General features: G+C 40.7%; 2 protein-coding genes and 1 long non-coding RNA gene across 4 annotated transcripts; 2 read left to right on the top strand and 1 right to left on the bottom strand.

The window, feature by feature from the left end:
• The first annotated feature begins 17,134 nt into the window (after window positions 1-17,134).
• Window positions 17,135-34,543, top strand: LOC119827021 (zinc finger protein OZF-like). 2 transcript variants are annotated; one of them, XM_038348466.1, is made up of 5 exons: window positions 17,143-17,241; window positions 24,237-24,310; window positions 31,814-31,940; window positions 32,142-32,202; window positions 32,677-34,543. In XM_038348466.1, exons 3-5 carry the CDS (start codon window positions 31,907-31,909, stop codon window positions 34,265-34,267), a joined length of 1,686 nt encoding a protein of 561 aa, XP_038204394.1. In that variant the 5' UTR covers window positions 17,143-17,241; window positions 24,237-24,310; window positions 31,814-31,906; the 3' UTR covers window positions 34,268-34,543. The 2 variants fall into 2 exon arrangements, with proteins under 2 accessions (XP_038204387.1, XP_038204394.1); XM_038348459.1 differs by lacking the exon at window positions 24,237-24,310 and having other exon boundaries at window positions 17,135-17,241.
• LOC119827033 lies at window positions 30,741-79,587 on the bottom strand. The gene is made up of 3 exons (XR_005287559.1): window positions 79,479-79,587; window positions 31,977-32,022; window positions 30,741-30,785 (listed from the first exon to the last, which is right to left on the bottom strand). It is a non-coding gene; the product is annotated as an uncharacterized LOC119827033 (long non-coding RNA).
• A 129-nt stretch (window positions 79,588-79,716) lies between these two features.
• Window positions 79,717-108,388, top strand: LOC119827014 (zinc finger protein 431-like). Its single transcript, XM_038348447.1, has 4 exons — window positions 79,717-79,833; window positions 102,799-102,925; window positions 103,132-103,192; window positions 103,718-108,388. Exons 1-4 carry the CDS (start codon window positions 79,831-79,833, stop codon window positions 105,564-105,566), a joined length of 2,040 nt encoding a protein of 679 aa, XP_038204375.1. The 5' UTR covers window positions 79,717-79,830; the 3' UTR covers window positions 105,567-108,388.
• Window positions 108,389-120,373: the final 11,985 nt, after the last annotated feature.

The raw sequence follows: 120,373 nt of genomic DNA, 5'->3' as shown, positions 1-120,373 counted from the left end.
TACCTTGCCCCCAGGCAGTCAAATGAAGGAGGGGACCTCCCACCGGCCTGGGTGCACTCAATTCCAGGTCCCCAGAGCCCAAACAGGCTGAGCTGTGGGATTTTGTGGCCCCAAAGACGGGAGGATGAGGCAGGGGGAGGGGGGGAGGATTCTGGGTGCAAGCTGGGAAGGGACAGGAAGAGAGAGGCAGTATCCGGGGAGAATAACCCCTACACGAAGAGCAGGAAGTGTGCTGGTGGCAGGGGGAGTTGTGGAGTGTAGGTGGTCCCTCCCCGGGCAGCTGCAGCGGTTCGGGCACTCACTCCTCACTCACCCCAAAGAATGATGGATCCTCTGGCAGACTGTCAGGTCCCCTTGCAGGCCAAGCAGCTCTCAGACAAAGGCCTACCTTGCCCCAGGCAGTCAAATGAAGGAGGGGACCTCCCACCGGCCTGGGTGCACTCAATTCCAGGTCCCCAGAGCCCAAACAGGCTGAGCTGTGGGATTTTGTGGCCCCAAAGACGGGAGGATGAGGCAGGGGGAGGGGGGGAGGATTCTGGGTGCAAGCTGGGAAGGGACAGGGAGAGAGAGGCGGTATCCGGGGAGAATAACCCCTGCAGGAAGAGCAGGAAGTGTGCTGGTGGCAGGGGGAGTTGTGGAGAGTCGGTGGTCCCTCTCCGGGCAGCTGCCGCAGTTCGGACACTCACTCCTCACTCACCCCAAAGAATGATGGATCCTCCTGCAGACTGTCAGGTCCCCTTGCAGGCCAAGCAGCTCTCAGACAAAAGCCTACCTTGCCCCAGGCAGTCAAATGAAGGAGGGGACCTCCCACCGGCCTGGGTGCACTCAATTCCAGGTCCCCAGAGCCCAAACAGGCTGAGCTGTGGGATTTTGTGGCCCCAAAGACGGGAGGATGAGGCAGGGGGAGGGGGGGAGGATTCTGGGTGCAAGCTGGGAAGGGACAGGGAGAGAGAGGCGGTATCCAGGGAGAATAACCCCTGCAGGAAGAGCAGGAAGTGTGCTGGTGGCAGGGGGAGTTGTGGAGAGTCGGTGGTCCCTCTCCGGGCAGCTGCCGCATTCGGGCACTCACTCCTCACTCACCCCAAAGCATCAATAAATCTCTTAAAGAAAGCCAAGAAAACCAAGGGGAAAAAACAATCAAATGGGTGACACAAACAGTTCAAACAGTTTAGACTTGAAAATTGAAATAATAACAACTGAAATAATAATAACTGAAAACAATAACAAAAACATAAACCAAGGGAATTCTGAAAATGGAAAATTGGGGTAAATGAACAAGAACTACAGATGCAACCACAACCAACAGACTATATGAGATGGAAGAGAAAATCTCAGGAGTAGAAAATATGATGGAGAAAATAGTTTCATCAGTTAAGTAAAGTAAAGAAAATGTTAAAGCCAACAAATTCTTAATACAAAACATCCATAAAATCTGGGACATCATAAAAAGACCAAACCTAAAAGTAATAGGGATAGCAGAAGGAGAACTCCAATTCAAAGGCACAGAAAATTTATTCAACAAAATCATAGAAGAAAACTTTCCCAACCTAAATAAGAATATGCCTGTGAAGATATAAGAAGCTTACAGAGCACCAAATAGACTGGACCACAATAATAATCACCAAGTAGTAAACAAAACACTAAATATAAAGAATAAAGAGAGAATATTAAGACTAGCCAATTAAAAATGCCAAGTAAGATATAAAGACAGACCAATCAAAATTAAACCCAACTTCTCAATGGAAACTCTGAAAGCCAGAAGGTCCTGGATGCATGTGCTGTAGACACTAAGAGACCACAGATGCAAGCCCAGACTACTATACCTAGCAAAGCTTTCAATCACCATAAGCATAGAAAACAAGATATTGCATGGCAAAACCAGATTTAAACAATACCTATCCATAAATCCAGCCTCAGAGAAAGTACTACAAGGAAAACTCCAACCCAAGGAAGCTAGTTGCACCTACTAACATACATGCAACATATAACCTCACACCTCACAAAGCAAAACACAAAGAAAGGAAACACACAAACACCACCACCAAAAAAAATAACAGGAATAAACAATCACTAATCATCAATATGTGGGCTTTTTTGTTGTTTTGGTTTTGGTTTTTTGAGACAGGGTTTCACTACAGCTCTAGCTCTTGTAGACCAGGATGGCCTTGAACTCACAGAGATCACCTGCTTCTGCCTTCTGAGTGCTGGGATTAAAGGTGTGCACCACCACTACTTGGCTAATCAATATGTCTTAATATCAGTGTATTCAATTTACCTATAAAAAGACACAGATTAACAGTATGGATATGAAATGAGGATCCATCCTTCTACTGCATACAAGAAACATACCTCAACTACAAAGACAGACATTACCTCAGAGTAAAGTGGTTGGTAAAACATTTTCCAAGAAACAAACAGGTGTAGCTATCCTAATATCTAACAAAATAGAACTTCAAACTAAAATCAATCAAAAGAGATGGAGAAGGACACTTTATACTCATCAAAGGAAAAATCCATCAAGATGAAGTCTCAATTGTGAACATCTTTGCCCCAAATACAAGAATACCTTCATTTGTAAAAGAAACCTTACTAAAGCTTAAATTACACATCAAATCCCACACACTAATAGTGGGAGACTTAACATCCCACTCTCACCAATGGACAAGTCTGACAGACAGAAACTTAACAGAGAAATTAGAGAACTAACAGATGTCATGACTCAAATGAACTTAACAGACATCTACAGAATATTTCACCAAAACACACAAAAAATACTTTCTTCTTAGAACCTAATAGAACCTTTTCTAAAACTGACCACATACTTGGAAACATCAACAGATACAAATAATTGGAATAATTCCCTATATCTTACCTAATCAACACATCTTAGTTAGAATTTAACAACAATTGCAGTAAGCCCATAAACTCATGGAAATTGATCAGTGCTCAACTGAGTCACCCCTGGGTCAAGGAAGAAATAAAGAAAAAAAATTAAAGCCTTCCTAGAATTCAACAAAAGTGAATGCACAACATACCCAAACCTATGGTACACTATGAAAACAGTGCTAAAAGGAACGTTTATAGCACTAAGTGCCTACATAAAGGAAACAGAGATATCTCACATTAGCAACTTAACAACACACCTGAAAGGTCTAGGACAAAAAGAAGCAGACTCACCCAGGAGAAGTTGATAGGAAATAATCAAATTGAGGGCTGAGATCAATAAAAAGAAACAAAGAAATTAATGAAACAAAGAGTTGTTTCTTTGAGAAAATCAAGAAGAGAGAAAAACCATTATCCAAACTCACCAAAAGACACAGAATATCCAAACTCAAAAAATCAGAAATGAAATGGGGGACATAATGATAAATACTGATGATATATAAGGAATCATTAGGTCATACGTCAAAAACTTGTACTCCACAAAATTGGAAAATCTAAAAGAAATGGGAAATTTTCTGAATAGATACCACATACCAAAACTAAGTCTAGACCAGATAAACAATTTAAATAGGCCTATAACCCCTAAGGAAATAGATGCAGTCCACCACAAAAGTCTCCCAACAAAAAAGTTCAGGGCCAGATGGCTTCCATGCAGAATTCTACAAGAACTTCGAAGAAGAGCTAACACCTATAACTCCTCAAATTGTTCCATACAATAGAAACAGAAAGAATATTGCCAGACTCTTATGAGGCTACAGTTACCCTGATACCCAAATCACACAAAAATACACCTAAGAAAGAAAATTACTGACCAATCTTCCTCATGAACATTGATGCAAAAATACTCAACAAAATACTGTCAAACCAAATCTAAGAAAGAACACATCAAAAAAATCATCCAAATGAAAAAATAGTGGGTTTTTTTTTTTTTTGGTTTTTCGAGACAGAGTTTCTCTGTGGCTTTTTGGAACCTGTCCTGGAACTAGCTCTTGTAGACCAGGCTGGCCTCGAACTCACAGAGATCCATCTGCCTCTGCCTCCCGAGTGCTGGGATTAAAGGCGTGCGCCACCACCGCCCGGCTGAAAAAATAGTTTTTAAATAAATTTTAAAAAATAGTTTTTTAAAATGAATTAAAAATAGTTTTTTAAAATAAATTTTAAAAATTTCAGTGAACAAAATCTTTTACCATGGTCATGTTGGCTTCTCAGAGATGCAGGGATACTTCAACTTACAAAAACTTGCCTATGTAATCCTCCATGTGAACAAACTGAAGCAAAAAATACCCTATATGATCATCTCACTAGATGCTGAAAAAGCCTTTGACAAAATCCAACACCCCTTTCAGTAAAGGTCTTGGAGAGGTCTATGACACAAGAAACATATCTAAATGTAATAAAAGAAATATACAGCAAGCCAGCAGCCAACATCAAATTAAATGGTACTCGAAGTTCTATCTGTAGCAAAAAGACAGTAAAAGGAAATTAAGGGGATACAAATTGGTTTTTTTTGTTTGTTTTTTTGAGACAGTGTTTCCCTGTAGTTTCTAGAGCCTGTCCTGGAACTAGCTCTTGTAGACCAGGCTGGCCTTGAACTCAGAGATCCGCCTGCCTCTACCTCCCGAGTGCTGGGATTAAAGGTGTGCACCACCACTGCCCGGCAAGGGGATACAAATTGGAAAGGAGAAAGTCTTTTGTTATTTTCAGATAATATGATAGCATACATAAGTGACCCTAAAAATTCTACCAGGTAATTCCTACAACTGATGAACACCTTCAGTAATGTGGCAGGATCAATTCAAAAAAATCAGTAGCCCTCCTATATACAAATTACAAAAGGGCTGAGAAAGAAATCAGAGAAATATCGCCCTTTATAATAGCCACAAATAACATGAAGTATCTTGGGGGTAACTCTAACCAAACAAGTGAAAGACCTGTATGAAAAGAACTTTTAAGTCTTTGAAGATAGAAATTGAAGAAGATATCAGAAAATGAAAAGATCTCCCATGCTCTTGGACAGGTAGGACCAACATACTAAAAATGGCAATCTTATCAAAAGGAATCTAAAGATTCAATGCAATCTCCATTAAAATCCCAATACAATTCTTCACAGACCTTGAAAGAACAATACGCAACTTTGTATGGAAAAACAAGTAACCCAGGATAGCTACAACAATCCTGTACAAGAAAGGAACCTGTGAAAGCATCACTATCCCTGACTTCAAGCTGTACTTTAGAGCTATAGTAATGAAAACAGCTTAGTATTGGCATAAAAACAAACAAGTGTGCCAATGGATTCAAATTGAAGACCATGGTATTAATCCACATACCCATGAACACCAGATTTTTGACAAAAATATTAGTTAAAAGTGTATAATGGAAAAAAGAAAACATCTTCGACAAATTGTGCTGGAATAACTGGATGTCAAAATATAGAAGAATGCAAATAGATCCAAATCTATCCTATGCACAAAACTCAAGTCCAAATGGATTAAGGACTTTAACATAAATTCATCCACACTGATCCTCTTAGAAGAAAAAGTGGGCAGTAGCCTTGAATGCATGGGCACAAGAGACCACTTCCTTAATACAACCCCAGTAACACAGATATTGAGAATAACAACTAATAAATCAGACCTCCTGAAACTGAGACACTACTGTAAAGCAAAGGGCACAGTCAGAAAGACAAAACAACAATCTGCTGAATGAGAAAAGATCTTCAATAACCTCACATTGGACAGAGGACTGATTTCCAAAATATATAAAGTACTCAAGAAACTAGATATCAAAATACCAAATAATTCAATCAAAATGGGGTACAAATCTCAACAGAGAATTTTCAGCATAAAAATTGCAAATGGCTGAAAGACACTTCAGGAACTGCCCAACACACTTAGCCATCAGGGAAATGCAAATCAAAATGACTCTTGAGATATCATTTTACAACAGTCAGAATTGCTAAGGTCAAAAACACCGAAGATACCTTATGCTGGAGGGGATGCAGAATATCAGGGGAACACTCTTGCATTGTTGATGTAATGGCCAGAACCTGGAAACAATGTAGGTGCCCCTTGACTGAAGAATGGATAAAGAAAATGTTATACATCTACACAGTGGAGCACTATTCATAGGTCAAAACAAAACAAAACAATGACATCTTTAATTTTTCATGCAAATGAATAGCACTAGAAAAAAACATCCTGAGTGAGGTAACCCAGACCCAGAAAGACAAACATGGTATGTACTCATTTACAAGAGGTTATTAGACATAAAACAAAGGATAAACAGTGTATATTCCATGACCCCAGAGAAGTTTGGTAACAAGAAAAAAACTAAGACATGCATGGATCTCCTTAGGAAGATGAATTAGAGAAGAGCTCCTGAGAAAATTGGGAGTATGCAGGGGTGGGGTGGGGTTAAAGGAAAGACAAAAGGGGAGCAGGAGGGGGAAAAGAGAGGGAGGAGGAGAACATGAGGGAACTGGCTGGTTGAGATGGGGGAAGGACAGAGAGGGAGAGCAAAGAAAGAGATGTCTTGATTGAGGGAGCTAGCACGAAACCTGGCGCTAAGTAAATTCTCAGGAACCCACAAGGATAACTCCAGCTAAGACCCTAAACAATAGTGGACATGGTGCCCGAACTGGCCTTCCCCTCTAATAAGATTGCTCCTACCTTAATTGTCATCGTAGAACCTTCATCCAGCCACTGATGGAAGCAGTGCAGAGATCACAGTTGAGCATTGGGCTGAGCTTCCGGATACCAGTCCAAGAGAGGGAGGAGCAATACTATCAGCAAAGAGGTCATGACCATAATGGAGATACCCACAGAAACAGTTGACCTGAGCTAGTGAGAGTTCACTGACTCTGGACTGATAGCAGGGAAATATGTATAGGACCAAACTAGGCTATCTGAATAAGGGTGACAGTTGGGTAGCTTGGGAATCTATTGGGCCACAGGCAGTGAGACCAGAATTTATCCCTAGCTTGAACTGGAATTTTGAAGCCCATTCATTTTGGAGGGATCCTTTGTTAAGCCTATTAGAGGGGGAAGGCCTTGGTCCTGCCTCAAAGTGATGTCAGACTTTGTTGACTCCCCTTACCCTCCCTTATCTTCTCTGAGGATATGAATGAGGGTCTGGTGCCCAACGTGGTCTACTAACTCCATGTAAAACCTAAGAGGGTTTAAAAAGAAATTCTAGAACAAAAAAAAAAAAAAACCCGCAAAGTTTAACACAGCTTTTTGCTGTTTTCTGGTGGCATGGGCAGAGAGAATTTCCTGACTCAGCAGCTGTACAAAAAAAAAGTCACAGGGTTTTAAAACACAGCTTCCTGGGCTGTGCAACCAGTACAAATGGCATCTAAGCATTTCAATGACATTAGTGGGCCCCAGGTGTTTCTGTGCCCACTAGGGTTGGGAAGAAAGTATCTGATACCATGCCTGTGACTCAGTGCTCCCTGCCTGGGCAGGTAGCAGGATCAGGTTTACTAGGCGTGCACAAGCAGGAGAGCATGGTGAATTTTGCCACCATACAGAGAGATGTTTCCAGGCTATGCAGTGCTCTGCCTGGCAGATTTATCTAAAACTCTGATAAAAAGAGTTTATGTGCTGCACGCTCATTCTCAGAGTTAAAGTGCTGAGTGTGGCTCCTACCTGGCAGCCCCAGAGCTAGCAGAAATGGTACATCCACCATTTTGAAATTGGAGAGAGGTGGAGCCAACATCCAGATCAGCTGCAACCAAACTGCTCAGCATTTTAAAAGCTCTTCTGGACAGATTCACAATAGGACAGATTCAGACATAAAAGACCCCTAAATGGGTCACAATGTTGAATAAATGTATGTAGGCTTGAAAGAAAGAGTATAGACAGTCATAAAATATAAAGTTAATGCTTTAAAAAAAGGGTACAGTCTTTAAAGAGACAGAGTACAAATAGTCATAGATTAAAAAATAAAGAAAAATAATCCATGTAAAAATGAAAAATTCACAGAGAGTCTGGACTATGTATTTTATTGTGTTTTCTTTGAATTTTTTGACTGTAAAGGAGCTAAGTACAGAGGCACATCTCATTGTGTGGGCTACTAAGATAAACCAGGATATATATTATAAAGGTATCTTGACTTCAGAATTTGGGTTTAAGGATATTATGCTTTGGAAAAGAGGTTCTTCTTTTGTTTTCACAGAAGATGAGACCCTGTGGATTGCTTCTAGACCAATATGGTTTCATGGACCCCACCCTCCTGAAAGGTTGCTGTGAACACCCTCAAAAATTACTTTGCTCAACTGCTAACTGAGAGTAGCCTAGCAGGATTCACCGTGAAAGACCTGATTAACAGCACCCCCATACAGCATGAAGCAGTTTGGAGAGAAATAACTGTGCCCATATTCCCAAATATTGTTTATAAATGTTCTTTAACATTTAAAGGGGGATATGATATAGATATGAATAATTTGCATTGCTATGGATTTTGCTTTATTGATATAAATTTAAGGTCAATCTTGTTTATGTATATTTCTGCTCTTGATTAATGTATTGTGATTGTGTAGCTCATTTAAAAATATAATATATAATTAGGAAATATAGATTGTTAATGGATAATCATCTATAATAGTCAAGCTTATAGTCATGTTAGTTAGATTTTCTAGATATATAGAGATATATTTCAGTTAGATGGGCATTCTTCATATGCAGAATATGGCATTTAAAATGTTTTAATAACTTAGGACTTTTCATGACAATGAGACATGTCTGTTCCTGGCAGCACCAATCTACTTCAAGAGGAAGATGGGCATCGAAGAGACTCCTTATGGAGTTCGTTAGCCATTTGGGCAAGAAACTGCTCTTGCCTGGACTGTTGCATAAACTGATATGAAGAACCCGAAGAGAGAGGACTGCTGAACTTGCCTAAAGGTGAGATGATTCTTTGGGGTTCCTGTTTCATGAAAGAGTCTGCGAGACATTCTGCAGGACACAGAAAAAAGTGACTGAAATGTCTTTAAAATTTCCTGCTTTATGAAAATGTCTGCTGGATACTATGGGCCTGTAGGCTGAAGATGGATGCCCCAATGGTACAAAAGAACTTTGGGTGACTGTCCAGGCAGTGAAATGTCTCTGTCATTTCTAGAGTTTTGGAAGTTGCTTACAATATGCTTCCTGTTTACTTAGGTAATATTATATTCTTCTGGAGTCTTTGATGGAGTTTAAGACTGGTTAATTATAGTTATAGTTTTCATTTGTTATGATAAAAGATAAAATAGATATAAATATTGTAACTGCAATTTTTGCTTGATAACTGTTTTGTTATATGTAATTTTACTATGTTAAAGTGAAAGCCTTTCTTTTTTGTTTAAACAGAAAAAGAGGAAATGGTGTAGGAAGTCCTTTTGTATTTATATTGCTTTCATTGGTTGAATAAAGAAACTACCTTGGCCTTTTGATAGGGCAGACTTAGATAGGCAGAGTAAACAGAACAGAATGCTGGGAAGAAGGGAAGTGTGGCAGATGCCATGATTCTCCTGCCCAAGATGGACTCTAGTTAGACTCATGCCAGTAAGCCACAGTCAAGTGGTGATACACATTAATGGAAATGGGTTAAATCAAGATGTGAGAGTTAGCCAATAAGAGGCTAGATATAATGGGCCAGGCAGTGTTTAAATGAATCAGTTTTACGTGATTATTTCAGCTATTAAGCTAGCCAGGCAGGATGAAAAGCAGACCATCTCTCTTTTCAACAATTGGCGTGGGACCCAGCCTGCTTCTCCCCTCTACATATGTTAAAATGAAAGTTTTTCTTTTTTGTTTAAACAGAAAAAGGGGAAATGATGTAGGAGGTTCTTCTGTCTATGTGTTGCTTTCATTGGTTGAATAAAGAAACTGCCTTGGTCTTTTGATAGGGTAGAACTTAGGTGGGCGGAGTAGACAGAACATGAAAGACTCTAAATGCATTTGTAAGCCCCCTCAACCCTAAGACATTTTTCTAAAACCTTACACTCACTCTCTCTTGGAAACGGACAGTTGCCCTCACACACACATGCAGGACTGGTCATCCTCCTGTGTCCTTGTGAATAATCTTCAAACATAACTCCATTCTGGGAATTGAGGCAAATATAACCCACAGATGTTGACTCAGTTCCTGATGTATTGATTTAGTCACTAGAACAAGGTCAGGAAGACCACAGAGATGATCCCTTATCTCACCCGATCACGCAGCTATTCTCCTGCCCTGGAATAGACCAATCACTGCTAGTAACCCTTTGAATAAGCCAATCCAATAAGTTGGAAAACAACCTTCAGGTTCCCCCCCCCCTTGTATCTGTGTCTTTTGCTTTAAAAGATGGACTGTAACAGCTATTGGAGGTCCTTCATATCCCGAACCTGAAGGGCCCTGTCATGACAGAATAAAAATCCTCTTGCTTTTGCATCAATTGTGCCTGTGTGAGTGGTGTCTGGAGAGACTCCTCCCTGGTGTTTGGACTTCTAGTCCAACAAACAGAATTCTGGGAAGAAGGGCAGTATGGCAGATGCCATGATTCTCCTGCCTGAGATGGATGCTGGTTAGACTCATGCTGGTAAGCCACAGTCAAGTGGTGATACACATTAATGGAAATGGGTTAAATCAAGATGTGAGAGTTAGCCAATAAGGGGCTAGAGATAATGGGCTAGGCAGTTATTTAATTAATACAATTTCTGTGTGGTTATTTCGGGGGTTAAGCTAGACAGGTGGGATGGAACAAAGGGCCCTGCACTCCCTACAACAAGGGTCGCCAAGAATTAACCATATCTCAGAGAAACAGGAAATGTTTTGGACTTTCTAAATTATGTAACCATGTGGGGACCTATAAATATAAAACAAAATCATCTGCTTTAGAAACGTATGCTCTTAAAAAATAGATATTGGCAGAGTGATTGAATTACTGCCAACCTTGCCATTTAAAGAAGCAATGTAAATGGCCCTCACAAAAAATGAATGCTCAGAATCAGTGGCCTTATGACTTATACCTTAAATGCAAGAAAGGAAAAGAATGTGCTAAGGAACATAAAACTGAAAATGATAATGGGGGCCATGCATTGCCTAGTAATACCACCAATACTATAACAATACCAAACAAGGACTGGGAAATAGATTAATGGGCTCCCATGTCTTGGTTAGGGTATCTACTGCTATGAATAGACACCATGACCATGGAAATGCTCATAAAGGAACACATTTAAATGGTGCTGGCTTGCAGTTTCAGAGGTTCAGTCCATTATCACTCATAGCAGGGAACACACTGGCATGCAGACAGACATGGTGCTGGCTACATTGTGATCCCAAGGCAACAGGAAGTAAACTGAGACACTGGGCATGAGTTGAGCATATATGGGACCTCAAATCTCTCTTCCACAGTGACATATGTCCTCCAACAAAGCCACCCCCCTAATAACATCTCCCTATGTGATTATCGGGGCAATTACATTCAAACAACCACATTCCACTCCTTGGTCCCCATGAGCCTGTAACAACATAATGTAAAAAATGCATTTAGTCCAACTTCAAAAGTCCCCGTAGTCTATCAGAATCTCAACAATGTTATAAAGTCCAAGGTTTAAAGTCTCTTCTGAGAGTCATACAATCTCTTAATTATAATCCCCTACAAAATCAAAAAGCAGGCCACCTGCTTCCAACATATAGGGGCACAGGATATACACCACCAGGTATCAACAACTTCAACAAGGCACATGGAGAATAGCTCACCCCTGTCTCAACTGCACAATATTGGCCAAAATTTTAACCCTTGCCCAGCCTTCTGTGGTGGTTCCAGTCCATCATGCCAGCAATTTGGAGGTAGAAGCAGAACACTAAAATTTAAAACAGTTTGGTCTTGGGAGGTCTTGTCAGACAGTCCTAACCTGATTGTACTGTTTTTGCCTGCCCAGATATGAACCTGTGCCAATCATTTACTCAGACCAGAATAGTGATTTACATAGTGTAGGCCCATATTTCGGTATGGCACAAGAGCCTTAGGCCCAGTCTGAGGTGGTCATGTAGCTTTGCAGACAAGCTGTCTCAGCCTAACAATAGCCAGGACGTGCTGTTCCTTCCACTTTTGTTATTAATGTAGATTGCCTGAGGAGAGGTGTTGGCTGAAGCTGATCAGGATGTTTAGTGCTCCTTCCTTTTGTAATTTGGAGGATGTCTTATAGAGATGCTAATTCAGGCCTATGTGAGAACTAGCATACTCGCAAACAGGTAGATGCAAACGTGACAAAAAGCCTTTCACCTGGTTACCTAGGAGATAACCTAATGTGTTCCCCCCCTCAATTTATGTGATGATATATAAACTGTTTGGAGAATAAGTGGGGAGATCTTGCCCTTCAAGGATTGAAAAGGTCCTCATTTTCAAGGGTGGCGATTTCCCCCTTAACTCAATAACCCGAACCAACAGATGCAATTAGCAAGAGGTTATTTTATTAATTTCACAGGCGTCTGTGGGTGAATCAGCAGGTCTCGCCAACTGATCACACCAATCCAACTCTTTATTCAGCATTTATAGGTTTACAGGTTACCTGGGGGGGGTCTTAGTAACAGTAATTCTATTGGTAGGGGCTTGGGTCATCTTGGGGACAGTCCCATTTGTCTGTTCCCAGGTATTTTTTTTTTGTAAGGTATACTCCATCAATTTGACAGCAGTGATAAGTAAGCCTGGGAGCTTAGTCCGGTCAGCTAATCTTTTGACCAGATGTAACCCATAAAATACCCTGCTGTGGCGCCAGTTGTCCATAACGGAGACAGTGTCTGACCCAAAGGTCACCTATCTCTGTCTCCTAAAGGTTAGCTCAGTTCACGTCTGTCATTTATCGGGACTGGCCAGGACACCATTCTCAATTTATAGGGGGGAGTCTTGTAAATGAAACAGCCAGTCGTAAAATAATCTAAGCTTCGCAAACGTCTGAGAAAACAGCTCCCTGTGAGTGAATGATCCTTGATCTGCTGGAAAAGCTGCTGATGGTCTGTTCTCATTCTCCCAGATTTGCAACTATATATATATATATTCCTCATTTTTGGAATCTATATTTATTTATTTCTTGGACTCTTCAGGATGACCATGTAAGTTATGTCCGATTATTCCTCACGACTCTGTTCCAGTCTACTTAGGGAAAATAGTTATCTATGTTGGAGCCCACATGGGCTTCGACAACATAGATCCCCTGTGATAGGTAAAGAAACTTAATATGAAACCAGTTGTGACTTAAAGGCCATTGACATATACTGACTCCCAGTAGCCTGTAGGTGAGATAATAATAGGATAATGGCTTGAGCTATTAATAGCTACCTTTGCTCCTGTAAAAGGGAAGCTATGGAAAATGTTGAATTGGTCTTTTTATTGCTGTATAGCAGGAAGTAGAACAGTGTTCCTGCCCAGCTGTGGAGTCCATGGGTGGTTGCAATACTCACCTTTCTGATATCTGCTTAAAATCCCCATTTTAACCCCCTTCCACACAACATGCTGTTTTTCATCTAAGGCTGCCTTCCTTCTGAAAGCTGTAAGAATAAATTCATTTAATCTAAATTGGAATACAGTCTAAGTCTTTGGTCTTTCCCTCTGAAATAGAACACCAAAAGATTCTATGATCAAAACTAACAGAAATTAGAGTTCCCAAAGTGGAGGTGTTCCAGGTGAGAGGCTAGGTTGAGAAGATAAAGATAGACGATTGGAATTAGTAGGTCTTGTTTAAGCTGTTGGTTCATGCTTAACAGAGCACAGTGCAGTAGTTCCCAACCATCTAGGGCTGCAGACTGAGACTATGACAAAAAAATGAAACAATTGGATCATGACACAAAAATACTTATTAGTGTGGCTCATTTTTTACTAGTAAGGCAGAATTGAGAGAAAAATCTGTAGACTCATATGTCAAGTGGGCAGTAAAATATGTATAATTTAGTCACCAGAATATTAAGAGCCTCTATGGTAAATGTGGAGTGATTAAGCAGAAATACTGTAGTGGCATTTCATTTGTATTTTAATAAATAAAGCTTGCCTGAAGATCAGGTCTCTGTCTCTGAGTTTTTATTAATAGTGCTTCAAAATACTTTGATCCTGTAGGGTTTAGTTGACTAAAATTCTGTATTTACATTGATGGGCCTTTTCTACAGAATAATTGTTTAAGAGATTGCAGATTTTTTTGTAACATGAATAATAAAAGCCTAGAGAAAGAAATTGGGGTTCAATTCGAAAACCAGAAAAGTAAAGCAGCCAAGCCACTAGAGAAGTCTTACTTCTACCAAGGCTGAGTGACTGCAAACTAAACAGACAGCCTCTCTCTCTCCTCATTTTATATTCCCTCTGGTGCTGGGATTAAGCGCATATGGCTCCCTAGTGTTGGGATTAAAGGTGTAGGCCATTACCACCTGGATCTGTTTCTGCATTGATTTTGTGTAGTCCAGGGTGGTCTTGAACTCACAGAGATCCTTCTGACTCCATCTCCCAGATCATGGGATTAAAGGTGTGCCACCATTGCTTGACCTCTAGTGGCTTTAGCTTTGCCTCTGGTCTTCAGGCAGGATTTATTTATCATATACAAATAATATACCACTACGATTTCTGGTGCATGCTTTTAATCAAACCTTCTTTTTGCAAAAATGAAAATCATAGCATGTTTTCACAGCTGGTCTGATGCATGGCTGACTGAACCTGGCAGTTTTTTTTTCTGTCATTTCTCAGTTTCATAGCAAATCTGACTGGTGCCTGAGAAACTACTCATCCGCTCCCATGAAGGTGGTCAGAGTTGCTCGGATGGTCCGAGCAAAGGTTCTAAGTACCACAGTTCTTCTCTTTCTCTCTGGGATTTTTGGGAGCTTATCTCTTCACTCTGCAGGCTATCATAGTGCTACAAAGGGCTTGGGGGCAGGGTTGGCTTGCCAGTCCAGACACGTGCTCTGACAGTGTTCTGAAGGAGTTCTATTTTGGTCAATTGTTTAAGTACCATATAGCTAGCTTGTTTTTTTTTTTTTTTTTTTTTTTTTTTTTTTTTTTTTTTGGAGTTTTTAGTTTTGGTGGTTTTATTTTTCTGTTTTCAGTTTTCTTGTCACAAATCCTAAATTTGAGCCTTTTAGACGTGTGTGGACACACATGCCACAGCATATGCGTGAAGGTCAGAGGACAAGTTGGGTTGATCTCAGGCCCTCAGACTTGATTGTAAGAGCCCGTGCTCACTGAGCCAACTAGAGCCAACTAGCTGGTTCCTGCCACAGTACTCCCTTCTAGCTCACCTGTTTCAGTATATTGGTTGTAGCTACTCTGTTTTTATTCTGGGGGTAGAGAATCCTGTGTACTCACTGTAGAGCTCTCCTGTGCTCGGCAAGCACCTGTCCACTGAGGTTCAAACAAAATGTTATTTTGAGGCTGGGTCTGGTTATGTTGCCCATGTTTTTTTGTCAACTAAGTCTTAAACTTGTGATGCTCCTACCTCAACTTTCCATGTTGTGGGGTTCCAGGACTGCACCACCGCTCCCAGCTCTAAATTCATGTGGGAAATTAGCAATTTGAATCTGTCTTCTTTTAAAAGTAGCTTAAGGAAGAATCAATTACGGTTTTTAAAATTAACTTTTGGTGTCATTAATGTTTTCTTATTTCCTATTATGTCAATTTCATCCCCAGTCTCGGCTAGCTCTTTCTAAGCCTTTCTTTCCATGCATTGATCCCTTTGTTTCCGTTTTCATATGTGTTTTTACTTAGGTTTGAGTTGGGCGTTTTGGGAGCCAGGCCAATCTAAGGCTTTCTCAGATGCCCTGATGGAAGCTCCAAGGGAACCCTAGTTCTCTGTGTTTGTCCAAGCGCTGACTTGACAAGGTCTGGCCCAGTGCTTGAGTCAGTATCTTGAAGGAGACAAAGGAAGCAGGCTCTTTGGCCTAAGAGGCTGTTGTTATGTGTCATTCCTCCTGTGAGCTCTGTCTGAGGTGCCCTGTGTTCCTCTAACAATATGTCTTAATTAGCTTTCTGCTGACAGCCCTATTCTGCCCCTACAAGTGGTGTATCAAATGTGTGCTTCTTAATAAACTTTCTTAGCATGAGCCATCAGCTTATGCACGACTGACTGACACCTCCCTGGCACCTTCTCTTCAGTACCCCAAACCCTTAGTGTTTTGTGTCATAGACTGAGCTGGTTTAAACTTTTGATGTCCTGTCTCCACGTACCCAGTGCTGGCATGATACACCATTGCCACCACAGACAGACACCTGGGAGTGTCTTTGCATAACAACGAGTAGCTGAGAGAAGCAGGAGCAATTCCGTGAGCCTTATTGAAATTGCTGATGGGTGGTGAATTTTAAGCAGGAGGTTTAAATTTGACCCGGATGGGCTGGGCATCATTTCAGCAGTCAGACAGGGGGACCACTTCAGTATTGGTGAAGTAATGAGCTGCGTATGCTAGATTCTGTGAATGGGAGAAAAAAAGAAAGAAAAAGGGACAAGACTGGTCCCACATTTAGCCGCCAGAATGAAAACAAAACAAAAAACAAAAGCAAAACTAAAACAGAAAAGGACCCGACTGCTCCTAGGTCTGGTAGAGGAGAAAGTTTGTTTTTGATAATGAGAAGATGTAGGGAGAGGCAGGGACATCTGGGAGAGGCCAGAGTGGACATGAGCCTGAACCACATGGGAGGAGGAGGATGGGGATGGGGGAGAGACAGACCAAGGGCCAGGAAGGTAAAGGGTAGATGAAAAACAAAAACAAACCGGGTTATCAGATTGGGTAGATTATATAGGGTAGAGCCGCTCATCTACTGGATCGGAGATCTTCGGGGCGGGGGGCAGCGCATGACAGTCATACCCTGTAACCAAGTAAGAACTGAAGGAGGCAAGGAGAACATGGCACCCAGTGTCTGCTTTTATACTTTAAACATACACTTTAGCCTTTTACCCGAGGTTTGAGTCCTAACACTCTGTGCCCAGGAGGAGAAAGAAGTGACTACTGAGTACAGGAATAGTTCAGGGCAGACTTTGCAGTTCAGGCCCAAGTTCTGCAGCAACGCCAGTCTCGGCAGGTTTGTGACAATTCTGTGCCTGGGGTGGCAGCCAGGGCTGGGAACCACTGTGCAGAGTCCCTTCACAACACTCTGTAAGGGAGTTGCTCCTGTCACTCAGATCACATTAGCCAATCAGGACTTCTAAGAGGACTGCCAGTCAGAATAGGGGAGGGCATTTCCGGTCCACATCCTGGCGGCTCTGCGGCTCTGGACTCCGGGACTCTTGTGTTCTTTGTGCCGTGCTGTGACCCGCTGTCGGGAGCTGTGGGGAGAGCGGGGCGAACTCGGAATCCGCCATGGTGAGCGAGGGCCGCCGTCCCCAAGCGGGGTGGAGTCGCGGGAGCCGATGTGGGGTCCTCCCGGGGCTGTGGGAACCGGCGGCCGGATTCTGCGCCCCTCAGGTCCGTGAGGTCCCTGCAACAAATAACTTCCATCTGCGGGATGCGGCTACGGCTGCATCTAACACGATGGGGTACTGTGCTTGCCTAGTTCCTTATTGTGACGGTTCCATACAGCGTGCGCGTCTGCGCCACTTTTCATCATCGCCTGGAAAGGCAGATGATTTGCTAAGTGACAGAGCTACTTTCTCTAGCGTCTTCTAGAAGTTCTGCACTTGGCACTGAACACTGAGGTGTAGGATCCGACTGCAATTAATTCTGTGCAGGGTGTAACGTCTGTGCCATTAACACATCTGCATGGAGATGCCAGGGTGGACCAGTCACGTGTGTCAGTAAGGCCAGACTTACTGGGTTTCTTGGCTTCATGTGTTTAAATCGACTCTGTTTTAATTGTTATTTTGTTAACAAATTTTCTCTTACGTTTCGTTGAGCTGTTTATTCTTTCCCAGACAGTACAATCTTTATTGCAGTTGCACGGGAAGTTTTAAAGTCGGATAGTGTTACTGTCTGCTATTTACTCTGTCTTGTGTTGACCAGTGTTTCATTCATGATGACTTTTGCCATCATTTTTTTTCTGTTGTTGATAGGAAGATTGTTAGACTTTTGTTAGACTTTATTGGAGTGTTGCTGAATCTATAGCTCAGATTCTGTGCTGAAATAATACTTAGGCTTCCTGTCTACAATCATGGAATTTCTCTCTGTTCAAGTTTCTTGATTTCTTTAGTTACATAAGTATAGTTTTGTCTACAGATATTTGTCACATTTCTCTGCATTTCTGACTTGTTTATCTATGATGACCTATAAGAGATGTGAGAGTATGTGTTTTTAATTTTCTATATTATTTTTATTTCATGTGTATGAGTGATTGTTTGCATATGTGTATGTTTACCACGTGTGTGTTTGGTGCCCACAGAAGAGAGAAGGAGGCAGCAGATCCCCCGCAACAGCATCTGGGGATGATTGTGTGCACCATGTTAGTGTTGGGAACAAAACCAGGACTTCTACAAGAGCAACAAGTGGTGGTACCTGCTGAGAGCCATCACTCCAGTTGTAAACTTGACAGATTTTCAAAACTTTGTGTGTGCATGTGCACAAGTATATGATGAAAAGCCAGTGTCAAGAGAGTTGAGGTTTGCTTGAAAATCTGTGTTTGGGGTTTGGGAGATGACTCAGTAGGTATGCTGGTTAGATTTGGTCAGCTTGCCACAAGCCAGAGTCAGACTGGCCTGTAGGCAAACCTATAGGGTATTTTCTTGATTAATGATTGATATAATAGGGCACTGTGGTTGGTGCCACCCTGGGCAGGTGATCCTGAGTTGTATAAGGAGGCAAAACTCCATGTATATGGAGGCCATGATAGCAGGGGGCAGTAAGCAGCATTCTCCAGGTTGACAGCACGTGTGGAGTGTATAAGCCTGTGGTCTATATGAGTTAGTACATCTCTCCTGGACAGATCCTCTCTTTATTCTGTCGAGCTGGAGACTTGTAATTACTGAAGATATTTTTCTCAATCTTTCCGTGTGTGGCATGATTTCTCACTGTGATGGCACATTATTTCCAGAACAGCTGCACCTTCAAGCTTTCAGAACAGTATTTTAAGACAAAGTTTGTTATGTTGACTTTCTCTGCCTTGATCCCAGGGTTGAGGCCCATAGGGCATTGACCCTGCTGTCTTCCCGACTCAGCCTCCTTAATTCTTGATTAAAGGTTTGTAGCATCACATACTTCTAAAACTACCCACTGGAGTCACAGAGTGGGCTGTCCACTGCAGTAATAGGAAAGGTATTTGTGTGGAACACAGCTTCTCCATTGAGACTGGAATAGAAAGAATGGTTTATTGTATACACTGCAGGGGAAACTAGGCTAGGCTATAGCTAGATTAGGGGTTGTTTAGTTCTTTGACCTGTAGGTGCTTCTGTTTTAAAACAGGACTGATTGGGCAGAGTGAGCACCTTTCTGTCTATTTTGCCAGTTCACATTAATTCATAGCATGTGCATGAAGGAAAACCAAATCTGTGGGTGCACAATTTGGGGAGGTTACCTTGAGCCACTGATATTTCCGATTGGGCAACTCTCTCATATTGGTATGTACAGACCTGGTTGTCTCAGTTTAGTCAGGTGAGAGGATTGAGACATTGACCATTTGGCTTTGGCTTGTGTGTTGGCATACAGTACTCAGCAGCTAACATTTTACACAGGACAGGGTCACACAGTCTCTTAAGATCGTGGGCATATGAGTTCTGTGCAGGATGATGAGTATAGATCTGTTTGCATTCTTCTTCATGCAGACATCCAGTTTGACCAGCACCGTTTGTTGAAGATGCTGTCTGTTTTCCAGTGTGTATTTCTGGCTTCTTTATAAAACCAGATATCCATAGGAGTGTGAATTCATGTCTGGCTCCCCAATTTTATTCCATTGACTGAGGTGTCTGTTTTTGTGCCGATACCATGTGGTTTCTATTGCCGTACATCTGTAGCACACATGCAGTCTGGAACTGGGAGACCTTCAGCAATTGTTTTATTCTTCAGAATTGTTTTAGCTATCCTTGGTTTTCTATTTTTCCATTTGAAGTTGGGAGTTTTCCTTTCAAGGTTGTAAAGAACTGTATTGGGCTTTTGATTGGGATTGCATTGAATCTGTAGGTTGCTTTTGGTAGGATTGCCAGTTTTACTATGTTAATCCTACTGATTCATGAATGTTGGAGATCTTTCTATCTTTTCATATCTTCTTCAGTTTCTTTCTTCAGAGACTTGAAGTTTTTTATTATAGAAGTCTTCTACTTGCTTGGAGTTACTGTGAGATATTTCATATAATTTGAGGCTATTTTGAAAAGCATTGTTTCTGTGCTTTCTTTCTCAGTCCCCTTTCTATTTGTTTATAGGAGAGTTACTGATTTTGCAAGTTAGTTGTGTATCTAAACTACTTTGTTTAGAGTGGTTTTCAGCCATAGGCATTCTGGGGAATTTCTAGGATCTCTTATATATCCTATCACATCATCTGCAAATAAAAATACTTCAACTTCTTCCTCTTCAATTTTATCCTTTTGATCTCCTTCAGTTGTTTTATTGCTCTAGCTAAGACTTCCAGTTCTATATTGAGTAGACATGGTGAGAGTAGACAACCTTGTTTTCTTCCTGATTTTAAGCAAATAACGTTGGGTTTTTCTCCATTTAATTTGATATTGGCTACAGGCTTGTTGGAAATTGCTTTATTCTGATTAGGTATGTTCCTTGTATCCCTTATCTCTGCAGAACTTTTGTCATGAAGGGGTGTTGGAGTTTGTCAAAGGGCTTTTCTCCATCTAATGCGATAATGTAGTTTTTTTCTTTCTGATTGTTTATATGGTAGATTACATTTCCTGAATTTTGTATCTTCACCCATCCCTGAATGTCTTGAACAAAGACTACTTGATCATGGGTAGATGATCTTTTTGACGTTCTTGGATTTGGTTGTTGAGTGCTTTATTGACAACTTTTGTATTTATGTTCATAAGGTGAAAAGGTCTTTGATTCTCTTTGTTGTGCCTTTATGTGGTATGGGTTTCAGGGTAACTGTTGCATGGAAGCTAGGGTGCTGGGGGTGTTGGTAGGTCAGGGGTAGAGCACTTTTAGTATCTACGATGATGTAAACAAATCATTATACATACAACTAGACTGTGCTTTTTCATAGCAGTGGTCAACCCCATACTACCACTGCTATAGCTACTCCTTAGTGATGAACTGGATTTTGGTGGGCTTGTGTCCTTATTACAGGAGCTGAGTGACTTGAATGAGACAGATTGTCAACAAGCTAAGCTGTAAGGTAGGGGTGGGTGGCATGTGGCATGTATCTCTTTCATCACAGCACTGGGGATGGGAAGTGAAGCTGAACCCTTGCCAAGTTTGAGGTTTTGAATGACTTTGTTTATGAAACTGTAGATATCTTTTAATTTTTAAAATGATAATTATGTGTTTACTAGTTTGTATGGTATGGGGATCCCAGATAACAGCTTACATGAGTTGGTTCTTTCTTTCCAGTATGTGGGTCCTCGGGATCAAAAAAGTCAGAATTCCCAGCCATCAGGAAGCTGGGTAGGAAGATCAAATCTGAGGCCATATAATCCTTTAACCACCTTTTCACACATTTTAAGTTCCTGACTGTACTCAGCCCTCACACCACCTTAATTCATCTAGTCAGTCACCACTGCAGTTCCAGGCCAAGTTCAGTCCCAATGGAGACTTTTTTCTCACATCTATAGTACGCTAAGATTTGTCTTACCCAGAGGTTGCCTTTACTTTGACGCTCTCCAACTCCTAATCTATTCTATACCATCATAACTTTACAAACACAAACCTTATCCTGTCATCTTCCTGATTCTGACCTTGAAATAGCTTCTCATGACACTAAAATAACAAGGTAGTGGGCACCAGCATCTTGACACTACCGTCTTGATTTAGGTTTTACTTTTGGCCACTTTTGGTTAAGGATACCAAAGTGTCAAGTTCATCTTGTAAATTCTTTTCTTTATAGCCAATGATGTTAACAGCATCCTTTTAATCCCAGTGTTCTGGAGGCAGAGTTAGACAGATTCCTCTGAGTTCTGGCCATGGTCTAATGGTGAGTCTCATTCGAGCAAGAATACACAGTGTAATACTGTCTCAACAACATAACCAAAGCATGAAGAATCAAGGCTGCTTATAATTTGATAGCTTGGGCCTAGGAAATGAGTGAGCAAAAGCATTTGTGGGCATATGGAGCACATGATAACCTGAACTCAGTCTCCAAAGCCCATGGAAAAGCTGTAAGGAGAGACTCCATAAAGCTGTCTTTTGAGCCCTACAAGCACCGTGCTGTGCAATGCCCCCTCCCTCACAGAAACACAGGAACAATGTATTTTTAAAGTGGGACAGGCTGGCCTTGTGATGAGTTTTATGTGTGTTCCTGCACCATGGATCCAGAAGATTCTGTGTTTCTGTTCTTAAGATATTACATTTTATTTATGTGTGTGGGTATTATTCTTACATTGTATGTGTGTGCACCACATGCATTCAGTGCCCTGAAGAATCTAAAAGAGGGTGTCAGGACCTCTGGGACTACAAATTCAAGTCATTTTAAGCGGGCATGTAGATACAATGAATTGAAATTTGGTCCTCTGCAAGAACAGACAATGATCTTAACATGATGAACCATCTCTCCAGCTCTTTATTCAGATATGCAGTACTGTATTTATGTATGTATTTAGATGAGTAACTTAGGACTCAAAATTAGGTAAAAACCATTCATTACAGGTTGTTTTGAAAGCTAAGTTCTACCTGGCTGTTCTTCCAGAGCATTTGAGTTCAATTCCCAGCACCCACATGGCAAACATCAACTACCTGCAATTCCAGTTTCAGGGGATCCACCAAACCTCTTCTGATCTCTGAGGGCACTTCACAGATGTGAAGGATAAACATAAATGTAGGCAAAGTGCCCATACATGTTGAACAAAGTTTACTGGTGTGGGAGAATTGTCTGTAATCTGTCAATCATGTTTTAAATAAAATGCTGATTGGCCAGGCAGAAAATATAGGTGGGAAAACCAGACAGGAAGTAGAAATGATGTAATGAGAACAGGAGAATTCTGGGAAGGAGGAAGTTGATTCCTCCCACTCCTGCCCAGACCACCGAAGCAGCAGGATGTGATCTGCACCACTGAAAAAAGGTACTGAGCCACATGGCTAACATAGATCAGAAAAATGGGTTAATCAAGATGTGAGAGTTAGCCAGTGAGAAGCTAGAGCTAATGGGCCAATCAGCTTTATAACTTATAGAGATCTTTGTGTGATTTTCTTTGGGGCTAAACAGTTGTGGGGTACTGGGTGGGACAGAAACCCAAACAAGCAGTTCTGGCCCCCTCATGTTACAGTTTACAAAAACACTTCTGTCTACCACTCACTGCTTTCTGTTCCCAGATGCCAAAGAAGCAGGTCTAGGAGCACAGCAGGGCTGGGGAAAGGAGCAAGGTATCCCTTCCCCTGCCAGTCAAGAGATGGCCTGGAGTGGCATACCTGCATAGCCCTCCGCAGTACAGGATGTGGCACTGTTAGACAGCGCAGCATGCTGCTGCTGCTCGGCAGTGACTCTCAGGACTGCAGAGTGAGGTCTGTCAGACGGAAGGCAGGCAGTCAAGCCCTATTACACCTCTCCCACGTCTATACAGCATGGCAGTAGGAGGTCAGCATGTGTGGTTGTCACCTCTCTGCATCTGTGTGGAGATCCCAGTGATATCTGTAAGTGTCAGAGGCACCAGACAGCTGTTAGGATGACTCATACATGATCCAGCACTTTAGCCCCAGGGGGAGTCACTGCAGATGTGTGTTGAATGGCCGACTCTTAAGATTACATATTCTCAGAGGCAGGAAGTGTCCACAATAAATTGTTCCCAACTGAAAGAAGCACTATAATGAGCTGATAACCACACAGCAAACTCAGTCTTCAATCTGGACACTGTAAGCACCGCCTGAGCAGGCCTGACGCAAAGTCCACACCACAGAGACAGACCTCCGTCATCCTGCTAAGGGACTGATTTAACAGACCCTGGATTCGTCATTCTTGTTATGAATTTCTTTGCTTTCCGTCTTTCTTTATTTTTCTTTCCTTTCTAATTTGGAGTAGATTTGTTAGTTGTTTAATCCAAAGGAAAGTGCGTCAGAGGTAAGTCTTGCTGTGAGAAACTCTTGTTCCCCTTTCACCCCAGGGGAGCTCTGCAGTGCTAACTTGATGACTTGGTAGGAGGTGCGATGTGAATGCTTTGCTTCCATTGGCCCTCCTGGCCGTGTTCTGAGTTCTGTTTTGGTCAATGGTTGAGCTACATCAGAGCTAGCTATTTTGCGGATGTTTTAGTTTTGATGCTTTTTTTTGTCTATCTTGTTTTCAGTTTTCTTCTAAAAAATCGTGAATTTGGGCCATTGAGACACGTGTGAGCACACATGCCACAGCACTTGTGTGAAGGTGAGGGGACAAGTTGGAGATGTGGGTTTTCTCTTGGGTGTTGGTCTCAGGCCTCAGACTTGGACAAGTGTCTTTGCTCACTGAGTTACCTAGCTGGTTCCTGCTGCAATCTTCCATTCTAGCCCGCCTATTTCAGTATATTGGTTGTCGTTGCTCTGTTTTCATTTTTGGGGTAGAGAATCCTGTGTACTCATTCTAGAACTCTCCTATGCTTGGCAAGCATCTGCCCACTGAGATTTAAACAAAAATTTTGAGGCTGGGTCTGGTTATGTTGTCCACTTTTTTTTTGTCAACTCAGTCTGTAGCCATACCAGACCTTAAACTTGTGATGCTCCTGCCTCAACCTTCCATGCTGTGGGATTCCAGGACTGCACCACCACTCCCAGCTCTAAATTCATGTGGGAAATTAGCAATTTGAATCTGTCTTCTTATAAAAGTATTATAGCTAAATGTATATCAATTACAGTTTTTAAAATCACCTTTTGGTATCATGGTATTTTTTTTATTCCCTATTATGTGGATTCCACCTCCAATCTCTACTGGTCTTCTTTCCTAAACCCTGTTTTTCCATGCATTAGTCCCTATGTTTCTGCTGACTTCCTCTTTTTCTACCTGCAAACAGTGTATCAGTGATGTGGGAGAGTCTTCTGTTTGTGTTGATTTCATTGGTTAATAAAGAAACTGTGTTGGCCCATTTGATAGGCCAGCCCTTAGGTGGGTGGAGTAGACAGAACAGAATGCTGGGAAGAAGGGAAGTGAGGCAAATGCCTCAGGCAATCGCCCTGCCTCTCCTCTCTGGGACAGTCGCCATGGAACCAGCCACCAGGTCAGACATGCTGAATCTTTCCTGGTAAGACACCACCTCGTGGTGCTACACACATCACTAAATATGGGTTAAAGCAAGATGTGAGAAACTAATGGGCCAGGCAGTGTTTAAAAGAATACAGTTTCCATGTAATTATTTTGGGTAAAGCTAGCCGGGTGGCGGGACGCAGCCCCACCGCTCCTTCTACATATCAGAACTGTCCATCTTAAGGATATTAAACAGGAGCCATCACCATATGCAAGACATGTCGATCCTAAACTTTCTATGCTTTACATCTCCTCTCACCTCCTTACCCTGGTCACCTTCTCTTTGGTGACCCTAATTGTTGGGCTTTGGTGTCTTGACCTCCCAAACGCTGACATCCAGTGTCACTACAGAAGACTGGGAAGGTGTTAATGTTTTGATTAACAGTGTGCAGCTGAGAGAGGTGTGAGAAAATATAGATGGGGCCTTTTAAAAATTGCTAATTCCTGGTGAATATCAATTAGGTATTTTAAATTTAACCTGGATTCATTGGGTTCCTTTTTAGCTCTGAGGTAGGGGGATTACTTCGCTGCATATTGAGTAATTGGTTTGTATATGTTAGAGACCCTGTGCCGAGGAAGAGTGAGGTGAGATGCCTATTGACTGAAGGAAGGTTTTTAGGGCCAAGATTTTGATGCCAGGCACAAGTTTTATTGCAATGTAAATCTTTGCAAATCCAGGACAGTTTTTTCCTGGAGTAGAAGCCAGGGCTTTGTTCCTTTAGGCTGTATCTCTTCACATTACTCCATCCCTAAGAGAGGTGGTCCTGTCACTCATAGCTTTTTAGATAATCAGCCTTCAGACAGAAGTACTAAGCTAATCCACCTACAGAGTAGGGGGGACACTTCCGGTCTACCATGCTTCAGGCTAAGAGGTCCAAGGTCTGTGGTGGCAGGGTGCTGGTGTTCCTGTGTGTTTACATGTGATCTGCTGCCGAGAACTGTGAGGAGAGCAGGGAGAACTCTGAATTCACACCAAAGTCTTCACAAGGGGAGGAGGTACGGGAGCCCTTCTAGTGTTTTTCCAGGGTAGAGGGGGCTGATGGGAAGCCATGGCCAGACTTCCTGTCTGATGCCATACTGTTTGGTTCCCTGAGGTCTTCAACCCTTACCTTTCAGTAACTTAGTTGCAGTTGTTGGTGTTTACAGAGCATGGGGGACAAGAACTCCTGTGTAGAAACATCCTTGTTGCTGACATAACCATGCGATGAGCCTCAGCTGCCTGCCAACCCCTTGTTTCTCTAGTAACTTCGTGAAGTTCTACACTTGGAATTGAGCGTTCAGGTGTAGTGTCCATCTGCTAATTCCGTTCATTGCGTGGTCTGTGTTATTAATATACTGGCACGTCGATGCTGTGGTGATACTGTCTGCCTGTCTTAGTAAGGCCAAGCTTACTGGGTTTCCTGGCCACATTTGTTAAGAATTGGCTCTATTTTAATTGAAGTTTTTTCCCATTTCTGATGATCTCTGCTTTTTCTCAGCTAGGGCAGTCTTCATTGCAGTTGTATGCTGAGTTTTGAAGTCAGTTAGTCTCGCTGTCACGGTGTGCACCATTTATTCAATCTTACATCGTTCATTTTGTCTTTCATGATGACCTTTTGTCATCAGTTTTCTGGTTTTGGTAGAATAAATTGTTAGGCATAGTTACTAATAGTTTAAATTGTTAAATGAAATGATAGTTTAAATTCTGTATTGTCGTAATATACTGTTGACGTAATAGCCAAGATGGCAGCAAACCACAAGATTGTTTTTCACTCAGAGTTAGCCCAGCTCACTGCTGAGGCATTCTCACCCTCCATCTTGTGCATGTCCAAGTGAGATCTACACTTCTTCTCCAAGACTAAATGTGCACTGTCACACCCTTTTCTTTAAAAAGATACTTTTGTGAGGTAAGCATGGATATAGGAGGAGATGTTACCTATGACCATGGCTGGTGGGCCCTACATGACTAAGGAATAGAGGACAGAAATCCGTGGCCTCAGGTAGAGAAAGTAGAGTCCATCCACGTGTCCTACCATACAGACTGTACTGCGGAAGCCCGAGTGTTGTCATCCAGGTCTTTCCCATTCTTCCCAGTACCCAAACACAAGTTGCTGCTTGGCCCCATTTTATCCCAGTTGATTATGGTCTCCTGCTGTGATCACACAGGTTTCTGACTTTCCATGTTGGCTGTAATTGAAGACTTTCAGATTTTATCTTATTCAAATAATTAGTCAAATTTAAATCTATAGTGTGCTTCTAACCAGTTAGAATGCAGCTCCAGGATGGCATCATCTGCAGCAGTCACACTTAACCTCACCAAGAGACAGGCGGACTTCATTGCCTCTACTAGACCTGATCAAGGTTCCCCAGGTTCTCTGAGGGAACTGGGTAGGGAAGGAAACAGGAAACAAGGGATAATGTCATGCACTCAGAGAAAAGATAAAGATGTAAACTTGATTTTGGAGGCTTTGCATTGTTTAATCTCTTCTTAGATGGGGTAGGGAATATTTTAGTAAGGAATCCTTTAACCAGCCAGAGAAGTTGGCTCTCTCACCCATTTGGAAGAAATACCCCTCTGTCTCTGTCTCTGTCTCTGTCTCTGTCTCTGTCTCTCTCCTTTCCACCCTCCCACCCTCCCTCTCTCCCTCCCTCCCTCCCTCCTTCCCTCTCTCCCTCCCTCCCTCCCTCCATCAGTGGACTCTAATTCTTTTCCTTTAGAGATCTTTCTTCTTAGCTTGTGTTCCTGTCAAGTTTTATATTTGCTCAACACCCTTAGGCTCCTGTCACCAAATTCTTGGTCCCCAGTGAGTGAAACTAATGGTGTAAAATTAGGAGGGATGCCCTTGTGAAAGTAGTTATGTATTGTTTGTATAGCTCTGTCACTGTAGTTGGGCTTGAGATTTCACAATACAAGTGGAAGGCAAGGGTTTTCGTTCTGCCTGCCTGCACATCAGGATGTAGCGCTCAGCCCCGTGCATGCCCACTGAGGTCCATCCCAAAATTTAATGCCTTCCATTATAAGAATTGCTTGGTCATAGTGCTTCTTCACAGCAATATAACAGTCACTAAGACAGGTTTGTGTAATATTTTGGTGCATTATTTTGCTGTATTCTGCCCATTTCCTAAGACTCAATGAAAGAATCATGGACTGATTTCTTGACCAAACATTCTATCTGCAATATGGTTATTTCTAGAAAGTCTTTAATTTCTTACTTTATTTCTATCTTGTTCCCTTATTTATTTTGTAGGGAGGTGTTGAGGTTCCACGAGTTTATAAGCATTTTAATGTTTCTGCTGTTGTTGATATCCAGCTTTAATCTGTGATAGTCTGATAGGATGCAACAGTTATTTCAGTTTTCTTATATTTGTTGAGACTTGCTTTGTATCCACATTTGTAGTCAATCTTGGAGAAAGTTCCATGAGGTGCTGAGAAAGTCTATTCTTTTGTGTTGTGTGAAATGTTCTGTAAATATTCGTTAAGTCCCTCTGTTAGCTCCATAATGTCTGTTAGCTCCATTTGGTTTATAATGTCTGTTAGCTCTGTTTAGTTTTTGTCTAGGTTACCTTTCTATGGGGGAGACTGGAGTATCAATATTTCCCACTATCAGTTTGTGAGCTGTAGTAGTGTTTTTTTTCATTTTTTTATTTTGTTTATTTTTAACTAATGAAGGTACCCCTTTGTTTGGGGAGTACATGTTTAAGAATTGTAACATCTGCTTGGTAGATTTTTTCCATTGCTGAATATATAGTTTCCTTCCCTGTAAGCTGAGGCTGCTCATTCATTTCTCAGCTTCCCAGACCTGAAATAATCACATAGAAACTGTATTATTATAACCCTGCTTGGCCTATTAGCGCATGCTTCTTATTGGCTAGCTGTTATGTCTTAAATTAACCCATTTCTATTAATCTGTATATTGGGGTATGGTTGAGGCCTACTGGTAAGTTCAGCGTCTGTCTCTTGCAGCAGCTACATGGCTTCTCTCTGTCTCCGGCTATCCTTTCCTCTTCTGTCTGCTTGGAACTCCTGCCTTGCCCTATTCTGCGCTGCAGTAAGCCCAAAGCAACTTCTATATTAACCAGTCATATTCACAGCATACAGAGGGGAATCCCACATCACCTCTCCTTTTCTGTCTAAATAAAAAGGAAGGTTTTAACTTTAAGATAGTAAAATTACATATAACAAAACAGGTATCAAGCAAGAATCACAGTCACAATATTTATATATACTTTATCTTTCATCACAACTAAAGAAAACTATAATTATAATCATCTATTCTTCAACTCTATCAAAGACTCCAGAGCATATAATATAACCTAAGTAAACAGGAAGCATTGTAAGCAACTTCCAAAACTCTAGAATTGACAGGGACATCTCATTGTGTGGATAGTCACCCCAAGTTTTTCTGCAACATTGGGGCATCCATCTTCAGCTTACAGGTCCATAATATCTGGCAGAATTTTTCATGAAGCAGGAAATTTCAAAAAACAGTTCCACCTACATTGGCAGTTTGTCAGTCACTTTCTTTTGTGTCCTTCAGAATGTCTGTCAGACTCTTTCATGAAAAGGAATTTTGAAGAACTGTCTCACCTTTAGACAACTTCAGCAGTCATTTTTCTGTGGATCCTGTATGTCCAGTTCATACAGCATAACATCAAGCAGTCCAGGCAAGAACAGTTTCTTGCCCAAATGGCCAACCAACTCCATAAAGATCTTATTCGATGCCTATCATCCTCTTGAAGTAACTTGGTGCTGCAAGGAGCAGATGTGTATCACTGTCATGAAAAGTCCAAAGTTTTTTTAAAAAAATTTTAAATACCATATTTTATAAGTCTTTGAAAGGTTTGAAGTATAACTATCCATCTGAAATATATCTCTGTATATCTTGAAAACCCAACATGACTACAAATGACTATTATAGATGATTATCTATTAACCTGTATTTCTTAGTTATACATTACCTTTTTAAATGAGCTGCACAAACACAATATCTTAATTAAGAGCAGAAATATATACATAACAAAGCTGACATTAAATTTGTATCAGTAAACCAAGATCCATACTAATGCAAAGTATTTATATCATATCCCCCTTTAAATGTAAATAAACATTTATAAACAATATTTGGGAACTTGGGCGCAGTTCCCTCCAAACTGCTTCCTGCTTTTTGTTGGGTGAAGTAATTTTTAGGGTTCATGCAAAGAAATTCTTTATTAAGCAAGGCAAAGAGACAGGTAGCTGAATCTGAATTGGACAGAAACAGTAGCAGGCAGCCTGGGAAAAGAGGTATGTATTAGAATGAGCTGGAATATGTTGATAAGTTCTATCTGGGTATTTTGATTAGGTTAGACAAAATAATGAATTTCAGTCACTGGAGCTTGACGTTTTAATAGTTGGACCTTAGTGATCTATTGTTGAAGGAGGCTGTTAATTCATTCCTGGCCATTCAGGCCCGAAATAATCACACAGAAACTATATTATTTAAATCACTGCTTGGCTAATGACTTAAGCATATTGCTAGCTAGCTCTTATATTTTTGGTTAATGCATTTTTATTATTTTATATTTTACCATGTGGCTCGTGGCCTACCAGCAAGGTTCCAGCTGGTGGCTCATATTTTTCTCCTCTGGTGGCTCCATGGCAACTCTGCTGGGTGGGACAGAAAACCTCAGTCAAAGAATGGTACCCAACGTGTGGACAAATGCATCCATATAAAGCCTGAGAGAGCTTGGGAAGTTATTCTAGATAGAAAAGAATAGAGTTAAACATGACTTCTTGATAGCAGCACTTTCTCAGGTGGGCCATACTTGCTAGAGGCAAGAACTCTCATTTAAGATAGGCTTCCTGACTCAGCATTAGGTGCAAAACCTTGCAGCTCTTTTAAGAGGTCTTGCCATGAAATGGTGTTGATGAGAAGCTGACCGCATGCTTTTTGGTAGTGGCAGGGACCTTGAAATGCCATAGAGTTGTGGCAATAAACATGGTGATCTTATGTGTTGACACATCTTTATATACTCCATCATTTTATTAATCTTTTTGGGATAAGTGTTTACTAATGTTTCTGAGAACTCTTTGATCTGTCAGTCAGAACTAAACATGCATTCCTCCCTAGGAATTATTAGCCATACAATTTATAAGGGATCACTTCAGATTATGACTGAGAAGTACAGAGCTGGATTGACTATTTCAACTCTTTAAGTGCTATTTGTTTGTTTGATTGAGACAGTCTCAGTATGTAACTTTGACTGTCCTGGAAATCTCTACACAGACGAGGCTATCTTGGAAATCATTAAGTATCACCTGCCTTTACCTCCTGAGATTTGGGATTAAAGGTGGGCCCCAACATACCCATATTGTCTATCCTTTTTAAAGTTGATAATTAAAAAAATTTCTGATGTATACCAAATAGTATTATTCTGTTTACATGTCTCTCTGTGTTTATTATTAGGCATTTCTTCTGCAATGACAGATTCTGTTTTATGGCCACAGATATGGAAGACATGATTCTCCTTTTGTGTTTCCTTTTAAAATGTGTTGGTGACTGCCTTTGTTATGACCAATGTGACATAATGTAATAGCACAATGAATTATGTAAATATATTCTCAATGAAATTTACATTTACAATGAAGCCAGACTCAACACTTTTATTATGTACATATGTGGGATACTTTAGGATACAGTGACCTATGAGGATGTGCATGTGAATTTCACTCATGAAGAGTGGGCTTTGCTGGATCCTTCCCAGAAGAGTCTCTACAAAGATGTCATGGTGGAAACCTACTGGAACCTCATTTCTATAGGTAGGAATATGAGCTTTCTATTACTTTTCAACTTACGGGACAATCCTCTCTTGATGATTATTGCTCTTCTGTGATTTTGAACCTGAAAGAGAAAGAATCTAGTGAATAAATCATTGTTCAATGATTCATGAAGGATAGAATATTTGACTGTGCCTAATTTCCAGTAATATTTCATATACGTTTTCTGGTACTGTATTTTAGGTTACAAATGGGACGACCACAATATTGAAGAAGATTATCAAAGTTCTAGAAGACATGGAAGGTAATTTTCATGTGCAAGCTGGTACATATATACCGTGGAAGAAGTGTTACAACACCATGTATTCCAGTGTCAGGGACCTGATTTGAAAACCATTCCTTTAAGGATAAGATAAGGAAACAATGCTATAGCTCATGTCACAGTTTTAATCATAGCCATATGAAAAGCATTTTGTAGAATTGTCCATCCAATTATTATCATGCCGTTCAATCATCATATAAGGTATAGATGTTGGTAACACAATCACACTATGTCCAAGATCTTTTATAAGCAAAACTTCCATATTAAACCTAGTGTTCCTCATATACTTGTAGTGAGTGACTTACCATAATTCAGTGAGAAGAGCACCTTATGAGAGACAAGGAATGTATTGTGGTGTAGAAACCTGAATCCATAAAGCACATCTCTGAGGCACAAAGTGTTAGACTATGTGAATGTAATGTGAAAACCTTTTGTTTGCTATTGTTCCTTTAATAGGAATATCATCTGTCACTCTGGACACAAGCCATATGAGCATCAAGGACATGGAAAGAAGCAATATACCTCTTTTCCTCCTGGCACAGTTAGAAGACATCTTGTAGTCCCCACTGCGAGAAGACATTATGGCTGTGATACAAGTTTACACTCTCACATTGGAGAAAACCCTTATGAGAACAAGGAATATGGAAATCTGTCTGTCTGTCCTGGTTCACTTTGCTCATGCAGTGTGACTCACAGTGTATGTTATACATGCAATCAGTGTTGTAAAACTCTGAGTTCTTCCAGTTTTTTTCAAAGATATGAAAGAGCTCATTTTGGAAAAGGAAGTGAAAAATGTGAGCTTCGTACTAAGGACTTTAGTCATCACAGGTATCTTCAAATACACAAAACAACCAATAATGAAGAGAATCTCAATGAATGTGATCAACATGATAAACCCGTTCAATATGATTCTACTTTAAAAGTACACCAAAGAACTCATTTGGAAGAAAAACCCTACGAATATAATCAAAGTGATAATGTCTCAGCATGTCATAGTTTTCATCAAGTACATAGAACTCATTCTATAGAAAAAAGGTATGAATATGAGCAATGCAGTAAAGCCTTTGCAAGTCCTAGTTATCTTCAAATATATAAAACTATTTATGCTGGAGAGAAACCCTATGAATGTAATCAATGTGGTAAAACCTTTGTACAGAAGAGTAATCTTCACAGGCATGAAAAAAGTCACACTGGAGAGAAACGCTATGAATGTAATCAGTGTGGTAAAGCCTTTGCACACAAGTATAAACTTCTCATTCATGAAAGAATTCATACTGGAGAGAAACCCTATGAATGTAATCAATGTGGTAAAGCCTTTGTAGAGAAGTGTAATCTTCGTAGTCATGTAAGAAGTCACACTGGAGAGAAACCCTTTGAATGTAGTCAATGTCACAAAGCCTTTGCACAGAAGAGTTCTCTTCGCAGTCACGAAAGAGTTCATTCTGGAGAGAAACCCTATGAATGTAATCAATGTAGTAAAGCCTTTGCACAGAAGAGTAATCTTCTCATTCATGAAAGAATTCATACTGGAGAGAAACCCTATGAATGTAATCAATGTGGTAAAGCCTTTGCTCAGAAGAGTAATCTTCTCAGTCATGAAAAAAGTCATACTGTAGAGAAACCCTATGAATATAATCAAAATGCTAACTCCTTTACACAGAAGAAGAATCTTCTCATTCATGAAAGAAGTCATACAGGAGAGAAACCCTATGAATGTAATCTATGTGGTAAAGTCTTTGCAAGGAAGAGTCATCTTCTTAGTCATGAAAGAACTCATACTGGGGAAAAACCCTATGTATGTAATCAATGTGGTAAAGCCTTTGGACATAATAGTCATCTTCACAGTCATGAAAGAATTCATACTGGAGAGAAACCCTATGAATGTAACCAGTGTGATAAAGCATTTGCACGTAAAAGTCATCTTCATAGGCATGAAAGATGTCATACTAGAGAGAAATCCTATGGATATAATCAATGTGGTAGAGACTTTGCACTTAATAGTCATCTTCAAATAGAAGAAAACTCATACTGGAGGCAAATTCTATGAATGTAATCAATATGGTAAAGTCTTTGCATGTTGCAGTATTCTTCAAAAATCTTAAAAATATTCACACTGGTGAAAATCTCTATCCGTCTAATAAATGAGGTCAAGCCTTGCTGTCCACAATAAAAAAGCCTACATTTTTATCTCAGTGGTGCTTCATTAAGATTAGTAGAGCCACTCCATAGTTAAAATATTGTCTCATTTTCAAGTTGTAAACATTGTATTCCAAGAATATAGAAACATGATAATTTGAATAATAAAATGTGTTTCCAATTGAAAGTGATATTTATACTGTCATCCCATTATTTCTGGGTCATGGTACTTCTTGGTTCTGAGGTTAAATACTTCTTATCATATTTTCAGAAACACAAATGAATGGCAGAGAATTTTATCAGTAAGGAAATGTGATTGCTGCTAAGCCTGATGACCTAATACTGAGTTCCATGATGGTACTAGTTTATCGAGAGATCATTTCTCAAAATATCCAAAAAAAGGGATCTGGAAAGATGGTTGCATTTCCTCAGGACCTGGGTTCAAACCCAAGCACCAACATAGAAGCTCAAAACTCTGGAAGTGTAGTTCCAGGGAGATCCAACACACTCATGCAGGTGTACATGCAGGCAAAACACCTTTTCATGTAAAAGAAAAATAATCATTTTTAAATGTATGCATCACATTGTGGAACTTTCCATTGCATAATATGGGCTCATTTCTAATCATCTAAATCATTTGTTGGGATCATTCACATCAAGAGAATTAATGTTAACAACTAAAATAAGCGATGTGCAGAGTCTATTTACAAAGGGATTCAATTCATCCAATTCATCACTGATCAAGTAGCATGGACTTTCATCACCTCCAAACGATGGAGGATGGAATAAAGGAGAATCTTCATTTTCTGTATTATAATGATATCTTTGGGAGCTGCAGAAAATTGATTCAGTAGCATTGCATCTGTAGGGCATTGTAAGCAACTTTTCAAAACTTTAGAATTGACAGAGACATCTCACTACCTGGACAGTCACCCACAGTTTTTCTGTAACATTGGGACATCTATCTTTAGCCTACAGGCCCATAGTGTCCAGCAGACTTTTCCATGAAGCAGGAATTTCAAAGGCATTTCTGCCCTTATCAGCAATTTATCAGTCACTTTCTTCTGCATCCTGCAGAATGTCTGGCAGACTCTTTCATGAAGCAGAGACCTGAAGGACCATCTTACCTATAGGCAAGTTTTGTTATATGTAATTTTACTACATTAAAGTTAAAAGGAATGTTTTAACTTCAGTCCTCCTTTTACATTTACAGATCATGATTCCATTTTTAACATAAATGTTCTGCAGTGAATAATCACCAGCCTTTTTTATAAAGAAAATCAATTAGAATTAACATGATGAAATCAACAGCATTATTTATAGTTTCCCTTAAAACTCAATAGTTTTAAGATGAATAAGGAATTCACTGACAAATTCCTTTTTCTATATAATTATAGTCTCTTGTTTGTCCCTTAATCCTTCAGAAAACGTGCAAATCTTTATCAGTGTCTTCTGTTCTGATTTCTTTGAGCGGTTCAGAACATTGCATAGATATATTGCAAACAAAAGCATATGTGTGTGTATCAATCACAATAAAATAAATTTCCATAACGTAAAAAAACCGTACCAATGTGACACTTTCAAAATTAGCAGCACTTTTCTTTATCTTAATAATTTGTACCCAATTTCCATAAAAGGTGATTATTTGTAACCCAGCAGATTTAAATGATTAAAACCCATATATTTTTCTTTTCCTGTGGAAACAAGAGCATAACTTTCCCCAAACAATGCATCTTTAACTTTTAAAAATCAATGCTTCTCCCTTCCCTCATCTGCCTCAGCTTCTCTAGCCAGCCAGCAGGAGAGGTTCCTGTAGGTAGGCTGCTCCAAAACCCCAAAGACACAGACAGTGACAGTACAGATCAGATCACTGCAAGGATTGGACCAAGATGCAAAGACCCTGCTGGCATCAATTGAAGGAAGAGATGAGTAGGCACCAATGCAAGATTTCACCCAACAACCTAAAAAGCAACATGGTAACATCAGAATTCAGTGGTCATACAACAGGAAGACTTGATCATCCTAACCCAGAAGAAACAGAAGAAAATGATTATAACATAACTTTATAAAAGTGATGGTGACCTTTAAAGAGAAAATGAAAAACTCCCTTAAAGAAATGGAGGAAAATACAAACAAAAAATTGGAAGAAATTAATAAATCTCCAATGAAACTCAAGAAAAAATATCAAATAGGTAAAGCAAACTATTCAAGACTTGAATTCTGAAATAGAAGCAATAAAGAAAACACAAACCGAGGGAGTTCTGGATATGGAAAACCTGGGTAAACTACATGTGAACTACAGAGGCAAGCATAACCAACAGAATACCAGAGATGGAAAACAAAATCTCAGGGACTGAAGATATTATAGAGGAAATAGACTCATTGGTCAAAGATAATATTAAATCCAAAAAATTCTTAACACAAAACATCCAGGAAATCTGGAATACCATGAAAAGGCCAAACCTAAGTATAATAGGGGTAGAAGAAGGAGAAGAACTCCACTTTAAAGGCACAGAAAATATATTCAACAAAATCATAGAAAAAAACTTTCCCAACCTAAAGAAGGATATCCCTATAAAGGTACAAGAAGCTTTCAGAACACCAAATAGACTGGATAAAAAAAGGTCCCCTTTCCATATAATCAAAAGATAAAACATAACAGAATAAAGAAGGAGTATTAAGAGCTGCAAGGGAAAAAGATCAAGTAACATATAAAGGTCGACCTATCAGAATTACACCCAACTTCTCAATGGAAACCATGAAAGCCAGAAGACCTGGGCACACCAGAAGGTCTGTATGTGCTGCAGATACTAAGAGAACACAGATGCAAGCCCAGACTACTATGCCCAGCAAAGCTTTCAATCACTATTGATGGAGAAAAAAAGATATTCCGTGACAAAACCAGATTTAAACAATAGCTATGCACAAATCCAGCCATACAGAAATTACTACAAGGAAAATACCAACCCACAAAAACACAGAAAACAGATAACCTCACCCCCCCCCAAAAAAAAACAAGGGGAACACATGCAGTACCACCAAAAATAACAGGAATTAACAATCATTGGTCATTAACATATTTTAATATCAATAGACTCAATTCCACCTATAAAAAGACACAGACTAAGGGAATGGATATGAAAGCAGGATCCAGCTTTCTGCGATGTATACAAGAAACACACCTCAACCTCAAAAACAGACATTACCTCAGAGTTAAGGGTTGAGAAAAGATTTTCAAATCAAATGGACCTAAGAAACAAGTTGTTGGAGGGAGGGCCTGCTTTTTGTCCCAGCCGCCCAGCTAGCTTACAGCCAAAATAATCACATAGAAACTGTATTTATTTAAACACTGCCTGGCCCCTTATCTCTAGCCTCTTATTGGCTAATTCTCACATCTTGATTTAACCCATTTCTAATAGTCTGTGTTTACCACGCAGTCATGGCTTACTGGGAAAGATTCTAACCAGCGTCAATCTTAGGCAGGAGCTTCATGGCATCTGCCACACTGCCCTTGTTCCCAGCATTTAGTTTGGTCTACTCCACCTATCTAAGTTCTGCCCTATCAAAAGGCCAAGGTAGTTTCTTTATTAAACCAATGAAAGCAACACAGACAGAAGGACCTCCTACACCATCGATGGAGAAAAAAAGATATTCCATGACAAAACCAGATTTAAACAATACCTATGCACAAATCAAGCCCTACAGAAATTACTACAAGGAAATTACCAACCCAAGGAAGTTAACTACCCACAAAAACACAGAAAACAGATAACCTCCCCCCCCCCCAGAAAAAAAACCAAGGGGAACACATGCCATACCACTAAAAAATAACAGGAATTAGCAATCATTGGTCATTAATATCTTTTAACATCAATGGACTCAATTAACCTATAAAAAGACACAGGCTCAGGGAATGGATATGAAAGCAGGATCCAGTTGTCTGCTAAGTATACATGAAACACATCTCAACCTCAAAAACAGACATTACCTCAGAGTTAAGGGTTGAGAAAAGATTTTCGAACTAAATGGACCTAAGAAACAAGTAGGTGTAGCTATCTTAATATCTAACAAAGTACACTTCAAACTAAAATCAATCAAAACAGATGGAGAAGGACACTTTACACACATAATAGGAACAGTCCGTCAAGATGAAGTCTCAATCCTGAACATCTATTCCCCAAATGCAAGAGTACCCACATATGTAAAAGAAACATTACATAAATCACACATACTAATAGTAGGTGACTTCAACACCTCACCCTTCTCAATGGATGGGTCAACTAGATGGAAACCTAACAGAAATGAGAGGACTAACAGATATCATGACTCAAATAGAATTGACAGACATCTCTACAGAAGATTCCACCCAAACACAAGAGAATAAACCTCAGCACCTCATAGAACCTTCTCTAAAATTGATCACATACTGGGTAACAAAGCAAACCTCCATAGATATAAAAAATTGGAATAACCCCTTTATCTGATCAGATCACAATGGTTTAAAATGAGAATTCAACTGCAACACTAATTTCAGAAAGTCCACAAACACATGGAAATTAAACAGTGCTCTATTGAACCACCACTGAGTCAAAGAAGTAAAAAAAGAAATTAAATATTCCTAGAATTCAATGAAAATGAAGGCACAATGTACCCAAACCTATGGGAGATTATGAAAGCAGTGCTAAGTGGAAAGTTAATAGCACTTAGTGCCTACATAAAGAAAGCAGAGAAAGCTCACACTCGTGACTTAATAGCACACCTGAAAGCTCTATAACCAAACAAAGCAGACTCACCCAGGAGGAGTAGAAAACAGGAAATAATCAAATTGAGGGCTGAAATCAATAAAATAGAAACAAAGAAAACAATACAATGAATGAAGCAAAGAGCTAGTTCTTTGAGAAAATCAACAAGATAGACAAACCCTTATCCAAACTAATCAAAAGGCAAAGAGAAATCCAAATTAACAAAATCAGAAATGAAAAGAGGGGCATAACAACAGACACTGAGGAAATCTAGAGAATTATTAGGTCATGCTACAAAAACTTGCAGTCAATAAAATTGGAACATGTAAAAGAAATAAACGGTTTTCTTGGTAGGTATCACATACCAAAATTAAATCAAGACCAAATGAACAATTTAAATAGACCTGTAACCTTCAAGGAAATAGAAGTGGTCATCAAAAGCCTCCCAACTAAAAAGCCCAGGACCGGATGATTTCACTGCAGAATTCTACTAGAACTTCAGAGAAGAGCTATTACCTGTATTCCTCAAGGTGAACCACATAATAGAAACAGAAGGAACATTGCCAAACTCTGTTTATGAGGCTATAGTTACTCTGATACCAAAACACACAAAGACTCAACCAAGTAAGAGTATTACTGACCAGTCTTACTCTTGAACATATATGCAAAAATACTCAATAAAATACTGGCAAGCCAAATCCAGGAACACAGCAAAAAAAAAAAAAAAAATCATCCACCATGATCAAGTCACCTTCATCCTAGAGATACAGAGATAGATCAACATATGAAAATCTATTAATATAATCTACCATATAAATGTGATGGAGGACTCCCATTGGTTAATAAAGAAGCTGCCTTGGCTTTTTGATAGGGCAGGATTTAGGTGGGTGGAGTAGACAGAACAGGATGCTGGGAGTGAGGCAGATGCCTCGGGCAATCGCCATGCCTCTCCTCTCTGGGTCAGATGTGATGAAATTCCGGCCCAAGATGGATGTACGCTAGAATCTTCCTGGTAAGCCACCACCTCGTGGTGCTACATAGATTATTAGATATGGGTTAAAGCAAAATATGTGAGAGTTAGCTAATAAGAGGCTGAAACTAATGGGCCACGCAGTGTTTAAATGAATACAGTTTGTCTATTGTTATTTCCAGGGCTAAGCTAGCTCTGCGGGAGCTGGGCGGGATGAAAAGCACGCCTGCCCGCAGCTTCATACTACAAAACTGAAAGAAAAAACCATATGATCATCTCATTACATGCTGAAAAAGCATTTGACAAAATCCAACACCCTTTCTTGATAAACGTCTTGGAGAGATCAGGGACACAAGGAACATATCTAAACATAATAAAAGCAATATACAGAAAGCCAACAGCCAACATCAAATTAAGTGGAGAGAAACTCAAAGCAATCCCACTACAATCAGGAACAAGGCAAGGCTGTCTACTCTCTCCATATCTATTCAACATAGTTCTGTAAGTTCTGGTTATAGCAATAGGACAAGAAAAGGTGATTAAGGGGATTCAAATTGGAAATGAAGGAGTCAAACTTTTGTTATTTGCAGGTAATATTTTAGTATAAATAAGTGGTCCCAAAAACTCTACTAAGGAACTCCTACAGCCGATGAATATCTTCAGTAATGTGGCAGGATACAATATCAACTAAAAAAATCAGTAGCCCTTCTATATCAAAATGATTAAAAAAAGCTGAGAAAGAAATCAGAGGAACATCACCATGCACAATAGCCACAAATAACATAAAATATCATGGGGTACTAACCAAAGAAGTGAAAGACCTGTTTGACAAAAAAATTTAAGTTTGAAGAAAGAAACAAAGAGATATCAGAAAATGGAAAGATCTCCCATGCTTTTGGATAGGTAGCATCATCATAATAAAAATAGCAATCCTACCACAAGCAATATATAGATTTAATGCAATCCCCATCAAAATAACAACACAATTCTTCACAGACCTTGAAAGAACAACACTCAACTTCATTTGAAGAAAGAAAAACCAGGATAGTCAAAACAATCCTGTCCGATAGGGGAACTTCCAGAAGCATCACCATCCCTGACATCAAGCTTTGTTATAGAGCTATAGTATGCAAACAACCCAGTATTGGCATAAAAACAGAGAGGTTAACCAACAAATCAAATTGAAGACCCGGATATTAGTTCACACACCTATAAATACTTGATTTTTGACAAAGAAGCCAAAAATATACAATTGAAAAAAAGAAAGCATCTTCAATAAATGGTGCTGGCATAACTGAATGTCAACATGTAGAAGAATGAAAACGGATCCATATCTATTGCTATGCACGAAGCTCAAGTCCAGATGGATTAAAGACCTCAGTATAAATCTGACCACACTGAATATGATAGAAGAGAAAGTGGGAAGTAGCTTTCAATGCATGGGCACAGGAGACCACTTCCTAAATATAACCCCAGTAGCAAAGACAATAAGAGCAACAATAAATATGTGGAACCTCCTGAAACTGAGAAGCTTCTGTAAAGCAAAGGACACAGTCAATTAGACAAAAGGCAGCTATTTAATGAGAAAAAAAATCTCCACCGACCCCACATCAGACATAAGATTGATCTCCAAAAGATATATAGAACTTTAGAAATTAGACATCAAAATTCCAAATAACCCAATTAAAAATGGGGTACAGAACTAAACAGAGAATTCTCAACAGAATCTCAAATGGCCAAAAGACACTTAAGGAAATGTTCAACATCTTTAGCAATCAAGGAAATGCAAATGAAAACAACTTTGAGATACCATTTTACAACAGTCAAAATGTCTGAAATTAAAAACACCAATGATAGCTTATGCTGAAGAGGATGTGGATAAGGGGAACATTCCTCCATTGCTAGTGGGAATGCAAACTTGTACATCCACTTTGGAAATCAGTATGGTGGTTTCTCAGAAAATTGGGAATCAACTTACCTCAGGACCTAGCAATATCACTCTGGGGCATATGACCAATAGATGCTGAATACCACAAGGACATTTGTTCAACTATGTTCGTAAAAGCATTATTTGTATTAGCCAGAATGTGGAAACAATCTAGATGCCCCTCAAGTGAAGATTGGATAAAGGAAATGTGGCACATTTACACATTAGAGTACTACTCAGTGGTAAAAACAATGACATCTTGAAATTTGCATGTAAATGGATGGAACAAGGAAAAAAAATTCTGAGTGAGGTTACCCAGACCCAGAAAGATGAATATTGTATATACTCCTTCATAAATGGATACTTGCAAAGGATATTGAGTCCATAGTTCATGAACCTAGAGAAGCTAAGTAACAAGGTGAACCCTAAGAAAACATATATAGATCCACCTGGAAAGGGGAAATATACAAAACTGCTTGACAAAATTGGGAGCAGGGTGGGGGGGGAGAAAGAAGGACAGAAGGGGAAGAGGAGGGGAGAAAGGGAAGTGGAAGAACTCAAGGAAACAGGATAGGTAAGATGGAAGAAAGATATGAGAGCAAGGAAAGAGATATTTTGATTGAGAGAGCCATTATGGGGCTCTCAAGAAACCTGGCACTAGAGAATTTCCCAAGAAACCTAAAAATGACCCCAGCTAAGATCCTAAGCAAGAGGAGAGAATGCCCGAGTTGACCTTGCCTTGTAATCAGACTGATAAATATCTTAAATATCACCATAGATCCTTCATCCAGCAACTGATGGATGAAGCAAAGAGATAGAGACCTGCTTTGGAACACTGGACTCCCAAAGTCCAGTTGGCTGGACTTTGACTGGGTGGGAGGAGTGAGAATATGAGCAAAGAGGTCAAGACCATGATGGGTACACTCACTGAAACAGTTTACCTAAGCTAGTGGGAGCTCCCATTGGACAGGAAAGGAAACAGCGTAGGTCCAATGATGGAGGAGGGTCATCTGTCTATGTGTTACTTTTATTGGTTAATAAAGAAGCTGCCTTGACCCTTTGATAGGACAGAAAATTAGGTAGATGGAGTAGACAGAACAGAATGCTGGGAAGAAGGGAAGTGAGGCAGTCACCATGATTCTTTGACCCGAGATGGATGTAGGCTAAGATCCTTCCTGGTAAGCCACCACCTCGTGGTGCTACACACATTAATAGAAGTGGGTTCAAGATGTGAGAGTTAGCGAGTAAGAGGCTAGAGATAATGGGCCAAGCAGTGTTTAAATGAATACAGTTTCCATGTAATTATTTCGGGTAAAGCTAGCCGGGTGGCGGGAAGCAGCCCGCCACCTCATCACTACAGTCCAAAGTAGTCCCTCTGAATGTGGATGACAGTTGTTTGACTGGGGCAGACTGTGGTGCCACTGGCATTGGGACCAGGATTTATTCCTATTGCTTGTACTGGCTTTTTTGGAACATATTCTCTTTGGATGAATACCTTGTTCAGCCTAGATATAGTAGGGAGGGCCTTGGACCTTACCCTCTCTGAGGAATGGATGGCGGTTAGGGTGGAAGAGTAGGTGGATGGAATGGACAGAGGAGAGGGAGAAGGAACTGGGATTGGTATGTAAAATGAAAAAGATAATTAAAGAAGATAAAAAAATCAATGCTTCTCAAAGTATATAGGTTGATATAATTCAACATTTTTTCAAGCAGTATCAGGACAGAGAAGGGTTAAGAGGAGAAACTGCCGGCCAGCAGAAGAGACCTTGAGTGTCAGCACAGTGAAGAAGAGCTTGTCTTCGGAAAAAAAGAGAGGGAGCAGCTCTGGTGGCACAGAGTGTATCCTTGGCTGCCAGTATTCCTGCAAAGAAAATTGTAAATTTCTCCAGCCACAGTCTCAGATTCTTTGTTTCACATCTGTGCAGTTTTTCAATTGCAAGCAATCAATTCTCTGCATCCCCATTCACATAAGCATGTTTCCCTGTAGTACCCTCTCTGCCCACCTGAGCATGTGCACCCCCTGCTCTCCACAGGAACTGTTGGCTGGCTGTGAACCAGAGAACAATGGAGGGAGGTGGCCCTTACCATGCCTCTCCTTTGAGAAGTTTTTCTTTTGGCACTCAAAGTCCTGGAACTGATCCAATAAAAATGCACAGGAGGATAGAGGGAGAAACTGCCTGCCTCATCTCCAGGATAACAAAGAAGGTCTTTAGACAAAAACAGACAATAATGACAGACAAATAGGTACTGGTACCACTTAAGCTTTCTAAAGACATGAGCACAAAACAGAACAGCAATATAGTAACAGTCAAAATAAAGACCATGACAAAGAGTGCTCATCCACTCACACATTTTTTTTTTTAAATCTCTAGACTCATATTCCCTTCTGCAGGAAACCAGGGACACATATCCTTTACACATTTCAAAAATTAAAGCAATTGCTGTTGTCCTTCCTTAGTACCCCTAACCTTTAAAACGTCTACAAGTAAATGTACAAACTAAAAATTTACACAGTTGCTAATGTTCTATGTAAGTGCCTCTGGCTTTTAAATTATCTCTTAAGTATGTACAAACAGCTGTTTGCTGTTTCCTTGGCCCATAGTTACTTTTTACACTTATATTCAAGTTACTTCTAACTTATTTTACATCTATACTCGAGTTACTTCTTACTTGTTTTCTCATACTGCACAACCAACCTCTTTTTTTGTTCTCTATGTATACCCTTGTGTTTACTTATCTTTATATTTACACTGTAGGACTCCTGGTAAACTCACCACAGATCTCCCTTTTATTGAGTGTACTCTTTCATCTTGCAGTGACCATCACGTTTATCCCCCTTGCCCAGCCCCTTGCTTGGTGCCACTCTGTCAAGCCCATTCCAACAGGAATCAGCTGGGAGTACCTGGAAGGGGACAAAAGGTTATAGGAAATGGTAGATTAAGAGAAATGGAGACAGAAAACGTAGGACAGACTGGAAGAACTGAAGGTGAATACCAGACAGCCCCAAGTTTATTTCTCAGCCAGCTTATATACTAATTATGGGCAAAAGGCAGAACAAAGAGCAGTACAGTCAGCTTACCACCTCCCTGCACTGTCCTTGGGAGGAAGCTCAAGCAGATGCATTATCTCATTCAGTTAAGTAACTTCTAATATCTAATGAAGAGTGCCTCTGGCTGGCATACACCAGCCCAAATCTTAATAAATAATGTGTTCTTTCATCTGGACAAAAATTCTCTTTCTTATGGGCTTAATCGGAATTTTCTCGCAACCCTCAAGGATGCAGGCAGAACAGGAAACTTGAACTCAAATGTTTTAAGTCAGTAATGACTCCAGATGGAAACCAAGTAACATGTGGGCTACCACACCTATTGTTACATTTAAAAAGAGATCCTTAGGTTCTTGGACCAAGAATTTGCAACCATCTGCAGACATGTATTCTCCCTTTTAGAGAAAGCTTTTGAGATACTTTTGGGCCTCAGTGGAAACCGAACATTAGACAATGAGCCACTAAGTTACATGCGACCTGACCTGCATTCCCATCATGACCTGGGTGCTATCTGATCAGTCAATCATGTCATATATTAGGATATTCACAGCAGTAATCTAGCATCAAATGGAAGCGATGTATTTGCCAGTTAATGTCCTGTAGACATATGTAAGTCACAGTAAGGTTTCCACTCAGAATTGCCTTGCAGCCAGGTATTTAACTGTAGACTCACAAAAGTGGGTTGGTCCCAGGAGGCTTGATGCTGAAGGGGGAAAGAATGTTGGACTGTTGCTGTCATCAAAGAAACAGAAGCAGAGCAGGGTTGGGTGAGAAGTTGTGGGTGGGAATAGAGGCTAGGTATTGTTGAAAACATGGGTGGGTGTTCAAGTTTGGGGAAAGCTGGGAAAGCATGTGGACAGGGTTGATTGTTCATAGTGAATGGAGCCAATGGTAGCAGTGGGAATTTGGGTACAGTCACATGCAAGGTGGTTCCAGCAGTGGGCAGGGCAGAGGCTTGGTCAGGGAAAGGAATGGGAATTACAAGTGCAGGGGTGAGTAGAACCAAGAGAGTTGGGCTGGTGTTGACAAGCTTGCCATGTCTGTCAGTGCCAGGTCAACCATGACATACCAGAGTTTCACACAGGCAACCTTTTGCATTCACAACACTTCTGCCACACACAACTTCTATAAACCCAAACACTCATGCAGACTTCTCCAAACACACATGTAAATATGGCACCTATGCTCTCTCACTCACATACACATACCACAATCTTCAACACATGTATATGCCAGTAATAGATGCTTTCCACAAACATATACTCCCATATTTCTCAAAATGTATAATCAGAGCCAGCAAGATGGAGCAGTCAATAAAGTGGCTTTCTGCCAGCCCTATTTACCTAAATTTGCTCCCCACATGACTGATTCAATTCTCAAGTTGTCCTCTATATCCCACATATGCAAAGTGGTATCTGTGTACCCACCTGCAGATAGACATAAAAGAAATAAAATGTGCTAAAATATCTTTACAAGTACATAACTACACAAACATGCTCAAAGATGCTCATCTATTTGGGAGGTGGTGGGTGCCTTAATCATATCTTGCTCCACCTGGAATGCAGCCAGTAAGGGCAGGAGCATATGGTATGCACATCCTTCTGGATCACATAACCCAACCACAAAGGCAGTTGGTGGACTTGGGATCCAGGTATGAGAGGACAAGAAAGAGTTCTTCCATGTGAATGGCTACTAGGCTTGCCTTAAGGTACATTTCCCCATGACCCTTGGTATCTGTCTACATGTTTGTTCACACACAAGGGCACTGCCTATTGAGCAAGAAGAGGTAGTTGGATTCCATGAAACTTTGAAGTTCCAGATGTGAGCTGCCATCTGGGGCTAGAAATCGAACTGTTTTCTACAAAAGGTACTTGCCAGAGTCCAGCTGCAGTGGAATCCTCATCCCAAAGAGGAGGTGTAGAGTCATTAAAGGAAGGAAACTGACAATATCTGAGAGTGAATTAGTATAGTGGCTGGTTTATTTAAACACTACACCTTTGTACTCTATAATTGTGCAATAGTTTAGCCATAAGCAAGAATAAGTGCAGCCTAATGATTCTGGGATGAACCAGGCCATCAACCTTATAACAGCATTATTACTGAGGCAAAAAGCAGTATGTTCAGCAAATACCTAAATGCCTATCTGGATGTGAACCTGTTGTTTCTCTACATAATGTGCTTCCATCCTTGAGACCAGGAGATGGGCACAATACAGATTCTTTTGTGGGAGTAGGCAGTTTTATAGTTCCATGAGGTGGTGGACTTTTTCCAAAGAATTATTTTGTTCAAAGAAACTGCCACTTTATACATCCTTATTCTCCACTGAAGCCCACACAAAATTTCCCAAAGGAAAAGGCATAAGGAAACTCCCACAACACATCCTGAGAATTACTAAAAATGAAAGTAGAAAGATGTTGGAGAATTGTGATCAGCAATGTTACAACACTGAAACTTTGAGAAGCAGCATTGGTTGTTGTGTGCTCCATGCCAGGTGCTAAACTGTGAAACTATCTCAAAATTCTTATTTCTTTTAAAATTTGATGATTATTCTTTGTGCATGCAAATGCAAAGTGTAATTTGAAATCAGATGACAGCCTGTGTGATGCAGTCCTTTCCTACCATCTGGGTCCCTAGGGACCAAAGCACTTCCATCAGTTTTGCTGGCAAGCCTTGATCTTTTTTGTTAATCGTTGCTTTTGAAGTTTTGTTTTTATTTTATTTTATTTTTTTTTTCATGGTTTATTTTTTTTATATTTAAAAATTTCCATCTCCTCCCCTCCTCCTCCCCCTTCCCTCCCCTCCTCCTCCCCCTTCCCTCCCCTCCTTCTCCCCCTTCCCTCCCCTCCCCTCCACCCATACCTCCCCTCCCTCCCTCTCCAGGCCAAGGAGCCATCAGGGTTCCCCACTCTATGCTAAGACCAAGGTCCTCCCAACTCCCCCCAGGTCCAGGAAGGTGATCGGCCAAGCTGAGAAGGCTCCCACAGAGCCCGTCCATGCAGAAGAATCAGAGCCCAGAGCCATTGTCCTTTGCTTCTCAGTCAGCCCCCGCTGTTGGCCACAATCAGAGAGACGGGTTTGGTCGCATGATCCATCAGTCCCATTCCAACTGGAGTTGGTGATCTCCCATTAGTTCTGTCCCACCGTCTCCATGAGTGAACGCACCCCTCACGGTCCTGACTTTCTTTCTCATGTTCTCTCTCCTTCTGCTCCTCATCAGGACCTTGGGAGCTCAGTTCAGTGCTCCAATGTGGGGCTCTGTCATTTTCTTCATCTATCGTCAGGTGGAGGTTCTTCAAATACGTGGCACAATCAGTAGGAACTCTGTCAACAAATGATGCTGATGCTGAGATTCACCAATAGCCTGGTGCCTTCACAATGAACACGACTGGGGTGAACCTGACAATTCCAGTAGTTAAGACACTGGCAACTTGGTCGTGTGCACAGACTCCTGGGAACTTCAGCAACATTCTCAACCTTCCAATAGCCAAGTGAAATCTCGTTGGCTTCATTGGTTCTTCTTCTTTCCCCTCTCGTTCCTGACTTTCTCCCTCATGTTCTCGCTCCTTCTGCTCCTCATCAGGACCTTGGGAGCTCAGTCCAGTGCGCCAATGTGGGGCTCAGTCACCTTCCCCATCTGTCGCCAGATGGAGGTTCCCTCACGGTCCTGACTTTCTTTCTCATGTTCTCTCTCCTTCTGCTCCTCATCCGGACCTTGGGGGCTCAGTCCGGTGCTCCAATGTGGGGCTCTGTCATTTTCTTCATCTATCGTCAGATGGAGGTTCTATGGTGATATGCAAGAAATTCATCAGTATGGCTATAGGAACTGGCCTTTTCAGGCTCCCTCTCCTCAGCTGCCCAAGGCACTAACTGGGGGCGTCTCCCTGGAAACCTGGGAACCCCTCTAGGGTCAAGTCTCTTGACAACCCTCAGGTAGCTCCTTAAATTAAGATATATGCTTCCCTGCTCCCATATCCACCCTTCCTATATCCCAAGCACCCCATTCCTCCGAGCTCCCCCCGTTCTCCCCTTCACACTTTTCTCTCCCCATCTTCCCTTGGCCCAGTCTTGCCCAACCCTCAAGTTCCCAATTATGCCGGGCGATCGTGTCTACCTCCAATATCCAGGAGGATTACTATATCTTTTTTTGGGAGTTCACCTTCTTATTATCTTCTCAAGGATCCCAAATTTATAGGCTCAATGTCCTTTAATTATGGCTAGAAACCGACTATGAGTGAGTACATCCCATGTTCATCTTTATGGGTCTGGGTTACCTCACTCAGAATAGTGTTTTCTATTTCCATCCATTTGCCTGCAAAATTCAAGATGTCATTGTTTTTTACCGCTGAGTAGTATTCTAGCATGTATATATTCCACAGTTTCTTCATCCATTCTTCCACTGAAGGGCATCTAGGTTGTTTCCAGGATCTGGCTATTACAAATAATGCTGCTATGAAGATAGATGAGCATATGCTTTTGTTGTATGATTGGGCATCTCTTGGGTAGATTCCCAATAGTGGAATTGCTGGGTCCTGGGGTAGGTTGATCCCGAATTTCCTGAGAAACCGCCACACTGCTTTCCAAAGTGGTTGCACAAGTGTGCATTCCCACCAGCAATGGATGAGTGTACCCCTTACCCCACAACCTCTCCAGCAAAGGTTATTATTGGTGTTTTGGATTTTAGCCAATCTGACAGGTGTAAGATGATATCTCAAAGTTGTTTTGATTTGCATTTCCCTGATAGCTAGGGAGGTTGAGCATGACCTTAAGTGTCTTTTGGCCATTCGAACTTCTTCTGTTGAGAATTCTCTGTTCAATTCAGCACCCCATTTTTTAATTGGGTTAATTGGCATTTTGCCGTCTAGTCTCTTGAGTTCCTTATATATTTTAGAGATCAGACCTTTGTCAGTTGCAGGGTTGGTGAAGATCTTTTCCCAGTCAGTAGGCTGCCTTTGTGTCTTAGTGACAATGTCTTTTGCTTTACAGAAGCTGCTCAACTTCAGGAGGTCCCATTTATTCAATGTTGCCCTTAAAGTCTGTGCAGCTGGGGTTATGCGTAGGAAACGGTTCCCTGTGCCCATTTGTTGTAGAGTACTTCCCACTTTCTCCTCTATCAAGCTCAATGTGTTCAAATTAATATTGAGGTCTTTAATCCATTTGGACTTGAGTTTTGTGCATGGTGATAGATATGGATCTACTTTCATTCTTCTACAGGTTGACATCCAGTTATGCCAGCACCATTTGTTGAAGATGCCCTCTTTCTTCCATTGTGTACTTTTGGCTCCTTTATCAAAAATCAGGTGTTCATAGGTTTGTGGTTTAAGATCCGGGTCTTCTATACGATTCCATTGGTCAACTTCTCTGTTTTTATGCCAATACCAAGCTGTTTTCAATACTGTAGCTTTGTAATAGAGTTTGAAGTCAGGGATGGTAATGCCTCCAGAAGAACCTTTATTGTATAAGATTTTTTTGGCTATCCTGGGTTTCTTGTTTTTCCATATAAAGTTGATTATTGTCCTCTCAATCTCTGTGAAGAATTTTAATGGGACCTTGATTGGGATTGCATTGAATCTATAGATTGCTTTTGGAAGAATTGCCATTTTTACTATGTTGATCCTCCCAATCCACGAGCAGGGGAGATCCTTCCATTTCAGGCTCATGAAGTTCAGGCTGAGGTTGAAATCATGACCTTACTGCTTCCACTTACAGTTACTAGAATGAGAGGTTTCAACATCATGCCCTCTTTATGTGGACACAGTGAATGCTTGCTTCTTGCTCTACTGAATGAGACCCATCTGAGCTGAAAACATTCAGCATACAAAAACTTAATTCCTAGTTACCTGATAGAAACTAAAATCTGAAATCATGTACAGGAGGCTAAATGAAGCCTTTTTCTACAATTAGTACTCTATATGGCCATTAATATCATGACAGAAAGTTAAAATATATACACATATAATTTTAAAATTTTGAGATAATGTTTATACCTTATTAAAAGTTTAAAAGAGTCAAAATAAAACCAAACAATTATGAGATTAATGGCAATAAAACAGTTCCTTAACTTTGGTTTTTCTTCTGTCCCATATTAGGTGGCTCTTCTGACATAAGATTTTAGATTTTCCTTTAAGAAGCATGCTTGGTTTTAGAGAAGGAGAGAGCCACACTCCAACTCTAAAGCCAGCTTTAATTTTTAATTGGACTAGGACTACTAAAAGACCATTTGCCTTATATGTTTTGAGAGAACAGCATAAATAAACATTTGGGGATATTTATGAAATTTTATCCTGTTGGAAACGTGATATATTATTAGGCCAATGTACTCTTTTTATTGGGCCATTCCACTGGATTATTCATTCTTTTTCTTCAGATGTCTTTTTTTCCCAGTTGTCTTCAGGTTCCTTAGCTGTATGCCTTCATTCTCCACAAAAGACAACAAGAAAATCCTGCTCCGACCCTAACATTCGAGAGTTTCTTTTTTTGGCAAGTTACTGTTGATCAAATGAAAGTCATTTGTTAGTCTTATATGTTAGTTTATATTGAGTGGTCATGCTGTGTGAACTATTACCTCATTGAATGAAGAGGTCTCCCCTGTTCAAATCTAATCTTTATCAATTTTGAGGGTATCCATAGCTTTTCTTCTCCTGTGGAAACAAAAGCAAACTCTCTTTCCCAATGTAACACATATCCTGGTTTCCATTCTGAGATCAATACATCTTTAAAGTATACAGGCTGATTTAATTCAGCAAATGTTTTCTATTATTTAATGTCTCTCTGTAGCTGTCATTCTTTTCTCATTAGCATTTAAAAATTAAGTTAATAAAGCATTGTGAAATCTATCTCTTTGGGTCTTTATTACCCCTTTCTGCTTATTAAGCCTATTTTTTAGAGTGTGATTCAATCTTCCTATAACTGCCTGTTCTGTGGGATTGTGCGGTATACCTTCAATATATTTTATGTTGTGATGTGCAAAAGTATGCTTCATTTTACTAGAGATATATTTTGGAGCATTATCAGTCTTAATTTGTACAGATAGCCCCATGATGTCTATTTGCCATTAATAAATATGTCATTACAGAATCAGTCTTTTTATAACTGAAAACAGATGCCCATTGAAACCTGAATATGTATCTATGGTACAGTGTACATATTTTAATTTTCTAAACTCTGCAAAAACAAAACATATCTATTTGTGAAACTTTATTTGAGTACCATTTGAGTTTCTTCGTGCAGGTAGTAGAGTGTGATTATACAAAGAACAAGTAGTACAGTTCTTTATAATTCCCTTGGTTTGTTACCAAGTGATAGAAAACTCTTTTTATAACCCCTTGCTATTAACATGGTGCTTCTTACGAAATTCTGAGGTTTCTAACACATCTCCTACAAATAACTGATAATTTTCATCATTACCTTTTGCTAGAGGGCCTGGTAGAACCATACGGGATCTGATATGTGTTTTGTACAAGTGACGATTTCTATTTTTGATAGCTTCTTTCAATTGAATAAATAACACAGTTAATTCTGAATCACCTGGAATAAGTTCAACAGTTTTAATATGTAAAACAATCTTTTTGCATATTGAGAGTCAGTAACTATATTAAGAGTTTCTGGAAAATCTAATAATACCATTAGAATAGCATATAATTCTGACCTTTGAACAAAATCATAAGGGCTTTGAGCCACTTTACTTATGATTTTGTACCAACTATTCTAATGCCTGTAATTTTTCTGATGTCAAAGGTCATTGTTCCACCCAGATAGGTTTGTCAGTTAACCATGTTAATGGTAGGACTGTTGGTATCTTTGAAAGATCAGTGATAGTTATATTCGGTATATGTACATTCTGAATGGTTATTGACTGTTCTTTTTAATTCCTTTTGTATTTTTCCTAGAAACATACATTAGGTTATGATTTGTTTTTTAAATTGGAGGAATGTTTATCTGAATATTTCATTGTTGTAACAAATCACATCCCCATAAATTTACTGTTATGTTAACCACGTATGGCTTTAATTTTCTTTACTGTCCTTCCAGTCCTATACATTTGAACATCTCATGTTTTATTTTACCTGAGGTAAATTCCAATTCCTATGAGATTCACATTTACCTTCTTAAGGGGCCAATTTGGATGCCAAGGTTTTGGTGCAATTATTGTTACATCTGCCTCTGTATCTGTCAAACCCTCAATTACAATGCCATTTATTTATATTTTTAACTTTGGTCTTTGATCATCCATAGAACTTTGCCAAAGTAATTGCTTTATGCTTAATAAAGCTGCCCTATCATTCAGAGCAGTATGAATTTGCATAACAAGCATTAAGTCTATTAAGTCTAAGGATTTTGCCCAATGCTGACAGGGAATGATTGAATAAAATTTGATATGAGGGTCTGTGAAAGGCCTACCTTGACTGATACATACTGATCTGCATTTATTAGTCCGGTGTTGGGCTTTGTCACACGTTCTGCATTTTCCAGAATTTCAGGGATTTATGTTTGGAATCTCTCTAGAAAACACTTTTTTTTCCTAAAAATATCTTGCCTGCAATCCCTTTTCATATGATCTGGTTTTCCACAATTAAAACATCTAAACTTTTAAATTTTTCTTAAAATTTTAGAAGTCACTTACTATCCAAGTATTATCATAAGAATGAGATCCAATTTCAGGTATATTTTTAATCCATTCATCTGTGGGTATAGATCTCATCTTTACCCTGATCACCCTTTTACATTCTGAATTAGCATTTTCAAAAGCCAAAGATTCAATTAATATTCATCTAACTTCTGGATCAGTTACCATTCTATTTATGGCTAAAGTCTTCTTTGTAAAAAAAAGAGTCAGGAAAATTTGTTTTGGGGCCTCGTATAATTTTACTAAATTGATCAGTCCTCTTTCCTAATTCTTCAGTCTTGCCCCAAGCATTCAAAGCTGCTGTATTACTTAGGACCAAGATGTGACCATCAAATGTAATCTGTCTTTTCACATCAGTATAATGGCCCTCATGAGGGATTTGATCTTGGGTAATCTTATAACATCTAACCCTACTTTGTTGTTCAAAGGCCCTAGCTTTGTCTCTCCACCAGGTTCTCCACTGTAACTGAGGACTAACTTTAAATACTGCCATAACAAAATCTTTTCAGTCTTGTGGAATAATTATTTTTGAAGTGACCCATTAATTTAACATCTGCTTCACAAAAGATGAATGCATACTACATGAAGCTATTGCTTCCTTAAATCTCTTAAAATCTAACATTTCTATAGAATCTGATTTTACTTCTGAATAGCCTTCAGGATGCCTGTCATCTGGTGGCTGTTCTTGAATAGTAACTGGATAAATTAAGGTTGGTTTTTAAATAACATTGGGCTGCTCCTCTTCCGTATCATAATGCAATATTGTGGTAACTTCTGCTGTAAATTCCTCTGTCTATGCCTGAGTATTTTTCTTAGTTCCATTAGTCTGTCTTTGTTACATGAGGGCCTGCTTGTTGGGGTTTCTGTCCTGCCCAGTTCCCACAGCTGTTAAGATTCCAAAGAAAATCACACAGAGGTCTAAATAAGTTATAAACTGATTGGCCCATTAGCTCAGGCTTCTAGTAGCTCTTATAACATATATTATCCTATTATTCTTATATATGTTAGCCACATGGCTCAGTACCTTTTTCAGCAGGGCAGGTCACATCCTGCTTCTTTGGTGTCTGGACAGGACTGGGGAAAGAGTGTCCTTCTTCCCAGAATACTCCTGTTCTCATCGTCCTGCCTCTACTTCCTGTCTGGTTGTCCCGCCTATACGTCCTGCCTGGCTACTAGCCAGTCAACATTTATTTAAAACATGATTGACAGAAAACAGACAATTCTCCTGCACCATGTCTTTCTAAGGATTTTATCTTATCAGTCATTTTTTTTTCATATTTGGCACTGATATCAACCTGTAGTGGGAAGCGGCGGGCTGCGTTCCCGCAGCCCAGTTCCCAGCAACCGGCTAGCTTTACCCAAAATAATTACACGGAAACTGTATTCTTTTAAAACACTGCCTGGCCCATAGTTTCAGCCTCTTATTGATTAATTCTCACATCTTCCTTTAACCCATATTTATTAATCTGGGTAGCACCACGAGGTGTGGCTTACCAGGAGAGATCTTAACCTGCGTCCATCTCGGAGAGGAGCAGCATGGAGACTCACCACGCGACTGCCTGAAGCGTCTCCCCAACTCTACTTCCTTGTTCCCACAATTCTGTTCTGTCTACTCCACCTACCTAATTTTCTCTTAAAGGGCCAAGGCAGTTTTCTTTATTAATAATGAAAGTAACACATAAACACTCCTCCATCATTTCCCCTTTTTCTGTTTAAACAAAAAAGAAAGGCTTTAACTTTAACATAGTAAAATTACATGTAACAAAACAGTTATCAAGCAAGTATTACAGTTACAATATTTAAATCTATTTTATCTTTTATCATAACTAAGGAAAGCTATAACTATCTATTTATTCTTCAACTCCATCAAAGACTCCAGAAGGATATAATGCTACCTAAGTAAACAAGAAATAAGTAACTTATAAAACTCTAGAAATGACAGAGACAACTCGCTGCCTGGACAGTCACCCAAAGTTCCTCTGTACCGTTGAGGCATCCATCTTCAGCCTTCAGGCCCATAGTGTCCAGCAGACTTTTTCATGAAGCAGGAAATTCCAAAGACAGTTCAGTCACTTTCTGCTGTGTCCTGCAGAACGTCTCGCAGACTCTTTCATGAATCAGGAACCCCGAAAGACCATCTCACCTTTAGGCAAGTTCAGCAGTCCTCTCTCTGCGGGTTCTTTGTGTCCAGTTTATGGAACAGTCCAGCCAAGAGCAGTTTCTTGCCCAAATGGCTAACAAACTCCATAAGTAGCCTCTTCGATGCCCATCTTCCTCTCGAAGTAGATTGGTGCTGCCAGGAGCAGACGTGTCTCATTGTCATGAAAAACCCTAAGTTATTAAAACATTAAATGCCATATTCTGCAGTCTTTGAAAGATATGAAGAATGTCTATCTAACTGAAATATATCTCTACATATCTAGAAAATCTAATAACATGACTACAAGCTTAACTATTATCAATGATTATCCATTAACAACCTATATTTCCTAATTATACATTACAGTTTTTAAAATGAACTACAATCACAATAGCTTAATCAAGATCAGAAATACATATACATATAACAAAATTGACCTTAAAATCTATACCAATGCAAATTCATATCTATATCATCTCCCCCTTTAAATGTAAAAGAACAATTATAAGCAATATTTGGGAAAATGGGCGCAGTTTTTTCTCTCCAAACTGCTTCCTGCTGAATGGGGGCGCTGTTATTTAGGTCTTTCATGGTGTAACCTGTGTGCTAGGTTCCTCTCAGTTGGCAGTTGAGTGAAGTAATTTTTTGAAGATGTTCATAGCAACCTTTCAGGAGGGCGTGGTCTATCATACCATATTGGGATAGAAGCAATCCACAGAGTCTCGTCCTCTGTGAAAACAAAAGAAGAAACTCTTTTCCAAAGCATCATGTTCTTAGATCCAAATCCTGAAGTCATACCATTAAGATGTCCATTTTGGTCTAGACTGGCAGCCCATATAATGAAATGTCTCTCTGTATTTAGCTCCTTTACAGTCAAAAAAATCAAAGAAAACACAACAAAATACATAATCCAGACTCTCTGTGAATTTTCCATTTTTACGTGGCTTATTTTTACTCTATCACTTTACTTCTTTTAATCTATAACTATCTGTACTCTGTCTCTTTAAAGACTTTAACCTTTTTTTTTAAGGCATTAACTTTATTCTCTATATTTTCTTTTTCTCTCTTTTAAGCCTACGTGAGCCATTTAAAGGCCTTCTATGTCTGAATCTTTTCTATTGTGAATCTGTAATTTTTTACTATCCAGGAGCACTTCTTAAAAGGTTAACCACTTCTTAAAAACTTAAGTTGCGCCAGGTAGGGGTAATACGGTACTGCCTGTTTACAGCCAAGTCTAAACCTTAACTGCGCAGTTATTGTGGTAATTACGATAGATCCTGCCTGAGATCAGCACAGTTCAGCATGGCGGAGCAGAGCCAAAGCCGCTCCTGTCTCAGTCATTTGGTGCCCCTGAGCCGCACACAGTTCCAGGCACACAACAGTCGACATTGGAGCCGCACTCAGCAGTTTAATTTTGATACTGAGCGTGCAGCACAGAAACTCTTTTAATCCAAGTTACAGCCAAATCAGATGCGCAGAGCACTGCGCAGACTGGAAACATCTCTAAGGCGGCAGGAATCCGCCATGCTCTCCCGCTCGCCTAAGCCTGATTCCGCCATCTGCCCAGGTGCAGGAAGGGAGCAGTGAGCCATTGGCATGGTCTCAGAGTACTTTCTTTCCGATCCCAAGCGGGCAAGGTTTTTAAGTGGATTTAGCCACCACGTTGGAGCGCCAATCTGTAGTGGGAAGCGGCGGGCTGCGTTCCCGCAGCCCAGTTCCCAGCAACCGGCTAGCTTTACCCAAAATAATTACACGGAAACTGTATTCTTTTAAAACACTGCCTGGCCCATAGTTTCAGCCTCTTATTGATTAATTCTCACATCTTCCTTTAACCCATATTTATTAATCTGGGTAGCACCACGAGGTGTGGCTTACCAGGAGAGATCTTAACCTGCGTCCATCTCGGAGAGGAGCAGCATGGAGACTCACCACGCGACTGCCTGAAGCGTCTCCCCAACTCTACTTCCTTGTTCCCACAATTCTGTTCTGTCTACTCCACCTACCTAATTTTCTCTTAAAGGGCCAAGGCAGTTTTCTTTATTAATAATGAAAGTAACACATAAACACTCCTCCATCATCAACCAACATTTTTAGGGATAAAACAAGAATTACCAAACTAGTAATGATTATAATTGACATTATTTAAACCCCAGATAGGTTAATTATCTTTTCATTTCGTTGTTTCATCTTCAAACCAGCCATTTGATCATGTAGAATCATACAGAGACCTAACTACCTTTATTATAATATTGTTTCCCATTTTAACATAGTAAAAAATCCTTAAAAAAACCCTCACTCCTCCCCTATAGTATTCACAGTTGTCTCACCAAATATTCTGACAATGACAGTGAAACATGAGGATGGCTGTCACTGCACAGCATAGTTGGGCAGAGAACACAGACACTGCACAGTCTGTCTGAGGGCAGCTTCAGCTGCTGGCATGTATATGAGAGCTGAGAGTGGTTTTGAAAACAATAGAAGATCAATAAGGTGTGGAGGTGTCTGATCTAGTGTGACAGAAGATCCAAGGAAAGTCTGCAACCCATGGGGAGTAGCCAAGGATTCAGTCATCTGAAAAGAAGACATGGGTGGCCGACTTCCCATGATGGCAGAGCTGGCTATTTAAATCTGGTGCTTGGAGCCCAGGCACTTTTAGAGTTTGGGGCTTATGGATTTTGGGTTGCAGATGAGGGTTGTTTTTAGAGGCTGCAACAGGAAAATCTTATACATGCTCAGAAGGCTTGGGTGAAGGGAGGAAAAAAAACATCATATTCACCAGAAGAGCCAATGGTGGCTGCACTTGTTGCTGCTGACTCTGCTGGCTGCAAAGCCAGGGGCACGTGGCTATTTCATGATTTCATGCCAGATGAAGTGTTTAACAATTCTTTTTTGTCTACACTGATATTTTGTGTTTTAACAAAGTTTGCCTGAAGATCAGAGTGCAGAGCTAAGCCTCTAGAGGCCAGGCAGTGGTGGAACATGCTTTTTTATCCCAGGACTTTGGAGACAGAGGCAGACATATCTCTGTTAGTTCAAGGACACCCTGGGCTACATGAAATTGATCCAGTCTAAAAGAGAAAGAGAGTTCACACAAAGGTGATCCTAGCACTTGAGATCACATGCCTTTAACCCCAGCACTATGGAGGTGGAGCCAGCAATTATATGACTGGGTGGAAAGAGAAATATAAGGCAGATGGAGACAAGAGCTTATTGCAGTCTGAAGATGCAGTCTGAGGAGGCAGTACAAGAACAGGATTGCCCTTTTGGTCTGAGCATTGGTAGAGCTAAGAATTCTAGTGGTTGACCTGATCCTTCAGCTTTCACCTCTATATCTGACTCTGTATTTTTGTTATTAAGACCAATTAGAATTCATGATATATTGATCATTACTTTTTAAATTCTACATACCATTTTTGTCTTTCTGGGTCCTGGTTACCTCAGGGACACTTGCTCAACTATGTTAATAGTAGCATTATTTGTAGCAGCTAGAACCTGGGAACAACCTAGATACCCTTCAACCAAAAAAAAAGATAAAGAAAATGTGGTACATCTACACAATATAGTATTGCTCAGTTGTAAAACCAACAATATGATGAGAAATTTTCAGGCAAATCGAACTAGAAAAAAAATCATCCTTAGTGAAGTAGCCTAGATCTAATTTCTAATTTTTCTTTATCAATAAAAAGTTGGGAGTCAGATATCAGGGTAAGAACCTGAATGATGAGAGAAGTGATGGAGAAAATACCAATGAATTCTTTTGTCTTCCGTTCTTTAATCAAAAAGGCTGAGACCTTCTTAGTCCTGACTTACCACTTCCTATCTCCTATCTGTACTCAGTCCTTTAGAACCTCCATGGTTAATTTTGGTCAGTAATGGCTAGCTCTACCTTCTGGCTCAAAGAAAACTTTATTGTCAGAATGTGATCTAAATTTCACACAACAACAGGAGAAGAATTTGAGTGTGCAGCACAACTTCTCATTTGAGACCACAATAGAAGAAATAGTTTATTATGTACACTGCAGGAGGAAACCATCTAGGCAATAGCTAGTTTAGAGGTTGTTTCAGATTCAGTTAGTGAGCTGTACCAGTCTCTATTTCAAAGGCAGTTCTGTTGGGCACAGTGAATGCCTTTCTGTTTCTTTCCCCAGCACCCACTAGTTCATACCAAATTAATGAAGAAAAACCAAATTGATGGGTGTACATTTTGAGAAGTTAGCTTGAGTCAATGATATTTCTGATTGGGTAACTCTTTCATGTTGGTAAATGCAAATATGATTGGCTAATGTCAGACTTGTGAGAGGACACAAGATATTTGGCTGTGGCTTGTGTGTCTGCATACTGAACTCACCAGCTAACATTTTACACATCGTGGGGTCATACAATCTTTATTAATGGTATTCTTTCTACCAGGAAAGATCCTATTCTCTTTTAAAAATCAATATTGCTCGGGAGTGGGGGGAGGGGAGAAAAGGGAGGCAGGGAGGAGGCAGAAATTTTTAATAAAATAAATCAATATTGCTAAGTATAACAAATCTTTCTCTGTTCTACCAGCCAGCTCCCAAATAATGTCACAGAGACTTCTTGTTAATTATGACTGTTCAGTCTTAGGTTAGGCTTGTCCCTTATTAGTTCTCACAATTTAAATTAACCCATATCTTTTAATCCACATTCTACCATGAGACTCTTTTACCTTTCCTTCATTCTGTACCTTCAACTCCCTCAGAGTCTAGCTGGTGACCCCTGGTGACTCTGTCTTCTTCCCAGAGTCATCTCCTTGCCCAAAAGTACTACCCATACCTCCTGCCTAGCTATTGGCCATGTAACTCTTTATTAAACCAATAACAGCAATATATCGTCACATAGCATACAAATGTCCCACAACAGTTAAGTGTTCTTCAGTTATTTTTTATCTCATTTTATTTTTTTTATCTTTAAAATATTGTGCATATTTTCTTTTTCTTTTTTTTTTCCTCATGGTTTATTTTTTTATATTTAAAAATTTCCATCTCCTTCCCTCCTCCTCCCCCCTTCCTCCCCTCCTTCCTTCCCCTCCTTCTCCCCCTTCCCTCCCCTCCCCTCCACCCATACCTCCCCTCCCTCCCTCTCAAGGCCAAGGAGCCATCAGGGTTCCCCACTCTATGCTAAGACAAGGGTCCTCCCAACTCCCCCCTGGTCCAGGAAGGTGATCGACCAAGCTGAGAAGGCTCCCACAGAGCCCGTCCATGCAGAAGAATCAGAGCCCAGAGCCATTGTCCTTTGCTTCTCAGTCAGCCCCCGCTGTTGGCCACATTCAGAGAGACGGGTTTGGTCGCATGATCCATCAGTCCCATTCCAACTGGAGTTGGTGATCTCCCATTAGTTCTGTCCCACCGTTTCCATGAGTGAACGCACCCCTCTCGTTCCTGACTTTCTCCCTCATGTTCTCGCTCCTTCTGCTCCTCATCAGGACCTTGGGAGCTCAGTCCAGTGCTCCAATGTGGGGCTCAGTCACCTTCCCCATCTGTCGCCAGCTGGAGGTTCCCTCACGGTCCTGACTTTCTTTCTCATGTTCTCTCTCCTTCTGCTCCTCATCAGGACCTTGGGAGCTCAGTCCGGTGCTCCAATGTGGGGCTCTGTCATTTTCTTCATCTATTGTCAGGTGGAGGTTCTATGGTGATATGCAAGAAATTCATCAGTATGGCTATAGGAACTGGCCTTTTCAGGCTCCCTCTCCTCAGCTGCCCAAGGAACTAACTGGGGGGCGTCTCCCTGGAAACCTGGGAACCCCTCTAGGGTCAAGTCTCTTGACAACCCTCAGGTAGCTCTTTAAATTAAGATATATGCTTCCCTGCTCCCATATCCACCCTTCCTATATCCCAAGCACCCCATTCCTCCGAGCTCCCCCCGTTCTCCCCCTTCACACTTTTCTCTCCCCATCTTCCCTTGGCCCAGTCTTGCCCAACCCTCAAGTTCCCAATTTTGCCTGGCGATCGTGTCTACTTCCAATATCCAGGAGGATTACTATATCTTTTTTTGGGAGTTCACCTTCTTATTATCTTCTCAAGGATCCCAAATTTATAGGCTCGATGTTCTTTAATTATGGCTAGAAACCGATTATGAGTGAGTACATCCCATGTTCATCTTTTTGGGTCTGGGTTACCTCACTCAGAATAGTGTTTTCTATTTCCATCCATTTGCCTGCAAAATTCAAGATGTCATTGTTTTTTACCGCTGAGTAGTATTCTAGCATGTATATATTCCACAGTTTCTTCATCCATTCTTCCACTGAAGGGCATCTAGGTTGTTTCCAGGATCTGGCTATTACAAATAATGCTGCTATGAAGATAGATGAGCATATGCTTTTGTTGTATGATTGGGCATCTCTTGGGTAGATTCCCAATAGTGGAATTGCTGGGTCCTGGGGTAGGTTGATCCCGAATTTCCTGAGAAACCGCCACACTGCTTTCCAAAGTGGTTGCACAAGTGTGCATTCCCACCAGCAATGGATGAGTGTACCCCTTACCCCACAACCTCTCCAGCAAAGGTTATTATTGGTGTTTTGGATTTTAGCCAATCTGACAGGTGTAAGATGATATCTCAAAGTTGTTTTGATTTGCATTTCCCTGATAGCTAGGGAGGTTGAGCATGACCTTAAGTGTCTTTTGGCCATTCGAACTTCTTCTGTTGAGAATTCTCTGTTCAGTTCAGCGCCCCATTTTTTAATTGGGTTAATTGGCATTTTACCGTCTAGTCTCTTGAGTTCCTTATATATTTTAGAGATCAGACCTTTGTCAGTTGCAGGGTTGGTGAAGATCTTTTCCCAGTCAGTAGGCTGCCTTTGTGTCTTAGTGACAATGTCCTTTGCTTTACAGAAGCTGCTCAACTTCAGGAGGTCCCATTTATTCAATGTTGCCCTTAAAGTCTGTGCAGCTGGGGTTATGCGTAGGAAACGGTTCCCTGTGCCCATTTGTTGTAGAGTACTTCCCACTTTCTCCTCTATCAAGCTCAATGTGTTCAGATTAATATTGAGGTCTTTAATCCATTTGGACTTGAGTTTTGTGCATGGTGATAGATATGGATCTACTTTCATTCTTCTACAGGTTGACATCCAGTTATGCCAGCACCATTTGTTGAAGATGCCCTCTTTCTTCCATTGTGTACTTTTGGCTCCTTTATCAAAAATCAGGTGTTCATAGGTTTGTGGTTTAAGATCCGGGTCTTCTATACGATTCCATTGGTCAGCTTCTCTGTTTTTATGCCAATACCAAGCTGTTTTCAATACTGTAGCTTTGTAATAGAGTTTGAAGTCAGGGATGGTAATGCCTCCAGAAGAACCTCATTTTAAAGCTAAGTGTTGGCATCTGTCTGTCTGTGTTCTATTGCTGTGAAGAGTCACCAAGACCATGGGATCTCTTATAATGGAAAATATTTAACTATAGCTTGCTTACAATTTAAGAATATTAGTCTATCTTTATCATCACCTGGAGCATGGTAGCACATAAGCAGGCATGTTTTCTAAGAATTCTACATCCTTTTCTCCAGGCAGCACGAAGAGAGAAGGGCTTGGGGCCTAGCTTGGGACATTTAATCCTGGAAGCCCACACAGGGTGGCAGACTTCCTCTATAGACTACATCTATGCCTATCAGGTCCAGCCTCCTAATCCCTCCAAAGCATTCCATGATGACTAAACATTCAAGCATGTTGATCTACAGTGACCACACTGCAACAGATCACCTACTTCCAACATGCAGTTTCACAGCATTACCATTAAAAAGGTGGAATGGAAGCACAGTAAGGAACTACTAGAACAAAGCATAACCAAAGAGAAACTCGGCATACTGATAATTCTGTATCTCTATGTCTGATGTCAAAGCACTCTTCAAATCTCCAATTCATTTCAGTTTTGTTGACTGCAACACTCTTCTTTGTCATGGGTTGGTTCAACACGCTGTTAGCAGATTTACTTGGTGGGTATCTCATGGCTCTGGCTTCTCCAACTTCTTGCAGTATCCAAGACAATCCAAGCTTCACCTTCACAGCTTTAATGGTTTCTCTGGGCTTCCACAGAGAGACACCCCTGACACATGCCTGACCTCAGTGTCTGTCCTTAGTCTTAGAGGGAGATTCCTCAACACCTTTTTAGTGTCCTTGAGTTTAAAGTCAGAACCAAGGCCAATTCTGCCAAGTTCTGCTGCTTGCTGGGGCTGAACTTGGAAACCTCCTTCAATTACACTTGCACCAACTTTCCATTGCTGATACTTGCCTTCACTACTTAAGATTTTCTTTAATTCCTTTTTGCAGTTTGTGAGGTTAGCTAATCTTGTTGTGAGGTCATTGTACTTTTCTTTAAAATTGTTATCACTTTGTTCACCAGACTTAGCTCCTTCATACTTTCTACTCCATTTCTACTCCAATTCTTTTCCTAACTCAAATTGCTGCCTTTTGTTATAACTCTGCACAAGAGTAATCACTAAAAATGTGGGACAGAATCAATATTAGGCTGTCTTAACATCTCTTCAGATAATGTAATTAACCTAAACCTCATTAAATCTAGCCTTCTTCAGAAAACAGGGCAGAAAGCAGCCACATTTCTTTGCCAAAATATCACATGTTAGTCTTTATCCCACTTACTAATACTTCCCTCTAAAGCCTCTTGAACAGGAACATCATAATCTGCATTTCTCTCATCACCACCGTCTTTCAAACTCCTTCTAAATGTCCCATTTAGGTCCACTCTCCTAATCCAAATCAACCACTCTTCTAATCCAAAACCCCGAAGACCACATCCCGCCAACAAGGAGCATGTATCTTATATTACATCACAGCAGTGCCTTAGCCAGTGCTCTATTACTGTGAAGAGATAACATGACTACAGCAAACATTTTTATATTTTCAGATATTTATTCTATCATTGTGAGCAGCACAGCAGCACACAGGGAGATATAATGGCTCACAGTTCTACATTCAGATCTTCAGGCAGTAGGAGCAGAGCAAGGCACTGTACCTGGCTTGGGCCCTTGAAACCTCAAAACCTACCCCCAGTGACACACGTGCTCCAATAAGGCCACGACTAGTCCAACAATAATACACCTCCTAATCACTCCTAGCAGCACTCCTGGATGACTAAATATTAAAATATATGGATATGAGGGCCATTCTCATTCAAATACCATAGTATCACATTTTTTAATTGAATGTTTTACATAGATCACTACTCTAATCTGTAATACCTTCTATTCCCCAACGACTCCTAGTCATTAAGAATTTCATTTGAGAGACACTACCTGCACCTATTGAAGGAAGAGGTCAGTGATTGGCCTCCCAGCTGGACAGCCTAGTCTCTAGGCACTAGGCCCTGGGATACATCCCATGTACCTCCTCAACCCATCACAGCCCCCACTAGCTGGTCAGCAGGTAAGACTCCTGCAGATATGCCGATCCACCACTCCTGCCTACCACTGAACCCTGTAATCTACAAGCCCCACTTCACCCCATAAACTCAACTATCTCCCATGGCATCAACAGCTCCCAGATACATAGACACTGCTTGCACTGACTGAGGGAAGAATGACTCCCTGAGACACAGGTATGGCCTGCATTAATTGGAGATAGAGATGGGTAGACAGTAGTTCAAGAATACATTCAACAAAATAAAAATTAATATGACATCACCAGAAACTAGTGGCTCTATAGCAGCAAGACCTGAGCATCCTGATGGAATTCTGGAAATGGAAAATCTGGGTAAATGAATAGGAACTACAGATGTATCATTACCAATACAATGCAAGAGATGGAAGAGAGAATCTCAGGCATTGGGGATACAATAGAAGAAACTGATTCATCAGTCAAAGAAAATGTTAAAGCCAACAAAGTCATAACACAAAAGGTCCAGGAAATCTGGGACAGAATAAAAAGACCAATATGAATAGAAGAAAGAGAATACCAGCTCAAAGGTATAGAAAATATATTCAACAAAACCATATAAGAAAACTTTCCCAACCTAAAGAAGAACATGACTATGAAGATACAATAAGCTTATAAAATGTCACATAGACTGGATAAAAATAAAGTTCTCTTACCAAATAAAAATAAAAAACACTAAGCATACAGAATAAAGAAAGAATATTAAGCTCTAAAAATTAAAAAGGTCAAGTAACATATAAATGCAGACCTTTAAGAATAACACCTGACTTCTCAATGGATATTCTGAAAACCAAAAGGTTCTAGACAGATGTTATCTAGACACTAAGAGACCATGGCTGCCATCCTAGATGACTATGCCAAGAAAAACTTTCAACCACCATAGACAGAACAAACACGATATTCCATGACGAAACCAGATTTAAACAATACCTATCCACAAATCCCTACAGGGGGTACTAGAAAAACAACTGCAGTCCAAGGAAGTTAGCACACCCACAAAAGCACAATTAATAAATTATCTCACACCAGCAAATCCCAAAGGAGGGACACACACACAATGACACCACTACCACCAAAACCAAAAATAATAGGAATTAATAATAACTGATAATATTCCTTAATATCAATGGACTCAATTGTTCATAAAAAGACACAGGTTACAGAATGGATAAAAAACAGGAGCCATCTTGCTGTATACAAGAAACAGAACTAAACTTCAAAGAAACAGCTCAGACTAAAGGGTTGGGAAGCAACTTTCCAATCAAATGGACCTAGGAAGCAAGCTGGTATAGCTATCACAATACCTAAGAAAATAGATTTCAAACTAAAATTAGTTAAAGGAAATGGAGAAGGACATTTCATATTCACCACAGGAAAAATTCATCAAGATAAAGTCTTAATGCTGAACATTTATGCCCTAAATTCAAGGGCACACACATTTGTAAATGAAATGTTGCTAAAGCCTAAATTGCACATCAATCCCTACACACTAATAGTGGAGACTTCAACACCCCACTCTCACCAAAGGATAAGACTACCACACAGAAAATTAACAGAGATGTCATGACTCAAATGTGCTAAACTGACATCTATAGAACATTTTACCCCCAAACAAAATAATATACCTTCTTCTCAACACAGTATGAAACCTTCTCCAAAACTGTCCACATACTCCATCAAAAAGCAAATCTTAATAGATACAAAAAATGGAATTACCCTGTTATTATTGGACAAATAAATAAAGAAAAATAAATAAATAAATAAATAAATAAATAAAGCTTAAAGTTAGAATACAACAACACAAATTACAAAAAGTCTAAAAACTCATGGAAACTGAACGATGCACAACTGAATGGTCACTGGGACAAGGAAGAAATATAGAAATTAAAGACGTCCTAGAATTCAATGAAAATGAATACAAAACATATCCAAACTTATGGGACACTATGAAAGCAGTGCTAAGTGGAAAGTTCATAGCACTAAGTGCCTACATAAAGAATTTGGAGAAACCTCACACTAGTGACTTAACAGCACACCTAAAAACTCTAGAACATAAAGAAGCAAACTGACCCAGGAGGAGTAGAAGCCAGGAAATAAATTGATGGCTGAAATCAATAAAATAGAAATGAAGAGAGCAATACAAAGAATCAATAAAACTAAGGTTTGGTTCTTCAAGAATATCAACAAGCTAGACAAACCTTTGTCTAAACTAAGCAAAAGGCAGAGAGAGAATATCCAAATTAACAAAATCATAAATGAAAGTGGGGACATAACAGACACTGAAGAAATCCAGAAAATCATTGGATCATAATTCAAAAACCCGTACTCCACAAAATTGGGATTTTTTTTTAAAATGAACAATTTCATGGAAGCAATTTTGAAGGTGGAAGCAGAACACCAAAATTTAAACCAGTTTGGCCTTGTGAAGCCATGTCAGCCAGCCCTAACCTGATGACACTGTTTTTGTCTGCCCAGAAAGGAACTGACCTAAGCCAGTCATTTACTCAGACCAGACTAATGATTTACACAGGTCCCCTGGGATAGGTAAAGAAAATTCGGAGCCAGGCATGACTTAAGGGCCATTGACATTTTGCTCTGGTTCCTGGTGGCCTGTAGGTGAGATAATCATAGGATAATGGCTGTGAGGTATTAGCAGATACCTATGCTTCTGTAAAAACTTCCTTATTGCTATGGGAAATGATTGATTGGTCTTTTATTGCAGTGTAGCAGGAAAGTAAGAAACAACTGAGGGAATTAAAACAATTTTCCTGCCCAACTGTGGAGTCCATGGATGGTTGTAATAATCACCTTTGTGATATCTGCTTTAAAAGCCACCTTAACCCCCCTTAGACCCAGCATATTGTCTTGCCTCTAAGGCTATCTTCCTTCTGTTAGTAATAAGAATGAATTCATTTAATCTAAATTGAATAGGGTCTAAGTCTTTGGTTTTTGCCTGTGGATTAGAACATCAAAACATTCTATGATCATCATCATCATCATCAACAACAACAACAACAACAACAACAACAACAACAACAACAACAACAGAAATCCAGTTTCCAAAAGTGGAAAGTGTCCAGGATGAGGACCTGGGTTTGAGAAATAAGAAGATCCAACTGTGATCCAGTGAGATGGCTCAGGGGACAAAGGCACTTGCTGGCAAGCCTGGCTCTACCTGAATTTGAACTCAGGGACCCATATGGTTGCAGGAGAAAAAGATTCAGGCAAGTTGTCCACTGACCTCCATACATGCCTGTTCCTGTCCCCATTAGTAAATACATGTAATTTAAAGATATTCAAGAAGATAGATGGGGAATGAGTTCAAATTCTGGCTAATGATCCATTTTGTGACTGTGTGACTTGAGTGAGTGGCTTAGTAACTCTGTACCTATTACTTCAAGTAGGGATAGTTACGGAGAGCAGTAAAAGCTAAACTCTGTTATCATGGTTACAATCACCAACTGGACCATCCACATCCAGAGTGGCTCCATCTATGTATCTCTTTGTTCTCTGTGCTCCAGATTCTCAAATTAGAAATGACCTGATATTTACAACTCTCACTGGATTTAACAGTGTGGATTCTTGTAGAAACTTCCAGAAAAAGGCAGGTGGCTTTTTCCCCCCAACACACACTACCTTTTTTGGGGGGCAAATATATACCATTTTGTACATCAGCCACGGGGTGGCCAGAGGAGGGTAAGGGGAGGGTATCAAGAGGTGTCCCATCAACAAATTTGTAACTTTTGTTTTATTGTGTTTTTTTGTTTTTTTTAAATTAAGACTCAGTGTTGTGGTTTTTTTGTTGTTGTTTTTTTAAAAAAGTTTTTAAAGTTTTTTTTATTGTTATTTTTACTTCATACTTCCTGTGTATATGTAGGGAATTTATATTAGATATACGTACTTTATGGAATAAATTTAAGAACTAAATATATTTTATTTTAAATAAAGCAACGAACCTTTAATCTTTGACAGCTAAACCACTGATTATATATTTGCTGAACTGATTTAAGGGTTTAAAAATTGTATCAAGAGTTTTATTTTTGGACTTGACAGCCTTCTTAATAAAGTTGTTTTCCTATAAAAAAAAGAAATGACCTGATTTCATAGGGCCTTGCCAGCTGGGAGAATCCTCACTTCTGTGTAACCTCAGCTTCATGGGCCATGATAGGGGCAACGAGGGAATCTGTCTTATTGTCCTTATCCTTGACCTTGTGCATCCTGTAAATGGTTCTAGGGTTGGAATGCCCTCTTGGACTCTGTACAATACCCACACTGCTGCAATTGGGCTGTAGCCAGCTGTGCTTGGGCCACATGCCTCTGCTTCATCTTAAACAATGGTTCATGCTGCATCTATGGTCCTAGATCACCCATGATTCTCTAGACATTTAGAATTCAAAGAGGCTTGGATCCTGTTGCTCTTCCTACCCTTCAATGCAGAAAAGTTGATTTATCTATCTCAGCAAAGGTTCCGGATTATCACTTGACCTGAGGAATATTCTAGTTCTTTTCAGGCACCTTTCACTCACTTTCAGCTGAGTGTCCTGTGACAGGTTGTTAAGTCTCTTTGTACCCTAGCTTCAACACTTGGTGGTGCAGGCTTTTGATCTAGAAACATCGGAGGGTGATGCAGGAGGGTCAGAAGCTCAAGGTCTACAGTGTGAGTTCAAAGGCAGCCCAGGCAACTGAGAAAGACCTTGTCTCAAAATGCGCGCGCATTTTGAACTTGTCATCCCAGGTATTGGTAGGTGGAAGCAGGTGGGTGATGAGCTCAAAGTCAGCTGTACATAACTCTAGTACATGTCTGGAGGTGAGAGTAGAGTGTTCAGGTGTTGATACCTTTTTCGTTTATAAGATATGAACTCTAGTCATTCGGTTATGCTGCAAGCACCTTTCAGCAATTTGGTTTCACATAAATTGGAGTTTTAAATGTCTCCTTTTCTTGGCATTCATAACCAAGTGTTTCATTGAAATAGAGTAATAAAGTTAGAGTTCATTATAGTGTTTTTACCTAATTAAGTATTTGATTTACTGATGACACGACATTTTATAGCCATCACTGTTCCAATTTAAAGACACTGGAGTATGGGAGTCCCCTATCTTTAAAAAAACAAAAGCTTGCAGGTTGTGATGGCACACCCTTGTCTCTCCTCTATAGGTAGTGGGAACTAGGAGAATGGCTCCTGAAAATGAGGAGAATGTAATCTCATTCAACAGCCAAAGTTATTTAAAGTCCCAGACAACTTATACTCTGTGCATTTAAAAAAGGTCAAATGGGTAAAGTTCTTCTGAGTTTAAGCTGTTTACAAGACATGTTGGACTTGGAAATCATGATTTTCCATAGAAACGTATAAAGGATAGTTTAAACATTTCATTGAATAACAACAATAAACAATAATGAGAGATCTGAAGTAAACTCATTTCTGTTTACTACACCTGAGAGTAGCACAAACACACATCTAAAACAATGCCATGTTTTGAAGTAACTGAGGCCACAAGAATCCTGTCTTGTTTTCTTGAAGTGTTTCTATATGCACTCAGAATTCTCCTTACATGACTCCAGTCCTGGACCATGTTCCCACTATTTGCCCCCTTTTCAAATATTCTTTTTAATGCAGGATATCCCAAGTGGTTTTGATTTCAGATGTAGATAAACTTTATTGTCATTTGATGTATGAGTATGCTATAAGCAAGCAAATTTTAACTTGTGCAACCAAGAACAAGAATCAAAACTATGAACAGTATTATTTGCTACATTATCATTAGGGTCAGGAAAACTTAGGGAATAGATTGAAGAGGCCCAAAATATTGCTCAGTGTCTAATTTTTGAGCAGCACACATCTTCACAGCTGAGCCATCTCTCCAGGCACTGCAGGTTTCTGAAACTGATGAGTTAGTACCCCTGGAAGATGGTGGTTAATTGGTTAATGAATAAAGCTGCTTTAAGCCAATGGCTTAATAGAATATACTAAGGCTGGAAGATATATATATATATATATATATATATATATATGCAAGCATACAGAGTACAGAGTCAGGGAGAGGTCATGTAGCTGCCTGCAGGAGACAGACACATCAGAATCTTGCCAGTAAGTCACAACCACGTGGCAATACACAGATTAATAGAAATGGGTTAATTTAAGATATGAGTTAGCCAAAAATATGCTTAAGCTATTGTCCAAACAGTATTACAATTAATATAGTTTTCTGAGTGATTATTTTGAGTCAGCATTGCTGGAAAACAAACTAGCACCTTCGTCAATAGAATGGCATGACAACATGGTCTAAAAACTTTGGGGTTGATGCCCATCACCCACTTTGGTTCCAGATGCTTGTGTGTGCCCACTTGGGGTCATGAGGAAAGTAGCTGAGACCATGTCATGACTCAGCGGCCCCATCTAGGCAAGCAGTGGGATTGGGTCTTCTAGGAGTGCATGGCAGATTCCTGCTGCCATGCACAGAGAAATTTCCAGGTTGCACAGTGCACTGCATGGCAGATTTAGCTTTTACTCAGATAAAAAGAGTTTATATGCGGTCCACTGCTACCGAGAGTTGAGGTGGTGAGGATGGCTCCTACCTGGCAATCCCAGAACCAGCAATGAACTACCTCCACCATATTAAAAGCCTGAGAGAGGTGAAGCCAGCACCCAGGGCCCCTGTGACCAAGCTGCTTACCATTTTAAAAGCTCTCCAAAACAAAAAAAGGATAACAGATACATGATAGTACAGATTCAGATATAAAAGACCTCTCAGTGAGACATAGTGTGTTAAAAACTGTATGTAGGCTTGGGAGAGAGAAAAGAAGGATATAGACAATTATAAAAAGAAATGGCTTTTTAAAGAATAAAACAAAGTCTTTAAAGAGACAGACAGTCATAGATTAAAGGAATAAAGAAAAACAAGTCATGTAAAGATGGACTATACACAGATAGTCTGGATTATGTATACTATTGTGTTTTCTTTGAATTTCTTGACTGAGAATGAGCTAAGTACAAAGAGACATTTCATTGTATGGGTTGCTAAGCTAAACTAATGTATTCCATTTTAAAGGTATCTTGACTTCAAATTTTGGGTCTAAGGATTTTTTGTTTTGGAAAGAGGTTCTGCTTTTGTTTCTACAGAGGGTGGGAACCTGTGGATTCCTTACAGATTAATGTGGTTTGGTGGACCAAAACCCCCTAGAAGGTCACAGTGAATACCCCCCAAAATTACTTTGCTCAACAAAGAGCAAAATGCCAGTTTGGAGAGAACTATACCCAAATTCTCAATCATTGTTTATAAATGTTTGTTAATGTTTAAAGGGAGATATGTTATAGAGATGGCTAGCTTGCATTGGTATGGATCTTGAGTTATTGATACAAATTTAAGGTCCATTTGTTATATGTGTATTTCTGCTCTCCAATAAGGTATTGTGTTTATGTTTAAAATGCAATGTATAATTAAGAAATATAGGTTAGTAGATAATTATAATTAGTCAAGCTTCTAGTCATGTTAGTTAGGCTTTCTAGATATATAGAGATATATTTCAGTTAGATAGTTATTCACATCTTTCAGAGACCTACAGAATCAAGCTATTTAAATGTTTTAAGAACTTAGGACTTTTCATGACAATGAGACACATCTGCTCCTGGCTGCACCAATTACTTCAAGAGGAAGGTGGGCATTGAAGAGGGCTTCCTTATGGATGTTGTTAGCCATTTGGGCAAAAAATTGCACTTGCCTGGACTGCTGATGTTAGGTTGTATTACGTTGGGACATGTAGGACCCACAGAGAAATGACTGCTGAAGCTTGCCTAAGAAAGGTGATGAGACAATCCTTCAGGGTTTCTGCTTCATGAAAGAGTTTGCCAGACATGTGCAGGACACAGAAGAAGCAACTGATGGGCTTTGCCAGTACAAGGCAGAACCACCTCTTTGGATTTCCTGCTTCATGGAAAAGTCTGCTGGATACTATAGGCCTATAGGCTTGAAGATGGATGCTCCAGTGTACAAAGAACTTTGGGTGACAGTCAGTGAAATGTCTCTGTCAATTCTAGAGTTTGGAAGTTGCTTACACTGCACTTCCTGTAATTTAGGTTAATATTGTAAAACTCCTCTTTAATGGAGTTGAAGAATAGATAGTTATAATTATAGTTTTCCTCGGTTATAATAAAAGATAAAGTAGATATAAATATTTTAATGTAATTCTTGCTTGATACCTGTTTTGTTATATGTAATTTTACTATGTTTAAAGTTAAAACCTTTCTTTTTATTTAAACAGAAGAGGGAATAGTGTGGGAAGTCCTTCTGTATATGTGATGCTTTATTGGTTAATGAATAAAGCTGATTTTGGTCAATGACTTAACATAATATAGCCAGGCTGATATATATATATATATATATATATATTATATATATATATATATATCAAGAGAGTAGGCTGACTCAGGGAGAAGCCATGTATATTAACTTTTCTTTTCTTTTCTCTTTCTTTTCCTTTTTCTTTTCTTCTTTCTTTCTTTCTTTCTTTCTTTCTTTCTTTCTTTCTTCCTTCCTTCTTTCTTTTCTTTTCTTTTTTGTATTTTTGAGAAAGGGTTTCTCAGCTATGGAGCCTGTCCTGGAACTAGCTCTTGTAGACCAGGCTAACCTCTAACTCACAGAGATCCGCCTGTCTCTGCCTCCCAAGTGCTGGATTAAAGGCATGCGCCACCACAGTACTGCTTAACTTTACTTTTCTTTTTTTCTATATTTATTTATTTATTTTGTATGCATTACAATATTCTGCCTGTGTGCATACCTGCAGGCCAGAAGAGGGCACCAGACCCTCATTACAGATGGTTGTGAGCCACCATGTGGTTGCTGGGAATTGAACTCAGGACCTTTGGAAGAGCAGGCAATGCTCTTAACCTCTGAGCCATCTCTCTTTACTTTACTCTTCTAACAAATAAAATCATTGCAGCCAAGGCATACCCACTCAATGCACTTACAAAAAAGAGCAAGTCACCATAAAATTATTGGTCATGGTCATTATGGCTGTCTTCATGCTCACAAGTAAGATGGTATAAATATCCATAAGCTTATTCTTTGAAATTTCTGATGTTTGGTGTGCCTGGAATTTAAAGATATTTGACCCCAGTCATGTCATCTTGGAAGGGAAAGTCATCTTTAGGCCTCCACTCACCTCTTTTCCAGTCTTTGTAGCAACTGTTTATAAATTATGACAATAGTAACACATGCACCTTGGGCCTATCCAGGGGCTATCAATGACTGTCCAAAACCTTCAGTAATCACCATCAGTAAGGGATTCTACCTGCTAGTTTCCACGTTCAGGCATCAATGAGTAGCCCTAGGTAACTAGATTACCTTAGCCAGAAATAATAGTATACCAGACTGAAACCTGTCATCCAATGTTAGCGTGACTTGCAACAATCATCGATGGAAGGCCTGCAAGGAGGACACAGGACAAAACTCTCCAGAAAGCAGTGGAGAATAGCGGTTTAAAGCAGCTGGAGAAGGATTTTTCACACCATTGCCACTGGCTTCTGGTTGTTGCTTCAGCACTATCACAGATTCAAGGCAGGGATGTCAAAAAGTGGACTATGGACTTGGGGAGCAAAAGCCAGCAGTCATAGTCCCATGAGTCCAGAACAAAGACTGATGTTAATGATTGCCAAACTGGGGTGAAAGACCCTGCACCTGCTTTGCCATTTGCTCTTTTGAGATAGGATTTTGCATAAAACCCAGGATTGCCTGATCTCCCTGCCACAGTATGTTCAGTATAGAGTCCAATTGCATGTCGCACCAACATTCTGTTTATTTAGAGAGTAAATGTGCAGGCATAGTGGTGTAGGCCTTTAATTTAGCACTCTGCAGCAGATGAAAAGTAACCTGTATGACTTTTAGGCTACCTAGGTCTGCAAAATGAGTTCCCAAACAAGCTAGAGATAGTGAGACCCTTATAAAGAAAATGTTACAAGATTATCATAATGTAAAATATTTATTTTTAATGTGTATTACTTTAAATTCTACTAATGAGGAAAATAAAATTTTAGACTCATATATCAAGTGACAGTACATATATATATATATATATATAATTTAGTCATCAAAATATTAAGAGGCTCTATAGTAAATAGGTAGTGATTAAATTAAAAATACTTTGATTCTGTAGAGTTTAATTGACTAAGATCCTGTATTTTACATTGATGGGGCCTTTTATACAGAACAATTTGTTTACGAGATTGCAGATTTTTGGTGTATATTTTTAATCAAACTTTCTTTTGACAAAAATGAAAATCATAGCATATTTTTCCACAGCTGGTCTGATGTATGGGCATCTGTGAAACTGGCAGGTTTTTTTGTTTTTTGTCAGTTTCATAGCAAAACTCAACTAGTACCCCAGAAATGAGTCCTCAACTCCCATGAAAGTGGTCAGAGTTTGAATTCTGACCCAGCAGGTGGATGGTCCCAGAAAAGGTTCTAAGTATCACACTTCTCTTTCTTTAAGGGATGGTGACAGCCCCCTCACTTCCACTCTGCAGGCTGCCATAGTGTTACCAAGGGCTTGGGGGGGCAGGGTTGGCTTTCCAGTCTAGACATTTACTCTGACAGTGTTTCTGAAGGAGTTCTATTTTGGTCAATTGTTGAAGCAACACATAGCTAGCTATTTTTTCTGAATTTTTTAGTTTTGGTGAATTTTTATTTTTTTTTCTTTTGAAAAATTCTGAATTTGGTTCATTTAGATATGTGTGGGCACACATGCCTGCCGCAGCACATGTGTGAAGGTCAGAGGACAAGTGTGGAGATGTATGTTCTCTCTTGGTTATTGACCTCAGGCCCTCAAACTTGGTTGGAAGTGCCTTTGCTCACTGAGTCACCTAGCTGATTCCTGCCACAGTCCTCCATTCTAACCCACCCATTTCAGTATATTGGTTATAGTTGCTCTGTTTTATTTTGGGGGTAGAGAATCCTGGATACTCATTCTTGGCAAGCACCTATCCATTGAGATTTAAAGGTAAAGTTATTTTGAGGAAACATCTGTCCACTGAGGTTTTAAACAAAAAGTTATTTTGAGTCAGGGTCTGATTAAGTTGTCAAAGTTTTTGGTTAACTCAGTCGTAGCCATACCAGGCCTTCATCTTGTGATGATCCTGCCTCAACCTTCCATGTAGTGACGGGAGCAGCGGGCTGCTTCCCGCCCACTTCCTGGCCGCCGGCTAGCCTTTACCCGAAACAATTACACGGAAACTGTATTACATTAAACACTGCCTGGCCCATTAGTTTCAGCCTCTTATTGGCTAATTCTCACCATCTTGCTTTAACCCATATTTAGTAATCTGTGTAGGCACCATGAGGTGGTGGCTTACCAGGAAGAGATCTTAACCTGAATCTGTCTCGGAGAGGAGAGGCATGGTATCTGCCTGATGCGTCTGCCTCACTTCCCTTCTTCCCAGCATTCTGTTCTGGGCATCAAGAGGCTTCTTATGGAGTTGGTTAGCCATTTTGGCAAGAAACTGTTCTTGCCTGGACTGATGCATAAACTGGACACAGAGAACCTGCAGAGAGAGGACTGCTGAACTTGCCTAAGGTGAGATGGTCTTTCGGGGTTCCTGATTCATGAAAGAGTCTGCGAGACATTCTGCAGGACACAGCAGATAGTGACTGAACTGTCTTTGAAATTTCCTGCTTCACGGAAATGTCTGCTGGATACTATGGGCCTGAAGACCGAAGATAGATGCCCCCCAATGGTACAGAGGAACTTTTTGGGTGACCTGTCCAGGCAGCAAGATGTCTCTGTCATTTCTAGAAATTTACTTAGGTAGTATTATATCCTTCTGGAGTCTTTGATGGAGTTGAAGAATAAGTAGATAGTTATAGTTTTCCTTAGTTATTATAAAAGATAAAGTAGATATAAATATTGTAACTGTAATTCTTGCTGATAACTGTTTTGTTATTGTCATTTTACTATGTTAAGTCTTTCTTTTTTGTTTAAACAGAAAAAGGGGAAATGATGGAGGAGGGTCATCTGTCCATGTGTTACTTTCACTGGTTAATAAAGAAACTGCCCTGGCCCTTAATAGGACAGAAAATTAGGTAGGCAGAGTAGACAGAACAGAATTGTGGGAGAAAGGAAGCAGAGTCAGGTAGATGCCTCAGGCAGATGCCATGCCTCTCCTCTCTGAGATGGACACAGGCTAAGATCCTTCCCGGTAAGACACAGATTACTAAATATGGGTTAAAGCAAGGATATGAGAATTAGCCAATAAGAAGCTGAAACTAATGGGGCAGGCAATGTTTAAATGAATACAGTTTCCTTGTAATTATTTCGGGTAAAGCTAGCCGTGGCAGGAGCTGGGCAGGACGAAAAGCAGGCCTGCCTGCAGCTCCTTCTACACAGAACTGTACCATTGTTTCCCAGATCTGTATTCATATGGGAAACTAACAATTTGAATCTGTCTACTTTAAAAGAAATGTAGCTAAATGTATATCAAGTATGTTTTTAAAGTCAACTTTTGCTATCACTAATACTAATCTAACACTATATACTTTATACACACACACTATATATACACATCATTACTACTTTCTTATTCCCTGCTATGTCCTTTTCATCTCCAGCCTCTACTAGTCTTTCTAAACCATCTTTCAATGCATTAATCCCTGCAGTTCCATTTTCATACATGCTTTTGTTTATTTAGATTGGATATGAGCCTTCTGGGAGCCAGGCCAACCAACCCAAGGCTTTCTCAGATGCCCTGATGAAAGCTCCAAGGGAACAGCGGTTTTTTGTCTTTTGCCAAGGGCTGACTTGACTAGGTCTGCTCCAGTACCCTGAGCGAGCATCTTGAAGGAGTCAAGGGAATTGTGCACTTCAGCCTGAGAGGCCTGTTGTTTATTCAATGTGATGCTCATTGTGAGCTCTGCCTGACATATCCTCTATTGCTGCTGTAGGATAATGCTTTTGTACAATGTAAAGATTTGTCACTCACATTGGTTAATTAAAATGCTGACTGGCCAGTAAGCCAGGCCGGAAGTATATATGGGGCAACCAGACTAAGAGAAAGCTGTGAAGAGGAATGACAGAGACACAGTCACCAGCCAGATGCAGAGCACATTATTATAAGAATGCCTCACTGAGAAAAGGTACCAAGCCACATGGGCTAAACATAAACAAGAATTATGGGTTAGTTTAGTTGTAAAAGCTAGTTAACAATAAGCCTGAGCTAATAGGCCAAATAGTTTATAAGTTATATAAGCCTCTGTGTGTTCTTTGGGAAGTACTGTGGGACAGGGCAAGTACAGAACTTCTGTCTACATATTCCACTTGACAGTGTGGCTTAACTAACTTTCTGCTGCTTTGTCTCACTCTCCCCCTACACATGGTGCATGCAGATTTGTACTTCTTAATTAAACTCTCTTAGCATGAGCCATCAGCTTATGCACGATCTACTGATACCTCCCTGCTTACCTCCTCTTCAAGTTCCAATTTTTTTTTTTTGTGTGTGTGTGTGTCATAAATTGAGCTGATTTAAAGTTTTTGATGTTCTGCCTCGACCTTCCCATGATATACTATTGCCACTAAAAAGTCTGGGACGTGTTCTTGTTTGGGTAACAATGTGCATCTGAGAGAAATGTAAGTAATCCTAGGTGAGCCTTATTGAATTGCTAACGTCTAGTGAATGTCGAACATTTCTAAATTGACCCGGATGTGCTGGGCATCATTTCAGCTGTCAGACGGGAATCACTCCAACTATTCATTAAGTAACGCTAAAGATTCTGTGACTGAAAACAAAAATAAAAAGGAAAGACATGACTGGTCCCAGGTTTAGCCACCAGATTGAATAAAAACAAACAAACTAACTAAACTAAAAAAAGGAAAGGACTGCTCCTAGGTCTGGTAGAGGAGAAAGTTTTGCTGTTGTAAAAGGGAGGGTGTAGAGAGAGACAGGGACATCTGGGAGAGTCCCGAGTAGAGATGAGTCTGGGCCATGTGAGAACAGGAGGTCGAGGAGAGGGGAGACCGCAGACCAAGAGGTCAGGAAGGTAAAGGGTGATTGAAAGAAGAAAGAAGCAAAACAAAACCCGGGTTATCAGAATGGTTGGGTTATATAGGGAAGGGAAGCTCAACCCCTGGCCTGGAGAAGTTCAGGGTAGGGGGCGGGGCATGGCAGCCATACCCTGTTTGAGGTAGGGACAGCAAGCCGAACCTGACAGGTTAATAGACACTTCAGCCTTTTTATCCCAGGTTTGAGACCTAACACCGCGGACCCAGGAACAAGAATGAAAAATGCTTACTAAGTGTAGAAAAAGTGCAGGAATGATTTTGCAGTTCAAGCTCAAGTTCTGCTGCAGCGCCAATATCTGCTGGGATATCTCTGTGCCTGGGATGGAAGCCAGGGCTGGGAACCACTGTGCTGTGTTCCTTCCCAACACTCAGTCCCTAAGAGAGATGATCCTGTCACTCAGGCACACATTAGCCAATGATGACTCCAGGCAAACTGCCAGACAGAATGAGGGCGGGCACTTCCGGTCCGTCATGCTGAGACTCTCCGGCTCTGGGCTCAGGAAGACTCGGGTGTTTCTTTGTGTTGTGCTGTGATCCACTGCCGGGAGCCGTGAGGAGAGCGGGGCGAGCTCGGAATCCACGATGGTGAGCGAGGGCCGCCGTCCCCACGCAGGGAAAAGCTGCGGGAGCCCGGTGTGGGGTCCCGGGACTGTGGGAAACCGGCGGCGGTCGCGGCGCCGGGTGAAATCCGTGAGATCCATGAGATCCGTGAGATCTATTCTACCCCTGCAGCTCCCAGGTCCTGCGGCCTCTAAATTAATTCATCTGCGGATTGAGGTTGGGGCCTGCCAAAGCACACGGGGATGTGGGTACTGTGCTTGGACAGTTCCTTATTGTGACGTCACCATGCAGCGTGCGCGTCTGCGCCACTTTCATCACCGCCTTGAAAGGCAGATGATTTGCAAAGTGACAGAGCTACTTCTCTAGCGTATTCTAGAAGTTCTGCACTTGGCACTGAACACCTGCGGTGTAGGATCCGTCTGCCAGTTAATTCTGTGCAGGGTGTAAGTCTGTGCATTAACACATCTGCATGGAGATGCCAGGGTGGACCAGTCACGAGTGTCGGTAAGGCCAGACCTACTGAGTTTCTGGCCCTCTGTGTTCAAATCGACACTTTTAATTGTTACTTTGTTTCTAAATTTTCTTTTATGTTCCGTTGAGATTTTTATTCTTTTCCCAGACAGTACAATCTTTATTGCAGTTGCACGGGAAGTTTTAAAGTCGGATAGTGTCACTGTCTGCTATTTACTCCGTCTGTGTTGATCAGTGTTTCATTCATGATGACTTTTGCCATCATTTTTCTGTTGCTGATAGGAACATTATTAGACTTTATTGGAGTGTTGCGAATCTATAGCTCAGGTTTTGTGCTGAAATCATACTTAGGCTCCTGTCTACAATCATGGAATTTCTCTTCTGTTCAAGTTTCTTGATTTCTTTAGTTACATAGGTATAGTTTTGTCTACAGATATTTGTCACATTTCTCTGCATTTCTGACTTGTTTATCTATGATGACCTATAAGAGATATGAGAGTATGTGTTTTTAATTTTTCTATATTTATTTCATGTGTATGAGTGATTGTTTGCATATGTGTATGTTGACCTTGTGTGTGTTTGGTGCCCACAGAAGACCAGAAGGAGGCATCGATCCCCTGCAACAGCATCTGGGGATGATTGGTGCACCATGTTAGTGTGGGAACCAACCAGGACTTCTATAAGAGTAAAAGTGGTGGTTACCTGCTGAGAGCCATCACTCCAGTGGTAAACTTGACAGACTTCTAAAACTTGTGTGTGTGCACAATGTACACGCTGAAAAGAGTTGAGGTTTGCTTGAAAATCTGTGTTTGGGGTTTGGGAGATGACTCAGTAGGGCTTCTGGTCTAGATTGGTCAGCTTGCCACAAGCTAGAGTCAGACTGGCCTGTAGGCAAACCTATAGAGTATTTTCTTGATTAGTGGTTGATATAATAGGGCCCATCCCACTGTGGGTGGGGCGATCCTGGGTAGGTGTTTCTGAGTTCATTAAGAATCAAACTAAGCAAGCCCTTTCTCAAGGTTCACAACATATGTGGAATACATAAACCTATGGTGTATATAAGTTGGCCAAATCTCTCCCACACCATTCTTCTCAGAGTGTCAGCCAGACTGGAGACTTGAAATCACTGAAGAGATTTTATCAGGTGTGTGGCGTGATTTCTCATTGTAATGATACATTATTTCCAGAACAGCTGCATTTTCCAGCTTTTGGAAAATTATTTTGAGACAAGGTTTGTTGACTTTCTTTGCCTTGATCCCAGGGTTGAGGCCCACAGGGCATTGACCCTGCTGTCCCTCCTGATTCAACAACTTCAATTCTTGATTAACGGTTTATAGCACCATATGCTTCTAAAACTACCCATTGGAGTACAGAGTGGGCTTGTCCACTGCAGTAATAGGAAAGGTATTTGTGTGGAACACAGCTTCTCTATTGAGACCAGAATAGAAAGAATGGTTTATTGTATACAATGCAGGGGAAATAGGCTAGGGCTAAGCTAGATTAGAGGTTGTTTAGTTCTTTGACCTGTAGGTGTCTGTGTTTTAAAAACAGGATCTGATCTGTCTATTTTGCCAGTATGCCATTAAATTCAAGCATGTGCATGATAGGAAACCAAATCTGCTGGGTGCACAATTGGGGAGGTTACCTTGAGCCACTGGAATTTTTGATTGGGTGATTCTCTCATGTTGATACGTACAGACCTGGTTGTCTCAGTTTAGTCAGGTGAGAGGATATGCTCTAAGTCTCTCTCTCTCTCTCTCTCTCTCTCTCTCTCTCTCTCTCTCTCTCTCTCTCTCTATATATATATATATATATATATATATATATGCTTAGCTTAGCAGCCCTCAGTATCAAATGTCTGTCTGTAGTAAAAAATTCAAAGACAACACAATAATATATATGTAATCCAGACTCTGTATATTTTCCATCTTATGTGACTTATTTTTTTACTCTATTACTTTTTAATATTATTTTATCTCCTTTATGACTGTTTGTATTCTTTCTTCTCTCTCTTAAGCCTCTGTACATTTATCCAACTCATTTATGTGACTCATTCAGTTGTCTTTTTCATCATTGTGTACCTGTACACATTTTTTAACCAGGAGCGCTTTTTTTTTTCTCCCTTAATGCTAAATGGGAGTGGACTGGACCAAACTCTATGACCCTGCCTGTTGGCTACGCCCCATCCAACATGGTGGAGGTATGTTCCTTTCCTCTGCTTGCCATGCTCACCGGCCCAGCTCCAGGGATTGCAGCGGGTCTGTGTTACCATTAAGAAACTAGTAGCATGCTGCTCACAAACCCCATTCAAGTGCAGGACCTCCCAAAAGAACCAGAGCCATCCTTGCTGAACCAGGAAGCCATTTCTTAAGGAAGCCTTGCAGTTTTTACTGCTAATACTGAGTAAGGAAGCCTTCTCTTAAAGGAGCCACACCTCTGCTCACCACCAGTAAACAGAACCCATGTGAAAAGTGCAGATACCAAGAAACTGCACTTGGCTTCCATTTTTGTGGGCCTAGGAGCCCTTTTTTCCCTTAAGCTTTTTTATTAGTTCTTATATGGATCCATGCCCCCAGACGGTGGGCGTCATTTAGTAGGCAGAGACTGTTTGTTTATTTCCCAGCCACCCAGACTCAAATAACACACAGAAAGTTATATTAATTACAACACTGGCCAATTTCTAGCTAGCGCTTACATCTTAAATTAACTCTTTCTATTAATCTGTGTATCCCCTACAAAGCTGTGGCCTACCAGTAAGGTTCTGGTGTGTACTTCTTATTCCGCAGCTATATGGCATCTCCTTGACTCTGCCTATTCTCTCTCTCTATGTTTTCCAGCCTGGCTCTGTTCTGCCCATAAACACATACAAGAAGAACATTCACATCATTTTATCATAAAAGTCTTTCACTTCCTCAGTTAGAGTTACTGAGGAGAGATTTTATATAATTTGAGGCAGTTATGAAAGACATTACTTCCCTGCTTCCAGTCCCTTTGCCATTTGTTTCTAGGAGAGTTGGTGATTTTGCAAGTTAATTGTGCATCTAAACTGCTTTGTTCAAAGTGTTTTTCAGCTAAAGGAGTTCTGTGGAATTTTTAGGGTCTCTTCCATATCCTATCACATCATCTGTAAATAAAAATACTTTGATTTCTTCCTTTCCAATTGTATCCCCTTGATCTTCAGTTGCCTTATTTTCTCTAGCTAAGACTTCCACCTCTGTTGAGCAGACATGATGAGAATAGAAGGCCATTTTCACATGGCATTTTCGATTTTTGTAGATTGAAGTCCGGTACTTTTGGAAATCTGTTCATGTTTTGTCAGATGCCCTGATAAAAGCACCAATGGAGAGCACTACTTTTTGTTTCCTGCCCCAAGGGCAGACTTGGGAAGTTTTGGTCTAGTGCTTGACGTGAGCATCATGAGGGAGTCAAGGGAACCTGGCTCTTCATGGCCACTGTGAGCTCAGTCTGATGTATTCTGTGTTGTTTTTCCAAACATTGCTGAATTGTCTTAATGGGATTTTTCTCATTCTCCACCTACAAATAGTATATCAGAGCTATATATCTTAAGGAACTTAAGTATGAGCCATTAGCATATACAAGACATGTCAATCCCAAAATTTTCTGTTTTACACCTCATCCTGGTCACCTTCCCCTTTTCTGATCTCCTAATTGTTGTTCAGGTGGTTTGTGGAATGACGCTAAAAAAAAAAAATCCAACACTAGCTCAGAATGAGAAATTAGATGGTTATTTACTTAGGGGTAAACTCACAAATCTTAATCCTTCTGCTTGCATGGAGAACAGAAATGAATCCCGCAACCAGAAAGAGCAGCGGGAAAAGAGGGTGACGCAGGCTCTGCATCAGCATATATGGTCTAAGAGGCCACGCCCCCAGTAGGCAGGTAACCACAAGCTGTAAGACCTCCTACAGCAGTGGTTAACTTTGTAATGCCCTGTCTTAACCTTCCAAATGCTAGCATCTTACCACAAGTGCCCACCAACAGAAGGCTGGGAAGTGAATACAATTTTGATCACCAGTGTGCAGCTGAGAGTGGTGTAAGAAAATATAGATTAGCCTTCTCTTCATTCTACCTCATTTTCGCCCATGCAACTCTTGTTGTCTCAGAGTTAACTGAATAGATACATTGGGAACAACATAGAGAGTAGAGATGTAAGGTATCATTAATACTTCTTATTTTACTGTCATAGATTTAGAGCCATGTAGGTTCTGCTTGCACCAAATTAAAAAAATAGAGTTAGATTGGTTCTGTAATAATAATAATACCATCACCACTCCTAGTAATGGTTGTGAGCTGTTAGTATAACATGGCCACTGGGAAGTTGACTTCATCTCATGTAGAGGGAGGAGCTGCTCAAGAGCATCTATGGAAAACTAATATCAACATTGGATAACACTTAGGTTTGGGAGGGGAATATATGGAAAAATACGTCTAATAATGAGACTATGTCCCCTTGTATAAAAATGTAGCTCATACTGTAATGGCATGTGTTCATCTTCCTTGTTTGTTTATGATGGGGAAAACTACTTTGAATCAGTCTAAAGGATATATGTCTTGTTCCAGTTTTCTTTATATACATATTTAAATGTTAGTATTCCTATTACTTTGAGCTTCCAGAGCATTTATGTACTTTGAGCCCAGATTGGTGTTTGGATTCCTGTACAGATGGAATGAATATCCACCAAAAATAGCCACACAACATCTACAAGTGAATTTGCAAGTCCATTCAAAAATCCTGGTTATCATTGACTACATAGGAGTTTGAGGTCAGCTTAATATAAATGACTCTTGTCTCACAAGTAAATAAATACATCAGTGAATGGGTTGAAGTACTAGGTGGTACAGATGACATGAAAAACACAGGCTCTGTGCCCTTTTGTGCTCTCACATATGATTGTGAAGTGTCAGAATTAATATTAAAATATTTCATCATACAATATTTTGTCATGCTTCATAGGTTTGGGTTATTAGAGTTCTAAATATATCTAAAGTGTATTTTACAAGAAAAGTATTTATACTACTCATGAGAATATAAACACATACACTTAGACAGTGGTCTCTAATAGGAGTGCTTACCCAACACTGCCACCAAAAATAGCTATATGTTCGTGATGAGCTAGACTTCAGTTTTCTTGAGTATTTCTTTCAGGAATTGGGTTTGTGGAATGAGACAGATGATCAACAAGCTGAATTGTATGGTAGGAGTAGGGACACTGGAGCACACAGGCGTAAGTCGACATGTGAGGTGGGGAGTATGGAACACACAAGCTGAATTGTAGGACAGGACTGGGGAGTTTTGAATCACAAGGTGAATTGAAAGGTAGGGATAGGTGTAGAATGGCGCATACCTTTGTTCTGAGCACTGGGGAGCAAATTGAGGAAGGATCACTGTCAAGTCCAAGAGGATGAGTGACTGGCTTTGTCAGTACCTAGATACGTTTTTAGTTTTAAAATGATACTTGTTACTAGCTTGTATTGAAAGGGGCATGTCCATGTCATTGTCCCTGTGTGGATCCCAGAGAACAGCTTGTGGAAGTTGCCTCTCTCCACTCTTTTCTCTTGCTTTTCCTCCTATTTATTCTCTCTGCCTGCCAACCCTGCCCCACCCTTTCGCCTGCCTTGTTAGTGGCCATTCAGTTCTTTATTAGACCAATCTGGTATTTGAGATAGGCCAAGTTCCACAGCTTCACAGAGTTAAAGAAATGCAAATAAAGGAATGCAGCACATATTAAAATATTCTACAATAGAACTTATTTACCCAGATATCAACTTTCTGTAACAATAAATGTGGCTTTGGAGAGCTACTCAAGGTTCAATCCATCAGAGGTTGGACCTTCTTGCTGCCACAGGCCTAAAATTGGAGGGACTTTCTATTTGATCATCTCACACAACACAGAGCACCTGACAGTCCCAAAGTGACTTACTGCACAGCACTCAGGAAATGGTGACTTGTTCTCTGTTTTAAAAGTCCCAGAATATGTAAAACATTGCAGCGGGATGATGATGCCACTCAGGACTGCAAATAGATGGAACATGTGAAGGCAAACCTTCTAACATATGGACCAACAAATAAACACCAAATAAGAGTTTGACCATGGATGGTTGTCCTCTACCTGGCACCTTGTGGAGAACTCAGAAGCATATATAAGTGCCATAGGCATCGGTCAGCCGGGGGTAGAGACTTAGACATAACATCCAGCACCTTAGCTCCTGCAGGAGTCACTCTCCAGGTGGGTGCTGTACAGCCCACTCTTGAGATTCCCAGATTCTCAGATATGAGAAGGGTCCACAGTCAAGTCCTGTCACAAAAATACTCAGTATGAGTGGGTGACAGGAGAGTAGACTCAGTCTGGGTGCCTGTGTAAGTGTGCCTGAGCAGGGCCTGAGCAAAAGACAGACCTGTGTGCATCCTGCTAACGGGGTGATCTGATAGATGCTTTATTCACGAGTCTTGCTCATTTCATTACATATTTCTTTGCTTTCTGTCCTTTGTTTCTCTTTTCTTGCTAACCTGGAGTAGTAATCTGTTGAATCGTTCAACAGTAGTAATCTGTTGAATTTGTTGTTGAAAACAACGTGTCTAAGAGGTAAGAATTTCCATGGAAAAACTATTTGTTCCTGTTTTTACCCCAAGGGAGGTGTGCAGAGATAACCTGATAAACTTCGCAGGAAGTGAGCTGTGAATGCTTTGCTTCCTCTTGTCATCGTGGCAGTGTGGTGAAGGAGTTCTGTTTTGGTCAGTGGTTATATTACAACATAGCTGGCTAATGCACTGGCGTTTTCAGTTTTTGTGCTTTTTTTGTTTTTCATATCGTTTTTCCGGTTTCTTTTTTTTTTTTAAATTCTGAGTTTGGGCCATTAAGACATGTGTAAACAACTATGTGACAGCACCATGCATGAAGGTCAGAGGACTGGTCAAAGGCGTGGGTTCTCTCCTGGGTATTGATCTCAGGCCCTTGGACTTGTTGGCAAGTGCCTTCACTCACTCAGCCAACTAGCTGGTTCCAGTCACAGCACTCCCTTCAAATCCACCTATATCCATATATTGGCTGTAGTAGCTCTATTTTCATTTTTTGGGGTAGAAAATCCTGAATACTCATTACAGAGCCCCTCCTGTGCTCATCGTATCTGTCCTCTGAGGCCTAAACAAAGTTATTCTGATGGAGGGTCTGTTTAATTTTCCCAAGAATTTTGTCAACTCCGTGTTTAGCCATCCCAGGCCTTAAACTTGTGATGCTCCTGAGTCAGCTTCCACGCGGTGGGGCTCCAGAACTGCACCACTGCTCCTTTCGGCTCTAAATTCATGTGGGGAGTGAGCAGTTTGAGTCACCTTAGAAAGTAATATAGCTAAAGGTGTACCAATTAAGATTTTTTAAAATGAACTTTTGGTGTCAATAATTTACTTCCTAGTGTGTGCATTTTGTCTCCAATCTCTCCTAGTCTTTTCCTCTATGCCCCTCCTTTTCATATAGTAATCCTTTTGTTTCCATTTTCATACCCACCTTTATTTTGTGAGATGAACCTTTTGGGACCCAGGTCAATCCAAGGCTTTCTCAGAGGCCCTGATGGAAGCACCAAGGGACAACTAGTCCTTCATCTTTGACCAAGAGCAGACATGGCAAGATCTGCTTAGGTGCTTGAGCTAGCCTCTTGAAGGAGTCACAGAAACCAGGCTCTTCAATCCGGGAGGACTATAGTTATCAATTTCATGGCCACTGTGAGCTCATTCTGAACTATTCTGTTTTCTTATCGTTATTAAATTATCTTACTGTTTACTGTCCCCAGGGTACCCAGCCACAGGACATGCATAGAATTGTAAAACTCTGTATTTCTTTCTTTCTATTTTTTTTTCTGGATTTTTTTGGGACAGAATTTCTCTGTAGCTTTTGAGTCTGTGCTGGAACTAGCTTTTGCAGACCAGGCTGGCCTCGAACTCACAGAGATCCACCTGCCTCTGCCTCCCTAGTGCTGGGATTAAAGGCGTGTACCACCACCACCCGGCTCTGTATTTCTATATCAAAAGATAAACCACAATATCTTTCCTTTCTCTAATACAACCAGACATTTAAAGTGAGCTTCGGTGAGCAAAGGACAAATGAATATGGGTTACTGGTCTGTAGTTACATTAGGTAATACCTTCCCTGTGTCTGTCTATTTTAGTTCCCAGGTTCAGGCCTAAGTGCTGTGGAGGTTGGAGCATGATCCTGTATTCATTCCAAATGTCAGACTCAGGAGGAGTTTGAGGACGATGGAGTGGAAGGACTTTGGAGCCTTAATTTTAGTGGGTTCATTATCCAGAGACACTCCATTTGGCAGCATCTGCAGCTTCTGCTTTCTTGACCTGGGTGTGGTGCGTTCATGGTAAAATGCCAGCTATTTTCACTGCCATAGGAGTGGAGAGAACCACCATGTAGGGTCCTTTCCAGGCTCTAGTGTCTTTGCCTACTCACCTGACCCAGATGGTATCGTTGGGCTGGAACATGGGGAAACTGGTGGTGGACTCGGAGGTCAGCTGGGTCTCATCGGTAGTCCAATCTATCGCCATTATGGAGGACTGGAGAGCCTCTGGTGCCTTGAGAAAGCAAGGGTTAGACAGCGCTGAGCCTGGGAAACAGTGGGGAGGTTTCTCAAACATAATCTCATAGGGGGTAAATCTCTCCCCATAGTTGCGAAGTCATTTCAGTTAGTGAAACTGCTGCTGCTCCAAGGTACCTGGTTTCATTTTACATTTTCTGACTGTCATGGATGAGTATCTGTGTCACCAGGTAAGGAGCAGCTGGATTAATGTTGGTGGGTTTCTCAAATTAGAGTTAGGTGGGCCAGTAGTAAGGGCCTGGTGCTGGGTCCTACACAGACATTAGGACAGTCAGTGTTTTGGTGCTCCTCAGAGGAGGACCTCAACCATGTCATGATGTGCTGTCAATATAAGATCTTGACCAAGAGTTAAATTGTTTGTTTGCTTTCTTTAAACTAGCAGTACCTGATATTGCTGTTAGGCAGGCAGACTAACCTATGGCTACAGAGTTCAGTTTTTGGACAGATATGTTACAGGGCATTTCCGTGACCCCAAAGCTTGAGTTAAAACCCCCTTTTACCTTTTGTTTCATAGACAAACAGATGAAAAGGTTTTGAGACATCTGGAAATTCTATGACTGGTGCAGAAGTCAGAACTGTTTTTAAAGCTTCAAATGCCTTTTGTTTAGAAAGTCCAGATTAAGAACTCAGTGCCCACCTTTGTGCTGGTGTGTAGACACTTCACCATCCCCACAATCTCTAATATCCAGAGTACATCTAGGGACTTTTGAGCCTGTTTCTTAGTATTGGTGTTGGGTTCTGAAGGATGGCAGCAATCCTGCTCTCAGGCAGTCATTTCAGTATTTCTCTGTTTACCTTTTGTCTGGATGACCCTGTCCATTGTTTAGAGTGGGGTATTGATATCTCCCATTATCAGTGTGTGAGGATCAGTAGTTGATTTATGCTCCAGTAGTGTTTCTTTTACAAGCGAGGGTGCCCTTTGGGGAGCAGCTGTTAGAAATTGAAATGGTCATCATGGTATATTTCTCCTTTGATGAATATGCAGTGTCTGTCCCCATCTCTTTTCAATTAATTTTGGTTTGAAGAGTCTCACATGCATTTTATATGCTTATGGGTATATTGGGTGAACAAGGAGGCCACATTTCTCCCTCTGAGGGCTACGGATCAAACCCAAACACTTCATACATGATATGCAAATAGTCTGCCACTGAGTGATATTTGTTAGAGAATTTCCTTGAGCTAGTTAGTCATGGTGACTCACAGTTGCAATCCCCGCACTTGAAAGCTAAAGCAGAGAGATCACCACCAGCATGAGGCTAGAGCATAGATTAAGACCATGCTCCAAAACCACAAAACAATAATGTCATTATAGGATCAAGATCTCACCAGGGAGCATGGTGTGCAAATTCAACAGTGTGTTGTTGAGAAATAAAATGCAGTTTTCCTAGGCCAATAGGAGACCAAGTGGTGATGTCTGTTACATGCTCAGACTTGCCATTGGCTAGAGTTAAGAGATTTTAAAATGAGCATGTCACTTCCACTTTATTTTTGCCCCTCAAGAAATTGCCATTCATGTCTGTATTAAAGTTTTATTTAATTAGTACATTGAATTAACAGCATGAGGGCACACACCTGTCATGCTACTATTTTGGAGGCTGATATAGGAAGTTCAAGCCTTCTTCCAAGATAAGTATGTCTTCTGCTGTTAATAACATTAAGAAACAGAAGCTACATTGTACTTGAAGCATTCCTAGGGACTGGGAAGATGGCGCAGTATAAAATGTGCACATGAAATTTGCAGAAGATAGAGTTTATTTCCCATATCCAGCTTGCCATTTTTTTTCGACTGTGAATGAAGTCAATACCTATTCCAGATTTGTGGCCTTTCATAATCCTTTAGTTACTTGTGTCCCATATGTTTTTCTCTTCTTTCTCCTGGGACATTCCTTTGTGATTCTTTTTGTGTTTTGTTTTGTTGTGTGTGTGTGTGTGTGTGTGTGTCAGTGTGTGTATCTGTGAGTGTTCCAGTAAAGCTTTATTTATCTTTTTTTATTTCATTTTACATTTCAACCACTGTTCTCTCTCTCATCCTTCCTCCTGCCCCCTATGCCTCCCCCCAGCCCACTCCCATCTACTCCTTCCAAAGGTAAGGCCTCCCATGGGGTGTCGACAAAGCCTGGCACATTAACATGAGGCAGGACCAAGCCTGTCCACCTGCATCAAAACTGAACACAGCATCCTACCATAAGGAATGAACTTCAAAAATCTAGGTTATGCACCAGGGATAGAACCTAGTCCCACTGTCAGGGGCTCCACAGATAGACCAAGTTACACAACTGTCTCCCATATGCAGACAGCCTATTTCGGTCCCATGCGGGCTCTACAGCTGTCAGTCTAGAGTTCGTGAGTTCCCATGAACTTGGTTCAGCTGTCTCTGTAGACTTTCCTGTCGTGAGCTTGACCTCCCTTACTCATACAATCCCTCTTCTCTCTCCTTGACTGAAATCCTGGAGTTCGGCCTGGTGCTTGGTTCTATCTGTTACTGGATGAAGGCTTTATGATGACAGTTGGAGTATTTACCAGTCCGATTACAGGAGAAGGCCAGTTCAGGCACTCTCTCCACTATTGCTAGGAGTCTTAGCTGGGGCCATTCTTGTGGATTCCTGGGATTTTCCCTAGCACCAGGTTTCTCCCTAACCCCATAATGAATGGCTCCCTCTATCAAGATATCTCTGTCATTGCTTTCTCACTCTATCCCTCCCCCAACTCAACAATTCCATTTCCTCATGTTTTCATTCCCCATACCCTCCCCTCTACTACCCCTCTCTCCCCCTGTTTACCCAGGAGATCTCATGTAATTCCCTTTCCCAGGGTTATCCATGTGTCCCTGTTAGGGTCCTACTTGTGACCTAGCTTCTCTGGAGCTGTGAATTGTAGTCTGGTTATCCTTTGCTTTACATCTGATATCCACTTATGAGTGAATACATACCATGTTTGTCGTTCTGAGTCTGGATTACCTCAGGATGTTTTTTCTAATTCCACCAATTTGCCTTCAAATTTCATGACTTTTTTTTGTTTGTTTTTTACAGCTGAGTGATACTCCATTGTGTAAATGTACCACATTTTCTTTAACCATTCTTCAGTTTAGGGGCATCTAGGTTGTTTCCAGGTTTCTGGCTATTATGAATAATGCTGCTATGAACATTCCTGAGCAAATGTGCTTGTGGTATAATTGAGCATCCTTTGGGTATATGCCCAAGAGTGGTATCATTGGGTTTTGAGGTAGATTGATTCCCAATTTTCTGAGAAGTAATCATACTGATTTCCTAAGTGGCTGTACAAGTTTTCACTCCCACCAGCAGTGGAGGAGTGTTCCTTTTACACCACATCATCTCCAGCATATGCTGTCCTCAGTAGTTTTTAATCTTAGCCATTCTGACAGGTACAAGGTGGCAACTCAGAGTTGTTTTGGTTTGCATTTCCCTGAAGATTAAGGATGTTGAGCAATTCCTTAATATCTTTTGGCCATTTGAGATTCTTCTGTTGAGAAATTATGTTTATATCTGTATCCCATTTTTAATTGAATTGTTTGGTATTTGATGTCTAGTTTCTTGAGTTCTTTATATATTTTGGAGAGCAGCCCACTGTCAGATGTTGGGTTGATGAAGATCTTTTCCCTTTCTGTATGTAGGCTCCTGTTTTGTTTTATTTACCATGTCCCTTGCCTTACAGAAGCTTTTCAGTTTGGGGATTTAGTGATTGTTGCTCTCAGTGTCTGTGCTACTGGGGTTATACTTAGAAGTGTTCTGTGCCAATGTGTTTCAAGGCTACTACTTCTCACTTTCTCTTCTATCAGGTTCAGTGTAGCTGGATTTATGTGAGCTCTTTGATCCATTTGGACTTGAGTTTTTTAAATGGTGATAGATATGGTTTCTATTTGTAATCATCTACATGTCGACAACCAGTTATAAAAGCACCATTTGTTTGAAGATGCTTTCTCTTTTCCATTGTACAATTTTGACTTCTTGTCAAAATCAGGTATTCATAGGTTTATGGATTAATGTCAGGGTCTTCAATTCGCTTCCCTTGGTTCACATGTCTGTTTTTATGCCAATACCAAGCTGTTTGTATTTCTGTAGCTCTATAGTACAATTGAAGTCTGGTGATGCCTCTGGAAGTTTCTTTACTGTACAGGATTATTTTAGCTATTCTTGTTTTTGTTTTTTGCTTTTCCATATGAATTTGAATACTGTTCTTTCGATTTCTGTAAATAATTGTGTAGGGATTTTGATGGGGATTATATTGAATCTGTAGATCGCTTTTTGGAAAGATTGTCATTTTTACTATTTTGGTAAGGTTAACAGTTTTACTGATTTTGTCATGGAATATCTTGTTTTCTCCATCTAAGGTGATTGAAAGTTTTGTTGGGTATATTAGTCTGGAATGGCATCCATGGTCTCTTTCTATCTACCTAATGTCTGTGCAGGACCTTCTGGCTTTCAGAGTGTCCACTGAGAGTCAGGTACTATTCTGTTAGCTTTACCTTTATATTTTACGTGGCCTTTTTCCTTTGCAGCTCTTAATATTCTTTTTATTTTGTATATTTAGTGTTTTTATTATTTTGTGGTCAGGGGACTTTTTATTTGGTCTAGTCAATTTGATGTTTTTTAAATTTCTTGTACCTTAATAGCCATTTTCTTCTTTGGGTTGAGAAAGTTTTCTTGTATGATTTTGTTGAATATTCCATGCCTTTGAGCTCATATTCTCCTTCTTCTATCCCTATATTCTTTGGTTTGGTCTTTTCATGGTATCCCAGATTTTCTGGATGTTTTGTGTTATGACTTTGTTGGCCTTAATGTTTTCTTTGACCAATGAATGTATGTATGAATGTATTTCCTTTATTGTATCTTCTATGCCTGAGAGTCTCTCTTCCAATTCTTACATTCTGTTGGTTATGCTTACATCTGTAGTTCTTGTCCGTTTACCCAGATTTTCCAGTTCTAGAATCCTCTTGATTTGTGTTTTCTTTATTGCATCTATTTCAGTGTTTGAGTCTTGAACTGTTTACTTCACCTGTTTGATTGCCTTTTTTGTCTTTTCTTTCTTTCTTAAGAAATTTATTGATTTCTTCCAATTTTTGTTTGTCTTTTCCTTCATTTCTTTAAGAGAAATCTTTCATTTCCTCTTTTAAGGTCTCTATCATTATCATAAAGTTTTTTTAAGGTTGTTTTTTTCTGCTTCTTCTGCATTGGGATGTTCAGGTCTTACTGTTTTAGATCCACTAGGTTCTGGTGGTGCCATATTGTTATTTAGGTTTCTGGATGTATTCTTGCAGTGGTGCCTAATCATCTCTTCCTCTAATTGGTGCAGACAGTGTCTTTGCTTCTTGGTCTCATCAGTGTAGGCAGTGTATGCTCTTGGTCCAATCAGTGTGGGAGGTGTCTGTGTCCCAGGGTTCCCCTGAGGTCACAGGAGATGTGAGGGTTTGGGGACAGAGTGGGACTTGTAGTTTACAGGATCCAATGTGGGAGCTGGTGGAGTAGCCAGCCCACAGAAGTCTTTTCTGTTGGCAAGGTAGTGTGGCCATGATCGGTGGGGGAGGGGCACAGGGTGTGCTCAGGGTGTAGGATATAGAGACTGAACTGTCCAGCTTGGAGGTCAGTCACTCACCTCTTGGTCCAATTGGTGCAGGTGGTGTCTGTTTCCCAGGGAACAGTGAAGGTGGCGGGGGTTGGGTGGATTTGAGGGCAGATAGGGAGTGGTGGTAGAGCAGCCTGCTCACAGGAGACTTTCTTGCTGGCTGGCAAATGTTTGCAATTGGAACTTGTCTGCCTGATACTTACTGAAGTCAGAAGAGAGCATTGGATTCTCTTGACATGATGATAGGAATAGTTGGTGCTGGGAACTGATCTAGGACCTTTTCAAAAGCAGGAAAGTGTTGACACAACTATATATAGTCCATCATTTTTATTTATTTTTTTCTTCCTGTATTTTTTATTATTATTTAATTATTTGTATTATTAGTGATCAGACCTTGAACATTCTAGGCAAGCATAAGCATCCTATTATCAAGCCACACCCCTAAGCCCAACTCCCCACTATTTATATTTAGTGGGTCTGGGTCTTACTACGTTGCTCAGGCTAATCTTTTTTTTTCCTCATTTTTTTTATTAAACATTTCCATCTCCTCCCCTCCTCCTCCCCCCTTCCCTCCCCTCCCTTCCACCCATACCCCCACTCCGCCCCTCTCCAAGCCAAAGAGCCATCAGTGTTCACTTCACTATGTTAAATCCAAGGTCCTCCCAACTCCCCCTAAGTCCAGGAAGGTGAGCAACCAAACTGATGAGGCTCACAGTGAGCCCATCCATGCTGTAGAGTTCAAGCCCATCGCCGTTGTCCTTGGTTTCTCAGTCAGCCTCCACCATCAGCCACATTCAGAGAGTCCGGTTTGGTCCCCTGTTCCATCAGTCCCATTCCAACTGGACTTGGTGGTCTCCCGTTAGATCTGTCCCACCGTCTCAATTGGTGAACGCACCCCTCATAGTCCTGACTTCCTTGCTCATGATCTCCCTCCTTTGGCTCCTCATCAGGACCTTGGGAGCTCAGTCCGGTGTTCCTATGTGGGGCTCTGTCATTTTCTCCATCCAACGCCAGGTGAAGGTTCTATGGTGATATGCAAGATATTCATGAGTATGGCAATAGGATCTGGACATTTTTGGCACCCTCTCCTCAGCTGCCCAAGGAACTAGCTGGGGGCGTCTTCTTGGACACCTGGGAACCCCTCTAGAGTCAAGTCTCTGCCAACCCTAGAATGGCTCCCTTAATTGAGATATAAAATTCCTTGTTCCCATATCCACCCTTCCTATATCCCAACCATCCTATTCCCCCAAGCTCTTCCCATCCTCCACTTCACACTTTTCTCTTCCCATCAACCATACCCCCATCCCACCCCACCCCCAAGTTCGGCAATCTTGTCTACTTCCAATATCCAGGAGAATAACTATATGTTTTTCTTTGGATTCACCTTCTTATTTAGGTTCTCTAGGATTTTTTACGAATTATAGGCTTGATGTCCTTTATTTATGGCTAGAAACCAATTATGAGTGAGTACATCCCATGTTCATCATTTTGGCCTGGGTTACCTCACTCAGGATGGTGTTTTCTATTTGCATCCATTTGCATGCAAAATTCAAGATGTCATTGTTTTTTACCGCCGAGTAGTACTCTAATATGTATATATTCCACACTTTCTTCATCCATTCTTCCACTGAAGGGCATCTAGGTTTTTTCCAGGTTCTGGCTATTACAAATAATGCTGCTATAAACATAGTTGAACAAATGCTTTTGTAATATGATTGGGCATCTCTTGGGTAAATTCCCAACAGTGGGATTGCTGGGTCCTGGGGTAGGTAGATCCCAAATTTCCTGAGAAACCTCCACACTGCTTTCCAAAGCGGTTGCACAAGTTTGCATTCCCACCAGCAATGGATGAGTGTACCCCTTACTCCACATCCTCTCCAGCAAAGGCTATCATTAGTGTTTTTGATGGTATCTCAACGTTGTTTTGATTTGCATTTCCCTTATTCCTAAGGAGGTTGAGCATGCCCTTAAGTGTCTTTTGGCCATTCGAACTTCGTCTGTTGAGAATTCTCTGTTCAGTTCAGTGCCCCATTTTTTAATTGGGTTAATTAGCATTTTAAAGTCTAGTCTCTTGAGTTCCTTATATATTTTGGAGATCAGACCTTTGTCTGTTGCAGGGTTGGTGAAGATCTTTTCCCAGTCAGTAGGCTGCCTTTTTGTCTTAGTGACAGTGTCCTTTGCTTTACAGAAGCTGCTCAGCTTCAGGAGGTCCCATTTATTCAATGTTGCCCTTAATGTCTGTGCTGCTGGGATTATACGTAGGAAGCGATCTCCTGTGCCCAAATGTTGTAGAGTACTTCCCACTTTCTCCTCTAACAGGTTCAGTGTGTTCAGATTGATATTGAGGTCTTTAATCCATTTGGACTTGAGTTTTGTGCATGGTGATAGATATGGATCTACTTTCATTGTTCTACAGGTTGACATCCAGTTATGCCAGCACCATGTGTTGAAGATGCTTTCTTTCTTCCATTGTGTGCTTTTAGCACCTTTATCAAAAATCAGGTGTTCATAGGTTTGTGGGTTTAGATCCGGGTCTTCTATTCGATTCCATTGGTTGACTTCTTTATTTTTATGCCAGTACCAAGCTGTGTTCAATACTGTAGCTCTGTAATAGAGTTTGAAGTCAGGGATGGTAATGCCTCCAGAAGTTCCTTTATTGTATAAGATTGTTTTGGCTATCCTGGGTTTGTTGTTCTTCCATATAAAGTTGATTATTGTCCTCTCAAGGTCTGTGAAGAATTTTGGTGGGATCTTTAAGGGGATTGCATTAAATCTATAGATTGCCTTTGGTAGTATTGCCATTTTTACTATGTTGATCCTCCCAATCCAAGAGCAAGGGAGATCCTTCCATTTTCTGGTGTCCTCTTCAATTTCTTTCTTCAAAGACTTAAAGTTCTTGTCAAATAGGTCTTTCACTTCCTTGGTTAGAGTTACCCCAAGATATTTTATGCTATTTGTGGCTATCGTGAAAGGTGATGCTTCTCTGATTTCTTTCTCTGCTTCCTTATCCTTTATATATAGGACGGCAACTGATTTTTTGGAGTTGATCTTGTATCCCGCCACGATACTAAAGGAGTTTATCAGCTGTAGGAGTTCTTTGGTGGAGTTTTTCGGGTCGCTTATGTACACTATCATATCATCTGCAAATAATGAAAGTTTAACTTCTTCCTTTCCAATTCGAATCCCCTTGATCCCCTTGTGTTGTCTTATTGCTATTGCTAGAACTTCAAGCACTATATTGAAGAGATAAGGAGAGAGTGGACAGCCTTGTCATGTTCCTGAATTTAGTGGGATGGCCTTGAGTTTCTCAACATTTAATTTGATGTTAGCTGTCGGCTTGCTGTAAATAGCCTTTATTATATTTAGGAATAACCCTTGTATCCCTAATCTCTCCAAGACCTTTATCATAAAGGGGTGTTGAATTTTGTCAAATGCTTTTTCAGCATCTAATAAGATGACCATATGGTTTTTATCCTTCAGTTTATTTATATGATGGATTACATTGATAGATTTTCGTATGTTGAACCAGCCCTGCATCTCTGGGATGAAGCCTACTTGATCATAGTGGATAATTTTTCTAATGTGTTCTTGGATTCGGTTTGCCAGTATTTTATTGAGAATTTTTGCATCAATGTTCATGAGTGAGATTGGCCTGTAATTCTCTTTCTTGGTTGAGTCTTTGTGTGGTTTAGGTATCAGGGTAATTGTAGCTTCATGAAAGGAATTTGGCAATGACTGTTCTGTTTCTATATTATGAAATACCTTAAGGAGTATAGGTATTAGGTCTTCTTGGAAGTTCTGGTAGAATTCTGCATTGAAACCATCTGGTCCTGGGCTTTTTTTTGGTAGGGAGGTTTCTGATAACAGTTTCCAATTCTTCGCGACTAACAGGACTATTTAGAGTGTTCACCTGGTCCTGGTTTAACTTTGGTATATGGTACTTATCTAAAAAAGTGTCCATTTCTTTTACATTTTCCAATTTTGTGGCATACAGGCTTTTGTAGTAAGATCTAATGATTCTCTGAATTTCCTCTGTGTCTGTGGTTATGTCCCCCTTTTCATTTCTAATCTTATTGATTATTTTGTTCTCTCTCTGCCGTTTGATTAGTTTGGCTAAGGGTTTGTCAATCTTGTTGATTTTCTCCAAGAACCAGCTTTTTGTTTCATTGATTCTTTGGATTGTTTTCTGTGTTTCTATTTTGTTGATTTCAGTCCTCAGTTTGATAATTTCCAGTCTTCTACTCCTCCTAGGTGAGTCTGCTTCTTTCTTTTCTAGAGCTTTCAGGTGTGCTGTTAAGTCTCCAATGAGTGCTTTCTCCGTTTTTTTTAAGTGGGCACTTAGTGCTATGAATTTTCCTCTTAGCACTGCTTTCATAGTTTCCGCGAACCCCCCTGGCCAGCAGGGAAGAACGACCACCGAGTCGAGGATTCTTCTCAAATCACGCTTTATTGGAGCCTCTTGGTTGTAGGGAGAGCAGGAAGCGAAGGGCCCGGAGCACTAAACGGCAGCTGCTTATATAGGGAGAGCTGACACGGGTCATGCCTGGATTGGCTACTCACTCATCTTTCGATGCCCCCCGGCCACGGGATTGGCTAAGATTACTGCGCACTACTGCGCATGCGAGAGGTTCCGTCTACAGCCTTGCCATATATGGAGTTGTTTACTCGGTGGTGCAGGGGCTCAGCGCCATCTTGTAATGGCGGCTAGCAAATCGGCTCCCTGCACATAGTGTCCCATATGTTTGAGTATGTTGTGTCTTTATTTTCATTAAATTCAAGGAAGACTTTAATTTCTTTCTTTATTTGTTTCTTGACCCAGGTGTGGTTCAGTAGTTGACTGTTCAGTTTCCATGAGTTTGTAGGCTTTCTGGGGGGTAGCATTGTTGTTGAATTCTAATTTTATTCCATGGTGATCCGATAAGATGCAGGTGGTAATTAATATGTTTTTGTAACTGTGGAAGTTTGCTTTGTTACCGAGTATGTGGTCAATTTTCGAAAACGTTCCATGAGCCGCAGAGAAGAAGGTATATCCTTTCCTGTTTGGGTGGAATGTTCTATAGATGTCTGTTAAGTCTATTTGGTTCATTACCTCTATTAAGTCTCTTGATTCTGTTAGGTTTTGTCGGATTGACCTGTCCATTGGTGAGAGAGGAGTGTTGAAGTCTCCCACTATCAGTGTGTTTGGTTTGATTGCTGCCTTGAGTTCTAGTAATGTTTCTTTTACATAAGTGGGTGCTTTTGTACTAGGGGCATAGATATTCAGGTTTGAGACTTCATTCTGATGGATTTTTCCTGTAATGAGTATAAAGTGTCCCTTTCCATCTCTTCTGATTGATTTTAGTTTGAAGTCAACTTTGTTAGAAATTTGTATGGCCACACCGGCTTGTTTCTTAGGGCCATTTGCTTGATATACCTTTTCCCAACCCTTTACTCTGAGTAGGTGTCTGTCTTTGTGGTTGAGGTGTGTTTCTTGTAAACAGCAGAATGTTGGATCCTGTTTTTGTATCCAATCTCTTAGCCTGTGCCTTTTTATAGGTGAATTGAGTCCATTGATATTAAGTGATATTAATGACCAGTGGTTGTTAACTCCGGTTGTCATTTTTTATTTGCTGTTAGAGATTGTGTGTTTCCTTTCTTTGAGATGTGCTGGTGAAGGATCGCTAGATATCTGAGTTATTTTGGGCAATGCTGGACTCCTTTGTTTGTGAATTTCCTTTTATTACTTTCTGTAAGGCTGGATTTGTGGCTACGTATTGTTTAAATTTGTTTTTATCCTGGAATATTTTTTTTCTCCATTTATAGTGAATGAAAGCTTGGCTGGGTATAGTAATCTGGGCTTGCATCCATGGTCTCTTAGTTTCTGCAAAACATCTATCCAGGACCTTCTGGCTTTCATGGTTTCCATAGAGAAGTCAGGTGTTAGTCTGATAGGTTTATCTTTATAAGTTACTTGACCTTTTTCCTTTGCAGCTTTTAATATTCTTTCTTTATTCTGTATGTTTTGGGTTTTGATTATAATATGGCGAGGGGATGATTTTTTTTGATCCAGTCTATTTGGTGTTCTGTAAGCTTCTTGAAACCTAATAGGAATATCTTTCTTTAGGTTTGGGAAGTTTTCTTCTATAATTTTATTAAATATATTTTCTGGACCATTGAGCTGTAATTCTTCTCCTTTCTTCTACGCCTATTATTCTTAGGTTTGGTCTTTTTATTGTGTCCCAGATTTCCTGAATGTTTTGTGATGAGAATTTGTTGGATTTCCTGTTTTCTTTGATCAGTGCGTTTATTTTCTCTATGGTATCTTCAGAATCTGAGATTCTTTCTTCTATCTCTTGTATTCTGTTGGTTATGCTTGTTTCTGTAGTCTCTGTTCGTTTACATAGATTTTCCATATCCAGCTGGCCCTCGGTTTGTGTTTTCTTCCTTGCCTCCATTTCAGTTTTCAAGTCTTGCACTGTTTCCATTATCTGTTTGATTGTTTTTTCTTGGTTTCCTAGGATATCATTTACGGATTTACTCAATTCTTCAAACTTTTTGTTATTCTTCTCGTCCATTTCCTTAAGGGAGTTTTTCACCTCCTGTTTAATGGACTCTATTACTTTCATAAAGTCAATTTTTTCTACTTCTTCTTGATTAGTGTGTTCAAGTCCTCCTGTTATAAATTCGCTGGGTTCTGGTGCTTTCATGTTGTTTTTTCAAATTGTTGGAGGAATTCTTGCATTGGCGCCTGCCCATTTCTTCCTCTGAATAATCCCCTTTGGGTCTTCTTTTAGAAGTTCAATTCACCCCAATGAATTCAGTTTACTCACCCCAATGAATGATGGATCTTCTGGTAGACAGTCACGTCTCCTTGCTGGACAAGCAGCTCACTGACAAAGGGCCTACCTTGCTGCAGGCAGGCTATTGAAACAGGGGACCTCCCACCGGCCTGGGTGCACTCAATTTTGGGTCCCGGCGCCCAAACAGCCTGGGCTGTGGAATTTTGTGGCCCCAAAGATGGGAGGATGAAGGGGGGGGAGTTCTGGGTGCAAGCTGTGAAGGGACAGGAAGAGAGAGGCAGTATCCGGGGAGAATAAGGCCTGCAGGAAGAGCAGGAAGTGTGTGTAGGGGATTGGGGAATGTCGGTGGTCCCTCTGTGGGCGGCTGCCATGGTTCAGGCACTCACTCACCCCAATGAATGATGAATCTTCTGGTAGACAGTCAGGTTTCCTTGCTGGCCAAGCAGCTTGCTGACAAAGGGCCTACCTTGCTGCAGGCAGGCTATTGAAGCAGGGGACCTCCCACTGACTTGGGTGCACTCAATTCCCGGTCCCGGCACCCAAACAGGCTGGGCTGTGGGTTTTGTGGCCCCAAAGACGGGAGGATGAAGCGGTGGGGGATGTTCTGGGTGCAAGCTGGGGAGGGACAGGAAGATAGAGGCAGTATCCGGGGAGAATAATCCCTGCAGGAAGAGCAGGAAGTGTGGGGGGAGGTTGGGGAATGTTGGTGGTCCCTCTCCGGGCATCTGCCGCGGTTCAGGCACTCACTCACCCCAATGAATGATGGATCTTCTGTCAGACAGTCAGGTCTCTTTGCAGGCCAAGCAGCTCGCTGACAAAGGGCCTACCTTGCTCCAGGCAGGCTATTGAACCATTTTTATTTTTTATTTTTTTTAGTCTCAGTATTGACTAATTTTTTGAGAACTCTTTGATCTGTCATGCCGTAACTTACTAAAAATACATTTATTCCTAGACATTATTAGCCTTACAGTTTACTAGGAGTCAATTCAGTTTATGAGAAGTATCGAACTGGAGTGAATGTTTTAACTCTATGCAAGACTTTTGAGTGAATCTCTGAGTGTTCTATTTGCTTACCTATTTGAGACAAGGTCTCACAATGTATCTTTGACTGTCCTGAAAATCTGTGCCCAGACCAGGCTGGCTTGCAAATCAAAGAGTATTACTTGTCTTTGCCTCCTGAGCTTTGGGATTAAAGGTTGGCACCCTACCAACTTTTAATCTATCTTTTTTTGAAGTTAATTATTTTGATTAAATTTTGCTGATGTATACTAAATAGCGCTAATTTATTTGCATGTCTCTCTGTATATCTTACTAGGCATTTCTCCAGCAATGCTCTATTCTATTTTGTGTCCACAGAAATAGAAGGCATGAGTCTCCATTTCTGTTTCCTTTTAAAATGTGTTGGAGACTGCGTTCAGTATTTTAAGACTCTATCATAGTATACATTGAACATGATAAATTATGTAAATATATTCTCAACGAAATGTACTTTTGTAATGCAGTCATTCTCAACATTTCTATTATGTACATATATGGGATACTTTAGGAGGCCGTGACCTATGAGGATGTGCATGTGAACTTCACTCATGAAGAGTGGGCTTTGCTGGATCATTTCCAGAAGAATCTGTACAAAGATGTGATGCTGGAAACCTACTGGAACCTCATTTCTATAGGTAGGAATGTGAGCTTTCTGTTACTTTTTAACTTAAGGGGAAAAGCCTTTCTTGGAGATTGGTGCAATTCTGTTATATTAAATATGAAAGAAGAAGAATCTAATGAATAAATCAGGCATTGTTCAAAGACTCAGAAAAAATAGCAATTTCAATTGTGCCTAATTTCCAGTAATGTCTCACATACATTTTCTGGTACTCTATTTTAGGTTGCAAATGGGAAGACCACAATATCAAAGAACACTGTCAAAGTTCTAGAAGAAATGGAAGGTAATTTTCATGTGCAAGCTGATACATATGTACCTTTGAAGAAATGTTAATGTACCCTGAACTTAAAAAAAAAGCAACAGTGTAAATTAACTGTGTGATGGCTATTAAATTCTCACAACACCATGTATCCCAATGTCAAGAAGCTGATCACTGTGTGGAAAGTATTCTTTTGTGGATAAGACAAGGAAACAATGTTATGACAGATGTCACAATTTTTATTAGCCATACGAGAGGCATGTTGTAGAATTGTTATGCTGTTCAATCATCATTTAAGGTATACACATTGATAAGGGGATTAGAGTATGTCCAAGGACTTTTATAAGCAAATCTTCCATATTAAATAGTGGTCATCATACACTTATATTGAGTGACTTACCATAGTTTAGTGAGAGGAGCACTTTAGGAGAGACAAGGAATTTTTCTTGGTGTAGAATCCTGAATCCATATACCATGTCTGGGGCACAGAATGTTAGATTATATGAATGTAAAGTGAAAAACTTTTATTTACTATTGTTCCTTTAATAGGCATATCAACTGTCACTCTGGATACAAGCCATATGAGCATCAGGGATATGGAAAGAAGCAATATACCTCTTTTCCTTCTGGAACAGTTAGAAGATATGTTGTAGTCCCCACTGAGAGAAGACATGATGGCTGTGATACAAGTTTACACTCTCACATTGGAGAATACCCTTATGAGAACAAGGAATATGGAAATCTGTCTGTCTGTCCTGGTTCACTTTGCTCATGCAGTGTGACTCACAGTGTATGTTATACATGCAATCAGTGTTGTAAAACTCTGAGTTATTCCAGTTCTTTTCAAAGACATGAAAAAACTCATATGGGAATAGGAATTGATAACCTTGATGTTTGTACTAAGGACTTTAGCCATCCCATGTATCTTCAAACACACAAAACAACCAATAATGAAGAAGAGCTCTATCAATGTAATCAGCATGATACAGCCTTTAGATATGATTCCTCTTTGAAAGTACACCAAAGAACTCATTTGGAAGAAAAACCCTATGAATATAATCAAAGTGATAAGGTCTCTGCATGTCACAGTCTTCATCAAGTACATAGAACTCATTTCAATATGAAAAAGTATGAATATCACCAATATGATAAAGCCTTTGCAAGTCCCAGTTATCTTCAAATATATAAAAGAATTTATACTGGAAAGAAACCCTATGTGTGTACACAATGTGATAAAGCCTTTGCATGTTCTAGTTATCTTCAAATTCATAAAAGAATTCATACTGGAGAGAAACTCTATGAATGTAATCAGTGTGGTAAAACCTTTATACAAAAGAGTCATCTTCACAGACATGAAAGAAGTCATAGTGGAGAGAAACCCTATGAGTGTAATCACTGTGGTAAAGCCTTTGCACACAAGTACAAGCTTCTCATTCATGAAAGAATTCATACTGGAGAGAAACCCTATGAATGTAGTCTTTGTGGTAAAGCCTTTGCAGAGAAGTGCAATCTTCTTAGTCATGAAAGAAGTCATACTGGAGAGAAACCCTATGGTTGTAATCAATGTGGTAAAGCCTTTGCACAGAAGAGTGATCTTCGCAGTCATGAAAGAATTCATACTGGAGAGAAACCCTATGAATGTAATCAATGTAATAAAGCCTTTGCACAGAAGAGTAATCTTCGAAGTCATGAAAGAGTTCATACTGGAGAGAAACCCTTTGAATGTAAGCAATGTGGTAAAGCCTTTGCTCAGAAGAGTAATCTTCTTAGTCATGAAAGAAGACATACTGAAGAGAAACCCTATCTATGTAATCAACCTGCTCAATCCTTTGCACTGGAGAAGAATTTTCTCATTCATACTAGTAATGCAGAAGAGAGACCTTATGAATGTAAGCAATGTGGTAAAACATTTGCAAGGAAGAGTCATCTTCTTAGTCATGAAAGAATTCATACTGGAGTGAAACCCTATGAATGTAATCAATGTGGTAAAACTTTTGCGTGCAACAGTAACCTTCGCAGGCATGAAAGATGTCATACAGGAGAGAAACCTTATGAATGTAATCAATGTGATAAAGCATTTGCACGTAAAAGTCATCTTCAGAGTCATGAAAGATGTCATACTGTACCCTACACATATAATCAATTTGGTAGAGACTTTGCATGTAGCAGTCCCATTCATATAAAAGAAAGAACTTATACTGGAGACAAACCCTATGAATGTAATCAATACGGTAAAGACTTTGCACAAAACAGTCATCTTCACAATCTTGAAAAAAATCAAATGCAACAAAAACCCAATGAATGTAATCAGTGTGGCAAAGTCTTTCCGTGTTGCATTGTTCTTCAAAATCATGAAAAATTTCATACTGATGAAAATCCCTATGAACCTAATAAATGAGGCCAAGCCTTCCATTCCACATACATTTTTTCCCCACCATATTAGCTCACCAGTGCTTGAGTAAGGTTAGCAGAGCCACTCCTTAGTTAAAAGATTGTCTCTTTTCAAGTAAACATACTGCATTCCAAGAATACAGAAACACATGATATTTTGAATAATAAAATGTATTTGCAATTGAAACTGCTATTTATACTGTCATCCATTATTTGGGGGTCATGTATTCTTGTCATATACTCAGCAACACAAGAATGGCGGAGAATTTTATCAGTTAATGTGATTGCTGCTAACCCTAATTACCTGATACTGAGTTTCAGGGTGGCCTTAGTTATATAGTGAGATGTTTTTGCAAGAAAAATCCAAAAAGGGAATCTGGAAAGATGGTTGCATTTCCACAGGACCCACGTTTAATTCTTAGCACTCACATAGCAGCTCATAGCTATCTGTAAGTCCAGTTCTAGGGGATCCAACAGCCTCATATAGAAATGCATTCAGTCAAAACACTTTTTCATGTAAAAGACAAATAACAATTTTCTAAAAGTATATGTCACTTTGTGATTTTTTTTTCCATAGTTTAATGTGGATTCATTTCTGCTCAGCTAAGTCATTTGTGGGGGTCATTCACCTCAAGAGAATTATGTTAACAATTAAAATAAGCAATGTGCAGAGTCCATTTACAAAGGAATTGAAATTCACTTATTCTTTTCCTGTACAAGTAGCAGGGACTTTCGTCCAAATGATGTAAGGCAGAAGAAATAAAGAGGCAGGGATATCTTCATTTTCTGCATTATAATGACATCTTTGGAAGCTGGAGAGTTGACTCAGTAGCACTGCTGCTGTTGGTCGTACAATTTTGGTTCCTAGCACCCATATCAGGTGAACCAGATGTACCTGTAAATCCTGGTTTGGAGGTCTGATGCACTTTCATGCCTTCCTTGTGCACCCGGTATGTTAATGGAATAAAGGCAGATATATACATATACATACACATATATCTTTATGTATGTATATGTATGTGATAGAGAAGAGAGGGACTCTATATATTTCAAAAAATTTTTCTTTATGTAAATGTCATTTTTTTTCTTAAAATCACTTTTCTTCATGTGTATTGTTGGAACACTGTCCTGGATTGAAGTCATGTAAAAATGAGAATTTTGAGTGCTTATGTTTGCACATCAAGAAAACAGAACAAGGTAATTATTACTTAAGATTTTTCAAAACAGAATTGTTCTTGGAATGCGTTTTTATGTTCCTCACAATATAGCAGTTAGGAGTGAGTTTACTTCATACTACTCATTATTGTTTGTTGTTTTGTTCAATTAAACTATGCTTTATATGTCTTCATGGAAAAATATGTTTTTGTCCCATGTGGATTGTTTTTTCATTGCATACAGTTTCAGCACACTAGAACTTTACTCACATAATCTTTCTTAACCCCCCCAGTATAAATTTTTTGGGGTCTAAATAAAATAGGCTCTTCCACGAGACTTTAGTGTGCCTCATTTATCACACAGTTCTCCCAGGATCTTCTGTCTCTACAGTGGTGACAAGTGGCTCTTGAACAGGGGCCAGACATTGGCTAGATGATGAGAGAGTAAGGACTCTCAGAGAAAGAGGTGAATAAAGAGTAATGATGCAGAAACCAGAAAGCCTTTGCCTTATTTTGGACAAGTGCATCACTTTAAATGTAAGGATGAGCACAAATATTAAAAGCGCAACTATTATACATCATGCAAATTGGTTTTAACTCCTGATTTTCCAAAGATGTCAATTCAGGTGAAGAAGTATGGGACAGTTCAGAAGAAAAATGAAAAGATATATAAAGAAGGGGGAAAGATCCCTGTTCAATTTTGGGTCACTTGGTCATTAACTTGGATTGTTGCTGTAATAATTAAGGAGGATATTAATCTTGAGGAAGTGATACCAAATTCTTGAAATGAATATAAACTTCATGACTAAACTTTAAAATTGATAAAAGAGACAAAGATGATTTTTTGTTGTTGTTCAGGCAAAATTGAGAGCAAAGTAGCACTGACATGGGTACAGGTGGCAGCTCCCTCAGCTCTCGTACTGTAGCCTCCTTAGATACATATCTTTTGTTTTCTGAAAAAGATCCCAAAGCATTGGTTGAGTAATTTACTCATCATTCTAATCTTGAGTTTTCTTCATTTTGATGAGGATGTAGGAGAGTCTGTTGGAAAGCTAACCTTATTTACCAATTCCTTCCTGACCTCATGAACTATGTTTGTTATTTCTAGTGTAATTTCAGCAAAATGAAAATGTTTAACCTCTAATTATGCACTAAACACTCTGTTTAAAATCATAGAAGGACAGATGGCACTGGACTGTCTTTCTTCAGAGTTTTACATGAATGATGTATTACCTTTCCATACCTACGTGTCATAACTTGAAGGGATCTCAGTCACCTGTGTCTTCCACAAAATATCACATTGGTGAACTATTTTGATGCTATTATTTTGATTGGACCATTTGAGTAGGTGGTAACAATCCTTTGAACTCATTGGTAACAATATGTCTAGGATGGTTCATAAATCCAACCGAAATTCAAGAGCCTTCCACCTAATTAAAATTCTTAGAAGTTGGATGAACCTCTGTGGGAGCAAGCCCAAACCAGGGAAATTTGTGGGAACAGGCCCAAACCAGAGACCTCCTCTACCAGAGCAGGCCTGAGCCAGAGACCTCTGTTGGACCAGGCCAGAGCCTCCAGGAACAGCGAGTGACCTCCAGGATAACTGGAACAGTGACCCTGATTGCACCATAAGGAGAAACCATCTGAGTCTTGGGTCCACTGGCACCTGAGTGACTGATCACTGCCCCAACTAAACCAATTGAGGAAAAGATGGGTAGGCAGGGTAAGAACACACCCAACACCACAAAGAGCAACATAACAACAAAATCTAGTGGCTCTATGACAGCAAGACTTTGAACACCCCAATATAGATGAAGCAGAAGAAAATGGCCTAAAAAATAGAAAAATGTTTGAGGCACTTAAAGAAGAAATGAAAGTATCTTTCAAAGAAATTGAAAAAAAGACAAATTAAAAATTGGAAGAAATCAACAAATCCCTTGAAGAAAACCAAGTAAAAGCAATCAAACAGATGAAAGAAAGACTTGAAACTGAAACAGAGACAATAAAGAAAACACAAACTGAGGGAACTATACCAATGGAAATAATGAGAAAGTGATCAGAAACCACAAATGCAAGCATAAACAGAATACCAGAAATGGAAGAATCTCAGGTGTTGAAGATACAACAGAGGAAATAGACTCATTGGTCAAAGAAAACAATAAATCTAACAAAAGCTTAACATAAAATATCCAGGAAATGTGGGACACCATGAAAAACCAAACCTAAGAATAATAGGGATAGATGAAGGAGAAGTCCAAATCAAAACCACAGAAAATATATTCAACAAAAGCATAGAATAAAATGTTCCCAACCTAAAGAAAGATATGCGTATGAAGATACAAGAAGTTTACAAAACACCAAATTGACTGGATAAAAAAAGTCTCCTAACCACATAATAACCCAAATAGTAAACATATAAAATAAAGAAAGAATATTAAGAGCTGCAAAGGAAAAAGGCCAAGTAACATATGAAGGCAAACCCATCAGAATAGCACCTGACTTCTCAATGGAAGCAATGAAAGCCAGAAGGTCCTGCTCAAGTGTTAAGCAGACATTAAGAGGCCATGGATGCCAGCCCAGACTACTATACCCAACAAAACTTTGAATCACCGTAGACAGACAAAACAAGATGTTGCATGACAGAACCAGATTTAACCAATATCTAGCCACAAACCCAGCCCTACACAAAGTAATAGAAGAAAACTCCACAAAACACAGACAATAGATGGTCTTACAGCAGCATATCCCAAAGAAGGGAAAAAACATACAATAACATCACCACCAACAAAATATAACAGGAATAATAACAGGTATAACCAGAAATCACTGGTCATTAATATCCCTTAATAGAAATGGACTCAACTTACCTATAAAAAGACATAGGCTAACAGATTGGGTACATAAACAGAATCCATCTTACTGCATGCAAGAAACATGCCTCAAACTCAAAGACAAACTGCCTCAGAGTAAAAGGTTGGGGGGAAAATCCCAATCAAATGGATCTAAGAAACAAGTTGAGGTAGCTATCCTAATATCTAACAAAATAGACTTAAAACTAAAATCAATCAAAAGAAACAAAGAAGGACATTTCATATTACTCACAGGAAAAAAAAGAGGAAATCTCAATACTGACTATCTATGCCCCCAATACAAATACCCTCATATGTAAAAGAAACACTACTAAAGTTTAAATTGTATATTAAACCCCACACAATAATAGAGGGAGACTTTTAGCACTCCACTCTAAACACTGGACAGTTATGCCAGACAAACTTAACAGAGAAATAAGGGAATTATTTCAGTCATAATGTTATGACTCAAATGAACTTAATAGACATCTATAAAACATTCCATGCAAACATCAAAGAATATACCTTCTCAGCACCTCATGAAACATACTAAAATGATGACCACATACTAGGTAACAAGCAAACCTCAACAGATACAAAAACATTGGAATAACCCCATGTATCATTGGACCACTGTCGCTTAAAGTTAGAATTCAGCAGCAACACTAATTCCAGAAAGCCTACAAACACATGGAAATTAAACAATGCTCACTTGAATCATCATGGGTCAAGGAAGAAATAAAGGAAGAAATTAAAGACTTCCTAAAATTCACACAGTGGAAAAAATGATATCTTGAAATTTGCAGCCAAATGAATGAATCTAGAAAATATCATATTGCGTGAGGTAACCTCGACCCTGAAAGACAAATATAATATTCACTCACTCATAAGTAGCTCTTAGATATACAGCAAAGAAAAACCAGCCTACAATTCACAATCCAAGAGAACCTAGACAACAAAGAGGATCCTAAGTGAGACATATATGTATCCAATCTACATGGGAAGTGGAAAAATACAAGATTTAAGAAGATTGGGAGCATGGGGATCATGGGAGAGGGTAGATGGGGAGGGAAAAGAAAGAGGAACAGAGAAAATTATATAGCGCAATAAAAACAACTTAAAAAAGAATAAAAAAGATTCTTACAAGTCCAGTGGTTGTTGACATGCAGAGATATTTCTCCTAATGTGAAGGGCAAGTCATTACATCTGCTTCCTTCCACCATCAAGATAGAAGCGTAATGTTTATGTTTAGTGTGCCTGTTTAGATTCTGGAGACTGCACATTACTCTCTTGGATGTATTATTTTGGTTCATATATGAAGTGACATGGAAAGCTCCTAGCTTTTTGTGGGGACTGGAACAAAAGACTCTACAACAGGTACAGGCTGGTGTGCAGGCTTGTATACTTGGACTTGACATACAAATGGTAGGTGAAGTTTCAATGGCAGATAGGGAGGCTCTTAGGAGCCTTTGCTGGTACCCTGTAGTTGTATCAAGCAAGATCTCTTTGGACATTAGGGGCAAAGCTCTAAAACCATCTGCATTTAAGTATTCTCCATTTTAGAGAAAATTATTGGCATATTATTGAACCTTAGTGGAAAATGATCGTTTGATATTAGGCCACTGAGTTATATACAACCTGACCTGCATTCCCATCATGACCTTGGTGTTATCTGGCCCATCATTTCACAAATGAGGACGTTGACAGCAGAAATCTATTATCAAATAGAAGTGATATATTTGTGATTTGCCAAGTAATGTCCTGAAGGCACAAGCAAGTTACATTAAGGTTTCTACACCCAATACAATTCCTCTGCTGCCAATTATTTACCTATAGGGACATGAATGTGAATCAGTCCTAGAAGGGTTGATGCCAGGCAGGGGACAAAGTGTCTGGGTATTTCTGTGAGCACAGAGACGGCGGCTGGTCAGGGTTGGGTTAGAAGCTGGTGATGGGAATAGATGCTAGGTGTGGTTGGAGACTTGGATTGAAGTCTCGGGAAAGTTGGGGAAGCATTTGGACAGGGTTGATTGGAGCATTCATCATAGTGGTTTGTGCTGGTGCTGTCAATGGCAAGTTTGTCAAGGCCACACCCAAGGAAAAGGCTGGGCTACAGTGTCGCCAATGGCCAGTTTGGCAAGTGTTGCCAATGGCCAGTGTTGCCAATGGCCAGTGTTGCTAATGGCCAGTTTGGCAAGGCCACACTCAGGGCAGAGGCTGGGCCAGGTAAAGAATTAAAACTACAAGTGCAGCAGTGGACAGAATCAAGACACTTGAGCTGGGCTTGATGCTTTTGGCCAGATCAGTCAGTACCAGGCCAACCCCGACATGCTAGAGCTTCACACAGGCAACCTTGTTTATTCACAACACCTCTGCCACAACGACTCCCACAAGCCCAAATACCTCTGAAGACCTCCAAAAACACATGAAAAGATGGCAACCATGCTGACACATACACATCACACATTCTCCACACATATAAATGTGCTAATGATTCTCAGATACCTACCACAAACATACTCTCATATTTCTCAAGCTGTATAGTCAGAGTCAGCAAGATGGAGCAGGTAATGATATTGCTTGCTCCCACACCTACTTACCTAAGTTTGCTCCCCACTTGATGGAAAGTTAGAGCCAATTCTCAAGTTGTCTTATGCCTGCCACCTATGCACATCTGTGCACCCACCTGCATACACACAAAAGAAAAAAGTGTGATAAAAATAGTTTACAGTATGTAATTACACAAACATGCATAGAGATGCTCATCTAATTGGAAGGTGGTGGGAGCCTTAATCATACCTTGCTCAACCTGGAATACAAGTAGGGACTGGAGCACATGGTCTGGGCATCCTGCCAAACCACAAAACCCAGCTACAGGGAAAGCTACTGCACTTTGGATCCAGTCATGAGAAGACAGCTGAAAGTTCTGCATGAATGGCTCTTGCTACTAGGCTGCCTTATAGGGTATTTCCCCATGAGCATGGGTATCTGTCAGTATTTCTGTCCACATCCAAGAACATTTTCTGTCCAGCAAGAAGAGGTGTTTGGATTTCCTGGAACTTTGAAGTTACAGATGTGAGGTGCCATGCAGGTTTTGGAAGCTAAATTGTGTTTTCTGCAAGTGGTGCTTGCCAGAATCCATCTACAGCAGGGTTCAGGTCCCAGAGAAGAGGTGTTGAGTCAGCAAATGAAGGAGGCTGACAGTATCTGAGAGTGAATCAGGATAACTGATTCTTTATCTTCGATGTCACCATAGAACCTTCATCCAGCAACTGTTTGAAGCAGAGGTAGGGATCCACAGTGGAGTACCGGGCTGAGCTTGCAAAGTCCAGTCAAAGAGTTGAAGGAGTGAGGATACGAGCAAAGAGGTCAAGACCACGATGGGGACACCCACTGAAAAACACCTTACCTGAGCTAATGGGAGCCCACCATTTCTGACCTGACTGGGAAGGAACCAGCATAGGACCAAACTAGGCCCTCTGAATGTGGGTAACAGTTGCATGGCAGAGTGCAGGACCACTGGCAGTGGGACCAGGATTTATCCTTACTGCTTGTACTGGCTTTTTGGAAGCCATTTTCTTTGGAGGGATAAGCTGTGAGCCTTGGACTTCCCCAAAGCAATGTGCTAGACATTGTTGACTCCCCATGGGAAGCCTTACCATCTCTGAGGAGTGGATGTGGGCTAGGGTGGGGGGAAAGGTGGAGCAAATGGGAGAAGGGGAGGGAGTGGGAACTGGGATTGGTATGCAAAATGAGAAAATACAGTTTTTTGAAAAAAATAAAGAAAAAAGACCACATCATTCATGCTCTGTAATTGTACAATAGTTTAGCCACAACCAGATTGAAAGGAGATTTAATGATTCTTGGGTGAAAGCAGCCATGAACCTTATCATAGAATTTGTCCTGAGGCAAAAGCAGTACATTCAGAAAGTATCTAAATGCCTCTCTGGATGTGAGCCCATTGTTTCCGTCCATAGTGTGCTTTCATCCTTGGGACTGGGTGTGTCTTTTTCTCTACTCTTTCTGTAATCAGGGTACACAATGTGGTTTCCTGTGTGGGAGTAGGCAGAGTTATCTTGCTATAAGGGTCCATAGTGGTGGGGATTTTTTTCCAAAGATTTGCTTTTTTTAAGAGACTTTCATTTGATACATCTCTATTATCTGCTGAAACCCACACAAAATTTCCTGAATGAAAAGACATAAGGAAACTCTCATAACACTGTAAGTCATGGCACCAATGTAATGGATTAAGTAAAATGCTATAGGTCCCTGAATGGCTACAGTGGGTCATGAGAGCACATGCCACAGGTCCCCAAGCAGGGGCAGGAAGTGGGCAGGGGGTCTTGTGCACAAGTCCCAGTGAAATTACCTACCGCAAGTGAGAAGGAAACATGGAACATGCAACAAACCTGCTTAGAAGTTTTCACAGCAAGGGGAAAAAAAGAAAAGGAAAGGAAAAGAAAGAAAAAAATCAGAGGGACCCTGGGCCCCAGTTGTGGGTTGATCAGCCCCAGGCTGTTCCAAACACAATTTTAGCTAATGTAATGGTCTGTCCTGTCTCTTTAAGAGGAAAATTATGCCCAATCCCTCCTCCATCTGCTGAGGCAAGCTGATCTTCAGCTTTTAGCCTGAATATCTTCCTTTTCTGTCTTTCCCCTGAAGAGGCAGCTTCTGCCTTGCTCCATTCTCCTCACTTCTCCTTTTCCCCTTCTCCCTTCTCCTCTCTCTCTCTCTTTCTCTCTCTCTCTCTCTCTCTCCTCCTCCTCCTCCTCCTCCTCCTCTTCTCCCCTTCTCCTTCTTCCCTTTCATAACCCACTAAATAAATATTCGACCTCACTCTGCATGGCATGCCTATCCATCCATTTCTCTGTTTTTCACCCACTACCGTGTGTCTCCCTGCCTGGGACCAGCCACCATCAGAAACCTGTGGCATGGTCTCGTGGCATGCCCATCTGTCTGTCTCTCCTTATAGCTTGCTGCAGTCACTTGGGAAACTGTGTTGTACCTGCCTGGAACTGGCTGACAGAACACTGAAGAACCTCCCAGATGCCAAGGTCTTGCAAAATACTCCCACTTCTCACATGGGAAACTGAAGCACAGAGAAGGAGGGGAGTCTCAGCTAGAGCAATTCTGGTTACTGATGTTCCAACTGCTTATTGTAACCATGATAACAAGTGTGGCATGTTTACATCATTCATAACAGGCACAGGAAGGTGCAGCCCCACACACAAAGTCACACAGTCACTAAATGAATTTTAGGCCAGAGTTTGAAATCAAGTTTCCCATTAGTACCCTTATAAAAAAATTTAAGATTGCATATATTTATTAATGTAGGAGCGGTGCCATGCATATGTGGAGGTCAGTGCATATCTTACCTGATTCCATTTTCTTCTGTAACCATGTAGGTAGCCTGGATGGAACTTAGGAAGAAAGACGGGCTTTGCAGCAAGTGCCTGGCCCCCAGAAGTGTCATTGTGCATGCTCTTTGTGTGCATGTGTGAATGTCACAGTTCAACACTGGACATCTCATAAATTGATAGCAAAATTCAAGTTGACATTATGGATTACTGATCATAGCCAAGCAAATCCAGACTCCAGTGTTCTCTAAACTGTGCCAACAAAAACCCTAAGAAAAAGGTGGCATGGTGCCTTTCTATGAAGTGCCAAATAGACAAAGTATCCGCTGACGTTTAGGTCACACAGGGTCTGGTTTCTGTGTGCTGTGAGTAGGCAGGGCCATGAATTATTAAAACTTTATTGATAAATAACAAAATGTTATCTAAAATCCCTGCAAGGGTCACAAAATAATTCTTTGGATTTTTTTTCCTTCTCAAACATTTAAAAATATGAAGAACAGCTTCCTGTCCCTTCCCAGCTTGCACCCAGAATCCTCCCCCCCTCCCCCTGCCTCATCCTCCCGTCTTTGGGGCCACAAAATCCCACAGCTCAGCCTGTTTGGGCTCTGGGGACCTGGAATTGAGTGCACCCAGGCCGGTGGGAGGTTCCCCTCCTTCATTTGACTGCCCGGAGCAAGGTAGGCCTTTGTCTGAGAGCTGCTTGGCCTGCAAGGGGACCTGACAGTCTGCAGGAGGATCCATCATTCTTTGGGGTGAGTGAGGAGTGAGTGCCCAAACCGCGGCAGCTGCCCGGAGAGGGACCACCGACTCTCCACAACCCCCCCTGCCACCAGCACACTTCCTGCTCTTCCTGCAGGGGTTATTCTCCCCGGATACCGCCTCTCTCTTCCTGTCCCTTCCCAGCTTGCACACAGAATCCTCCCCCCCTCCCCCTGCCTCATCCTCCCGTCTTTGGGGCCACAAAATCCCACAGCTCAGCCTGTTTGGGCTCTGGGGACCTGGAATTGAGTGCACCCAGGCCGGTGGGAGGTCCCCTCCTTCATTTGACTGCCCGGAGCAAGGTAGGCCTTTGTCTGAGAGCTGCTCGGCCTGCAAGGGGACCTGACAGTCTGCAGGAGGATCCATCATTCTTTGGGGTGAGTGAGGAGTGAGTGCCCGAACCGCGGCAGCTGCCCGGAGAGGGACCACCGACTCTCCACAACCCCCCCCCTGCCACCAGCACACTTCCTGTTCTTCCTGCAGGGGTTATTCTCCCCGGATACCGCCTCTCTCTCCCTGTCCCTTCCCAGCTTGCACCCAGAATCCTCCCGCCCTCCCCCTGCCTCATCCTCCCGTCTTTGGGGCCACAAAATCCCACAGCTCAGCCTGTCTGGGCTCTGGGGACCTGGAATTGAGTGAACCCAGGCCGGTGGGAGGTCCCCTCCTTCATTTGACTGCCTGGGGCAAGGTAGGCCTTTGTCTGAGAGCTGCTCGGCCTGCAAGGGGACCTGACAGTCTGCAGGAGGATCCATCATTCTTTGGGGTGAGTGAGGAGTGAGTGCCCGAACCGCGGCAGCTGCCTGGAGAGGGACCACCGACTCTCCACAACTCCCCCTGCCACCAGCACACTTCCTGCTCTTCCTGCAGGGGTTATTCTCCCCGGATACCGCCTCTCTCTCCCTGTCCCTTCCCAGCTTGCACCCAGAATCCTCCCCCCCTCCCCCTGCCTCATCCTCCTGTCTTTGGGGCCACAAAATCCCACAGCTCAGCCTGTTTGGGCTCTGGGGACCTGGAATTGAGTGCACCCAGGCCGGCGGGAGGTCCCCTCCTTCATTTGACTGCTCGGAGCAAGGTAGGCCTTTGAGAGCTGCTTGGCCTGCAAGGGGACCTGACAGTCTGCAGGAGGATCCATCATTCTTTGGGGTGAGTGAGGAGTGAGTGCCCGAACCGCGGCAGCTGCCCGGAGAGGGACCACCGACTCTCCACAACTCCCCCTGCCACCAGCACACTTCCTGCTCTTCCTGCAGGAGTTATTCTCCCCGGATACCGCCTCTCTCTCCCTGTCCCTTCCCAGCTTGCACCCAGAATCCTCCCCCCGTCCCCCTTCCTCATCCTCCCGTCTTTGGGGCCACAAAATCCCACAGCTCAGCCTGTTTGGGCTCTGGGGACCTGGAATTGAGTGCACCCAGGCCTGTGGGAGGTCCCCTCCTTCATTTGACTTCCTGGGCAAGGTAGGCCTTTGTATGAGAGCTGCCTGGCCTGCAAGGGGACCTGACAGTCTGCCAGAGGATCCATCATTCTTTGGGGTGTCCTGCTCCAGTTCTAAGGCCATCCACCCAAAGGGGTCAGACTCTGGCCTCCAGGCAGGTCTGAGGATTCCTGTGGAGGGGTGCGGGCTCCTTCAGATTGTGCTGCCAGGTTCGCTGTGTGGTATTCCATCCCGCCCTGCCCCCACCTTGGCCTTTTGTCTGGGCTGCGAACCTGGGCTGCCTGGAATCCCTGATCCTGTGCCCTGACATTCCATCTGAAGTGGTGAGTGAAGGCAGACCCTGGGGCAACCTGCCCTGGAAGAGAGCACAGACCCCCTACCCCCACTTCCCTCTGCAGGCTTGTGTCGGTTTCTCCCTTCCCTGTGTGTCTCCCAAGCTTTCCCTAGTGTTCTCAGGTGTCCTGCTACTGTTCTAAGGCCATCCACCCAGAGGAGTCAGACCCTGGCCTCCAGGCAGGTCTGAGGATTCCTGCAAGGGAGTGTGGGCTTCTTCAGATTGTGACGCAAAGAATAGGTCCTCCTCTGGCACTGGGGAGATCCAACCAGTTTCAGTCACAGCAATTATTGGTCTAGGACACCAAACACCTATGCGCTCCTTTTGAAGGAAGAGATGGGCAGGCGCCAATGCAGGAGCTCCTCCAACAACATGAAAGGCAACATGACATCACCACAATCCAGACATCCCGAAACAACAAGAATTGAACACCCTACCCCAGACGATATAGAAGAAACCAACATTAAACAGTACTTTATGAAAATAATAGAGGACCTTAAACAGGAGGTAAAAAACTGCCATAAAGAAATGGAGATGACAAACAAAAAGGTAGACGAAATAAATAAATCTCTCAAAGATACCCAAGAAAAACAAGAAAAACAAGAAAAAGCAATCAAACAGGTAAGGGAAACAGTACAAGACCTGATAAATGAAATGGAGGTATTGAAGAAAACACAATCTGAGGGACGACGGGAAATGGAAACTCTGAGTAAACGAACAGAAACTTCAGAGACAAGTATTTCCAACCGAATACAAGAGATGGAAGAAAGAATCTCGGACTCTGAAGATACTATAGAGGAAATAAATTCACAGATTAAAGAACTAAACAAATCTAACAAATTCTTAACACAAAACATTCAGGAAATCTGGGACACCATGAAAAGACCAAACCTAAGAATAATTGGGGTAGAAGAAGGAGAAGAAATACAACTCAAAGGCCCAGAAAACATATTCAACAAAATTATAGAAGAAAACTTCCCCAACCTAAAGAAGGATGTTCCTATGAAGGTACAAGAAGCCGACAGAACACCAAATAGACTGGATCAAAAGAAAGCATCCCCACGCCATATAATAATCAAAACACAAAACATACAGAATAAAGAACAGATATTAAGAGCTGCAAAGGAAAAAGGTCAAGTAACATATAAAGGGAAACCTATCAGAATTACACCTGATTTCTCAATGGAAACCATGAAAGCCAGAAGAGCTTGGATAGATGTGCTACAGACACTAAGGGAACATGGATGCAAGCCTAGACTATTATACCCAGCAAAGCTTGCATTCACCATTGATGGAGAAAACAAGATATTCCAGGACAAAAACAGATTTAAACAATACGCAGCCACAAATCCAGCCTTGCAGAAAGTAATAGAAGGAAAATCACAAACCAAGGAGTCCAACAACGCCCACAATAACTCAGGCATCTAGCGACCCTTCACCAGCACAACTAGAAGAAGGGAAACACACAAAATCTACTACTAAAAATGACTGAAGTTAACAACCACTGGTCATTAATATCACTTAATATCAATGGACTCAATTCACCTATAAAAAGGCACAGGCTAAGAGACTGGATACGAAAACAGAATCCAACATTTTGCTGTTTACAAGAAACACACCTCAACCACAAAGACAGACATCTACTCAGAGTAAAGGGTTGGGAAAAGGTTTATCAAGCAAATGGCCCTAAGAAACAAGCGGGCGTGGCCATTCTAATTTCCAACAAAGTTGACTTCAAACTAAAATCAATCAGAAGAGATGGAAAGGGACACTTTATACTCATAACAGGAAAAATCCATCAGAATGAAGTCTCAATCCTGAATATCTATGCCCCTAATATAAAAGCTCCCACTTATGTAAAAGAAACACTTCTAGAACTCAAGGCAGCCATCAAACCACACACACTAATAGTTGGAGACTTCAACACTCCTCTCTCACCAATGGACAGGTCAATCAGACAGAAACCTAACAGAGAATTGAAAGACTTAATGGAGGTAATGAACCAAATGGACTTAACAGACATCTATAGAACATTCCACCCAAATAGGAAAGAATATACCTTCTTCTCTGCGGCTCATGGAACCTTTTCGAAAATTGACCATATACTTGGTAACAAAGCAAACTTCCACAGTTACAAAAAAATATTAGTAACCACCTGTGTCTTATCGGATCACCATGGATTAATATTAGAATTCAACAACAATGCTACCCCCAGAAAGCCCGCAAACTCATGGAAACTGAACAGTCAACTACTGACCCGCACCTGGGTCAAGGAAGAAATAAAGAAAGAAATTAAAGTCTTTCTTGAATTTAATGAAAACAAAGACACAACATACTCAAACCTATGGGACACAATGAAAGCAGTGCTAAGAGGAAAGTTCATAGCACTAAGTGCCCACTTAAAGAAAACGGAGAAAGCGCTCATTGGTGACTTAACAGCACACCTGAAAGCTCTGGAAAAAAAAGAAGCAGACTCACCTAGGAGAAGTAGAAGACTGGAAATAATCAAATTGAGGGCAGAAATCAACAAAATAGAAACACAGAAAACAATACAAAGAATCAATGAAACAAGAAGCTGGTTCTTGGAGAAAATCAACAAGATTGACAAACCCTTAGCCAAACTAATCAAACGGCAGAGGGAGAACACGCAAATTAATAAGATCAGAAATGAAAAGGGGGACATAACCACAGACACAGAGGAAATTCAGAAAATCATTAGATCTTACTACAAAAGCCTGTATGCCACAAAATTGGAAAATGTAAAAGAAATGGACAGTTTTTTAGATAAATACCATATACCAAAGTTAAACCTGGACCAGGTAAATGCTCTAAATCGTCCTGTTAGTCGCGAAGAATTAGAAACTGTTATCAGAAACCTCCCTACCAAAAAGAGCCCAGGACCAGATGGTTTCAATGCGGAATTCTACCAGAA

This window comes from Arvicola amphibius, chromosome 1 (genome assembly GCF_903992535.2).
Source record: "Arvicola amphibius chromosome 1, mArvAmp1.2, whole genome shotgun sequence".
Lineage (NCBI taxonomy): Eukaryota > Metazoa > Chordata > Mammalia > Rodentia > Cricetidae > Arvicola > Arvicola amphibius.
This window is presented reverse-complemented; position numbering and strand designations above follow the sequence as displayed.

Bases quoted from the DNA above. Each gene is read 5' to 3' on its own strand.
- LOC119827021 (XM_038348459.1), top strand. The intron at 31,941-32,141 runs GTAGGAATATGA...ACTGTATTTTAG, and splicing joins CTGGAACCTCATTTCTATAG to GTTACAAATGGGACGACCAC. The intron at 32,203-32,676 runs GTAATTTTCATG...TTCCTTTAATAG, and splicing joins AGTTCTAGAAGACATGGAAG to GAATATCATCTGTCACTCTG.
- LOC119827014 (XM_038348447.1), top strand. The intron at 102,926-103,131 runs GTAGGAATGTGA...ACTCTATTTTAG, and splicing joins CTGGAACCTCATTTCTATAG to GTTGCAAATGGGAAGACCAC. The intron at 103,193-103,717 runs GTAATTTTCATG...TTCCTTTAATAG, and splicing joins AGTTCTAGAAGAAATGGAAG to GCATATCAACTGTCACTCTG.